The 144179-nt window shown below is 43.3% G+C and overlaps 2 protein-coding genes across 2 annotated transcripts in view; one reads left to right on the top strand and one right to left on the bottom strand.

The window, feature by feature from the left end:
- LOC108941942 (dystroglycan-like) overlaps positions 1 to 10319 on the top strand; it is a 21099-nt gene extending 10780 nt beyond the window's left edge. The window contains exons 2-3 of the mRNA XM_018764880.2: positions 3952 to 4456; positions 7763 to 10319. Of these exons, the coding sequence (XP_018620396.1) occupies positions 4133 to 4456; positions 7763 to 10075 (2637 nt within the window). The 5' untranslated portion in view covers positions 3952 to 4132 and the 3' untranslated portion in view covers positions 10076 to 10319. The remainder of the gene's footprint in view (positions 1 to 3951; positions 4457 to 7762) is intronic.
- An 18209-nt stretch (positions 10320 to 28528) lies between these two features.
- LOC108941929 (metabotropic glutamate receptor 7-like) lies at positions 28529 to 140103 on the bottom strand. The gene is made up of 10 exons (XM_018764855.2): positions 138361 to 140103; positions 98462 to 98678; positions 76313 to 76448; positions 74942 to 75096; positions 67097 to 67234; positions 63304 to 63504; positions 60354 to 60493; positions 55020 to 55955; positions 41934 to 42180; positions 28529 to 29471 (listed from the first exon to the last, which is right to left on the bottom strand). The coding sequence occupies exons 1-10, from the start codon at positions 138853 to 138855 to the stop codon at positions 29422 to 29424; spliced, it is 2715 nt and encodes a 904-aa protein (XP_018620371.2). The 5' UTR covers positions 138856 to 140103; the 3' UTR covers positions 28529 to 29421.
- Positions 140104 to 144179: the final 4076 nt, after the last annotated feature.

Raw genomic sequence — 144179 nt, 5'->3', positions numbered from 1 at the left:
GTTAAACCAAGTTGTCTGTCAATTACCACAGCCGTCGGTTGTCCACATTTTGGTCTCATTTTGGGTAATCGAGTGTTAGTTTGCGCCCCTCATTTCTTCTATACATCAGTCTTCGGTATGAGTTTCTTGACCTCCTTCAGTGCTTCTCCTAACGTGGTGGTGATGTTTGAATAGAGAAAATGTATTGGGAACTTTTTTTTTTCCTTTCTTTTCTCCTTCAGACTGCCTTGGCTGTTTTATCTGTAAACGCACCGGACAGAGTCCGGTAGCTTTATTATGGGGGATTCATCCTAACTCATTATTGCTAACAATAGTGGAGGAAATGGTGATTTTGATGAATGAATAGGTGCTTTCTCAATTTAACTTGGATAGAGGTAATTGGTAAGTTAACAGTACTTAAGTGGATGCACCTTTAAAACAGAAAAAGATCACGTATGAATACAGTCCAAAAAATTGTGTATTATCATTCTTCCGATTGAACTGGGATAGAGTCGTAGTTAGAGCTGCTGTCTTTAGACCCCAAGGTTGCAGGTTCAAATCCTATCTCCAGCTGCAGTACCCTTGAGCAAGGTACTTACCCTAAGTCGTTCTAGTAAAATTACCCAGCTCTATAAATGGGTAAATAATTGTGGGTAGATTGACACTGTAAGTCGCTTTGGTGAAGAGTCGGATAAATGTAAACGACCTATTAAAACGATATAAAAATAATAATGGTAATAATGAGGAGAATAATAATAATAAAAAAGCATCAAGTAATGTCATAATTTTTGAGTGTTTACTAAATTTGACCTGATTAGATACTGAGTTACTCTGAAAGGCTTGTGTGGTGTATATATTGAATAAAATCCCCCCCCCATAAGATGGCCAGTCCAGATGAAGGAAGAAAGGATGACCCACTGTATCGTTGAAGGGTGTATCCTGCCGTATCTTTTAAAAACTCCTGAAAGTAGATGTTCTGTGGTTAAAGGGGACGTTGCCTTGACTGAGGAGCCCGTCCACGAGCGTGTGAGGTTTGCAAGATCCTCGTGTGCGAATGCTTTGATGGGACTGAGCTCAGCGTGCTGGAGCGGGCCGCTCCTATGCCACGGCTCTGTGGGACGCGGTCCTGTCTGCCAGGAAGCCGAGAGACGTTTCTAGCTCCGACTTCTCCTGGCTCAGGGGCTTGTTTATTGTACAACTGCTTTAGACGCCCGTTCTGTTTCCCGTCGCCCACAGTTTGTCCTGTTCAGCCTGAATCCCCCTGTGGTCAGTGCTGCTCCGGCCTCTCGCTTCCACGCCGCCTTACTGCGGTAACGGTCGGAGGCCTCCGACCATAGCGAAGCAGCCGATTTTCTACAGGGTTAAATATCTCCAAAGTCATCCCGGAGCTTTTTTTGTAATGCTCGTTTCCAAAAGCTTCTTAGTTGTCCAACTGCGGGCACTGGTTTCCAGGAGATTTTTTTTTCTTTTTTTTTTACCAGGGGCCCCTTGTGCCCGGTTGATCAAGAGGAAGGAACGAGATGACAGAGCCCTGCCTCTGAAAATCTCCTTGGCTTCTTTTTAGTGCTGCGATGAAAGTGGGCCTTTATGTAGTTCTCGACTCAGGTTTGAACTCCCTTCAGTCCTGGAGCTCTATACCATCAGGGTCAGTGCTGAGGCTCATGGGGGCGAGGGAGCACAAGCCCTCTGAGGGCAGTCCCTTCGGCGAGCTCTGGTGCTGGGGTGGGGAGATCATATAAGGGCTCCTATTCATTTATAAACTAACCCTCCCCCCCCTCCCCCCAGCACAGCCGAGTGCCAAATTTCTAAATTCCTCATCTAAGATCCAGCGCTGCCTCTGAATGAAGCTTTGTTTCACCTGTGGCCTGGCCCCAAGACGTGCCGTTCACGCGCCGGACCCCTCGGATCCTCCGAAGAAGCGAACGTGACCCAACCCGCGTTACGCGTACGTGAAAGCGAGCGCGGTTCAGCAGGTGAACCGAATGCTCGCTCCGAGAGGACGGACGGCGTGAACGTGCCATCTGTGCGCGTTCTGGGGTTTGGCTTCAAACACCAAGGAAAATGGGATGAGAAGAGTGAAATGAAGCAAGCGTTTAAAATTAAGCGCTTTGCACGGGGTTTTTTTTGTTTCGTTTTCTTCTTTACGCGGCGACGCAGTGGGCTTGACCGAGTCCTGCTCTCCAGTGGGTCTGGGGTTCGAGTCCCCCTTGGGGTGCCTTGTGATGGACTGGTGTCCCGTCCTGGGTGTGTCCCCTCCCCCTCCGGCCTTGTGCCCTGTGTTGCCGGGTTAGGCTCTGGTTTGCCGCGACCCCGCTCGGGAAAAGTGTGTGTGTGTGTGTGTGTGTGTGTGTGTGTGTGTGTGTGTGTCTTTACCTGCAGTTGACTTTTTTTTTTTTTCCCCCTCTTCCTCCCTCTTCCCTTCTCCCCTGCTTGGACTGCTTACGATTTGTTGGGTGCAGTTTGACTGCTGTGGAATCGTGACTGGCCTCAGGCGAGAAGGCGTACCGTACCAATCGATAGCGTGACACCACAGCCCAAGAGAGAAATTACTCAACAGCATATATAGTACATGTGAATTCATTATTAATATAATTTAATCATATAACAGAATTCACTTTTGCGTTTGTGTTCATTTTCTTGATACCTTTGTCCAAAGCATCTTAGGTTTTTGGGTTAACCTTCTTACTTTTTTTTTTTTTTTTTTAACCCACATCTGGGTAATTTTTAGTGCCACGATTCGAGGTAAGTACCTTACTTAAGGGTGGTATCACAGGAGCAGGCATTTTAACCACTGTCCTTCAGTTACGAGGAGGTGCACCCACTACTGTACCGCTGCCGTGAATCCATCCGTCCATTGTCAACAACCTCTTGTCCCGATTGGGGTCGTGGCAAACCGGAGCCTAACCCGGCAACGCGGAGTGCAAGGCCGGAGGGGGAGGGGACATACCCAGGACGGGACGCCAGTCCGTCGCAAGGCACCCCAAGCAGAACTCGAACCTCAGACTCGCCACACAGCGTCCACCGGCTGAACCCGCTGCGCCACCGTGCCCCCACGGCTGTGAAACATTGTATAAATCACACTCCTGATATCAGTGTTTTAATTTGATATAAAGACATGGTGTTCAGGGGCAGAGGAGCTGACACTTTGTTTGCAAATGAACAAATTTAAGATTTTTTTTTTTCTTAATCTTCGGACAGTCGTATAGCACTTTGTTTTTAAAGACCTGCAGTTTGTGTGATAGATGTGACATTTAGATGTGTTTTAAAAAAGAAAAAATGCACGAATAATTAAGAGCTTAGATGGAGAGTCCGTTGCGCATACTGCATCCCCAGGAGTAGGATGGAGAACAGCTGACATTAAAAGAAAGTAATGCATGCTGCTTTGGCATTGAATGGGCTTGGAACTTCACTTGCCTCCACCCCATTGAAACAATTTACTGCAGTGTCACACCACCTTTACACTATCTGCAGCAACAGAAGAGGCCTTGTGTTTGAGAAAAAAATCCATAGCTAATTAAACAACAACAATGATTAATGTTTGCCAAACAGTATGTGCTTTGCCTCCATCCCAGCTCCTGCTGCCCCCCCTGTTCATCCTGACCGGTGTCGGCGCCGGCCGTTCACCTGATAGTCGCCGGAATAAAATACGATGTTAGATAGCCGAAGAGCGGCAGCTCTTTCGGAAGTGGGCGTTTCTGATGCGTGGGCTGAAGTGTGCTGCTGATTCCCAGCCGATGAAGGAGAATGCCTTGACACGACTGCTTTGACACTGATGCGTTGTTAATAGACATTGTGTTTGTACAAATAATCCACTCCACTGCTTATGCAGAATACGTTGGAAAGGGGTTTCCTTCTAAAGATGTGCCCCACAGATTCTCTCCCTATGCTACACTTTGCACTTATTTGCATATAAATAATTTTTTTTTTTAAGAACCAGTTTTATCTTTCTTTTTTTTTTTTCTTCCACGACAGGCTGTGTCATTTTCAAGCAATGGGATTCCAGATGAACTGAAGAGTGTTTCATCCAGAAGCACAAAGCCAGGAGGCAAAGAGAACAAAACAGAGTCATAGGAGGGCTCGGCATTGTGGGAAACCGGATCAGTCCAGCCACCAGCATTATCTGCCCTTTGACCGAGTGAGAGAACACCCAGTCATGTGCAATAAACTACTGGAGTGTAGGGATGTGGTGGCCCCTTGGCTCAACATCCCTAGGACTACCTTGTTTGTAATGGGGTTTATGGTGGCGGTTGCTGCCCATCTCAGCTGGGCTGAGAGGCAAGGTGGGGTGCTTGGTGTGGGGGTTGGGCAGTTGGAGGCCTCCATGCATTCCTCCATCCTCTCAGGCATGATGGATGCCGTGCCTGCTGTGGGGGTTCTGTCTACTGCTGCTGCCCTCCCAGATTCTTCAGCTGTCGTCGGCCAGGTTTTTCAGATGAAGGTTCCGGCGGAGTCAGCCGATGCCAACGCTGTGGTGAAGGTGAGTGGGAGGGTGAATTGAAGGAGACCCGGGGGTTCTTTGCATCATGCTTGTTTACCTAGAAATGTGTTCCTTGGAGGGACTTTTCATGGAACTGTGTAGAGGACCTTCAGGGAACATGAATTATTTTCCCCGTGCTTAGAAATCATAAGCTTGGAAGAAATCAATAAAGTATCTGAGCAGGTATATTTGCAAAGAAATGACTCTCACTTAGAAAATGGTTGTATCTGTGAAAAGTCAATTCTGTTTTCTTATGATGGGAATATTCATGCATAATTTTGATGGATGGTGGTCCAAGTCAGGCCTGTCAAGTGATGTCTAAGTACAGCCAGGAAGAAACGGCTGTGCTTTTTTTGGAAAAAGTAAGACGACTATCGTATCTCAGGTTCTTGGTCCTGCTCTAGATGTGAGACTATTACATACATTAAAAATAATTAATCTAAGCTGTACACCAGCCCACTTTTGCCAATACTATTGGAAAATTATCAGCGGGACCCGTGCTAATACGTACGTAGGTGAAGGTGCTTTAAACGAGGAACGGATGTCACCTCAAAATAAAGTATGCTGACCTCACATTTTCCATCAAGAGCAATGAAGGTCTAGTGCTTTGTAATCATTTTATAGCTTTTTAATGGGAGTGCATAAAGACTAGAATCTATAAGGCTGGTTAGTACTTCCATTTGGCTTGGTGTGTGTCCCGCCTGCCTCCTCGGTGGCATTCTAGAGTATTGCACGAACCAAGGTCACCACCATGTCCCAGGCCTTTGTTTACATTACAGACTGTGCTTTAGTGTTGTGACATTCACTTGGGTTTGGACGTGCTGCAAAAATTCTGAAAGAATCCCGCTGTCATCGTCACAGTCCTTAGAGCCGATTTATTTTTTGTACGCCGAACCTTTTGTTCGAAGCCTTGTCGTCTGCCACCTGTCATGCGGCGGTAGTGAAACGACAGAGGTTTGCGTCTGCTTCTGAAGGTCTTCCTTATGGTTGTTACATCAAGGTGCATTTCTTTCACTTTGGATAGTTCTCCAGCTGCGTGTTCTCGCCTCCATGAGGACCAATCTTCAACAAATGCAGCTTGTCTTCATTCATTCATTCATTCAGGTTCCCCCACGGTGTGTGAAAGACAGAGAGAGTGTTCCAGTGATGTATGGATGACTGACCCATTATAAGTAGTGTATCTAGCAGTGTAAGTCACCACGGTGAATAAGGTTTGTGGGTTGGTAACACTACATAGAGTTCATTGGAAAGTCACGTTGGAGAAAAGCATCTGCTAAATAGCAGATGTTCGCCGTGTAAATGTCATTCATTTCCTGCAAATCTTTGTAAATTTGCATGGAATAATTTTCAGTTATTCTGACTCCCATTCTGTTGTGTGTGTGTGGTTTTTTTTTTTTTTTTTTTGTGTGTGTTGCTGAAATCATGAATTTACACTTAACATGAAATTCTAACTGCCGAAATGGATAAAATATTACTACTTTGGAAAAAAAATACGTTTTCTTAATTCAAAATACTCTTAGTTTTTCATAGCTGAAAGTGTACTAAATATTCATATTTGTAAACTTTTATTTTGAAATAAAATGAAAAAGTGTATAGTCTAGCTGTAGTAAATTGGTGATAGCTCATACTCAGTTTGCACAAATTTGGCGGTTGTAGAAATGCTTGCTTCTGGCTGTATTGTCAGCTGGTTTTTGTTGAAATTGAGTTGAAGTAGCATTTAACTCATCACAGCAATATAATTTATTGAAAAAAAATTGCCTTTTTTTTTTTTTTTTTTATTTCTACCTTTTAATTGTCTGGAAAAAAAAGTTTCTTTGAAAGCATTCGATATGTTTGCACACTTTCTCTATAGGATCTATAATTGGTTTAAAGTCACGTCTGGAAAAGTAAGTCCAAGGAAATAATTGCCATGTCTATCAAACTTGCTCAGTACCATCCACTCTAAGTGTGAAGTGTAGTAGTAATAAGACCCCTTTGTCCTGATGCAAGCCATGAGGTTCAAGGAATTGCAAGTTCACTGAAATCAACTGAGACCGAATCCATGCCGCCGGCATGATATGGGGATTGCTTTCATGTCTGGCGATTTGTGAGTTGGGGCACATGGCGGATGATAATGCATTCTTATGCCAATGTTTACTGCAGCCTTGCAAAGAATATGCAGTCATCAGGCACCTTTGAGTTTGACTCTGCGCTTCCGTGCGTGCTGCCTTCGCTTTCTACAAATCGCTCCCAAATTTCTCCTGGTTTTTGTGGACTTGCATAAGAATGAATATTACCTGTATCTTTTTTTGTAATTGGTGAGAAGACCAAATTAACGTTCATATTTAAGAATGTAGCATAAATGAAAGCACTATACTGTCGCTAGCGGTTGCTCTCAGAAGCTAAATAAGGAAACGTGGTAGAACGTGGTACTGTAGAATGCTCACTGTGTGCATAATAAGAACCAAAGTCCTATATGCACAGGCAGCAAGATGAATTTTCAGCAGTGCATTACATTTTACGGTTTATTTTTGTTCTATATTGGGATATGCCCAAAGAAGAGATAGCATCCTTGTGCAGAAAGACACATTTTTTTTTTTTTGGCATTTTTATACCCATCTTTGTCGATGCTCATATGGATATAACAAAAATACAGTTGAAAGCTTGGTACTTACATACACTCATGTGTGGTTGTTATAATTAGGTCTTTATCTATACACACATCTCTTTATCTATATAATGACATTTTTGGGTGAGAGTTAGTCAATGTCTGGGAGTACTAAAAAACATACCTATCTAGTAATAACTGATGTATTACAGGTTGCCATAGTTTTAAATCAGTGGTACATTGTCAAGTTCTTATGGCAAGGCTGATAATGCACTCTTTTTAGCATGACAATGTATTATCGGCAACTATGTATTTCATGAAAAAATGCATTTTTTTTTTGCTGCCTCCTTTAAGCGTATCTGTTATACACTTACGAGCTGCGTTCTGTGGTTCGCTTCCTTAATTTGTGAAGCTATAAGTTTATCTGATTCATCTTGTTCTCATTTGACAAGAATATGCTAAGGATCAATTTTTATTGATACTATAAATTGACTGTACGTACACATGCCTTAACGGCAGTAGAGTTCTGTTTTTGTGCTGGCAGCATACATGTACGCTAAAGAACCGAGGAGAAAATATGAATATCTTAATGTTTTTGTGTCCTCTATAAAGTTTATATGACATATGTTAATTTGTTTCACTCCTCAGCATTCGGAGCATGATTTTGTTCCCAGTGTATCTTAAACTTTTCTTTTTTTTTTTTTTTTTTTTTTTCATAGATAACAGAGGCTGGCAAAGATTCTTTACCAGCTTGGTTACACTGGGATGTGGACAGTTCTACCCTTCAAGGCATCCCACTGGCACAGGACAAGGGAGTCTACTATGTTTCTGTATCTGTCTCCCAGACGATTGGCAATGAAAGTCACGTTGTACGCAGTGCCGACGTTTTCTCCATTGACGTGCGTCCTGAAGAATATGCTGACAGTGAACCTGTTCAGTTAGCTCTGCCATCTGCTGACAACTATGTCCAGCCTTTTATTTGTGGCAGTGATGAGCCTGTCACAGTTCTTACTGTCATCCTGGATGCAGATCTCACCAAGATGGACTCCCTACAACGAGTTACCCTGCTGAAGAATATGAAGAAGTTTTCTGGTGTAGGTCTGCAGCACATGAAGGTTTTGCCTGTTGTTAATAATCGCCTTTTCGACATGTCTGCCTTCATGGCTGGGCCTGGCAATGCTAAAAAGGTGGTTGAAAATGGGGCCTTACTGTCTTGGAAGTTGGGTTGTGCTCTTGACCAGACAAGTGTTCCTAACATTAGCAGTGTCCAGATCCCTGCTAAGGAGGGAACAATGTCTGCTCAACTGGGGTTCCCTGTTGTTGGGTGGCACATTGCCAACAAGAAACCCCATGTGCCTAAACGGGTTAGGCGGCAGCTGTACAATACTCCAACACCTGTTCCCTCTTTGATTCCCCCAACAACATACCCAGAACCACCTGTGCGCGTTGTACCAACACCAACATCCCCTTTTATTGCCTCCAGTACTGACCAGTCAGCCCCTCCTGTTCGAGGCCCTGTGCCTTTACCTGTGAGGCCAACCAACAAGTTCAGGGACCCTATTGCGCATACACCCACCTTGGGGCCTCAGCAGCCAACAAGGATCATGGACACCACTAGCACCATCCCTATCCAGCCCACTTTAACAAGACCTGTGTACGTTGAGGCTACGGCTTCAGTGACACCAGGAACTGCCACCACGAAGAGACCCAAACCCGCGACGACAAGGAAGCCCAAGAAACCGAAGACCACCCCAGTGCCCAGGGACCCAAAAAGCACTACTGCTAAAGCCCCTAAACGAACTACGCCTCTGTTAGTTGTGCCAGAGCCTGAGAATGAGAATCCACGGTTGCATAACCCAATAGATGAAGTAATTGCTTGGGTAGGGATCTACTTTGAGGTGAAAATTCCCTCTGACACATTCTTCGACAAGGAGGACGGCACCACAGACAAGCTTAGATTAACTCTACGGATGAATCACAATGAAGTAGTTGGAGAGGGTTCATGGATACAATTCAATACCACCAGCCAACTCCTGTATGGTCTACCAGACAAGCAGCATGTGGGAAAACATGTATTTTTCATGCAGGCAACAGACAAAGGCGGCCTGAGTACCACTGATGCCTTTGAAGTCCATGTAAACCAGTGGGCATCCAGTGACAAGTCTCCTGTCCTTTTTGTTGCCCGTTTCCAAGGTGAGCCCGTGGCTGTTACTAATGATATTCACAAGAAGATACTGCTGGTTAAGAAGCTGGCATACTCCCTAGGCGACCGCAACAGTAGCACAGTCTTGTTGAAAAACATCACAAAGGGATCCATAGTAGTGGAATGGACTAACAGTAGCTTACAACAGAACCCTTGTCCCAAAGAGCAGATTGAAGACCTGAGTCGTAGGATCTCGGACAGCCAAGGTCGGCCCTCCGTAATTTTCAACGGTGCAATGGAGCCAGAATTCACACCGATTAACATCACAGTACAAGGTGTGGGTAGCTGCCGGAGATACAGCTTCGTGCCCCCAGGAGAGATCTCAATACCTCCCCCCCCAGCTGTCACACCATCGGTCGGCATTGGACACCAGAGTGCTGATGATGTGTACTTGCACACGGTCATCCCAGCAGTGGTGGTGGCTGCCATTCTGCTTATTGCTGGAATCATTGCCATGATCTGTTACCGCAAGAAGCGCAAGGGTAAACTCACTATTGAGGACCAGGCCACCTTCATCAAAAAGGGTGTACCAATTATTTTTGCTGATGAGCTGGATGACTCCAAACCTCCTCCCTCTTCCAGCATGCCCCTTATCCTGCAGGAAGAAAAGCCCCCCTTGCCTCCACCAGACTACCCCAACATGGTCAGTCAAGAGACAACTCCTCTAAATCAGGACCTTCTAGGAGAATATACAGCTCTGCGTGACGAGGACCCTAATGCACCCCCATACCAACCACCTCCACCCTTTGCTACCCCAATGGAAGGGAAAGGTTCACGCCCAAGGAACATGACACCTTACAGATCTCCACCTCCTTATGTGCCACCCTAAGGTTCATGGAAACCTGTAAAGGAGGGCAAGAAGGGACTAAAGAGGTTCCATGCCAGTGCAATTTTTGGAAGTAGCTGGGGATGGGCATGTATAGAAATTGATATGGGAGTGGGATGAGGGTTGGATTTTGCAAGGAGGATTTCACTGGAAGAAAGGAGAAAAAGAATAATGTAGTAGATAGAGGCCTGTAAGAGTTGCCATTATAAATGCCAATCAAGTTGCTCTTTGCCTTTTACTATTTTTTTTTTTTCTCCTTCTCCTCCCTCCCCTTCTTTTAAATCAGACTACTGGCCTCATAGCACACTTAATTTTTAAAACAAACATTAACTGGGGAGAATGTGTAAGGTTGAAGCAAATATTTGAAAGGGAAATGGGATAAACTTAACAATGAGCGGAGAGGGAGAGCTTTTCATGCCTCGCTACAGGCCACACACAAGTTGGCCTTTGTTTTATTTTCATTGTTTAATCATCTAACAAAAAATGTGAGGGAGTGATCCTAAAGGGAAAAAGTATTTTAAAACTTATCGGTCATAATCCAGCAACATGGAAATAAAGTTTCTGGTGCTGGAACAATGAGGAGGGGCTCTTAGTAATAAGAAGACTGAAATAACCTGCAGGAAACCTGTGTTTTACTTTAGAAGAGATTTTATCATGGTTACAGTCATAGACCAAAAAATTAATTTCTGCTTTTGTCAAAAGGTGACTAATTCTGCATTTCAGAAGAATAATGTTAAAATGACATTATGCTGTTCCAGGATGACCTGTTTATGCTTATGATGATCGTATGACAAAAATGGTGTCGGTGAAATTTCAAGACTGGTCAGCTGCATTTTTGTTTTCGTTGGGGCTTCCCTTCTTAACTGTGGTGAAAATGCCACATTTTTAAGTCTTTGAAAAATATTGAGGATTACCTATTTTAACCAAGACTCTTTGGTCCAAAAGGAAAATGAAGGCCTGCGGTTTAGTTCAGTCCTATTTTTTTAATGTAGAAAAATGATTTTCTACCATTCTCAGAAATGATGTGGTGCAGGTGAAATGACACCAGGATATAATGTGTGATTTGTTGCTAAAGGCATTTTTTTCTGAAGTTTCCTTTAAAATATTAATACAAGTTAGTTATAGGACATATGCACACACTTTTTTTTTTTTTTTTCCTTTTCCTAGAGAGAATTCATTTTAAATGTACAAAGGGTTTGTGTCATCACAGCATATTTTTATTCCGACAGATGTCTTTCACATCCCCAGTGTTCAGGAGCTGAATGTTTGACGATGGCAAAGGAGACCGAGCTGCCTCGTATCATCCAAAAAAAAAAAAAACTTCTTGCAATAATATCTACGCAATGGCCATCATGGGGAACCGCGGGCGGGTTCGTGCCAGCTGGCCGTGCTGTCGGTAGCCCTGTAACGTAACACTAATCTGTTCAGCCGCTAGCCGTGCCAGGTACTCGTTAAGCACACAAGGTAAAATTGCAGCAAGTTTAGAAAATATATTATCAATTTACTCCACTTATTACATCGATTTATTCATTAGTAATCAAAATGTTTTGGCTTTTTTGGTGTTCAAGCTCCCAGTGTCCAGGACCCGGATCTGCTGTCTGTGAGGAATCAAATTTGACCTTTTTAGTTCTATAACTTGAATATAAAAAAAAATCATAGTATGAACTGGTTTATTGTCACGGTAAGAAGTAAATACCGTGAATATCACTGACCACCGTGTAAAACAGTGAAAAGAGCTCTCTTTAGCTGCGAATACGTAATGGGTGGCGAACCAGTAAATGACCACATTGTACGAAGATAACCATGGTTATTGTGGTTCCGTGGCCTTTGTGCACAACAGCTATACAGCCCACCTTCTGAGGCTCTTCACCAAACCATTAATCGGCGCAGCCAGCTTTTCACACCAACCGTCTAAAACGAGACGGAATGGTCCAACCGGGTGGCACCTGTGAGTGAGGGGAAAAACCAAAGAGGAACATTTTCAAATCGTTTTTCCAATTGTTTTCATCTTTGTTGTGTCTGAAGGACGTATTCCTTGGTTATTGCTACGGAAACTTGTTCCAAGTCTTCTGTCATTAAATACTTATCTACTGCAAGGGGATTACATTAACTATTATTTCAATGGGATGGTACAAAAATTCTATTGGTTTATGACCCCCCCCAACCCTCAAAAACAGTAAAGACTTAGAGATGAGAATAACTTTAGGATATAAGCAGTTCATATTACTGGAGGTAGTCTACCTTCAAGACAGAACTTGTCTATAATGTATGTTGCTTCAGTTTTTTGTTGGTCTACTTTTAAAACTAAGCTGCTTTTTTTTCCTTTTTTACATTTTTTATTTTATTTAAAAAAAAAAAAAAAAAAAAAAATCATATCAGCCTTACAACTATCTGTAGTCATTTTGGTTGGCAAAAGAACAGCTTGGCTAGGCTTTTTTTTTTTTTTTTTTTTTTTTTTTTTCCCCCCCCCCCTTCCTTAGAACTGGAATATCGTGGATATCATATGTGCGAAGAAAGAAAATAAAGTATTTTTATATGTAAATATTTTGTATGGCATTCCAAAACAGATTTGTTTAATTTTTTTGCCTAGTCTCTCTATTCCCCAGTCCCACCACCCAGCCAGAACTTTGCCCTGTGTTAATATGAGAGCAGTTAAAGAGGTGCTCTAGTCAGACTGGGCTGCAGGGAAGACTTAGCCCAGCTTGGCTGTGTGTGTCTGTATGACTGTGTGTTTGTGTATGTCAGTGTGTTTGAGCAGTGCTTGTTGAGCCCTCTCAAAAATAATCAACTATTTTAACAGGGAATGTATGAATCAGTTGCATCCCTACATGGACACCAGAAGAAGAGGAGCTCAGGCAAGGCTGAGGGAAGAGGCAAAGGATGGGGAAATGAGCAAAAATAGTCACTGGCCTGGCAGTTGTCTGTTTCCATGGCAACATAGTTTTAAATGTCATGGTAGCGCTTGAGACGAGTAAAGCAATTCTTAGGGGTGGGGGATGCAAATCAGCATTTTACTGTTTCTGAAAGCATTATTTATGCCACTAAACACTGTATGTTGAGATCTTGTATTAAAAACCTGTTTTCATCATGTTCTGCCATTTGCCTGCCTCTTTATTTCGTTATGATTCTCCACACCATTTGAGAGAATTACCTGCAACAGGTAGGTGTGTTACTTCGTTTCCGGAATGTATGTCGTCTGTTGTGGTGGGTATTGCTAGGCTTTGAGTGTAAGAGGTCTTCCCATTTTCAGTCCCTAGCAATCTAGTAAAAGGGACTGAAGTTTTTATATCTGCAACACTAGAAGGTGGTATATCTTTCACCTTTTGGGAACATGTTGACAAATATCCTTAGTTTTTGTCAACATTTATGGAGGGTGCATTGGTAAGCGTGTGCTCCTGCGTGGAGACATACCTACTTCTCTAAATCTGAAGTCATCTGTAGTGTAAGAGATTAGATGTTTAACATTTTTCATCTTCCCGTATGGTGCCGGTCTTCGCTTGGCTTTCTGCAATGCTTGTCCACTAGCTTTCAAGTTGACAGAATGAGCAGTTAAAAGTATTTCAACGGGAAAGCATCTAACGGGACAGCTGTTGGCGTAGGGGTTAGCATTACTGTCTTTGAACCCAAAGGTCTTAAGTTAAATTCCCACCTTCACTTCAGCTGTAGTAACCTCAAGCAAGGTACTTGCCCTCATTTCATCCAGTAACTTTTCCCAGCTCTAGAAATGGACGAATAAGTGTAACCTTAGCATTTAATGGTTGCTTTGGAGAAAAGCATCAGCTAAATGAATAAACGTGAATTTCGATAATCTGTGAGTCTGGTTGTTTTTCTTATACCAGATTTGGCTCTACCATTGTGTCAGGCATAGTAGCATTGCTGTGTTAACATAGTTACTATCCTATTATAATCGGATGTGTTGAGAAGTTGGCAGAGGTTTTTTTTTTTTTTTTCTGGTGGTATCTGCCACTAGACTTGCTGGAATCATTGCTATGTAGACTTGCGTATCCTGTCAGAAAAGTGAATGTATGTTTGTCTGATTGAAAATAAGGACGCAGCAGAAGAATGGTGCTAGTCGTCTACCTCATTGTGCACATTTGCCATCATGCGATGTTGCCTCGGGATACACGCACCGAATTAATGATGAGTGGCATGGGGTACATGAATGAAACACGACGGCTGTATAACAGGCTAGAAAGAGTGTTATCGTCTGCATGGCACTCGAAAGGAAAGGCCTTATTCAGCTTCGGTATAAAAATTTCATATATTTTGTCCCACTGCCTGGGCAAAGGTGAGTTAAGCACTCCATATCGCTCTTACTCTGAAAACTTGGAGGAGGACCATAACTGAGTGAAGGTTGAATGAAGTTTGACTTGAAAACTGCAGGCAGTAAGGTTCCACATTATTTGCTTGCCTTGACATGACACTACCTCTTTTATTGGGACATCCAAAGAACTCTTCAGCCCTCCAGTCCTTCCACAGAGCCATTGTTATCCCCTCAATGTTTTCTTTCTTGAATCAACCGCTATTTCCAGGAGCCATTCTGGGTCAGTGGCTTCTTTCTCCCCTCTGGTCATGAGGTTCTTTGAATGATGTTGCATGACTAAGTTGGGCTGTGAAGGAATTGCCTTGCAAAAGTCCCGGTCTCATTTCCTCTCCTGTAGTGAGGAGATCCTTCTATGGACTGTCATTGAAATTCAAAAGTTCAGTGCTTGAGTTTTCATGTTCTATGCAAGCTAACTTGCCTACTTTCACAAAGTAAAATTCCTTCCATGCCCAAGAACTAAATGAATAGCATGAAAAATAGATGTATATTTAGTACATACTGTCAAAATGGACCAGTGTAGTAATGTGTAAAAAATACAAATACCCATGTTTTTATTGTGGAATATTTAGAAGAAAAAAAAAAAACTGTAAGATAAAAGCGACCTGCTGTACGTTGGACTGGAACTAATGACAAGCGTGATAGGATGGCTGGCGGACTGAGAGCAGGTTCATGACCAGGATCCACTAATTTATCAAACCAGCGCTGAGTGCTGACTTTTCAATGTTCCGGCTGTCGATCAATGTCAACACTGTCTCTGCAACGCATTCCTATCACATGTGCCTCAGCTCTCAAATATCACCTCAAAAGCATTTTATTATATATTTTTTCTTTTTCAAACTGTCATAGTATGTACAAAAAAAAAGCGAGGCTGTCTTGGCCTCCTGTTCTACAGATGACTTCGCTGAAGGCAAAGCTTGGAATTGGCTGCCTGATCCCGGGGAGTGCAGTTTCCTGATGGCAAACCCAACGTCAGATGTCTTTCCAGGTACACGCTGCTGCCGCTCCGCGTTCCCCTTGAGGCAGCCCAAAGGTTGTTTGTGACACTGCCCTGTTTTGTTCTGCGGCTGCAGAAGACCGGGGAGTAAGTCGCCAAGGGTTCTGGGGTAGGGAGCGGTTCCGTTGATGTGGCTCTTCCTGATGAAGGCCGGTGAATGAAAACGGCGACAAAGCTCTGCAGTTTCTGGACAGCTTGGCAGCAGTGAGGCAGGACTGAAACAGTGCAAAGCAGAGCTCCTCTGAGGATCATCCTGCAGGTTTGTTAGGACCAGGCCAAGACCTTTGCACCCATGTGGAATGGTACTTAAGACTCTCTGTGCCCCCATGATGATGCCTTACTTATTTAGCTGCCTTTGTCACTATCTCTACCAATAACATTGACTAATTATTAATGATCAGATTGGGAAATGTTACCGTCGACTACCCTTTTTGCATGTGATACAAGATAACTCTGCCATGGAAGATTGTGGCCTTGCTTGTGTCCTTGGGTCACCCATGCTCTGGTGAACATGTTCTGTAGACTTTTCCAGTATTCACAGCCCTCATGTAAACCAGTAATGCTAATGCATAAGCACTTTGTTGTTAACTTTGGTTATGTCGTCTCAATTACGTTGTAGCGGGAGGTCCACGTCTACCCCCACTCATTTCAAAGCAACCTGCTAGGTAGTGGTCATGTCAGCTCCAATAGCAGGCACGGAGGAGGCAAACCCATGTCTTTCTGTGCTCTTCTTACCTTTGAAATACTGGTTCATATTTTTTAAAATCCAAAGTCTGTTAAATGGGACTTCACATGGGCTGCAATTAATCACTGCAAATCCTGTGATCAACACTTAAAACGTATTAATCGTGCGAACAAAAATGTGGTGTGATTTAAATGCCACCATGCATTTTAATAACTGTCCTTAGAATCCAGTGGTGCCTATGTAAGCGGAGTTTGGCACATGTCTGCACTTGCACCCATACTTCATCCCCACTGAAGAAGTAATTTATTAAAATTTACTTGTAGGCTTAAAGCTGGATGCAATGGGATCTATATTTTTCAGCAGTTTTTCTTACTTTTTGTCCATAATTATACCTTTAAGCTTCTTTTTGTCGTTATTCTCTCAGCCTCCTGGTATAATTCCCATAATTATAGTTTAATTTGAAACTAAATGTTGACATCCTCACCACTGTATTTGTTGTTGGGGCAGGAAGAAAACATCTAATTCCTAGCTAGGCACACAAATGTGACACCACTCTGCTCTGTGGGCTGGGTGGCCTGTCTATGGAATCAAAATTGGAATGAATATTTATTTTGACAAGCTCAGTTTTCTTTTTTTCCCTCCTTTTTTCTGCGGACACCAAATGTCATATTGTTGCTAAAAATAGCCTTGACCTTAATAAGCAGACCAGCAGTTAGCGAGGCTGGCGGCTGCTAATTAGCCCGGACTGTGTCCGTGGGCCGCGTACCCTCCGGAGCGCCGTGCGTCCCGCTCTTCAACGCGGCGCTGCCTCCGCCCACGAGTTACACGCTAGCATCCTTACTGCCGTTGTGATCCTGTGACCTCTTCGGTTGCGTTTCTCGAACTGTCTGACTTTTTTTAAAACCTTTATACTAGTCCCCTTTAATCCCGGAAGACGCTTCCTGACTCATTTGGTTTGTTGGGAAACTCATTCCATATGCCTGACTCATCAGTGCTAAAGAGAGATTAGATATGGTGAAAGGGTTCAGGTCTGATGAATGATAAGCAGAGAACGTAAAACGGAACTTCGTGCAGTGACTGCTTTTCCTCGTTCTGTGGGGCTGTGGTCCATATTTGACTTGATACGCTTTCATACGTGTGGTTTGGTGGGAGTGTGCCTGTGTGCATTGCAATGTCCATGTGCATGTGTCTTACATGGTTTCTTAATCCATCTGGGTTTTTGTACATCTTGAAAAGGCCCCCTGGCTAAAATCATCCACTGTCTTTATTTATTCTTTTTTACGGGACAATCCGCTTTGTGGCAGCAAAAGACAAGCATCTCACCACTGTACAGCTTAGCAACAGGGTCTGAAGCAGGGATAAAATAAGCAGCACCTTTACCGAAGAGACTTAAACAGCACACTAGGCTCGAAGGAGCGTGGCAAGAGCGTGTAACACCGAGCCTAACAATCAAACATAATTAAATATGTGAAAATGTCCTCTCCCGAGAGTCAGATCTGTCAGGTGACGGTAAGGGAAAATATTGATGCGGAAACCTTGAACACAGTAAATATTTAGCAAGTAGAATAGAACACCCCTAAGGTGCACAAGGTCGCCTGCATTTTCTGGCCCGTGGGATGCTGCGAAGGAAACGGCCTTTAAGATGCTGCTGCACACTGAGAACGCAGCTTCCAAGGGTAAATGATCCAGCGGGGCAGTCCAATGATTTAGATAGGGTGCCTAACTTGCGGCTAATTGAGAAAATACACTTTGACACAACACGCTTCTCTCAGCTCTTTATCTTATGCGCTATATATGTTCAGGAAAGAGTAAATTCGCTGCTCGTCTGATTGTGAATTAACCAAGAATAGCAAGGACTCGTTTGCGCCGTCTGCCAAATGCCAGAGGATGGTGGGGACGTCAGATTGTGAGACAAGCATCTTTCACTCATTTCAGTTTTGCTCTAGAAGCCATCCATATTTGAATGAGTCACTAGCTCTGGGGCAGCTTGTAGCATTTAATCTGAAAGCCATGTGTTCATCCACTTTACTGGGTTACTTCAGCTTTTAGATATTCAATATTAAAATAAATATATGTCTACTTAGATAAGCACTGGGTTGCTTGGGTAAATACTGGCTATCTAGCAGAATATTCTTTCTCCAATTCTCTCTGAATTTTTGATGACCATGACAGGGCATGGACCCAAACCCTGGTATCAAGTCAGATATTCTCTGTGAACTCATAAATAAGTCCAACTTTTGCCTCAGCCTCAGCAGCATGTTGTGGGAATGGAACATGGTGGCTGTTCATGCGGATGACTAGTTGTACATTTATACCTTTTGAGGCGAGTTTCCTCTACAGCATCTTACAATGATTTACTCATTTTTACATCAGTGTAAATCCCTGGGCGGGTCTCGGGTTTGAGTCCTCCTTGGAGTGCCTTGTGGTGGATTGGCGTCCCATCCAGGGTGTGTACCCTCCCCCTCCAGCCTTGTGCCCTTTGTTGCCGGGTTAGGCTCCGGTTCGTCATGACCCCGCTCGGGACAAGCGGTTGTAGACATTGGCGTGTGTGTGTGTAAATCACTGCAGGGGTGGCTGGTGGCGTTGTGGTTGGAGTGGCTTCCTTTAGCTGTGAAGGTTGTCTGTTTGATCCCTGCCTCCGGCTGTGGCGCCCTTAAATAAGGTGCTTGCCCTTCAAATGCTCCGGTACCTTTGCCCAGCTGTGTGCCTGGGTAACTAGTTGCGGCCCTGCGATGGACTGGCGTTCCGTCCGGGGTGTGCGCCCAACATCTCTGGGATAGGCTCCGGCTCACCATAGGACAGGTGGTAATTGAAGTTGGTTGGTTGGTAAATCACTGTGTTATTTCATAAGAGTACTACAGCAGTGGTGGATAGGGGGTTTTATCCAACAACCTTTAAGCACTGTGTTCTTCACAGCTATACTTTGTGGTGTATGAACGATCAGTAAATTTTGTCATGTACAGGTGGTGGAGAAAATAGTACAATAGCCAAAAATGTATTCATATGAGGGGGTGCGGTGGCGCAGTGGGTTGGACCACAGTCCTGCTCTCCGGTGGGTCTGGGGTTCGAGTCCCGCTTGGGGTGCCTTGCGACGGACTGGCGTCCCGTCCTGGGTGTGTCCCCTCCCTCTCCGGCCTTACGCCCTGTGTTGCCGGGTTAGGCTCCGGTTCCCCGCGACCCCGTTTGGGACAAGCGGTTCTGGAAATGTGTGTGTGTATTCATATCAAGAGCGTAATACTATAACAGGGACACCCTTTGCCTTCAGAATAGCTTCAGTCCTTCTCAAAATGCTGTAATACAAGTCCTGAAACGGTGTTTTTCAAGAAGAAAAACCAGCGCTAATGACTCCCACAAGACTGCCGCCCGTATCGTTATGGATCCTTCACCCCGTTGATTGAAGACATCCTTCGGCTCGCTCTCCATTACAAACCCCATGTAAGCAAGAGGGTAAAAGATGACTCAAGACTGTATTTCCCCCCCACCCCATTGCTCAGGGCTCCAGGTCTTGTCCTCGATCCACCAGATTACGTCTCTTTGTGCGTTCGCCTTGGATACAAGCGGATTTGAAACGGCAGCCGGCTATAAATTCCAGATTTACGAAGCTCACAATGTACAACTTTTGTCGACACTGGGCCACAGAGGCGCCGGTTCAATTCTTCGGCCATTTTCGAGGCTGTGCTTTAGCGGCGTTTCGCGACCATCCCTTGAAGCGTTTCTGCGCGTAGGCCCGACGCACGCTGGGATTGCGCCGAAATCGTCGATTTAATCTTTTTACGTACCGGTACCGGCTGTGCGTAACAAGGCGCCGGTCGAACACACTCTCCTGACGCGGCTACTCCAGCGAAGAGCTCGAGAAGCTGGTGCGAAACACTCAATCTGCCATTTTGTGTTTGACTGAGGGACGCGTTAGGCTACTTCTCATCCCTGGCGAAGAGTTATTACAGTTTTTGCACTACTGGTTTATTTCGTGTCCATACATATTCTATTTTTGGTTTTCTTTTTTTAAATTAATGCGTATAAATATGTAATATTTTTGACTCGCTCTCGTTTCTTTTGCCCTGTCAGTCTCGTCAGGGAGTATTGGGAGTACTGTACGTGGAGCTGTAGCGCCCTCTGGCGGCGATAAAGCTACAGCTCAAGGAGCTGCAATATGGCGGCGGCGTCACCGAACGAGACGTAAACCTTTCGTTTGTTCCCGTTACTGTGCGCAGCGTGTGAGTAAAGGCGCATCATAATGATGGGGCACAAGCGAGAAACGCTCCTCCCTACACTCTGCACTCCACACGTGTCTGCGGGGTGCGTTCAGCTTACAGTAAACGATGTGAAAATCACATCGTCACCATAGTGGGACAGAACGGAACAGGTTCGGACAGATTCCGATGCCTGCGGTGCTGTGTGTGTCCCACCGCTGTGTCAACATTTTAACAGTTTTTTTTTTCTCTTATTTCTTCATTTTTTTTAACAGAAATGTAACCGTCACCTTTAATAATAATAGTAATAATAATAATAATAATAATAATAATAATAAGAAGCTGTGACTGATTGGAATTGACTGCAATTGATTGGAATAAAAACCTGAATTAATAAGATCAGTAATAAGCTTCTAATACTATTAATGATTGATTGGAATGAACATTTGAATTAATAATATTAGTAATAAGATTTTATTAATGATTGATTGGAATAAAAAATCGAATCAATTACATTAGTAATAAGCTTCTACTACTGATTTCAATGAAAACTTGAATAATAATATTAGTAAGAAGCTTTTATTAATGATTGACTTGAATGAAAATTTGAATCAATAATATTAGTAATAAGCTTCTATTACAGATTTCAATGAAAACTTGAATAATAATACTAGTAATAAGCTTTTATTAATGATTGATTGGAATGAAAAATTGAATAAATAATATTAGTAATAAGCTTCTATTGCTGATCTGAATAAAAATGCGGATTAATAATATTAATTTTAAGCTCCTATTACTGACTGATTTGAATGAAAATGTGAATTTCTAGTATTCACAATAAGCCTCTATTACTGACTGATTTGAGTCAGAAAAGACTTCTGAACAACAAAGCGGGCAGCAGACAGCTGTTTCCTTGGAGTGTGTCGAGAGCTCATTGTGCAAGATGTGTGTGTTTGGATAAGATGTGATGATGGTGACACATGAAGCGAGATCCGCTGTACAAATACATGAAGAAATGCTGGTAGTTCACTTGACATCTATGAAAGAGTCTTGTTTGACAAGTAATGTGGTGGGGGTTTATTTCAGTGAAAAGGTTCAATATTTTTACATTTGTTTATTTAGCAGAGGGGGTGCGGTGGCGCAGTGGGTTGGACCGCAGTCCTACTCTCCGGTGGGTCTGGGGTTCGAGTCCCGCTTGGGGTGCCTTGTGATGGACTGGCGTCCCGTCCTGGGTGTGTCCCCTTCCCCCTCCGGCCTTACGCCCTGTGTTGCCGGGTAGGCTCCGGTTCCCCGTGACCCCGTACGGGACAAGCGGTTCTGAAAGTGTGTGTGTGTGTGTGTGTGTGTGTGTGTGTGTGTGTGTGTATTTAGCAGACACTTTTCTGCAAAGCGACTTCCAATGAACTCTATGTAGTGTTATCAGCCCACACACCTTAGTCATCAAGGTGACTTCCACTGCTAGCTACACTACTTACACCGGGTCACTGGTTTCCTCCCACAGTCCAAAGATATACTGTTCAGATTTACTCATAGTGTGAGTGTCAGAGAGAGTGTGTTCCACTGATGTATGGATGCGTGACCCAGTGTAAGTAGTGTACCTAGCGGTGTAAGTCACCACAGTGAATAAGGTGTGTGGGCTGATAACACTACATAGAGTTCATTGGAAGTCACTTTGGAGAAAAGCATCTGCTAAATAAGTAACTGTCAGCATGAAAAAATTTTTGCTTGTTTCGTTTCAAAGGTCAATGGTTTGAACCTCCATTGCCAGCAGAAGTTGATGCCAGGCCACTCTTGGTGTGTTTTGAGCTGTACCCAAGAAGGGGAGTGTAGGCAGCTGGGCAGAAAGAAGGTAAGTGAAAGGAAGCGCTCTGCAAACATGTACTTGATGGTGCGGTAAAGTGTATTTCCTGGTACAAATGCTTGTATTTTTGCTGAATAGAACTGGCAGAAAAGTCTCTCAGATGTAGCAGTTTATGAAGAGCTCCTGTACCCTTCATGCTGCTCTTTCCTCAGCGAGAACTACTTTGGTACGGAATAAGCTACACTGTCATCCTCGCACTCTTTCCACCGCTTTCTCTTCCCTTCTCTCCCTTTCTCCTCCTCCTCCTCCCCCTCCTGCATCGCTGATGATTTTGCCTTGTTCTTCAAAGACAAAGTTGATTCTATCGCTAAGAGGTTCTTGAACTCCACCTGCCCCCTCCATTCCAGGACTCCCAGCAGAGCCTCGTTCATTGCTCCTTGGCTAGTGCTGCCACGCTGCACAATCCTCATTTTCCTAAACCTCCCTGCTGCTCTGACACCATCAACTGGATCCTCCTTTCCTCTCTGGGGCGGTTTGGAATGAACAGGACAGCACTGAAATGGTTGAGCCGTGTCATACCCCATCAGGCAGATCTTACAAGGTGATGTGACACGGCTCCCTGTACTCCTCTCAGAGGGCTGAGCTCCTTACTCTTCTCCATCTACACCACTTTCCTTGGTTCTGTCATTGCCTGTTCCTGGCTTTCATCATTACTGTGGTTACGATACCCAGGTCTTCCTCTCTCTTCTTCGGGAGCTACAGACATATCCTCTTGCATCGCAGCTTGTCTCTCCAACATCTCTGCTTGGATGACTGATCATATTTAACACTAAACCTCTCCAAAGTCTGAGATCCTTCACCTCCCAGCGGGTTTGTCTAGCTACTGGAAACTCCACGCAGCTTCTGGTCTCGTCCATGGTTATCCCCTGTATCATCTTCTGGTCTCTGCCATCAGTCCTCCAGCTGGTCCACCATGCTGAGGCACAGGTTGTGGTTGATCTGCCAAAGCCCTCCCACGTACCTCCCTGCCTGGATCATCGGCTGCACCCGATTAGGCGATATGAGTTGGGTGCGACGCTAGTATTTAACGGACAAACGTGGAAAAGGTGTTTTTTGAACTGCACTCCTCCACCACTGACCGCTTTGTCGTCCCACTCGTAACAGGTCCAAAACTGAAAGTCTGTACGTTCTCAGATTTAGGTTTGATGTGGTGGAATGAGCTCCCTCTGCCCCTCCAGAACTTCAGAATCCCTCAGCATTCAAGATGGATCTCAAAACACGTCTCTTTCAGACCCGCTTCTCTCTTGAACTCCAAACAGCTCCAAATATTTACCTCACACCATCTTTAATGGTCGCCTTCGTACTTCCTCGCAGACTCAATTCTGCGGGCAGCTATTCCTGTGACGCACATGGGTAAAAATGGTGGTACCAGACAGACTAACTGCTCGCTCGTAATCGCGCATCTGTGTCTAAAGTTCTTCTCCTCGGGGGGTGAAACGCGCTCCTGTTCAGTCTGAGCCGTTGGTCTCCTTTGAGAAATGCTAGATGTATGAAGTAATATGTTTCATTATTGAAGGTCACGACATCAGGGTCATATATACCAGGGCGTTAGGCCAGGAAAACGGTAAAAAAATTAATAAGTGACACAAAGCTAAGATGAGCACTCAAATCATACCCAGACAGCTCATGTTAAGTCTCTGTGCAGTATTCACAAGGTGAACTTCATGCTCATTGTTAGATGAGTCACCGCTGGAGCTAATCACTGTGGTATTAGTCACGCCTCTGAGTTGGCGAAAGCAGTCGCGAACTAGCACGGCAGCACATCGCTTCGTCGAAGCCGGTCTCTTTTTCTCAATGGCATTACAACTGCAAGAGTTGCTTCTGCGACCGAGTGAAGAAATGACACAAAAATAAGATGAGGAGGTTCCCCGGCGTTAGTGTCCCTGCATGTGATTCATTCGTGCCACGTGGCACCGGCTGCATGCATAGGACAAGGGCTGCAGGGTTGGTCTAGTGTAACACACACACACGAAATAACACACATAGCCGTGATGGCTCCCTCACATCATTTACACACATTAACAGTTGATGAGATCCATTAAAGGAGGCTTTGAGGCCCCAGAGGTCACCCCGTTTTCCTCCTTTAAGTGTCTACGTACAGGGAGATGATTGATACCTAGGAATTTCCGTACATGGACCGTTCGCTAAGTAAAGTTAATGACACATTTCACGTGTATTAAATACACTTGGACTCCCCAAGGTTTTGTTGATAGTGGAAAATTGACCATGCGTGGAAAACAAGCCAACTTGGAATAATTGGCAAATTGTTAAATAACAATGGCTGGATGAGCAATGCGAAAGCATGGGCAGGAAAAAAAAGTGATTGTTGATAGATGTGAACGTAAAATGGCAAAAATGTGCAAGAATCCACTAAAATTAACAAGTGGCTTTGAAGGCAGTCTATGTGTATGTCAGTCTAGGTGTGTGTCAGTCAAGTCAGTCCTTCGCCTTGGGCTGCAATCACTGATCTAAAGAAAATAACAGAATTGAATTAATATTCCTCCCCCCCTTATTTTGCTAATGTTTTTGGTTAATCTGCTCATCCCCCCCGGTTTTCCCTTGACTGAGAAAAGTCCTACTTGTGCAAAGGAATAACTCTCCTTGGAAAAATCCCATTGCCATGAGATTTATTTATCGCGGGCGATGACGCTTCATGCTGGAAACGGCGTGTTTCTGCTGAACTTGAGCAAACAAAGTGTGATTGCCATTTTTTTTTCTTGAGGTGGGATGCATGGCTCAGGAGTTGCCATGGCAATAGGAGATGGAAAAAGAGGAGTGCGGCGAAAGCTCGGAGAAACATTTGGTCAGAGTAGAAGAGGCTGGTCAATTAGGGGACCTTCCACTGGGTGCGTGATGGAAAAGGAGCAGAATGAAGCTGGTGTGGCACCGTCCGCCCCTTATTCCCAGTCCCCGAAACAACCCTGCGGCTTATTTCTACAGTGCGTCACTTTGTACGGATGCATCACAAGGGCTACTGAGTTATGACACAGAAAGGTCATAATTATGCCGAGGGAACAGGGCGTCCGCGCAGGCTTGTGCAAGCGCACATTTGAACAGGGTCACCGAACCATTTCCTGGTTGGCTGGTAGGCAAAGCAGAAAGCGCACTGCCGAGCAGCTCACTGACGGGCATCCGGAACCCGAGGAGGTGTTTGAATAGCACACCCACCGGGAGGGACTCACCTGCTGGGGTTCGAGTTGTTTCGCACGCGGAAGTGTGACTCGCAGCCAGGAGGGGGCAGTAGCAAAGCACAGTGGCGGGAAAGGGACGCAGCTGTCCTGCAGGGAGGTTTCAGGAAAGGAAATATCTCGTGACCGAATTGGATCCATCGTTTATTTTTGTTTTCGTTTAATTTTCTCTCATTTCGTAAACCGCGGAGCGCGGTCCTGCAGCATGGCTCTCTCTCTGGAAGGAGCCGAACGTCTCATAGAGCAGAGCTGCGAGGAAGTTGTATGGAAGGAGCTGCTCTTCGGCATTCACTTTCTGGTCCCTCCTTCCTCCTCCTCCTCCTTGTGCCTCTTTGCTTGGACAGTCTAACATTCTCTGGGTTCTCCTTCATATTTCGAGAAGGATGCACTCCCTCTCATCCATTCATCATCCATCCATCAATCGTCAACAACTCCAGAGCTGGAGCGTAGCCCAGCAACATAGGGCGCAAGGCCGAAGGGGGAGAGACACACCCTGGACAGGACGCCAGTCCATCGCAAGGCACCCCAAGCAGGACTCGAACCCCAGACCCGCCACACAGCGGGCACCGGCCGAACCCGCCGCCCCCATTTATCACACAAACATTAACTGTGCAGAAGCAAACGAGAGCGAATGAACCCCGCCCCGGAGGAACGAAGCGCACGCCAGCGCTGAGACATGAGCACTTACTCTGCGCTGCTACCTGCTGCGCCAATTCTCTTGCTAATGGCTCTCTATTAGACACAGTTTGATCGGTTGATTGACTGATCACTTGACTGACGACTGCACAAACCCCCCGAAACAGCTCTTTCCATAAAGCACAACCAGCCTCCTGCATGGCTTTTGTATGTGGCTAAAATAATTCATGCTATTTTCCCCATCAGATCTTCGGTCTTCCGTTGGCCCGTTTCGAGTCTATTTTAGCCCGGCTGGTACTCGTCTGTTTAACCCAGACACTTGGCGCTGGCATGTTGCAAATCACCGGAGCAGCCTGTCGCCTGCACTGGGCCTCGTCACACTTGATAAGCAGAGGCGCGGTATGGATGGCCGCTGGCGATGGGAGAAATGGTCTTCCTGCTCCTCAGGCCTTTTCTCCCCATATGTCTCGTTACAAGTGGAACCGCGGTCACCGGACTTGACATCACATAGCATACAGCAAACATGCTGAACATGTTGCCGCTGTCAGAGCGACAAGACTAATGACTGGCTTCATGCTCCTCGTCCCTCGTAGTACCCGGAGATTCCAACACCAGGCATCTCACGTAATGGTAAAAGGTCAGCAGCCACTGTTTCCAACTGCGTTTTCCATTTGAAATTTCTTCCTATTTCTCCATTGGTTTTCTCAAGTCTGGGAAATTAATTTCAACGTGTGTCCACATTCACCAGCTCACTGGGCCGGCGTTACAGCTCTGTCATAAAAAAGCACATTTCATTCTCGGCGCATCGACAGTTGGAAACCCTGTCTCCGTCTTCTCTGGAGGTAGCCTATGGTAGAGTATCCTAGACTTTCCCGGCGGCTTAAAAAACATGAGTTAATGAATATGAAAGTATGAACATGATTTTATTTATGAATGTTGAGTTCAACAGGCAATAATAAATGATTCATGCAATTTATAGGAGACTCTTGTGTATATACATGATGCACAAACGACTTCAAAAATGTTTTCTGGCGTTAAAATAGCAGTAAGATCGTGTCCAAAGCAATCTGCCACTGATGTGCATTCTCAGTCCCTTCATAAAAGTCACTGTGGTCTAACTGGGTTTTTTTTGCTATTCTAAACAGTGTGGCAAGACAATATGACATTGTTTTATATTTAGGCAAATTCTTCTTCTTCTTCTTCTTATTATTATTATTATTAGTTGCTGTTGTTGTTGATGATGAATAAGAAGTGTTTTCCTTCCAGTCAGATCTTTTCTGATGGTGTTGAGTACCACAGCCCATCCTCTGAGACCTTGTTAGAAAATGAAATAATTGCTAAAACTGGAACGTTTGACTCTTGGTTTCTACACTTTTGTATAGATTAGTAAACTAATTTGAAATATCATTTGTTTATATTTATCTATTTACTCTTATTATTTTGTGTAACTTGAGTGCAAGTGCTCATTTGCTAGGTAATGAAATAAATTACACAGGAAAACATTTGAAGAATGTATCTGCATAGGGAATGATGGAGGTTTTTGGTCTGTTTTCCCGTTCCAGCTTTGTTAATTTCTCTCATTACCATCAAACCCTGTAATGCAAATGATGAAAAAATTATTCATTTAAGAGTTTTGGCACAGCTAAATGCGTTCAAGATGTTTCGTACAATTTTAGAAGTTAACTTGATGATGTCTTGTTTTTGACTCATCTTTCCTTGAAAAGTTTATCTACATCTGGTGCTGAGCTCAAAAAAGCTGTTCCCTCCTATCGTTGCAACAGTACATTTTTACAGCTACGTCTATGTTTAATGAGTTAAAAAAAGGAAGATCAAATAAATAATCCCAAGTTATTTCAATGGTGAACTGAAAGTATGGGAAAACAAAAAGCGCAAACTCATGCAAGATAATCTGTTTTTCCACTCATTAATTATTTCAGTTTAGTTTTACACCGTTTCATTTGTACCCTGTGATATGTATGTGTACCCTTAAATTACCCTTAAATTTAAGATCTGTTTATTTAAAATTTATTCATTTTTTTAAACTTTTTTAAAACTTGGCGATCAAAAACATGAAACATAGAAAACCCAAGAATGAGTCAAACAGTAAGTATGAACCAGTGCATGGGCTGTAAGTGAGCATACACTTAATTATCAGTGTGCTTAGATAATTTCTCGTCTCGTTTGGGAACACAGTGGCTTAGCTTTTATACATGCCAACCAACAAATTTGACAATTTACTTACTTTTCTTTTTGCTGGGAATAAAAAAGATAACAAAATGGCTTTATTTCATGTTCACACATGATTGGACAAAACCACAATACACTTGCATGGTTGGCCAGAAACCTCTTTCACAGACCAGGCACATAAACATGAATATACTAAGAACATCAGTAGAAAACATACATGCTTTCAGTTTTTCCAAATATAGAAATAAAACTCCTTTTTACATTTTCCCATCTTAACGAGGCAATAAGAAACTTCTAGGCCAGTTAAAGTAACATCTGAAACAAACATGAATAAAGTTAAAAAAAAAAAAAAAATAATAAAAAAAAATAAAGGTTAACCATAGCAGGCTGTGGATAAAGCCCTGTGAATACTTAGATTTACTTTCTACATCAAACTTAACAGGCATGCGTAGACACATGCTAGATGAACAATGTGAAAAGTGGTGTCAGTTGCCAGACTGTATTATATATAGTTAACTGAAGTGAGCTTGATGGAACTGACTTTTCTCGAGTTCCTGAAGACACTTTTTAATGGTCCGTATATCCTTATAAATTTTAAACCACTATGCTTAATACATAGTAATTAACTACCAAACCAAAATTATAATCCGAAATGACTTAAAAGCAGAGGAAAAAAAAGAAAAAAAAAAACTACCGCACTCTCAAAAATATGCATATGGCTTTAATAATATATGGATACAAAAAATGCTGAAATAATGAAAGAAAACATCCAGCATGTGTTGTGGGCAGGTTGGAAAACTCAGTGGTCTGGAAGTGCGCGTAAAGACAGCCGTCCCCGTGAAATGAAGTTCGGGCAGCACAGCCTCACGAGTGGAGACACCGTTCGGTGAAACCGTGAGAGCCGAGGCTGCGAAACACCGGGCCGAGCGGGGGCCGAGACGCGCCCGTCCGTAAACTCGCGACACGTCGGCTTCTGTTCTCCTCCTGCCACCCTCCCATCTTCTCGCCACCTTATTTATTACAAGAAAGGAGCAGCTCTTTAGAATTTTCTTATTAGGCTCACCACCAAGACACGTTTTATTCATTTTACTTACATATGTTTGCATTATACCGTTTCTCCTCCATGTGAAAGCACAACAACAAATGAAAAGAGAAAAGAATACTGGACAGAAACCCTGGGCAGAGTAGACTGTGCTCTGCTGGGGTCCTCAATGCCTTTTGTCCTTGTCAAGGAGCAGAAGACAAATCCTTTCCACTGGTCATGTCCTCCCTTGACAAAGTCCTTTAGCTCACTATGTTGTTGTAGCTCACATACTTTTTCTTTGCTGCTGGACCTGCAAATGAGACAGAGGACATTGTGTGAATGACGCCTTGAGCCGGGAGTAAATTCCCAAAGAAGTTCTCCCACAAAACCAGAAAGGGATTTTTAATCGTCTTCGATACAAAGACGCTCCAGACACAAACCTCGTGATTTCTGCATGCCAGGGGTCAGGTGTCCTGCACTATAGCGAAGTTAGTTATACAAGCATAGGACTCTATGGAGACTGACAGAAGTGATGTCAGAATGTGACCGTTACATAGGTAGGAGCAATGGCAGGGCTTGTAGTGGCCTTCTGGATGATATTGCCATGGAAACACTGCAGAGGAACTGAAGCCATCTAGAAAGGTACAGTAATTTTAGCCAGGCTGTATTATCCTTTTATCTAATGGAAAATGAGGTTGACGGACAACATGTTTCTTAAAGAACAGTATAGCAACTTGCATTTCGGCTTGGTTAATTTGTTGCTTTTTCCCGTCGGTTCCTATGGCAACCAAAACCTCTGAGGCCATGCCATTACTGTTAAAACCATTTTTTTTTTTACTTCTTTGCGACTGCCTTCAAGGAGGAGGTTAGAAAGTACCATCATGAGTGATTTCAGTCATTCCAAAGCCAATTCACAAATGTTTGAGTCTTGTCATACAGATAGCAAGCGCCAAATAAATTGGAGGGAACGGACAATTTCGGAGCAGAATGTTTGCGTGGCAAGCCGTGTTCCGTTACCACGGATCCTAACATAAATACAGAGTAATGCGGAGCCATGCCTTCGAAAGAGTTTCAAACTGCTGCGATGTACTGTGCAATTTATAGTTGGATCAGAGTCTAAAATTTGCTGCAAGTCTTGAGTTCACAGCAAACAAGCGTTATAGGGAGAATCTACTTACTTGTGGTTGCAACTCAATCAAAATGCCTTGTGGGTGGCTAAATGTCTTTTTGTTTATAGGCTCATAAAAGAAATTTAATAAAATGCTTGCAGAATCTCACTTAACTTTAACCTTGGGACTGCCTTTAGCGGAATCATTTTAGGAGACATTCTTCTGTTTAAATTGCCTCTCCGGTGCTTCGTGTTTCAGGTGATAACTTTTTAGAAAGTCTTTACCTAAAATGTGATCACCATGTAGCGCAGTCACTGAGGAGTGACTTCGGTGTTAATGATACTATTACAGCTACCTTTCTCTACTCTATGCTTCTTTACTTGGCCCAAGGCTGTACTAGTTGCAGTTTCTTCTGAAAATCAAAGCTACGCAAAGCAGCCAGCTTCACAGGGAAGGCCCAGTGCAGCATCACTATCGATCACTATCCGAAACGTTCAAAAGAAAAATGTTTACGTCTCGTTAAAACGGAGAACGCTAAGTAATACAGAAGAAGCTACCAGACGTTGCGGAATTTTACCAAGAAATTCGTTATCGAAGTTCGAATTTCGCAGCAAATGACACAGACGAGATTGTGTTTGCAAATATTTTTGCTAACAGAATATACTCTCAGAGCTGTTGAGAGTAAATATCTGAAAACAATGTTTCCCCCAGTGCAACAATGTTTGATGTCTTTGCCCATGCAAAAAAAAAAAAAAAGGATCATTATGTATTCAGTGGAAACTCAGCAGGGAATGCTCTAAATTTCATATATAGCCACAAAAAGGTGGAACCCTTCTCTGAATTTCAATGTAAGACTGAGATATTGCCCAGAGCAGCCAATGGGCCATAGAGAACTCAGTATGTTTCCTTGTTTACTTGTCTTCCATCATTAGCAAGTTTTACACGGAGAGCTCTGGCTCATAATATTTTGATAGCGTGCACTTGCTTCTGTTATTAAGTTTTGGTGAAGAAATAACTGTGTATGATTTCTTTTATTCAAATCAATTAAAACGGGATATTAAGTTAATTCAAGCTAAATTCTTGAGGGTGCAAAACAAGCCCTTCCAAAGCATTTTTTTAAACTGCTATAATACTTTCTGATCGGAAATGAATCTTTGGCAAAACGCAAAATCGCAATTTCATAAGAAATAGTAAAGCAATTATTTCCGGGTTTTGCATCTGACATATTTAAGATTCGGGAACTGCAGGAGCTCTTATTAGGTTAGGCCTGATTCTGTCACTGGTTTTCAAGCAACTGTATGTGCTGATGGATTTTTGAATATGAACTCATGATTTCTAATGCCAAAAGTTGGATGGGAGTGTCTGATGTAGAATTTTACAATGATATGCGATGAAGGTCTGTTCCAAAATGCTACACATTTGGGCTTTCAAAGCTGTTAGTGGTACCTCAACAGTGGACGGTGCCTAAACACCTGAATATGTAAAAAGCATTAACAATGAACACACCGACCTACATGAAACCCTTACACAGTAAAAGCATTTTGTCAGAGAAAATGTCCCCATCAGGACAACATTCATAGAGTATAAACTGATTACTCTGGTACACTTCACTCACGGAAACATCACAATGACACACGCACTGTCTGAAACCACTTGTCCTGGATGGGGTCGCGGAAAACTGGAGCCAAACCCAGCAACACAGGGCGCAAGGCTGGAGGGGAGGGGACACACCCAGGACGGGACGCCAGTCCGTCGCAAGGCATCCTAAGCGAGACTCGAACCCCAGACCCACCGGAGAGCGGGACCCAGCCAAACCCGCCGTGCCACTGTGCCTCCACCTGTCACAACCACTATTAAGGAAAAACAATTACAGGCAAAGCCCATGCATGTGATCCAGTAGTTTGTGTTTTTCATCACACACCATTGCCAAGAAGTTTGTGTAACAATCATTACTCTTGGGATGTCTGTTTTGCTGACTCCACCTCTTGATTTACAGAAACATTTGTGTACAGTAGCTAAGTAACAGAACGGAACTTCTAGAAATCCTTTGAAACACGCTGTGCTCATCAGCTGAGCGGGAATTCGAGCAAAATAACGACGCTTCACTTAGGTGAGATGGCGTTTCTTCCGGAATAGTACGGACGTGAAGAAAAGAAGTGCTGAGCATGCTGAGCATGCTGAGCTTTAGTGTTCGGATGCGACGGGTCAAAGGGCAAGGAGGGGGCGGGCTGGCACTCACCATAACGGTGCGCACCATATGTAGGCTCTAACTGGGCTTTAAAAGATAATGAACGGAAACACATTCTTCTAGATAATGGCACATCAATTATTAAGAGAAGCTTCAACCCAAGGAAAACTAAAGGCAAAGGAAAGAAACATGAATAAGTAAATAAGTGTTTTGTGTCCTTGAATGCTGCATTCCCCAGACGTTATCCCTTGAGGCGAAGACGGCGAGCGGCAGGCACCCAGAGCCCAGCCTGCTTGGGATTGATAGCTCTGATCCAGATGTCTCAGGGAGTCCTGAGTTCATCTCTCTTAAGGATTGCCTGGCAGTGGGGAGACCTGCTCCCTGATGGAAGTGGGCTGCCTCTCATCTCAGTCAAAGAAAACGCTCAAAGAATAAAGCTGCACAAACATCCTGCCCTTGTGCAGGCACCTGGGTGAGCACCTGGCCTCCAGCAGTAGCCCTTGTTAGGCTCCCCTACTGGTCTCCGGGATTCCAGTGTGCACAGAGCTCCTGCGTCTAAGGGCGAAGCTCGGTATGGATGTAACATAATCACCAACATCCTTCGTACCTGCAGGCCATAGAGGGAATCTGTCAGCGCAACCACTCGTTTTCGAAGGAGAGGACTGTGTAATTACACCTGTGACAAGACATCAACCGCCTCCTGCGGTCCCTCTGTTTTCGTGGGGAGAGGATGGCACTGATTTCCTAACTGTGCCGACTGAAGATGGATGTCACGTAAAAAAAGGCTTCAGCGGCCTGAGACATGACCAGCTCCACCATGGCCTGGGTGACTTCAGAAACTACTGGCTTTCCACAGTATTTTATCATATTGTGTGGATGCTGGTGATTCGTGAAATAAAAAAAAAAAAGAGTGCTGTACTTCTCCAGCAAGCATGGAGACAGCAAAGACAGAGTTCCAAGTCATTTCGGAGAACTTTTTTCCTCGTTCAGTTGCTAGGAAACATCTTAAATGCCCTGGAATTCAGTAACTGGGGCTCTTCTACATTCAGTTTGCAAATGAAAGCGATTACTGCTTATTACAGGATTTATTGTCAAGCAAGCTCTGCAAACCCTTGAGCACTTCAACAGAGAGAAAGACCTTTTGACCCGCAGCTAATGCATTCACTGGCACTTTCTGAGACTAATAGACTCATGCCTCAAATTATCACTTATTTTCCCATAATGACAAAGCGTCTCCCTTCCTGCAAAAACTACATCCAGTAAGGTCATCTGGTTAAAAAAAAAAAAAAAAAAAAAAAAAAAAAACAGAAAATTAGGAATTTATTAGTTCTGTTCCACAACTTACGGAAGAAGTTAACCACATCTGAATGATATGTTCATTTGCGTGTATAGCAAATCCAGTTTTGATGAGGATCATCTATTGAATGGGTAAATAAACACAAGCATGACAAATGACCAAAGAACCTTTATATGGTAAGTGGTCTTTTCCGATGAAGATGCTGTAATGACTGTGACAGATCTATGACCTATTCACTTTCAATTAACTCCCCTCCACCACGGGAAACAAAGACATGAGAGCATTAAAACACCACAGTCATGCTCGAATCTATCAAACATGAAGGTTTTGTTGGGAAAAAGGCAAGCTTGGGATTAAGCCAAACCCTGTTACCATCTCATCTGCAGGCGATGGATAACACCTCATAGGGACCATCAGCCTCTTGATCGACCCCAAGGCCCACATCCGTTCAGTAAGTTGCTCTATAAATGTCTTAATGGACTTCGAAATGTAATTCACTCAAAGGCTGAAGGACAACATGACATCCTGCATCCAGCTGCAGACAGACGGTGGAAAATTACTACAGAATGTGCATGGGGAGGGGATCGAGAATTTCCCTCTCCGACTTAATAGTTCACCCATTTTCTTCTGTATGTTAAGTCATCTTTGAACTACATCTGGATTCTTCCCTTTACCCAGTCTGCCTAATGCTATTCATATATGTACATGTGGGATTTCTATGCATGGAGATCTCATCCATGTGTCACCTCTGCATTGTACCACCCCATTTTTCACATCTGTCCTCCTACGGCAACCTGTCCTTTGCTGTACTGTGCCTCTTAATTTACTTGCGCTGCTGACTCTCTGTAAATTTGAATTTTTATCTGTATTTTTATTCATTTATTCCAACATTATTCTCTTCCTAAATCCAGAGGTGTATGGAAATGACCGTACATTTATCTGCATTTATACAACTTACTCCATTCAACCAAAGTGTAATGTTTTATTTACTTATTTGTCACCCCATATGTTTGTATATTTCTTTAAAACTTCACATTTATGGGCAGCCAGCACCACTTGCCTAATATTACCTGAAATGGGAAGCTCTCCTAGGCACATCTTGCGTCTGAGAGTATTAGCCGTTGTGCAAAAAGAGAAGTAATTTTAATTCAGCCGAGCGGGATGAGGACGAACGAACGCCTGACACAGAAGAGCATCTCTCCGAGGCAGGACACTTGATACTTAAAGCTAATTGGATTGACCAGATTTACTCGGCTTCTTTTAGCTACAGAAAGCGAAGAGCTGCCATCCTTGTTAGCAGAAGCACCTGGCTGTTAAATCAAATCACTCCCATTGACCCAGAGCTTTGTTACCTAATATTCACTGCCACAGCAGTGACAGTAGATATTAAAGCAGCAACAACAGGCACACATCTTACATAGTTCACATTTGTATTCTATTTATATATCTGAAGCCAAGCCAGGTTAAGTGCCTTCCTAAATGGTACATCGGTAAAGCCTCACCAAAGATCCAAATTGGTAAACTGTTCACCTTCACTCCTAATTTGAGCTCGGTGTCATCTACTTGCATGCACATGACCTCATATCATGTCCTGTTATTTATATTCATGTCATATCTCCATATCGAAACAGTAACACATTCCAAACTATCTGTAATTTGCTTTTTTTGAAGCATAGCAATCTGGACAACGCGGGGGGAAGCTCTGAAAGAACCGCAAGTGGTCAAATCCGAGCAAGTAAGCATGTCGATTCCTGCACTTTGCTGTCAGCTCTTTGGGACTGTCGCTAACAGATTTGTCCTCTTTGTGAGAGAACTGGCTCAATGGCAGAATCCACAACGATGTGCGGAAAGAGGCGGCGTACTCTGTGCTGTTTGATCCGTGAGATGGCAATGTGACTGCATTCCCACGACACTTTCCGGGGACCTCTGAAAAGAGGAGCAAGATGTGCTGCATTTCTAAAATTATAATCTCTGATGTCACTTTCGACCAATGATATGCTGAGAGGAAAACTGGACACCTCGGTTCGGAGCGATCAAAGACCTCAGCATGAACTGTTTACTGTTCTCTTAAGACCCATCACAGTTTTAGCACGGATTCATGGCAGGCAGCCGGACCACCCTGCCAGGGGCATTGTTGGTAGGAACAGGAAATTCAGTTCTTGTGATTTGCAATTAGGCCCTCAGCTAAGCATGAGCTTACTAGATACATATTGTAAAACACGCTAAATTATAGATTTGAACCACCCAGATTGTATTAAGTAGCGGCAATATGCCCGTTCAGCTCAGAATCAGGCGTACAATGTATATTAAGGTCAAACAATAGCCACACACCTGCTTGGTGGTGAGCACGTAGAATGTGAAATTGCAAACTCCCTCCCAATAAGCCCAGGACCATCTGGTCGCACTCAGACATGCAGAGTCAGAAAAACACGTTCCTTCCTCCCATGGAGGTTAAAGAGAGGTCAGAATGTTCTGGGGATTTTCCGAGAATTTAGCGTAGACCGTCAACGAATTTACCGAAAGGATTTCATGGTCTGAACCAAAGTTCTCTTCACCATTCGTTGTCAAAAGAAGCATTTAAAAAAATTAAAACCTAGTGATACTTCAGCATCCCCAAGATCCTTTCTTTCAGACAGGCAGAAAAGTACCTCCAGGCTAAAGTTCCACTCCTCGGCATGTGTAATCCAGTATAATCCTCCAATATAAACCTGGCAGTGCTTTAACAGGTACGGATAACTGCATTACTCAGACCACTTGTTCTAGGTCCAGTGTACCGGCAATAATTTATTGAATTTAAACTCCAAAGTGTCCACTGTGCAACTCCATCACACAACCAAAGTCTTGGATCCTTAGATTTGGCCAGTTTTGGCCCCTGTATACCCAACTGAAGTGATGTAACAGGTGATTACATTGTACCTCTTTGGCTCTTCTCTCCTGTACCTGGTTGGAAAATCCATCCCGCACAAATTGGGTGACATTATGGTCTCCAGGATCCTACCCACTGCCTTTCTCTGCCTAATTAGAATCTATCTATCGTAGGAACTTTGGTAAAAACCGAAGAAACTCATTCTCATCTCTTTACCAAAGGCATTAAAGGTCATCCTCATTAAGGACAAAAGGAAGAGGGAATATGTTGCTCACCCACGAGTTTCACCCAATGATTGATTATTTAGACCTTAAAAAAATGACGGTCTCTTCTCAGTGTCTCACCTGAACATTTGACACACCTCAAAGGCTATGCTTGATGGCTTGACACTCAGGAACAGTTTTTCACATGGCATTTCCTGAAGATGAGTTGTCATTGTCATCTCCCCCAGCCCCTGCAGCCCACATGCTTCCCCTCCCTCAACTCCCAGCGGGGGAACATCCTGAGTTCCCTTCAAGAAGTCCTCTTCAAAACATGGTGTTATTATACATCTTACCAAGTGCTACAAGTAGTATAACTCATATCCTGTGACCTTTTCATCTAATGTTAATGTGAAGGAGACCCCTCTAAATACAGTTAATCGTAGCTGCATTGACATATTTATTTCACTGATACACAGCTTGAACTATACATAAAAAACTTAAAAATTTTGCTCTCCCGCTATGTTACGAACTCTTATGCAAAACAGATCTATTTTAAAAGTTCTTTGTGAACTATTATTCCTATTTACAAGCTCACTTCATGATAAAGAATTTAAAAAAAAAAACCCATAATATCTAACAATGTCCTAAAATAGCTTTAAAAATTACCTGATACGAGAAAACATACAATAATGATACTAGTAGTGACGTTTACCAATGTAATAAATATTATTTAAGAAATCAGAAGTAAGAACACCTCAGTTTAGGTGTTGCTAAAAAAAGCTGCATGATTGCTGAGTAACAAATATCCGTGCCTCCACCCTTAGTCCTCACATCAATGTTTTGCTTGTGTTGGATGATGCAAAATAGAATGTCTACTTCTAAACTGAACATTAGGCCACGAGCATTGTGCATTGCCTAAACAATCTATAAATGACAAGTGTCTGCATATGCCCTAGGTGGTCACCTTGTGCACAAGTCTTTTTGCTCAGTCTCATGCCGAGTGTGTTTGCAGAGGGGAAAAAGCAGGTAAAGGTGAATTAAAGAAGTTCTTCAGTATAAGGGACATCGTGTAGTGAGGCCGAATGCAATGAGGTCAAGTCCCAGATAATCAGAAATAAATGATGATGATCTGAGCATATTAGTTCCTCCTGTGCTGTGGGGCATCATGTGCCTGAGCTGAGCTGTAACGGCGGTGTCCAGTGATCCTTGGGGACACAGAATCGTTCCTGTGGAAATGTCACCTCCTGTGGTGTGGAAGAGGAGCCCTGGTGGGACACAGCGGTGGGGACGGTGACAGTAAGACAGCGAGTCTGGATAGCTCGAGAGGGCGAGCTGGGGGTGCTCGATGAGCACGGCCGTGTGTCCCGCATTCATGTGGACAAGCTGTGGCACGTGCATGGCCGGCACCATGCACCCAGGACAGCAGCTCTCTGCTTCCTCACAGGTCATGAATATTTAACTGCTTTAATATTTAATGTTTAAAAAAAATCAGAAAGCGATGCTCCCAGAGATATTAATATTTCATTTTCTCAGAAACACGTGGGAAAAGAGAACAGTTCGTCAGGCAGAAACAGCATGAGGAGGACAAACAGGGTGAAGAGATAAGAGCGGACAGGCAGGGGTTAGTATGCGGTGCTATAAGACTTCCCAAGCAAAGGGATCATAATTCATCCATAATGCACTAGTTTTGGTTTGACAGTATCCTACCATCGATAATGTTGGCTTTATACATTTGGCATCCACTTAACATTCATTTTTTAACTATATATTGTCTGTCCGTGGAAGAAAGACAGCTGGAAGAACAGCCCAATTAAAGGCTCTATGGCAAAAACAATTTTCACGGCACGCATTTTTAACGTTGAATCTCGACCAACAATTTTGCAATTTATCAAAAAAAAAAAAAAAAAAAACGGATATTGAAACAATAAGTTTTATATGATGCTTCTCTAGCTGGGCCATAATCAGACTGTTGGTTCTCTACAATAGGCCTGGCACTTTCACTGGTGTATATGAGGTAATTAGGCCTATTCAGTGAAACAAAGCATGGATTCCAATACCGAGAAGCAAGACTGAAATTCAGAAACGAGAGGATATCAACAGTATAGCTACACGCATAAAAGGACCGGCAAATGTTTCTCAAGTACAGCGGGTCCCCTATTTACGAACTTTCTCGCAACAAGCTTCGCATCATGACAGAGTTTTTTGAGAAGTATTTATTTTTCAGAAGTAGAGCTAGCATACAATTCAGATTGCTCTCTGGGCTTCATCCGATCGTGACCGCGAAAATAGATGCTCCTTGACTTACGATGGTTTGGCTTAACGATTTTTCGACTTTACGATGGTGGACGACAGACATTCAGTAGAAACTGTGCTTTAAATTTTAAATTTTTGATTTTTTTCCCGGGCAAGTGATATGAGGTACGATACTCTCTCGTGACGCTGGGCAGCGATCCACATCTCCCAGTCTGTCACGCAGTTGTGTTTTGTGGATCCATTGTATCACAGAAACGCCCATCTGCGTCTCCTGCTACTGGTTGGAAGAAGAAGAAGAAGAGGGCAATTACTCTTGAGGAGAAACTCAAGATAACTGCCTATCATGAAGGCAGCAAACTCGTAATGGCCATCGCACGTATGCTAGGCTATGATGTTCGGTAGGTTAGGTGTATTAAATGGATTTTTGATTTAACGATATTTTCGACTTACGATGGGTTTCGCAGAACATAACCCCATCTTACATTTACATACATTTACATTTATTCATTTAGCAGACGCCTTTCTCCAAAGTGACGTACGTCTCATAGAAAATACAATTTGTGCATTACCGTCTTAAGTTGGGTACCACCTGTAGTAAGCGCTGCCTTAAGTCGTTCAACACCTTGCTCTAGCACTAACTTACTGCACTTTCTTATTTACAACTGGACATAAAAATTGATCCTAGGGGACTGAGAATGTGGAGGCATGTCCACGAGGCATCCCTCTCACCAGACCAGCATGGTCTGTGGGAGCTGCCCAGTGGGAGAGCGGGAGAGGATCCCCTGCTTTGTTCCCATCGAAATGACAGGCCTGTTATGGTGCCGGCATTTACAGATTCATTTATTCTTTTAGCAGGTGCTTTTCTCCAAAGTGACTTACCGCTCAGAGCAAACAAAGGGCATTTCATCAATGGAGACAGATACAGACAGGCGATTCTTGACTAAGCGCAGTCACTAAGTCCAAAATAACAATTTTTTTCCAGTGCACATTACATGACTAGCTGCATGTAGAATTAGAGCAGGATAGAGTTGCAGGACTAATGACGGACCCCTGGCTCACTTTGTGTCACGTTTGACCAATTAATATCTTGAGTAACGAACCAACACTCAGCCCCAATTACGTCTGTAAGTGGGGGGCCGAGTATATTTCATTGGACTATAAATCACAAGGGTATATTTAAATCTTGGCACAGCTGAAGAGATGGACTCCCGTGGCCCTTTAGAAGACAATGATATGAAACTGTAAAAAAATTAAAAAAAAAAAAAAACTGTGAAGTGCGGATATGGCGATCTAGGAAATGTTTTCACTTGAACTGAATATTTTTTTTCTCTAAATTTAAGGAGCTCAAACCATAGAAGTCAGAAAGACTTAGCAGTACGTGTCTGCAGCAATATGTTGGAAATATATGTCTGCAGGCCATAGCGGACTTTTTATGTATTCTAGTCATTTAGATATGTGACAGCATTAGCTAATTAGAGTGATATATATTCTAGATTACTCTAGTTCAAATGAGCAAAACAAGATAAAGGCTAAAAACAATTTGAGCAACCACAAAAAAATTAATTTTCATACATGAAGAACTTTAAATCAAATACTTTAAACCGATGTAAAAAGTAATCATAATACAGAAACACAAGTTAATTTCCAAGGCAGTCTCTTAGACCTAGAAATTAGGGGCAGAATATAAATGAAACTGAATTTGGGTTCGTATTCAGGGGCCCTGGCGCCACTGCACACATACACATGAGCAGACTTTATTTCCTTTGTTTTCCTTCGAGGGGGGTGCGGTGGTGCAGTGGGTTGGACCGGGTCCTGCTCTCCGGTGGGTCTGGGGTTCAAGTCCCATTGGGGTGCCTTGTGATGGACTGGCGTCCTGTCCTGGGTGTGTCCACTCCCCCTCCAGCCTTACACCCTGTGTTGCCAGGCTAGGCTCTGGCTCCGCGTGACCCCGAATGGGACAAGCGGTTCAGAAAATGTGTGTTTCTCCTTTATTTTACACCCTACCTGAGTGGGGTCATCACAGGTGAGACAGCGGATGGGACTGAGCGACTTGTGACGACATTAATCCCCGTATGTGTCATGTGCAGTGGGCCAAATCCTACTGCTTATGAAATCTCACCTTTGTTTCAAGTTTCAAAAGTTTTCCCGCAAAGGTAGGGGAAAATCACGTTCGGCAGCCCTTCTGAGCCAGGGCTGTAGAAAACTTATGGTAAAAAGAAGCTCAAGCTAGAGCTGCATCAGTCTTTCTAATGTCCTTGCACGTGCTAAAAATTCCCTTATCACCGGTTAAGTTGCTGGGAGAAAATTATTGAGCTCGTCGACAAAGGCCTCCATAATAAACACCAGCTGTTAGATGGTGGGGTGTCATATGGTAGCAAAATTCACCCGAGCTGTCAATTCGCTCTGGACTTCGTTCTGTAGAGGAGGTCAGCAAACATGCACGGCGCTGGCCGGGAAAGATTTCCAAGGACGTCAGTGAAAGCTATAGAAACGGCGTAATTGCACAGGGATAACATTTAAAGTAGGTCAGTAGAAATATTGGCTGACAAAAAAACTGCTGCTGTTCTAGGTACCGTGGGAATTGGAATTTTTCAGCAAGCCCCTCAGAAATTACTACATTCATGCAGAGCACATTTGATGCATGGTTGTTTACAAAGAAAACCTGAAGTCAAGGGCCTGGTGTAGAGCTCCTAGTAAAAATGATCCTAAAAAATAAATAGAATGCATTTCTATATTTTTAGCCCACTTCTACTGGATCTACACCGGCAGCACAATGCCGGGACCAGTGATTTCCGAAAACATACTTTTAGCACACGATCAGCTGCATGCTGCGAGAGAGACCTGGTTTTCGCTTACTGGTGGAATCCGTGTTTTCGCATAGCTCCGTCTTGGCTTCCCCATTGGGACGCTCGCTGGGCTTGTGGGAGAGCCGGGATGTCATGGTGGCGGCTGTCACTACCGCCTTGAAGCTGCGCTTCCTCTTCTGCACATTGAGTTCAGGGTGGAAGATAATGACGTAGACTTTGGGCATGTAGAGCAGTCCCAGGGCCACCGAGGCGCTGAGGTTCATGGAGATGGTGAGCGTGGTCGTTTGGATGTACAACTGTGTGGCAGAGAAGAGAAATACGACAATGTTCATTAAGAAACTTCTCTTTTTTTTTTAAATCTCAGTTCACGCTATTTGAGGGCGTGGCTAAATATAGCACTAGCACTGTGTGTAGCTCGAGTGGTGCAGTATCACACACACGCAGAGCCCGAAACTGCTTGTCCCAAGCAGGGTCACGGCGAACCGGAGCCGAACCTGGCGACACAGGGCGCAAGGCTGGAGGGAGAGGGGACACACCCAGGACTGGGATGCCAGTCCATTGCAGGGCACCCCAAGCGGGACTTGAACCCCAGACCCACCAAAAAGAGGGACCTGGCCATGTGTGTTACTATGGATCAGAACCAAACAAGACCACTTGGAAAGTACCCTCAGCTGCTTTCGAGACACGGTGAAAGTGGTCCCATAATGCAACACTGCACAGAAGCCGAGACACAGAGGGAGGGACCCTATACAGCAGTATCACTGCTCCAGGGTGTTGGAGATCAACACAATCTCTGTCATGTGTTTAATGTCATCTCTTCAACAAGTCACACCTTGAGTCGCACAAAGCGGACCTGGAAGAGCAGAACGGTCCTCCAAGTGACAAAACGGCAAGGTTAATTTGGCTTTGTGCAAATCACATGTCATCCCCATGAGATGGGAAAGAAAAGGTTCTCAGACAAGGTGAGACCGCACTTAGGGGGCAATAAAGGTAGATTAGGGGAATCAACGAAGAGCCTCAGCAACCTCAGTCATGATAAATATGATGGGGCTTTTTCATTGTCGTAAAATACAATCGTGCTCCCACTTCGGTCATTATGCTCCCGAGTGTGCAGCTGAGTTTACCGGTTAAATTTTGCAGAAGCGTCTCCCTGCAAGCAGAAAAACAGACCGCAACCCATCTCACCTTCCCAAAGAGCACACTGAAGGGAGAAAGGGACACGCATTCTTCACAATCAGCACCAGATCTTTCAGTTTTATTGCCTTTCAGATCCTCTGATGAACATTTCCACCGAATTTTTCAATACAGCTTTTTCTGAGGAAAAAAATCTGTAAACCTTTCCTAAGACGAACCGCTTGTTTGTCGTCAAAACTGTTGTTTATTCTATTTAGACAAGCCACTGTTCCAAGGTCCCCATTTTACCAAACTATTTTAATTCCAACACAAAACAACATCAAACTTGATATGCATAGATACAGTACAAAAGGGTTTCAGCTTGGCAACTGTAAAACTTGTAGTTTACTGGAAGCAGTGCAGAACATTGTCGGAGTGTCAAGGCCAAATTTATTTTACGAGAACGGCAATTCTATGGCTAAGCGGCGAAAACTTTGGATGCGGTTGGTGCAGGTGTGTTGGGTCTGCTGAAAACGGAGGGATATTTTTTCTCTTTTAAACATCGTGGCTGATGTTACCATGGCGATTTGCCAGAACTGATTAATCGGTCCCTGAAAGACCGTTTTAATATCGTTGATATTTTAAATAATTTTCATTTAATGTGCATCTCTTCAATACACTTAATCGACTATGAAGTCACAGGACAATGTAAATTGTTACACATAATTTATTGTTTCCAAAAATTTATTTACTCTTATTCACTCCTTATCAATACTTGGTTGTTCACCGCATGGTCGCAGAAGTTGCTAGAAGCACAGTGGATGAGGCAGTGTACACCCTATACAGGATACCAATCCATCACAAGACAATCACTCAGTTACAGACACACACACACACACACACACACAGAGGTCCATTTAGAGCCCCTCATCCACCTTAAACGCATCTTTGTGGAAAGAACTTGAGCACTTTGAGGAAACCCACACGCACACAGAAGAAAATACAGGCTCCACACAGACTAAGCTGGATTTGAATTCATGCCCAAACCTGCAGCCCAGAAGCTGTAAGGCACCAGAGCTACTCACTGTGCCACCATGCCACCCATAATACAACTAAGCATAGAGAAAACTGAAAAAAAAAAATTAAAGTGAACTGAAAAAGAATTTATAGGGTCATCAAGGAATGGAAGAACAATTTAACTATCTTGTTCCCTTCTTTTCATTATGTTGGACATAAAACCTGCTTAATTAACTGTCTAAACTATTTGAACAGACAAGTTACAGCATCGAAGGGGGCATAGTGGGTTTGGCCTGTGCCTCCTGTGTAGTGGGTCTGGGGTTCGAGCCCTGCTTGGGGTGCCTTGCGCTGGACTGGTGTCCCAACCAGGGTGTGTCCCCTCCCCCTTTGACCTTGTGCCTAGTGTTGCCAGGTAGGCTCCAGCTTGCCATGACCCCACTTAGTACAAGTGGTTGTAAACATTGCGTTGCAGTTATGGCAATTCTTTGCCTTGAAGGGAAAAATATTACCATGGGCAGCAGCACACTGTCATGATTTCTCATGAAATGTACATTCTTCTGGTGAAATATCCATGACAAATCTGGTTCAGGACTATTGCCGGTCAAACAAGAAGCAAAAATATTACCAATGTACAGTCCTCGGGCACTAATATGGTGGTGCTTGGAAGGAACCAGTGAAAACCTTGAGTTTACGTGGGCAGATTGTAAAGTCAGTTACTTTTACCCTTAAGTCATAAAAAATAAAATAGTAATAAAAATCTTAATAAAACAGATATTCTTGATTTATTTGCTGGTTAGGTTCTGCAAAAAAATCGACAAATTCATCATCTCTGTTGGACTTTATATATAGCATTATTTTGATTAACAGCAACATTAAAAGTATGAAAATAAGTGAAAATTTCAATAATCTATTGTTTCCACAGCCTCTTAACCGGTCCTGACAGCTGACCGATTCATCCAATCAGCATGTGCAATGTTTGCTGGCTTCTGGCCACTTTTAACACCTGGACACAGCTGGTACCATACATAACTTTAGCTTTCAGCAAGAGTTTTAAATGGGTGCTATTTCAACAGGACGTCATCAGAAAAATAAAATAACAAAGGTAAATGCCCAAAATATCTACCATGTGATGCCTATCAAGAGGAACAAGAAAACAATTGCCTATCCAGTGTGGGATTCCTGCATAGATGGAAATTAAGCTCTTCAAAGATACGATCATGATTTTGCCTGAAACCCATAAATAGAATTTCTATCCGCACCTTGTAGCTGCCTTTTCCCTTGACTTTTACAACTGCAAGGCAAAACATGCTTTAACCCTGGGTCGCGCACTGAATCCTTCCCTGAGTCCTGTGGACGTCTTCCTGAGCCTCTGAGAAAGTCATTATTCAAAAAGAGCCTTCCTGGTATCTACCACGACTCGCTGGAAGTATCCAGCAAGTCACCGCACCGCTTAATTTGGCTAGGGTCAGATTGAGTTGTTACTGACAGCTCTGCCTAAGGAGATTTAAACAGCCAAGCGCAACATCCCTCAATCCCTCATCCCTTGAGCGTGTAAACACCCCCTCGGGGCTGAGATTCCACAGGTCTGTCTCTAATGACACTAGCCTTTCGAGTGAGGCTGTGCCAGCTAGCGCAGCATGTCGAACCTCTTAATGCAGCGCACCTCACATCGTCTCGAAGGAAACGACTGAATACGGCCACATACGGACACAATAACTGCTATTATCAGCACTCGTCGCTGCATGACTTTTGCGCTTCATCTCATATCGATTTCGGAAGTAACATTGTTCGGAAAAGCACAATATAAAAATAAAACGAATCAAACCGAACAGAATGCATAAGTGAGTTCCACACATAAGAGGATTTTAGGTTGTCATTTAAAATCTTTTAAAAGATTACTCGGTGTAGTAATTACCTCGTTACTCGGTCAAGTAGGGGATTACTAAATCCAGTAGGGAAATTTATTGTAATATATATATAGCATTAAAATATTACATTTGCATATTATAATACGCATATATCATGCCAATATCTTTAAGTATATTACATGATGTGGAAGTGTCTTAAATATAAGACAAGACAGTGAACCTTGGCTGGTCGTACCCGAGGAAATGCGCTGTTGTCCGATAAGCCACTTGAGTGTGTACTTGTGTGTTTGTGCCAGTGAACAGTGATAACAGCACCATCGAATCGCAACAGAAGGGATATATAAAGCCTTTTATTTTAAGACCTCAAAGCAATGCGTTTATCCTTCGTTCGTCTGTCCCGTCTTCCTGTATTACGTCAAGATACCGCAATCGTCGAATGGGAATTACCAGGAACCAAGAACCCAGCCAGAAGACAAAATTAAGGCTTTCCTCAAACACTCCCAGGAGGAGAACTACAACTCAACCTTTTTGTATACAAAAGTCACAGTTATAATCAGTTATTTTGAAGCTTTACCATTTAAAGTCACAAAAAATGATGTTGACAGACATTACAATGTCTTCCATTATAATGAATTCAAACAGAAACTCGTTAAGTTACACCTTATGGGCATTTCAGACTAATAGTCAAATATTAACTAATTAACTGAAAGTCCATCCATCCATCCATTTTCAATAACCGCTTGTATAAAATACATTTCTGTTTGATTTTTGCTTGTAAAAAAGGATGAAAGTAGCAATACGTTTTGGCCCTAAGACTCCTCTCTGATAGAATCAGTTCTTGGCAGAAAGTGAGAAATCATGTCATATTTTACCCTTTCTCTCTGTTTTACCCAGACATTGAAATGTTCAGCACAATCTTTTGGGATTTGGTATTTACACGTCATTCCCTCCCACCTCTCTTTCTCTCCCTCTGTCTGTGAAATGCCCAAGAACTGTGGGAAAAGGTTGCAGTAAAATAATAAAAAGCTTGCTACACCTACTGACACCTGTCTTGTAAGAAGTACATAATGGTTTACTTGTCGTTTTGACAGCATTAATTGTTTAAAACTATCAAATTATATGATAATTATAAGCAAATTAATCTGCGAGGCACGCCTTTGCATACAGAATGACTAAATTATCTTGGTCCCTCAGTAATTTATTACCAGGTGTAATATGAATCCCAAAGACCTCTTGCTTTTGATACTGCATTAATTCTATTTACAGTTATATTAATTCTGTATGGGGGGGGTTCTATTTGAAATTAAACACATCAAAATGACCCTTCCTTTGAACTGCAAAAAGATTATTGGCTATTGATTGCATTGATTAACACTGACAATGTAAACACACAGTATATTAAAACAACTGGCATTATAATTTTTAAAACTGATATTCTTAAACCAAAATTATACATTTTCCTGAATTTTTCTTACGTTTGCAGATTTCATCCTGGAATTTAACGTCTTCTGGCAGGCGCTATAAATTCATGAGCATCAGGTACATTTCTCAGCTGAATCAAAAACTTACTACTGTTATTCACTTGCTGAGCCAAAACTTTTACCAGTTTCAAGGGACTTTTATAAGCATGAATTTGTAAAGCTGGATACTATAGCTTTCTAAGAAGTGGTATAGCAAGGCTCCACCTAAGTTACAAGTTACTGTGTTAGACACTTCACTATTCGCTGTATATTTGAGGATGTAAAGGTATGCCTGTATTATATTTAGCAGAATAATACATAAACCGTGAAAAAGCACACAGTCTATATAATATAAAGGGATAGAGTATGGTCATCCCGGACCACCACACGTCCGGCTTGTCCGATTCAGAAAAGCAAGGACGGGGGAAATTGGGAGCAACCTGTGAGTTTGCATGCTCCGGTTTGGAGTGGGTCACCCCAGAGGTGTGTGAAGCAGACACGGTGGAGGAGACCTGACCCACAGCTCAACTGCACCCTGGGGATACTTCTACATCCATTATCGCAGCGCCAGGGTAGGAGTGTTGATGCACTAATGAGAGTCAGCACAAAGGTATCTCATTCCTAAATCCTCCCTTTTAAAAACCTGCACCCCCCCACCGTCTCCTAACACAGTGAAGGAGAGAAGCGGCATTAACTAGAGACTGCAAAAAAGTAGGCCATCCAAAGCAGAGATGTCCAGGCAAGGGGGTGGGGGCGGGCAGCACAACCTTCAAAGACATTGCATTAAGCCTTGCCAGACCACATCAACCCCCTGTATCTTTGATAATAAACCAGACATCCAGAAAAACACTGAGGGGTTACTCCATCTCTGAAGCGTTACGGAAAGCTGCCCTCTACCCGCGGCACTCACCCCCCCAGGGAAGAGTCACCACACAGCGGATTCTATCACAGAGCTTTCTTGCCACCAGATCTGGGGGGCTCTTGTCGAGAGTAGCTCAACTTTTCCGTTCGGTGATTTTCTCCGCAGCCTGGTAGTGGATCATTCCCGAGGATATAAATAGTACGGACTGGTAGCGTGGGGATTTCTTTCTATTTTTTTTATTTATTTCACAGCAGTGGGAAACAAGGAATCACTTTTGTTGACAAGTTCGCACATTCTCACGAGCGCGAGAAAGTGCTAGGCCGCAGAATTTGGGTCAGACTCTGAAGATCTCTGACTTCCCCCATCAAATGGAGCTCAGGGACCGCTCATAATTCACAGTTGCAGCTACATACATCATACAGTGCCACTGAAAAACACGGGTAAACACAGAAGCCACGCTTCACGGGCTACTAATATATTACAAGTAGGCACGCAGTTCGAAAAAGGTATAACTGCTATTATATTCAACATAATATCGAAATCTTGGAAATGTATCAGTTCTGTATTATTTATGCATCACTATCATTATTGCAGGTGTATCATTTGTGCATTATTGGCGTATCATTATCATTAAATGCGACTATAATTGTGCTGAGTACATTTTGCAGCTTATTCGATTCGTGTCAAACTCAACACAGTTGCCATGGAAACCGGTTATGGTCGCAAACATGGAAAGTAGCGCAAGCTGTTAAAGATTTACAAGGATTAAAAAAGGAGAAACAACTCCCATTTGTACAGCCTGTCATTAGGGTTGATGAAACCTACATTCAACAAAGGAGGGGCAGCTCTTCAGTGCTTATTAAAAATGACAAAACATGGCATGCAGCAAACATTTGCTGTTGGTGCAGAACGGATCCCTTCAACTCATGTGTTGAGCTTAGGCTGCTAGCGAGGTGACTGGCAGGCAGAGTGTTGCAGGGTGGGCCACACAACATGTGTCCCCCAGCATACAGCGAGGACTGATTAAGTCGCAACACACGTCACACACATCCTGCGGTGACGTGACAATGACAGAAAATACCCACAAGCTCTTGTTTCTGTTTTCTTCTTCCTCCGCGATGCTATTCAACGAGAACCGGTGGGGGGGGGGGCGGGACGGGAGCGCCCGTCTCCTCCTTGCGGTTTAGACGTGGTCATGCCCTACGTTTGCCAACATCGCCACCCTGTCCCTTAGCGCGTAAACGGTTTTATTTTCCCGCCGTTGCCTAATTCCCACTAATACCATTTCTAAGAGAAAAGAGATACATTTCCCGAATCCCTGTTTCCAGCGCTTGTTTTGCTGTTGTTCGCATTTGCATTTTAATGAGCGAAGTCAGTCATTTACAGCATAAACATACAATTTTGACCTTACGACCGATTGAACAGCGTTCAAAATAGACGAACGAGCGCTTCGAATGTTCGCTGACATCCATTAAAAGTTGCCGAGATCAGTCCGGTACACGCCTCCGTAACATCTGCAGCTTTCGGAAGAGCGCGATCTATGCAGTGGGGTCTATGCGCTGAGAGCGATGTCCGATCATTTGCCTTGTAAAGGTTCTGATAGGAGCGCTAACAGCCCTGAGCCGGTGCTGGTCTATGATAAATGACCCAGCCAGATATAGCTGTTCATCTTTGTGGAAGGGTCCTACGGGGGGGGGGGGTGCCGTGCGAGAAAGGACAATTAAGGTTTCATATGTATAAATAGCTGTGCTCATTGAGGCCGGACACCAACTGAAGCCTGACCGCCCTGCTCACAGCTCAGGCGGCAATGTCATGCCGCACATCCCCGCGAGCCCGAATGTCCCGTAGGCATCTGCTACACGCTGCCATTTCTAACACGCCCCAGGAGGCAGGGGAGCCGGCTTACACGAAAGCACCAGGTAAATTGATTAAGAGGTCTTGCGTCTCTACCTCCCTTGTCGGGGGGAAAGGGATTTAATAATATACATAAATAACAACACGTGGCAGCTAGTGGATGTCACAAAATGATGTGCCAATTAAAAGGTGTGTCGGCCATGCTCGAGAATACCAACCTCCACCTGCCCCAGGGGTGAGCTGCCACGTGTACGCCTTCCATCACTTCCAGTCGTCTGTGCCATTATTCCAGGATGTGTTATGTGGAGGTGAAGCGCCCATCAGAGCTCTTGAGCCCAGGCCCCACAGGCAAGGCCTACAGCATCCCCGTCTCCGTACTGTCCCTAGAACTGTGCACTTTTTCCACTTTGGTGGGCTGCTTGTTTTCTCCCGAGTGGGTTGGGAGTAAAACGTCTCAATAACAGAAACGTAATAATTATTTGCATTGGCTGGAATTCTTTAGCAGCGCACGGGGGGGACGGGACGTGTGTGTGTTGTACAGAACAAGGATTATCGGCGAGCCTGCAGGACGTGGCCCACTTGAATGAAAGCGAGCTGCGGCAAATTCCGCTAATCATCTTTAAGAACCAAACTCATGACAATTCTTATCTCCTTAGCATGAAGAGATATTGGGCCACACGCGTCTTATTTAGTCCACATTATTATATGCTGTTCGGAAGACCAGATGCATGCTAAACGCTGTGATGGCATCTCATTTATTCCGCCTCAAGCACCCTGCCAGATCAGCTCAAAGAAAGACTGAACTTGTTTTAGCCACCCATTTTATTGGTTTTCGCAACATTAATATATAATACAACAGTACTGGAATCCTTCGGACTTTAATCCGGATTTAATTTCCTTAAATCTGCGACTGGTTTCAAATTACTGTTAAGGATGACTGTTACACTCTTGTCATATTTTTTCTAGATATTGAAAGATTTGCTTCCTCGGTTGTTTTAGACGGCTCAATGCCGCTCCACCGATTGTTTTAATCCACCCCCATTCTGCTTTGTAAGACCCTTTTGGTCCTGTGGTGGCAGGAATCATAGCAAAGTATATCTGCAAATCTGAAACTATACCATAAATCCTGCCTGATTGATTTGGTTCATCTCATCATCTTCAGTGCGCCTGCTGAAGTGCTTAAGCTTAAGATGCAAACATCACTTATACAGCAAACACCATTATATCAAAGCCCCTTTCACCTATTTGCATTTTGTAAAGTCATTAATCTGACGACACCAGCTGGCTGAAGCGGATATAACCATCAACCAATGGGGCAACCGGCAAATCAAATCAAAACCTCGAGCGACAGAATAAGAATTGCGAAGAAAGCAGACGGCTGAGAAATCTTTTATAAACAACTGGTCTTGACAAACACTGATGCGAAGTCTCCTAAATGAAGCATAAAAGTCAGTTTTTCTTTCCTTTTTGTGATGTTACTAAAGAAGAGAGCAACACAGAAGCAGGCAGCACCGCTAGATGGAAAACTGCCCTGGACCTTCTGAATGCAATATTAGCGTAAGAAATTTCAAATAGAACTGCTTTCACACTACCAGAATTAATTTAGTCACAGGCTTGCGTCGGGCACAGCAACAATAAAACTGGCTCTGCCTTTCAACACTGACCAGGTAAGAATAACACAGCCACTTAGAGGACACATAAAGAAACATGAGGCGTCACAGCTTTGTAAGCCTCAACCTCCATTATAGGTCAGAATGACAAATATGGTATATTTACAGATATTGTTTTTGGAATTTTAAGTTAGTTTTCTTACGGTAATAAAATCTTGTCCTCATGCCTTAAATTTATATGGCCACAGCACTGGCCATGTAAACTGAATCAGTCATTCAGTGATTCAATGGCATATTGTATGCAGGCAAATGTTTTTTAAATGTAATTCTAAAATCCACCTTTTTTTCTACAACTGAGGAAAAACAAACCCCCTAAAAACATCAGAAACTATCTGTTGTCCCCATATTTTAATAACTGTAACTACAATAACTATGAGGTAAATGTAGAGGAACATCTATTCCTTTTGTCATTAGCAAGAAATTTTCCACTAGTGACATTATCCTGAACAAATTTGATGAGAAGTCTTGATTATGATGACCCAGTTGCAGTGTGTCCTAAAGATACAATTAGATTCTTTTCTTGAAGGAAAATATCATGGACACGCATCTTTTAAGGATCGCATGCGTGGTCAACATTAACCGCAAAAGAGCAGAAAACGATCATAGTTCTGGTCTAAAAAAAAAAACACCTTTAGTGACGAAAATTACATTTACATTTACATTTATTTATTTAGCAGACGCTTTTCTCCAAAGCGACTTCCAATGAACTCTATGTAGTGTTTTCCGCCCACACACCTTATTCACCAAGGCGACTTACACTGTTAGATACATTACTTACACTGGGTCTTTCATCCATACATCAGTGGAACACACTCTCTCTGTCTCTCACACACTGAAATTCTTTGCATGCCTGTTTTTATCGTAGTTAAAAGTCATTTGTTTAAACTTCAGTGCACAATTTAGAGAACCAACTACTCAAAGTCCCTGAGAATTTCAAGAAATGCACATTTCTTCTGTGTATTGTTTGAAATTCTGGACCCTTTCTGGCTCCATAAACTTGTTTAATCGGATGATCACTCAGGTGTTTACACTGCTGATTTGGGTCTCTCTTGTTGCTCTTTTGTTGTTGGACCTCTTGCTGGTATGATGTAGGACGTTCTTGCTCCTGGCTGCCAGATCAGACAATCCACTCTTTGGAGATCTCTCCAAGTCTAAAGGTCAAAGTTGTTCCCGGTGCCCTTTGAAGGGCACAGCGGCATCATTCTGAAAGCTACCTTCAGGGTTTGTGCAGGAAGACATTTCCTAGGTATCTTTCTCACAGGTTAAAAAAAAGCCCCCTCAAAGCATGGAATTGAAATCTGAAGTTTAAAACTTTACACCTACTGCTGCGAAGAAATTAATTTGATATCTCTGCTGTATCTATTCAATTCCATCTAGCTAACAGCTATTTATTCATCTAAACTGCTGATAACTGCCATTTTTATTCTCTCATAACAAATTATGAGCTCGCAGACTTGCCTGAGAATTTTTTTTTTTCATTGTGTGTGTGTTTTTGGGTGGAGGGCAGGCTACGAGAAAGTCCCATTTCAAGTCGATCGTATTCTTGAAATGCCAATATTGTTAACGTTCAAGCAGAAATAGTGTAGTGTTTAGGGGTGTTGCTTTGCTTTGAAATCTGTAGGTGTCTAGGTTGAAACCCCACTCCTGCTGTAGAACCCCTGAGCAAAGCACTTGCTTTGAATTGCTTCAGTTAGAAGACTCAACTGAATAAATGCGTGAATCAAGTTGCCTTGGACAAATGTGTAAGCTAAATAATAATATAATAAAGGTGTAAGCTTAATAAAGATGTCCTGTAACATACTTTTCTAAGCGTTTTGAAATTTTCATGAGAATTTCGTTCAGATATATTATCAGACATAATCCCATCATCTTCGTAAGCAAACATGACTGGTGCCTTTTTAGAGTAGAGGACTCTACTTACTACAATAAAAACGGACTCTCCAGTGCTGGTAAAACTCTCTCCTGAGGGACTATGTCTATCACATTAGAGTTGTTATGTGGAAATGTGCTGCCCCCAGCTACCAATTCCTCTGAATGTTAGCATCTGTTAGCCAGCACTGAGTTGATCCTCTGTGGAACAGGGTCGAGCAGCCCCGTGGGGTGGGGGGCAGTCGATTTGGGCTACCTGACAATGAAATTCAGACATACTATTCTGAGTTCCCACTGTCTCCTCGAATTTCCATTAGCTATTGTGTCAAGCTTGGATTCTGTCTTCTGGAATACATGAATGTCGACGGGAGGTCTACCATGCAGCCCCTGGTACAGACTGAGGAGATGTTCTTTTGCAGGGCTAAGAATGCTCATCTGCATCTTCTCAGTCAGCTGCACTTGCATGGTGTAGGTGGAATATTAACATAATCAGATTCTAATGGAACTATTTAAACAAGTATGTAGCATTAAACTTCATCACAAAGCACACAACTGTGTTTTAAATAATTTCATCTAAATCCTTGGGAATATTTGCTATTTGGTAGATTGCACCGGACACAGACTGGCTCAAGAAGCTTTGCTTTCCCAATAATAAACAAGAATGAGCAGAAACTGTCTAAATTCACACCAAGCAACTCTACTGCAATTCGTGTATATGGCAACCTAACCCTAACAAGTGACCCTCAAAATTTTTTCACTTGGTGTATATGTGTAAGTATTCAAAAATGACAGGATCATTTTGATGCAATTCCGTAGCATAAGTGGAATGTTAACATAATCGGATTCTAACTGAAGTATTCAAGCAAGTATGTAGCTTTAGACTTAATCACAAAGCACATTTCATCACAATAACTATTTAAAATAATTTCTTCCAAATACAGGTGATCCCGGATTTATAATGGTTCGGCTTATGATTTTTTAGACTTAACGATGGTGAGCTGGCAATAGACATTCAGTAGAAACCGAATTTTGAATTTTGATTTTTTTCCCAAGCAAGCGATATGCGGTGCAATACTCTCTGGTGATGATGGGCAGCGGCAGCGATCCGCATCTCCCAGTCTGTCACGCAGAGGTGTGTATTAGGTGTATTAAATGCATTTTTGACTTACAATATTTTTGACTTACGATGGGTTACGCGGAACGTAACCCCATATTAAATCAGGGACCACCTGTACTTAAAAAATGTATGGGCACTGACTCCACAACAAAAAACAAAAACTGAGCACAAGAAACAGCACTTGGAGTTCTACACTTAAAGTGATGCACGAACGATATCGCAGCTAAAATGAATTCCTGTTGCATGTTTATGCAGTCTTGCATCATATTATCCAAAAGTTAAATGACAGATTTTAGTGCTCTCACCTTCTCTGCAGACTGAGCCGTGCCAAAAAATATGGGGATGAAGGCAAGCCAGACGATACAGGTGGTGTACATAGTAAAGCCAATAGGTTTGGCCTCATTGAAGTCCTCTGGAACTCCTCGTGTTTTGATCGCATAAACTGTACACGTCACCATAAGCAGAATGCTGTATCCCAGAGAGCAGATGATCTGTAGGTCTGTGATGTCACACTTTAACACCCCTCTTGCTTGGCTGGGATTGCTGGTCTTCTGTTCATCGTAGTCAATTATGGTGTTGGGAGGGTCGACCCCAAACCATATGAGGACCCCCATGAGCTGGACAGAGATGAGACTGGAGGTGATGGCCAGCTGGGAAGTGGGGCTGATGAGCCGGGGGGCTGCCACAGACTTCTTGCCCTGCTCAAAGATGCGGTAGATGCGGTTTGTCTTTGTGAGCAATGCGGCGTAGCTGATGCACATACCCAAGCCGAGGAAGATACGTCGGAAGGAGCAAATGGCCACATCTGGCATGGCAATCATCAGGAAGGTGATGATGTAGCAGAGGAAGATCCCCGTCAGCAGTACATAACTCAGCTCCCGACCTGAAGCCCGCACGATGGGCGTGTCATTGTAGCGGATGAAGGTGGCCATGACAAAGATGGTGGCAGTGATGCCCAATATGGCCAGGAAGACGGGGATGATGGCCCATGGAGAGTGCCACTCTAGCTTGACTACAGGAATGGGCTGACACCCAGTTCTGTTATCATTGGGTCGCATGTTGTAGGAGCACAGTCTGCAAGTGGTCTCATCGTACTGATACTGGTACCCGTCGCAGAGCTCACAGTGCCAACAGCAGGGTACACCTTTAACCGTCTTCTTCCTCTCGCCTATCCGGCAGGGCAGACTGCACACTGAGCGAGGGACCTCAACCTCTCCATTGGGCCATTGAAGGTCTTCCATCTGGCAAGATTGGAGGAAAGTAAGGGGTAAATAAAACAAACACAGAAGAGGCTTTCTGCAATTCAGAAATAGGGTTAGGTTTTCGGGTCAAGCCTCAGCTGATTGTTGTGGGGGGTAAACATAGCAACGGAGGAATTGAGTAGAATGGTCTTTCTGTAAATGTCTGCTCGAATAAGATTGTGTATGATTATAGATGATGGTGTTCTTCACACATCCACAAGGCTACAGTATATTGATTACTGATGACAGCCTGCTGGTAATTAAAAACTCAAAAGAAACACCCAGCACCTCACTGCCACTACCGATTGCACAAACAGATAACAATAATTAATGACTCCTAAACGGACTAACATCAGGTGGAGGTTAAGGGCAATGGGGCAGTAGGTGATGTAGTAGATTGAGCTGCTGTCTTGCATTCAGAGGATTAAGGTTTTAATCCCAACTCCTGCTCTAGAACCTCTGAACAGGGTACTTATCCTACCATTACTCCAGTAAAAATTACTCAGTTATATAAATGGCTGATTAAATGTAAGTATCTTAACACTGTAAGTTGTTGTGGAGAAAAGCGGCAGGCAAAGGAGAAACTGACAGCGAAACTATAACTACAAAGTGTCTCTCTGGTTCACCTGAGCTTCATCTGTCACGGGGAAAAAAAAAAAAAAACTAAGTGCAGTACTATTTACCATACTTTACTTTGCTTCATTGGTATCACAAATGGCACATTACATCACATTATATACGAAATTGCTGAATCTGGTCAGCTAGTTGGTACAACATACAGGAATACATCCAACTGCAAAAGCATGTCAACTCAGCCTGGCATACAGGATGTAAATTTTGTAAACCATTGTTGCCTGGTCAGCAGCAGGTCTTATGAGACCTCAGAGAAAGATGTGGAAATGGGACTTTGATGGTCACAAAGCATCAGAGCTGCCTCACATATCTACATGTATATCTTACGACATGACCTGGGCAAGTTGTAACGGTCAATCAACATCGGTGGTTCTTCCTTATTAATAAAATATATTTAGGCCCGTGTTACCGAAGAGACAGTACGAAGAAGCTAAGCTTTCAGCTCATATCCGGAAATAAAGACGAATATTCCGTCATTTTTGTGACAGATGTTTTAAAATTGAAGCCTTTGCCATATTCTGTTAGCACATTGTGACTGATGCTTTGACCACGCCTGAGCTAAGGGAGCCACAAGACAGCACACAAGGATCAGAAGTTTCATGGCCAGCCAGACAAGGGAGGATTGGAGAAGAGAGTCAGAGCTCACCGAAACTGTGTGAGGACATCTGAAACCCATCAGAGCAAGTCCAGTGTTAACGCTGAGTGCTCCGCAAGGTTTTATCTCCTTTTCCATATGCCATGCTTGTTGTTAAAGGCTTACAGGTAATCTGTGTACTGGCTGGGGATGCTTAGAGCAGCATCAGCTCATGTACAGAGGATAACTGTGGAGATAGTTGGCTGAAAACCGATTAGGATCACTCCTGAGGGTAAGCGTGGTCCAGCTCGGATGACATTTCAAAACAGATCCTTCTGATCCATGCCATTTTTTTATTCTTCTGCTTTCTTTTTAAAACACTTTCTGAGTTTTGCAGTACAGTATTATTGACAGTTTATAATGCTGTTACAGGGGAGCGCGGTGGGGTGGCGCAGGTCCTGCTGTCCAGTGGGTCTGGGGTTCGAGTCCCGCTTGGGGTGCCTTGCGACGGACTGGCGTCCCGTCCTGGGTGTGTCCCCTCCCCCTCTGGCCTTACGCCCTGTGTTACCGGGTAGGCTCCGGTTCCCCGCGACCCCGTATGGGACAAGCGGTTCAGAAAATGTGTGTGTGTGTTTGTATAATGCTGTAGAGGTACTGTTAAAGTTGGACTGAACATTTCAAACAGTGTCCCCCATCATGCTAAGCTTTCGGCTCCTATTCAGATATCAGAAAAAAGAAATATATATGTGTATATATATATTGCATCATTTTTGTGACAGAGATACTTTAAAATTGAAGCCTTTGCCATAATCTGTTAGCACATTATGACTGATGCAAGGCTACAGTATATTGATTACTGTAATCACTTTTCCTGCCCCCAGCCAAGTGATTGTCCTAGTGTTAAAGCGTGTCTAAATTAGTGAGTATATATAGCCAGACAATAAAAATGCTGCTTTCATATTTTTCAGTACGACTATACAGTATCCGATTTCTTAAGAGCCTATATAAAAATGGCACGGAATCTTTGGCAACCACAATGAATGGCAACCTTGGTTTAATGTACCATCTAGCTGACAGCACTTTAAACAGGAATTTAGACTGGTATTTCTTTTAAAAAGCTAAGAGAGAAGATTGCTTCTCTGGCTTTTGTATGTCATCTTCAGAACCAACCTGCATTTTCTAGGTAGTCTGTCCACGGGGAAAAAAAAGTTCTTGATAGGAAAGGTCATGGACCATATAATCAAAACTATTTCAGATCTCTTCTGTAAAAATTGCAGGGTTTAAATGAAGTCCATTCCTTCTTGGCAGACAGCCCTTGGAAAATGATTTATTCCTGGTATTAACAGATTTAAATTAGTGTTAACTTTTCTCTGTCAATATACTGGAAACACAGGGATTACTGAAGCAATATGGGCAAAGAGCTTTTTAGCGAAGTGCATACAACAGTTGCGAATTTGGACGGAACTAGGAGTGCTATGGTGCAGAACAGGTCATAGTTAATTAATAAGATTAATATGTTCTTAACTGTGATAACAGGTAATTAACAATGAATCCAGAGTTCATAATTGTTGGGAATGCTAATTTCTACTTGTTATATTAATTGAAAACGATTGCTAGTTATTCCAGGAAAGGATTTTTGCATTCGGATGACCCACACAACATTTAGGAGTAGTATAGCGGCCAGGGCCGTCGTCACCTTGCAGTCTGAAGGTCCCTGGTTCAAATCCTGCTCCTGCCGCAGTACCCTTGTATCCTAAATTATTACAACAAGAACACTCTTCTATATAGATGGGCAAATCCTTTATCATCCAACACTAAAGGTAACCCTGTATAAAGGTGTCAGTTAAATAAACAATAATAATCTGTATTTACATATCTACGCAGAAAACAGACGATTCTGTAGAAGTGGTACACATATTAATTACTTAAAATTGCTCATTATACGGGGGTGCGGTGGCGCAGTGGGTTGGACCACAGTCCTGCTCTCCGGTGGGTCTGGGGTTCGAGTCCCGCTTGGGGTGCCTTGCGACGGACTGGCGTCCCGTCCTGGGTGTGTCCCCTCCCCCTCCGGCCTTACGCCCTGTGTTACCGGGTTGGCTCCGGTTCCCCGTGACCCCGTATGGGACAAGCGGTTCTGAAAATGTGTGTGTGTGTGTGTGTGTGTGTGTGTGTGTGCGTGTGTGTGTGCTCATTATACAACAGATATATTTTTTAAAATATTTATTTTGTAAAAGGTAATTATCACACCTTTAATTTCTCACAGATTAATCACAAATAAACAGCTATAATCTGCCTCACTAGCCGCTAACAATCTCACACAATGCCACGTTAAAGACGAATAGCTTGTTTAGCCTTTTTCATTTCTACTGTTTTTTTAAGAAGGAATCAGTGGCAAATGCACAATGCAACCTTTGTTAAACAGTTTTAAAAGCGGCTCACAAGAGCTGTCAATGCAACGACGTGAAGCGCTGCTGCTGAACTCGTGCTGCTCATTAGCACCGTCTCTGATTCCGAACAAAGGCAGCTTAGCTGGCCATTAGAGCCCGACTGACCCAATCTGTGCCTTCTCCAGCCCCCCGGCTTGTAATTAAACAAAGTCTGGAAAGTGGAGGGAGATTAACTGTCCTCGTCCTGCTAACGTAAAGTAAGCCCTTCTTTCGGGCCTGGATCACTGGTTCCTCCTCTGGATTTCTTCATAAACTAAACATTACCGAATGGCAAACTGTGTCCAAGGATGACTCAAGGACATGGGAGAGAATATGCCTGTTGGTACATCACCTTTCTTCGGCACTCTGATTTACTTGCCTAGCTGAAACTTTTATGCGATGTGACTTTCATCACTTGATTTGTACGTGACTTCACTCGCGCTCGCTACTCGATATTTACAGGTGAATTTCAGATTAATCTTATTTCTCTAGGGAAAGCAATGCCCTTCCTGAGAAGTGTGCCTTCCTGCCCTGCGTCGTACCACATGCTGCCCTGTGCAATTTTTTAAGGCAACATGTGAAATAAAAGTCGTTAACATGAAAATAATTTGCAGCCTTAGCTATTACTACTCAATTTAACTGATATCGTCATGCCATCAGGAGGATATCCTTAGAATATTTCACGACTGCAACTTAAACTAAGGCCGAGACTATGACCCGCTGTGCTTCGCAGCCCAGACCCATTCTGCCCACAGGGACACTTACATTGAGCTGCAGTGAGTCCATCCATTGGCCAACCAGCTTGTAGCCCCAAGAGCTGTTGCCATTCAACTGGTACTGAAACAGGTCATAGCGTCCAGGAGCATCTCCGTTCTTGTTGAATGTCACAGAGGAGCCTGCACTTCCTGCAAGAGTGAGAGGAAAGGAGGTACGCACATGAAACACCTCTCTGCACTGTGTCATTTTGAATCAATCAGACAAAGAGGGGTACAAGTCAGGACAGAGCTGCTCCATTCTTTCGATGACCTGGACAGATTTCTTAAAAATTTCATAGCAGTCTGTGGCTGATTGCATTCCAGTGTCTCACGAAAATGATGAAGATGAGGAGCTGTCCAGTCCGTGGTATCTGCAATGAATCATGACAGCGAAATTAAGTTTTTTATCATTAAATGCCAATTTCATGCCCGTTCCAAGAGGACGAAGGGCCCGTGTCACAGTCTAGTCCAAAAGCCACTCAAGGGAATACAAAGTCTTTGTTTCTAAGGAGGTGATGCAGATGGGTGGACAGCTTTTGACAGCAGCCCTTTGTTTCTGACAGAAAAGGTTTGGAATGAGGATGAAGGCTCTGTTCAGGGTTGCTATCTGGAAGAGCAGAGGGCAGCGCATGAGGTGGAGCCATACTAGAAAATGGGTGGCACCTACTTTTGCCCTTTAGTCACTTCATTAGATAATGCACAGGGCATCTCGAGACAGCCCGGGAGCTTCCCTCATTCACCAACTCGGAGAGACCAAGGAGACGGGACCAATTAAAAGGCACAGGCCAGGAAGAGCAAAGACCCCTTATCAGTAGGCAGACGATGTCCCACTCTACCCACTGCTTCAAGAGCTTTGGTTGAGGACTGATAAACTTAAAGAGTTCAGGTGGCGCCCGAATGAATATTTACCGGCGGTGGCACTGTTATTTGTTTGGTCCACGCTTAAATGTCTATTGATATGCGTAGAAGCATTGTAACTGCCTAAACCATAATCTTGATCATAATCGTAATCTAAATGTGTTCCAAGCCTTCCTTCTCATTATTATTCATGAGCACAGCTAGAAACGGGAACTCTACTGCAAGGGCAATAGAGATAGAGACACAGAGTCCCTAATGTAGCGGAGCATAGCCCTTTGGTGCCGATATCCGCACATTTAATATTCTCTACTTGCAATGTGTTGAGGATCTGTTCTGCTTTGTATGTAAGCTTTTACCATTGATACTTGCCAAATTAACATTTGTGAAAACTACAGCAAAATACTGCAGCCTGAATGTCAAGCATGCGGTGTTCGCTGAAAGGGGTTTTCGCTCAACTTCATAGATTTTTATTTTATACATTCTGTTCTTCCCCCCTCGGGTTCCTCAAGGGCACTGATCACAATGAAATCCAAACAACGGTGGCAATGAACGCATGACTTGAGATGATCAGGAGACCGAGGCGGAGACCAGCAGCGCAATGCTACATCAATTCAGTAGCGCTTCCCTTGTTCGGTTCTCTCCGGAAACAATTACGCATCTTCTAAAACCAGATGCTTTCAACATTCATTGATAAGAGGCTTGATCTTCAGAGCAGGAATACAACTTGGACTAAACTAGTCAAACATCAGCGCAATAATCTTATATTGATTACTGAACGGAGCAATAATCTTATATTGCCTACTTGGAATCATTTCTCTGAACAAAAGCATTGCAAAACTGTAGAAATTAAATTAAAACCAGAAAAAAAAAAAAACAAGAAAACAAGAAAAAAGTGCTGATGAATGATAAAAAGTGTTCCAAGCATTTATCTGGTGCATATTTCCAAAGTGCCTTATAATTTTTGGTCCATTTAGACGGAAGTATTTTTACCGGAGTCATTCACAGTAAGTACCTTCCTTTAGGAGACTGCAGCAATAGAGGGAAAGAGATTTGAATCGGGAACCTTCAGGTTATAAGTCAGTATCCTTAACCCCTACATATCCTGCTGCCCTTAAAGCCTTGGTTACAGGCTGTGCATTATATTCAAAGTATTATTCTCTGAAAAGGCCTTTTTACTCAAGTTTAACATAGATGGGCTTTAAATCAGTTTTTTCAAGCAGCTTTAAATGTGACGGAAAAGTCAAAGCTGAAACAGCCATGCACCATGTCTCCAGCACCATATTTCTATCTATAACAACTCAGCCCTTTCATCCTTTACAGATACAAACTACTCCTGCCTGACATCGATCAGCTAAGTGCATTATTTCTTACCTTGCCACCTATAATAAGGAAATCTTTTCTGATAGCTCCAAACGATGTAACCCCCTTTTATCGAGGTACTCATTCGTCTGAATTTACCATTGGAACACGCTTTGGAGTGGTCCTTTGGCTAGATGTTTTACATTTTAACTGCTAGTCTTCTATAACGACCCATTGCAACTATCTGATCTGTTGGAAAGTAATCCGGTACAGAGGTCCAAAACTGCAGAATTTCCTTTGGAGGAAGTAGAAGTACATTATTATACTGAAAATATCAACTTATTTAGTGGTACAGGATTGTGACAGCAGCGCAGGACCCCAGTACAGCAAGCCTTCGGGAAGGTTTTTTTTTCTATGGAGAAGTTCTTGGCTTCAAGAGCACATACTGTAAAACAAGACTGATGATCTGTAACCAACATCGAAAAAAGCCTCCGAGCAACTGCATTTTGACCCTAGTGTGGGGACTAGAGGTGGAATTCTGTGCTCAGCCCTCACAATGTTGTAAACAATGTTATGTGCGCCGTAACATAGCAATCTGAGGATACACTGAGTCTGGGCTTTAATAAATTTTGCGTGGGGGAAGAAATACTTGTTATACAGTAAAGTCCCTTTAAGGTTAGTGGAAAAAGTTGGGGAAGGCAGCTGAGTGGGACTTCACATTAATACAGTAGGCACAGACCGTGAACCCACTTTTGGACATCTTGTTATTTCCAAACAGCGATCCCTTGTTTGCACTTCCTCACCGTTGAAGCGGACGCTTCGGATATACTTGAGTAGCTTCTTGCCCCCAGCCAGCTCCATCTCCGGGCACACCCCGGGTGTATCAGGACACAGGTCCTTCTGCATGTTGTGCAAGGCATGGGCCATGGCGTAAACTGCATCAATTACAAACTGCACCTTCCCTTCTTGCTCGTACTGGGAGTCGATGCCGATGCGCTCCTGACCTGCGAAGAAGACGGAAAGGCAGGGCATCAGACAGACGTCTGGTACACCTAGATTTGACGGACGGCAACCGTCCACTCATTTAAATCAAATGTTCGCGGTGGACCATTTGCAGAAAATTGCCTCAGCCACTTTGCGAACTTGCAGCCAATTTCTACATCAGCTGCAGATCTCAAATGTGCTCTTGTGTCATTGAGGGATGTTAGGTATTGGCGTTTGAGCAGGAACGTGTTAAAAGCTCCAGAAATCACAGCGGTATATGTCCGCACCAGCAGAGTGAATGTTGCAAGCTTTTAACTTGGTGAGGAAAACAAACGGAGTACTGGAGCAAAATTTCCACAGCTGAAATGTTTAGATTTTAAAAAATTTAAAGTTTCAAAAATTTCAGATTTTTTTTTTTCTTTGAAAACATGATTTTACAATGGCCTTTATCGAATGAGTTAGAAAATATTTTCTGTCGAGAGGATCCAATATCACTGAGAACAGCTTGGGTTTCCAGCACACACTCTTTTCCAGCAAGCCTGGGTGACACAGTTTGGGTGACCCGCGGCAGTGACGGCACACACACTTCATCACCCTGACTCGGCAGGCCAGTGCAGCTGTGTGTGTGCTGACATGCATATTACATGGTCCAGCCAGTGCCATGCGCAGCCGTCGGTAGTCGTCTTGAAAAGACAGAACAGTTCTCCCTTTGTACTCGAATGTCAAGATCCCGAAAACCTGATTTTTAAAAGATGCCCCATTATTCTGGGATTCTCCACAGGTGGTTTTTTTTTTTTTTGTCCTGAAGTGTTTGAACTGGTTTTAGACCCCAAGGTCAAGGGCTGGAATGAAGTTAACACTGCAGCTGATGTGAAGAACATTTAACAAGGCACCCAGGAGCAGGTCTAGATAAAATTACCCAGAATGCAATGGAACAAAGAAACCTTCTGGAAGCTCCCTTTGAACTTTCATCATTGATAAGACCCATGGAATCTTAATGAAAACTATGCAACAGGCACAGAATTATGTAAGCAATTTGGGACAGGCATGAAATACAAAAATTCTGTGCTGGACTCCACAGATCCGGTTTCAGCGATCTTTCTACTGAAGACCTGATGTACCCTCTAACTGTACGGTATGAGATCCAACTAGCAGATTAACTCATTCCCATATCAGCATATCAGCATGTTCTGCTTTTGATGGAATGATAGCTTAGTGTCTGATATAGTGTTTGTCACAGTCAAGGCTTTATCCATTGTGAAGTCCAAGGCAAATCTTTGAACAGCTGCAGTTCTCGAAATGCTTGACTGGCCTACTTTCTATATAAAGTACATTCAGCACATTAAAATAACAGCTGGAGGTGTAAATAATTTAATCACAGAACTGTGTTACACACCAAGGGCTACAACCTTTTTTTTAAAACATTCTTTAATGGGACCGTGATCCCTTTGGCCAAATGAAAAATGAAAACATCTCATTTTCTCCATAAAGGTGTTTTCCTATTGAACAATTTCCGTCCGGCCTCCCAGATACACGGCAGAAATCCGGGAGCTCATCCTCCACGTTTCTTGCGCATGAACCAAATTATCAGTCCGGTGTAGAAAAATTAGAGTGAAGCCAGAAAGAGGCCCCTTTGTGAGTGGTGAGGTGAGATGTCAAGTAACTTTTTTTTCCTTCATTTAAATTCTTGTGCAGCCCTGCCATGTTAGTCAAAGGAGCAGTGTGATCTACTGGCCAGTTTCCGTTGCTGTGCTTTTGCTGACATAATATCCAAGTGACCTCTGTATTCATTTATTTATTTATCTATCTATTTATTTATTTGGCTGATCCCTTTATCCTAGGGGGTCTTACGACAGAATGTGGGTAAAGAGGTAAGGGACAAACTTATGGCTACAACGAGGGTCGCAGAGACACATCCTTAGATGAAAATTCCCTCCCTAAATAAGGAGAGGGAGCAATTGGTGCTGCGTGCTGCACAGGAGAAAAGCCTGTCAGAGTCATTATGTTGCCTTGCTCTTATCCCATCACTTGTCAGGAGATCCAGAGGCCTGGAAAACAAAGATAAACACACCGTGTAATGATGATGAACAGATGAACGTGGGAAGATTGGCACATGCTGAATAGGGTCAGATGCAGAAGATTCTGGTGATTTTACCCTTTATTTTCCCAGAACATGAAATCCCAGCCCACACAATGTGTGTTTCTTTGACGAATCAGTGACGAAATGTTCCGAATGCTTTACACATAAGTGTGTGCAAATATCAACGCAGTTGATATATGAAGTATCGGTATGGTTCAGCGAGCAACCACCAGTATTTCGGGCGAACGAATTTCATACGTACCTGTTTACATGCACCCTACGTTAAAAATAGCAGCGTAGTTAAACGTATATTGAACAAACTGACCATCAGTGGTCGCGTCGATCAGTTCGGCAAAAACCAACTTGTGTATTTCTACCTAGAGCTTCCGAGAATCAGATTTTAGTGAAACTCTTAACATTTTAAAGACATTTTAAAGCCTACTGCGAAATGTAAGGTATACCATTTGAATCACATCCCATAAAGCTATGACCGAAAGGCACTTTAACCTCATTTGTAAAGTTCAGAGAAAAAAGGAATTTAAAGATGTTTCCGGAAGCCTTGCCCACAACTCTGACAGAGGCGTAGGACAGATGATAACTCACTCCATTATGTCTCGTCTGTGGGATTAGAGTAGCGTTGTGGAGGTTGAGTCGAGTGTGGAGAGATGGAATCCTATCGATACTGTCATTTCATCTTGTTAAGAGGAAAGCGCAGCAAATGAGCCAAGCAGATAATGGCCTAAATGGAAAAAGTGTATTAAGAAGGAAGGAGAAAAAACACATCCTGAAACACTGCCCTAAGTCCTTGCACTTCGGCGATTAATTTCCTCTATTCGTTTACTTAAAAACATGAGCATCAATCAGCGCGGCGTACTGTGGGCAGGGCAGTGCCCACGAGAATTGGATTATCATGAGTTGGTCTCCACTTCTTGCCATACTCAGCGTCCTTCGATGTGTGTGACTGGACTTCACAGCATGTCAAGGACTGCCGACCTGAAGCGGTGCGACACCATCAGAGAGCAACCAAGCAGGTGAGGAGCAGACCACTGTTATCCGTACTGAGGTGGTCCGCTGCAGAAACATCAGCTATTAGACAGTGCAATCTGTTAAAGACTAAAAAGAATGGGAGTATGGGAAAATCAGGGTTTTTTTTTTTTTTTTTTTTTAGAAAACAAATGTTTACACAATCAGGGCAATCAGGTCTTCCAGCAACGGTGATGGACATGGCGTCATTGAAACAACAGAAACCCACACCAAAGCGTGTCATAGTAACTGGTAGCATAGTAGTTACAGCTGCTCCCTTTGGATCCAAGGGCTGGAGGTTTGAATCCTGCCTCCAGCTGCAGAACTCTTGAGCAAGGTACTTACCCTCAATTGCTCCAGTAAAATTACCCAGCTGTACAAATGGATTTATAATTGTATGTTGCTTTGGAAAAATTTCGGCTAAATGAATAACTGTAATGGAATTAAATCCTACGATTTAAACAGAAGTGGGGCTCAGCGCAGACTTCTCCCTTTCCATGTTGCCGTACCTGTACACTTGCGGCTGGTGTCCTCTTTCTTAGAGAAGCTCATCAGCTTACAGTCAAAGTTCTCTTCCCAGAACTCGGCAAACCACACGTTCCTGCGGTTGTTTTCCAGCGTGCGGGAGGTGAAGTAGGTGTCAAAGCCTGTGAAGGAATAAACACAGCTATGGAGTGAGTTCTACAGATCTAAGGGTCTTAAAGCCTACAGTTGCCTGGTTGATAGACAGTTTACTATAATTTTATTGTCTCACTTAAGAGAGCCTATTTTTTGTGGATGTGTGTGTCTGTTGTCAAGGGGAAACTTCAGCTGAAACGCACCGTGCCTCAGTCCAGAGGAGGAAAAACATAATTCTTGAGAAACTCCAACAGTTAACAGTAATCTGGTTTCACTTCTGCTTCACCGCATTAATTTATTGATTGGGCGCTTGCAATTCACATGGTAATTGATCCTTGAATTGTATTGAAACATTTGCTACGGTTAAATGTTATGAGTTTAAAAAACAGTCCCATTTCTGCGAGGTGATGGCACTAATCATGCAGTTGAGAAGGTTGTTGACTCGGATGTTGTCTTAGATTATTACAGGTTATTGCTGTCCTGGAACTTCATCAGTCATCATAAATTAGTGATAGGTACTTAATATTCGTTAGGTTCTTTGCTTAGTAACCTTCACTCTGGCTGGAGTAGTTGACTCAACTGTAGAGGTAGATATTTCTAGCCTAAATGGGACATGAGTGTACGGTTCTGTGTATGAGCTTAAAATGATTCACTCCGCTCCCGCCGTCAAGATCATGTGTGGCCAAGTCATTGCTGCAAATGGAAGAATGCATCATGAGCAGAGTCTGGATGGAGAAAGGCGGCACCCTGAAAACCGGCAATCGAAAGTAGTTTCCTTGTGGAGCCATGCACGTGCAGTCGGCTGCTCGCTACGTTACAACCAACGATGATCCACAGGCTGGCGTTCAAACCCTCACCTCCAACCAGTTTCCACAGGACCATCTGAATGTTATACGCAGCATACTAATGCAAGAGATGCTTCTGTTAAATCTGAGCGTCCTACCTGGGGACCGCTCTCAATATAGGGTCTTAGTCTTAGTCTTAGATCCTCCCGTGCTGTTGGGCACATGGGGCGACGAAGTCTCTCCACCTCTGCCGGTCCTCAATATAGGGTACAAATTACAAATATGGGGCATTCGTCCTACACAGTCTCACTCAGAATTGCCACTACTCCAGAAAAAGAAAATAATCTGCAAATGAAGAGGTACGGCACCAAGGAGGCATTCTGGTCAGAAGCTCACGAACAGATACATTATGCTTTAAGTCTATGTTCCACCACGGTGGTGAACAGTTGCGCTCTCTAAACTCTTCATCTGGAGCAAATGACGTATGTAAGCGGCACCCTCAGGGATGTAGTTAGAGACGCTGTAATTCGTCAGCCTCTCTGAGGTAATTCACATTAAGAAAAACCAACAGCCACTGCTGAAACCCCATTGTTAGTAGTGTGCTATAATTATGATGCATCGGATATCCTGCGAAATTACTGGTCGCTGTTACTGTGTAACACACTTGCTTTCTACTTCGTCCACCGCTCGAAGAACAATGGCTGAACAGGGTGAAACATATGGTTGTTAAAAAAACTTCAAATCACCTATTCCATCCACAAATACAGCATGAGATATTTTTTTTCTTGCAATTGCTGCAACCACTTCTCCCAAGCAGGGGCGCGGTGAGCCGGAGCCTAACCCAGCAACACGGGGTGCAAGGCCGAAGGGGGTGGGGACACACCCTGGACAGGACAACACTCCACTGCAAGGCACCCGAAGCAGGGATTAAACCCCACATCCACTACACAGCAGGCACCAGCCAAACCCACTGCACCACCCCACCTCCACACTCTGAGGTATCCTTTTAAAAATAATGTAAAAAGGGACTGTCACACCCACGACCTCGTACCGGACAGACGCACCTGCAGCGAATCGGGGAGATGGGGCATAAAAGGGCTGCTCCGACACCCCTGATTGCGGCACCTCATTAGAGTGACTGCAGGCTGTAGGAGCAGATGCGACAACTATTGTTTCCACGCTCCTTCCCTGTACACCCTGCTCTGATCTCCTGTCTCCTGACCTTTGGCTTTCGTCCCTGGACTACGGCTCTGGCTTTTTCCCACAGTACGACGTTTGTGCATCGGAGACCTCCTGCCTGTTTTTTGACTACGCTTTTGCCTGGCCCTTGTTTGATCCCACGACACAATAAACGTGTACCTGCAATTGGGTCCAACGCTTCCCTCCCTTGTTGCCGCGATGACAGGAACATTTAGAGGGGATACTTACTTCTGAGTGAAACACTGGGAGGAACTGAAGGAAAATTTAAATGATACAATAATTATTGCCGTCAATTTAAACAACAACTGCGGCAGTAGTTTGAATTCCACTCGGCCAGTGTGGAGCTTGTATGTTCTCCGTATCTTCGCATGGGTTTCCTCCCACAGTCCGAAGATGTGCACGGAAGAAGACAACGCAGAACCATTTCCACCCCCCCGTAGAAAGTGTTAGCCAACGGATGACTTTGATTTGATAACATTCACCCTACCCCTATTGTACAAAAACAATAATAATCTGTTATTAACTGAACCAACACCTCAACTCGATTAAATTAAATAAAATTATTTTAAATCCGGAAATAAGTGCAGAAAACATGGATGAGTAAACAACTTGTTCTTTGTGGGACTTCAGTTTTATACTTTCATGGAATAAACTTTATTTTAAAACACATCATATGAGGCTCATTGTAATATTTCCCTGTCATATGAAACATTTACATACATAAGTTATACAGTAATTTATATGTTAAATAATAGCTGCCCTACATTAAAGTAAATAATAGTGTAACTTCTGAATCTCTGAATTACTTCTAGATTCTGAAATAGTAGTGTCACTAAATAAAAACTGTCTGTAATGACTCCCTTAAACCAGGTTAGATAGATATTTAAAAAAAAAAAAACCTCTTTTCCCTTTCAGAGGCATTAAGGGATTCGCACCGACACAGTCAACATGTGAGTATGCTCAATTATTAAAGATATAATTTAGAGAAATGTTGACAGTATCATGCCAATGGGAAAAAAAAAAAAATGTTCACACAGTTTCAAAATATTAATTTCCTGTCTAAACCAATGTTTCTGCCCTTTGGATAGCAGCCATGTAAAGTGTCTGTAAGAGAACTGTTGAGTGAGGAAGAAGATAAGACATATGATGGAAATTCTCCTTGAACACAGTCATTACAGAGAAAAAACATGTTAATTCAAAACCTGAATTTATACACACTGGAATTCTTCTCTTCCCGAAGTGCTGATAAGCGTGACATTTCTGCAAACAATGCCTGGTGGAGTGGAAGGCAAACATAAACACTTTGTACGTACAAGGGTTTCAGAAGATGGGAGTAGGACAATAATATTACAGCAAACAGGAACTTCAAGAACATCTGAGAAAAACTGTACCAGGGTTTGACTCCTATTACCTAATACTCCTATTATCATCTTTTTTATAACGATTGCTTCCTGGAGAAATGAATATAACTTAAACCACAGATGATTCACAGCCTCTGCATAAGCACAATTTTGCCCAATTTTAATGAACTCTACGAAACTCATAAATTTCTTGACAAACCCCATGAAAGTACAGACATGTAATGAGCAGATTTTACAGTATAACTTGTTTATATTTATTCATTTAGCTGATGCTTTTCTCCAAAGCAGCTTACAATGTTAAGGTGCAGTTATTACAAGTTTACGATTATTTACCCATTTATACAGCTGGGTAATTTTACTGGAGCAATTTAGGGTAAGTACCTTGCTCAAGGGTACTACTGGAGAGCAAACCTGTGACCTTTGGATCCAGAGGCAGTAGCTCTAACCACTTTCCCTAAATAGTCCCTTTTTGGACCATTTAAGTCACAGTCACTGAACTGAAAAAAATCCTGGAACTGGTTTGTGTGACCATGGGCACATGTGGTTATAACTCTAACCATCTACATTAAACCAAAGCAACAGGTCAGGAGACCGGAGCCAAACGTCCACATTTCAATTAGAAATTAGATGGCTTCTCCAGAGTGCCAAGTCAATGCTGGATATTCCACAGCCTTCAAATTAAAAAAAAAAAAAAGAAAAAATAAGGAAAAAAAAAAAAAAACATTGTTAAAGTTTACTTTCCTTGCGGGGTTATTTGAGAGCAGTGTTCCCCATGTGGAAGGCTGCCTCGCATTGCACTGTCTCTCTGAATAAGTATCTGAGGTTCTCTCACATAGTCTGCTCCTCTGGATATTCGCTACCGGCTGCTGTCTTCCGCTCTCTCCACTGTTGTCAAGCAATTTGGGTTACAAGTTTTCTTGAATCTGCAAAACTTTAGCACGGTACAATACTAACAGGACAGCTAGCAGCGGTTGCTGCAGTTCTTCGGGAAAAAGCCATGAAGGATTATGCACGATTTTGAAGGACAAGACATTTTTTCAGGTTCCTAAAACAAATTTTCTTTACATCCGAGGCATGGGCACAAGGTAATAAGAGACGCACTTTTGATTTGTCTTTTTGTCTAAGCCTATTTGATTTATTTTAATGTTATATTAGCTCCACTGCTGACTTATTTCTTCTTTTGAGCTTTTACACGTCTTCTGTTTGTTCGCACCACTAGGAGAACTACTGTCTCATCCCTGACACAGAAAATTCACCCTGGCCTGTGGCCATCGAGGGCTCGCCTCTTATTGTACCATGTTCAAAACGCATGCGTCCCCGGTGGATTTTTCGTGGAAATGGATGCTAAATATATTACAGCCCATCATGAACAATGATTCCCGCCCTCTGCATGCCACCTTGGTGAGACACAGGAGCACTCTCATCAAGAGGCTGGTCCAGTTGCGGTGCTCCAAGGAGCTGCTGGAGGTCATTTCTACCAGCTCTACAATGAGTCCTCACACTGCAGGGGGCGACCTCTTAGTAACCGAGTGGTACCTAGATGCTCCGAGCCATCTCGGTACAGCCAGCACCACCTCACCTCACTCTGCCCCCTCTTGCGTAAACACCCTTCCTTATTTATCTAACATTCACTTAGCGATGTACTTCCTCATCTCTTTTTCTTCAAAGTATGTAGGTTTGTTTGCTTGTGTGTATGTATATTTTACATTGTAAGCTGCTGCAACGAAACAGAAATTCCCTCGGGGATTGCTAAAGTTTCATTCATTCATTCATTCATTCATTCATTCATTCATATTGATGCTTCTGAAGTCCATTGCTCATATGAATCAGATCCACTTTCTCAATGGCATTTTATTGCGCACATTTAAAAAGATACTTATTCATGACTCAAGCTGTTCCTGACCTTCAATCTTACCTTTATATAATAGTACATTTAATGCAGTGTATTTTGAGTTACATGTAATAATCATTAATGGCACTAAGTTCTATGCTTTCGGTTGTATCCTGATTCATTAGTCAGGAATAGATTTTGGTTACGAAATCTTTTACATGTTCTATAATAATTGCTCAAATTTATCCCATCTATTCCCTGAATTACTACATTTAGTGCACTTTTATCATTTAATGCCTAAAGAATGCATAATATCTGGGTTTGGTTTGGGCTTGGAAGCGCTTCATCTGCAGAGCTCGACGCGCACAAGAGCATTGTAAGGAGGGTGTTTCAGCAAGGCCTATTATACGAGCTGTTAATCAATACATCACTCCTGTCCGAGGCTATTTCAATATACCGTAACTTCATCGTTCATGCCCTGCAGCCTCCTCCTGTAAAGATGTTGGGCAACAACCGTTTGCAAAACCACAGATTCGGTCGTCACCTGCATTCATTTCTCCCCAGGGGAATGGGTGAAATGCACATATACGTGTGTGTTGCTGGAAAGGAAGAAGGTGCTATGAGATATGATTGGTTGCCCACTCAACACAAATACCATCACAACAGCCACCAAGAGAGATCAGAACCACGGATAGCCACCGCCACACACCATCACTACACCATTCAATCTTCCCTCGCCACTCGGATGTTCCTTATGTTCTCATCCAACCAGGGGACCTTAAAATGAAGCTCCTCCATCACTGCTCTCAATCACGTGCTCTGATCAGTATTGACATTGTCTTTTCCTTTCGCTCCACAAGCAGGCCATCCTGAACCTGCCCTAGAAAAACAAAGCAATGCTGACCTTCACAGGGATTTATTATTTTATTCATTTATACAGTTATATATTTTGAAAATTTGATTAGATTTTGGGCTATCCTTTGTCTTGGTCATCTCATTTAGCTAAATAAAAGGCCAGCTCTTTTGTCTCTTTCGTCCTTCCTCCATCTTCTTGGATGCTTTTGGGAAAGTGTCTTGCCACCAATACTTCTGGTAAAATATGTTATATACCGTATATACAGTATTTGTAATTGAAATAAGAATACATTTTACATTGTGAGCACTCATGTACTTTATTATTTTTGGATTTGCTTCCATTATGTGCCAGCAATCTTTCAAACTCTTACCAATACATTTTGACCTAAACCACTCAAGCGCTCTGTCAAGAACTGAAAGAAAATCTTATTAAACCCCTTTATTATCAAATTACAGTCAATTTCCCAATACATCGCAGCAAGAGCCTCACTCACAGCAGAGGGAGACGCTGCCATTTTTTAGTTCTTAATCTACTCCAACTAAATGAAGCCTTCACAACCTGCTGAGTTTCTGAAATATCATTTTTAACTTTTCAGATATTTTTCTGAGAGAAATAGAGGTCTAATTTTTTTAAAGCCATTACCGCACAAATCCAGTACCACTGTCATTGTCTGTCTTTATCAGCAACATTAAGAAATTATGTGGACGTTGACCATTCAATGGTACTTTTAAAGTTTTGAAATAATATGACTCGAAATCATAAAAATTTTATCAATTCACAGATTGCGTGAACATGAAGGGAAGGTGATTTGTAACATAAGGGTGATCAGTCAATGTATTCGCCCCTATGATGTAATTGCTTTTCTTTAGATCAACCACCCCTTGCTGGTTGTAGGTCTGCAGAAATGCATTTCATATTCACATCCTGTACATTAAGCTATCATGATTTTTTTCAACTGCTCATATTCAAAATTCAAAAATTAATTTTCCATATTTCGCAGCTGTCTTGCCTTCCTCTATATTAGCTAGAAAAATGCTGAATCAAGGAGCTGAGATTGAAAATTTCTAATTGACCAGGCTCTCCACAGCTGGCATTCCACCAAGTGTTCACAGGTCTGCATCAGCAATATAGTGTATTTAAATACGTATAAATATGTTTTCATTAAATGTTAAATATATTCGAAAATTAGAAAAGAAATGTAATTATTTTGGACACTATTTAGTGTCTTGGAATAAACTTGGCAAATGAACATGGTGCTTAGTTTTTAATCTGAATCCAATAAGAGACATTTTGGACAAGAAGGTGGTGCCTGGATGGTGCCAATTAATGCCTTCTGATTATTGCTCATTAGGTGGACCCTTGATATACGGCACCAAAGGCTACCACTTTCCATCCGTTTTGCCATAGCATGATAACCATGGTGACAAATGACCATGCTTGGTGTTGTTCTTTTACCTTCCAATGCAGATGATTAGCGATCTTGCTGCTGAAAGGGTCTCAGGCTACTGAGTTTTAAATAGTTACAAAGGCCACTTGGCTTGAACCCATCGGAGTGAAACTGGTGACCTTGAGTGACTCTGGTGGACGTCACATCCTTAACTAATATAATTCTCTCTAACTTCAATCGTGATTCTTTCTCAACACAACTGTACAGACTGGCTATCAATTCCATGGCACATCACTGTGTACATGAACAACCGTACCTTCTATGGTGGCTCTTTTGGGTAGAATGGTGATCGCTCCCACAGCTGCGTCTTCCAGCTGTTGAAGGGGACTCAGCTTGGCTCCCCAGCTGTCTGAGCCGATCCAAAGGAAACGTCCCACTTGATTGGCTCTTTTGGTGGCATTGAGAATCCCTCTGAAGGACAATCACACCACATCACAAAAATAGATTAATATGATGATCATTAATATTAGCACATTGATTAAAAACAGTTAAACTCTTGAAAAGAGCTAATTGTGTAATGGTTAGATGGGGCATCTGCTGCTTTTTGATCCGAGGGTTACCAGTTCAACTCTCACCTACTGCTGCAGTACCCTTGAGCGAAGTACTTACCCTAAATTGCTCCAGTAAAATTACCCAGCTATATCAATGGGTAAATAATTGTAGGTGGTTTAACATTGCAAGCTGGTTCAGCGAAAAGTGTCAGATAAATGAATTAATGTAAAATGATTTAAAATAAGCTAAGCTGTTACGCTTAGGAGGGGCGCGGTGGCGCAGTGGGTTGGACCGCAGTCCTGCTCTCCGGTGGGTCTGGGGTTCAAGTCCCGCTTGGGGTGCCTTGCGACGGACTGGCGTCCCGTCCTGGGTGTGTCCCCTACCTCTCTCCAGCCTTACGCCCTGTGTTGCCGGGTAGGCTCCGGTTCCCCGTGACCCCGTATGGGACAAGCGGTTCTGAAAATGTGTGTGTGTGTGTGTGTGTGTTACGCTTAGATCTGGTCTCACGGTACAATGAGCAGCAGGTGGTGTCTCAAATTATTTTCTCATTAAGAGTTTGTTATTTAACTGTTAAAGGAAACAAACATTTGGTTACAACTGGATAATAAGCTGCAATAACACAAGTAAAAATAAATCCTGAATAAAATGAAAGAATTGTACTGGGACATCTGGTAGATAGAGCTACAGCCTTTGGACCAAAAGGTTGCAGGTTTGATTCCCATCTCCACCTGTAGTAGCCTTGAGCAAGGTACTTTCCCAAAATAAATTGAAACCAGTAAAGTTACCCAACTGTATGCATGGGTAAATAATTGTAAATACCTTAACATTGCATGTCAGCTACTGTAAATGAATTAACATAATGTACTTAAAATTCTCATATTTAAAATCAATATTCCACTTTTTTTTTTTTTTTTTTTTTAAATGACCTGTCGTTTTTAATTCTGGTAACTGAGCTGCCACATTCTTTTGACAGTGTGTGTCACAAGATCCATTTTATTACAGCTGTACATTTAGAGAACTCCTCAGATCTTTGTTATTGGCTTCAAACCGGAACTAACAACTTTGCGTAGTTGACACAGCACTTGGCATGGCATGGTCCTCGCGCCTTTACGGCAGAGGCGTGGGGAGCTCGTACCGAATGTCCTCGTCACTGGCGAAGGTGACAACAGCGCGTGCGTGACGTGTTTCCAGGAGCTGGCGTACAACCTTGTCAAAATCCGCCTGCTTGCGGTCGTGTGGGATCTTCAGCGACTGAGCGATGCAGATCCCACCTGAGAAACAGGACAAGACAAACTGGACTGAGATCACCGTGTGAGACAGTTTGACACATCATCTGTCCTTGGCTTATTCGGTCTCTGTTTACCCTGACGTCCTCAAAAGACAATTCACGAGTGAACATTTAACAGTGCGTCTTTGCTTTTCCTGGAGTTACCTAAAACATGCATCAAAAATGAATGAAACTAAAACTGGGACAACTTGGGTACCACTGCATTTTAACAGTTTCTGTCTAAAAAGTGCATTTGTAGAAGGAAAAATAGCATATGTGACAGTATGGCCAAGTAGCACAGCAGGTAGTGTAGTGTTCAAAGTGAGGTCAACCTGTGTGGGGTTTGCACATTCTCCCCATGTCTAGGTGGGTTTCCTCACAGCCCAAACACACAAGTCATGCACTTTTTTTTTTTTTTTTTTAAAAAAAAAGGTGTGTGGTCACTATTCAGTGCTTGGAATTTACTGCATATATGATCATTGCACTTAGTATTTAATCTGAATGCAGTGAGAGATATTTTAGGCAAACAGAAGGTGCCTGGGTGGTGTGTGAGTGAGCGTAAAGGTGTGTATGTGTGGCTACCCTTTGATGGACTGGCATCCCATCCAAGGTGTATCTCTCCTAGCCAGTGATTTTGGGATAGGCTCTGGACTGCCGCGACCCCGACACGGACAAGCCGTTACGGAAAGTAGGTGAGTAATAATAATTTTGTAATCTTGAACGCTCTCCTTAACATGACATTCAGGAAAATTAGCAACCCATTGTTTTCTGTTTATTTGTCACCGGTCTCGTTTTTTGAGTGTCAGGTCACTACATGTTTACTCTCCAAAGCTGTCTCTTAATTATACACATATTTCCTCCTAATTGTGTCGTTACCGTGCCCAGGAGGGATGGGCAGCCAGTTGGCCATGGACCCCCATAGGCATTTTTTGTGCTGTTCTAGATTTGGGAGTTTTTTCCTACTCCTCCATTCCCTCCTGGCCTTTTCCCACATTTGTTTTTAACTGTCTATTTGTATTCAACATATTTATTGCTTTTGCTAAGAGCTACTTGTATTACTCTATGCGGTAAGTGTAATTAGCCTTCCTGTTAGAAAGAGCTAATTGTAATAATTATGCAATTAAATGTAAAATTTAAATAATAATACATTAAAAAAATATATATATATAAAATTAAAAAAAAAATTAATTCAATGTAATTAAATAATTCTCAGCACACCGAGGCCACAACCCTGACCTGCAGATACATCCTGCATAACATCTGCAGGATCTGTCCTTACCTCACAACTGGCTCTGCCCAACTACTTGTCCAGGCCATGATGACACCCTGTCTGGATACTGCAGCTCTCTCGTGTGTGGCATTCCTGCTACTGCCATCAAACCTCTACTTCTGATACAGAACGCTGCTGCCCGAGTTGTGTTTGACTTGCCGAAGCGTTCGCATGGATCTCCTCTACTCGTTTCTCTGCACTGGCTTCCTATAGCTGCCCGGATAAAATTTAAGACCCTGGTTATTGCCTGCAGATGCATCAATAGAACTGTTCTCAGATATGTACAGGGCTTGATCATTCGCTACACCCCACGCAGGCCCCTTCGCTCGTCTTCTTCTGTTCGCTTGGTGGTCCCGCGCACGACAGGTAAAGCACAGAGGTTCTCGGTTCTGGCTCCGCTGTGGTGGAACGACCTCCCCCTCTCACTCAGAACTGCTGAATCTCTGTCCACAATTAAAAAGGGTCTTAAAACTCATCTCTTCTGGACTCACTTTGCTCATGATCTCTTAAGCTCACGTGTGGTATGAATGTTCATGATCATGCTCGGATCAATCCTTTACAGAGCCACGCCTGCAATATAATGTAAATATTTCTATGTATCTCTAAAAAAAAAAAAAAAAAACTACTAGGAAGGTGATTAGGAATCGTTGATATCCTGGTCAAGTTTTATGCAGCTTCTTGTGTGATGTACATTGGTTCATATGGTGAAGGAAACTAACTGTACTTAAGAATCACATGTCTGTATCTACGTCTCCCTTTATGCTAATGTAATGAACACATTGTATTTTCTATGAGAAGTACGTCACTTTGGAGAAAAGCGTCCACTAAATGAATACATGTAAATGCAAGGGTGCTACACAAAATAAACTCAATTCAACTGAAAATTAAACCAAGTAAGCTGCTGTAATTCAATGTTTTTTAAAGAGATACAAGTAACAATTACAGCTGGTAATGTAGTGGTTAGTGCTACTTCCTTCGGACCCAAAGGTTGAAAGTTTGAGTCTTGTGCCTGGCTATAGTACGTTTCAGCACAGCACTTATTCTGAATTAGTCTAATAAAGTAGTTAGTAACCCTAACACTATCAGTTGCTTTGGAGAAAAGTGTCAGACAAACGCAAAATCTGGAACCTGTCTTCATAGCATCCTTTCGGCAAGCGTGTGTCTTCTTCATGGTGCAAACCTTCAACGACAAAATTTACACGGCTCCCTTGTATATGGTATACTGGAACAGCTCGAAATATTAGCATTTTGAAGTTAACGGCACTGGAACGCATGATGCTGCAGTGCTGGACTGCCACAAGCCCAGAAACCAGAGCAAATGGCCCCCTTGCCATCGCCAGTCAGACTGGGTTCTATTCTGGAATCTATTTGCTGCACACTGATTTTGATAGACAGGTAGCACCCTGCGAGGAAACGGTGTCAACAACATGTTCTACACAAGCCTAAGGCATAAAGATCTCGACAAAAACCCACGTACTTGCAAACTCTCCAAACTGAGCTGATGTGACTGGGCGGCTCTGTTGACAAATGTCTTTTGACCAATTAATTTCCTCCCAAAGCACTTGGGAGATTAAACATATTGACAAAGACAGGTCCTGTGGAGCCGGAATCATTGAGTGAATAGGCAAAGAATACATGTTCAAGAATTACAGCAACCTGCCTGGCAACAAGTACGCAATCTCTCCACGTGCTGCATTACAGGCAGTCCCCGGGTTACGAACGTCCGACTTACGAACAACTCGTAGTTACGAACCACCCCCTGTAAAGCCTATTATATTAAAAATTCCAGTTACGTACAACGATTCGTAAAAAGAAACGGGCGCTACTTTGCAACGCGCATCAAGCATTGCGCGTCTATAGCAATTCGTCGGCTCATGGGCGGGGCTTGTGAGCCCGAGGTAGGGCGTAGGCTTCGTTATTTTCAGCCAGACCACGTTGCTGTTAACAGTGTCTCCTGTGTGTCACTGTATTTGGCTTTATTTTATTTTTGTTTTTACGCTCATAACGATGGGACCAAAGCACAAAAGGAAAAGGAAAATAATCACAACTGAAACTAAAGTGCAAATAAGGACGTGATCAGAAAAAAGTTGAAATGCCAGCCAACGTTGGAAAAGTGAACGTTAAAGTTTCTTAAATGGTCTTTATACCTACACACATACACACATTCTTTCTCTCTCCTCCTCCTCTCACGCTCTATTATAAACAGGGAGAAGATTTATTATTGTTGTTATCATTATCATTACATCATTACATTAAATTATTATTATTATCATTACTGTATTGTTATATTAAAGATGTTTTAGTGTGTCCAAAGTGTTTCTTTAATGTTTTTTATGCATGGAAATGTATACGATACAGTATATACTAAGACAAACATTTGAATAACTGACATTAGATCCCCACCGCATCTAACTGCTTCGACTTACTTACGAATCCGACTTAAAGACAGGCTTAGGAACGGAACTCGTTCGTAATCCGGGGACTGACCGTACATAATTCCAGCAAGTGATGGTTTCACAAGTGTGTCTGCGCCTCATTGCTGCGAGGCCACGCACGTTGGGTACGAAAACAAACCACGAACGTGGAGCTGTGCGGTTCGTAGTCTCCGGGCCACTTAGACACTTAGAGTGTGAATTAACGCCTTCATAAAACTAATCGTATTTCGGAGATGAGAAAGGTGTATCAAACTGTGACGTCCAATTAATTCAAGAGCGGAGGGATGTCAGAGCTGAGCACTCGGCGCCTAATTAACCTGTCTGGATAGTTGTTCAGGAGAGCATTTGCCTGGGTAACTATAATGTAGCTTTTCCAGGAACTGTCTACCATACATTATTCTGTCAGTCGCTCAGTTAGTGTCTGCTGTACTTTGCTCGTCTTATGAAATTCCCGTTCGGTGAACCATTCAGGCTCAAATATCATTTTTTTCCCCAAACCTCAGACAAGAAACGATACATGTTTCACCTGTGGGTCCCTGCCATTTTTTTGGGTGCCGTCCCTCCGGTCTCATCAGAAATGTTTCACGTTGGAAATCGTACCTGGATTTCACTTATTGAACAGGTAAGGCATTTATTTAGCAGCAGTTCTTTAATGACCATTTTGTTTGGCCCAGATGTCATTACCGAATGTCACTCACTTGAATCAGCTATCTCAGGTAATGCTTTTCTCCAAATCAACTTACGATGTTAAGTTTACAATTATTATTGCAGGTATAAACTCACAATGATTTACCTACTTACACAGCTGAGAATTTTTTAACTGGGGCAATTTAGGGTAAGTTCATTGCTCAAGGGTACAACAACTAGAGATGAGGATCAAGCCAGCAACCTTCAGATCCAGAGGTAGCAGCTCTACCCACTACGCTACCAGCTATTCTTCTCCCTTCCCTTTTGAGTTGCTGCTGGAGTCAAGGGACACAGTGCTGGACTCTTAGCGGAATAAGAACACCTTGAGAGTCAGTTAGATGGGCCACACCGACTCGTCACACGGGTCTATTCCACGCCTCTCGCAGGAAATGTCTAGCTGACAAATTAATTCACATTTCAGCACCAATAATAAGTTACGCTTCCATCGATCCTGGAATTTCGGGATATGAATGTTGGGGAAAAAAAAAAAAAAAGAAAAACGGTTTTGCGGTATTATAAAGAGGACAGTGAATAGCCTGCAGGTGCATCTGTTCTGTTTCATGCTCCACCTTTTAAAGCAGCACTGCCAGCAATAAAAGAAAGAGGTTCTTATTTTAAGTTAAAAACTGCGTTTGACCTTTTCCAACTTGTTAGTGTTGACCATGCTTGCCTACTGGCCCAGAGGCAACACACTTCACCCCAGAAGTGCAGCTATTTGAGATGTCAATTTGTCCATTTTTAATTTATAATTAAAATATATATTGTTTGATATAGGCACACTTTATGTGAAAAGACAGACACTGGGAGAAAAATCCTAGTGTGCAGAAAATTTCAATTTCACTTTTTTTATCACGAGAAATGAGTGACGGGGAACAATGCTGACACAATAGTGATAGCGACAGTGCCTGTTCTGTCCCGCCTAAATGGTGGTGTTTAGAGTATTAACATCCCCATGACTTTGAAACTGTAGGGCAAGCTGCATTACGGGAATACGCTGACTCACAGGAAACAGCGGATTTTAATTCAGAATAGCGTCCAGCTGTCAAATAACCGTGCTGCTCCACCTGCTCAGTGTCCTAAATACCATACTTTGGCCCTGCTGTTAAAACAGCACATTTCCTATCCTGTTTAACTCATTATACAGTTTATATCTTGCATGTAAAATCTTTCTGTTACACTTACAGCTATTGTTCCTTCAATGCACTTGTCCCTGGTAGGTGCCCTTGCTGAGACAAGCAACCGTTTTGCGTAAACGGCCGAAGAAAAATGACGATAGCAAACGACACTCCCGCAGAAGTCAGAGAATGGATAGCAGTGATGGCACACGCATACTACAGTTCCACAAATCACACAGCAGAGCCGAGATAATGAAACAGAGGTCACCGATCATATGTAACCTCACTTTGTCACCCCCCAGACTCAAAGTAAAGTCGGGATTTACATTTACATTTATTTATTTAGCAGACGCTTTTCTCCAAAGCAACTTCCATTGAACTCTATGTAGTGTTACCAGCTCACACACCTTATTCACCGTGGTGACTTATACTGCTAGATACACTACTTACAATGGGTTACTCATCCATACATCAGTGGAACACACTCTCTCTGTCACTCACACACTACGGGGGAACCTGAACAGCATGTCTTTGGAGTGTGGGAGGAAATCAGAGCACCCAGGGGAAACCCACACAGAAACGGGGAGAACATGCAAACTCCACACAGACTGAGCGGGGATCGAACCCACGTCCTCTCGCACCACCCAGGTGCTGTGAGACTGGGTTTGGGATTGCTCCCAAAAAAAAAAAACTCGGACTTTTAAGCCGGACAGGGTACTGCGAGGGCAGCGGATCTTAAGGACGCACATGCAGTTCACTCAACTGACCTCACAGAATAACAACACTTTGCACAGAAGTTGCACAATCAGTTGAAAATAAAAGTTGCATAGAGCATATCTTAAACTCATGAGCGATATCAAAAATAAAAGGAGTGCATGTTAAATACCTTGACTGATGTAAAAAAACCTTTCGGTTATATATGACTCATAAATATATGGCAGAAGTTTTCGGTAAGAGAGGTGGCACAGCACAGCTTACTGTGAGATGTTGCTGTCCCACCATAAGAACTTGTACCTAGTAGATGCAATCCATAGAAAGTGCTCTGGGGGAACAAAGGAAACACAGCACCCCCGGTACAAGCGTGAGTGTGCATCTGCAGTCCAACAACTGACACGTGGACCAGCTGATCTTCCCTTTGGCGGCTAAGAAGGAACGAGAGGCTCCGGTATGGCATTCCCAGCCTGAAGGGGGTGGGGGCACAATCATCCGACGGGGATGACTCATGGACAGACGTGTTCGGCAACGACCTGCCTGACGTGACGCATCCTGACGCGGTTGCTCCTGTGGTCCTCGGTGACTAAGCCCTCGGTCTCCCACTCAGCCGTCCCACAATGGGAGGACCAATGAGAACCCAGGGAGAGGTCACTTCCATCACTCAGCCATGAGTAGCAGTGTTTTCACAGTTGCTTGGTGGGAGTTATCGCAAAATTGTCAGCGTAGGAAAGTAAACTATTAGTGTTCATCATTCTTAAAGGAATACAGCAATGGCAGTTAAGATGGGGAGACTTTTGAAGGAAGAATGCTTCATACGTTCCAAAGAAGTGTGATGAAGCTGGCTGGTGCTTCAGGGACAAGGTGATTTTTTTTCATCAATATAGTTTTTACCAAAAAACGGTGTATACGTTGCAACCTGTTGCAAGCGGTGTTTGGAAACATGCAGCGAAAAAAAAATGCAGGCATTTAATTCTTTATACAACACATTTTCAACGATACATTTCTTATATCGTGCAAATTTTTCATGGAGTCTTTCCAAATACCGAGTGCTACTTCTGCAGAGTAGTTACCGTTGATACAAAGAGTTCTGTGGCACTTCAACAGTACAGCAGAAAGGTTTGAACGGAGACAAATCCATATGACAACCAGTAATCTGCAAAACAATGTTATGACAAACAGTCCTATTGTCTCAGACCCGGCATCAAAACTGGGCAGATTTCTTCCGTTAAACAGGGTCTGATAGTGATTATTAGCAGTCTGTGTCTAGAACGCGATACTCCCTCATAATAAAGCTGCTCCATAAAGCCTCCATAATGCCTTGAAAACATTAATTTAATCCATCACGCCGATACAAAATTGGTTTCGAATAATTTGATTTTATCTTTATTTCATCTTGCAGAGTACCCTGGGCACAGAGATGTTTTGGGTTTTTCAATATCGTACACTCTTGACCAGGTGACCCAGCCATTGATGATCAGACCCCAGCTTGTATCCAGGTATGGGTTTTTAAAAATATAATTTCATTAAAAATGTGCTGAAAATTACTGCGAAGAAACAACAAAAGCCTTAGCATTTATAACGTGAAAGGTCTGCGGGTCTGCCCTCATGTGCAATTTTCCTTATGACACAGTGGATACGATACAAGGACGTGGGATCTAAGTGACTATAAAGTAAAGGCATCCTGTAAGAGATGACAGATTGCCTCTTATGCAGGGTTACAAGTAAGCTTGCCAAGGATCAAATTAATACCCTCTGCTTCTTTAAAGTCAATCAGGTTTCTGTCCAGTATAATAATCACAGCAAGAGGAACGTACTGTGTCTCTGTGTGTGTATGCATATATTACATTTATTTTATTTGCTTTTTATAATGCAGTACTGTGCAAAAGTCTTAGACACTTAGATGTTCCACAAAAATATTTGTTTTAGACGCTTATTTAATGTCTTCTCCGTTAGTGTCAGTGGGGAAAGAGCATATTTTAGATTTCCAAGCATTCCTTTTGTAAAAAGTTACAGTATTACAGTAAGGGTTTTGTATGTCATTAAAGAAAGAAAGCACACACACGCACGCACACTGCCTCTGAGACCGCTTGTCCTGAGCAGGGTTGCGGCAAACCGGAGCCTAATCCAGCAACACTGGGCGTAAGCCTGGAGGGGGAAGGGATACACCCAGGACGGGACGTCAGTCCATTGCAAGGCACCCCAAGCAGGACTCGAACCTCAGACCCACCAGAGAGCGGGACCCAGCCAAGCCCACCGCGACCCCGCTTGAGAGAAGCGATTGTTGACGATGGTTACTAAGCTTTGTAGGAAGTTTAGTAATTAACAGCATTGTTTTTGGAAGCATTCTCACTTTACAGCTTTTTTCCCCAACCAAATGCCTAAAACACAGTACTGTATATATTGCTGATTGAAATTATATTCTTGTATAACATATTAAAATAAATCCAAGCCTTAACCACTTCGCATTTAGCTGACGCTTTTCTCCAAAGTGACTCACAATGTTAAGCTACTTATGATTGTTTCAATATTTACACACGCATTTTCTGAACCGCTCGTCCCATACGGGGTCGCAGGGAACCGGAGCCTAACACGGCAACTCGGGGCATAAGGCCGGAGGGGGTGGGGACACACCCGGGACGGGACGCCAGTCCATCACAAGGCACCCCAAGTGGGACTCGAACCCCAGACCCACTGGAGAGCAGGACTCGGTCCAACCCACTGCACCACCGTGCCCCTGTGCCCCCACATTTATACAGGTGGGTAATTTTATTGCAGCAATTTAAGGTAAGTACCTTGCTCGTGGGAGGTGAAACTCAAAGCTACAACCCCTGTGTCCAAAGGAAGCAGCGCCAACCACTATGCTACCCGCCGTCCCTTGTCCCACATAAAATGAATAAATGACCATGATTTACGCCCCTGATTCTACTTACCTACTCGGTTTAATCAATACAACTTGGGCTTCACTTATTTTTACCCCTGCGCTACTTGTGTGTTTCTACTACACACATGATTTCCTCTAAAGCAACATATGGTACTGTCTTCCCGCACCTATTGTGTCGCATGAGAAAAACGGACGTAACAGTGGCAAAACGTTGAAACTGGGCACACAAAGGCTTCACACATTTTCAAGCAGCGCTTTATATACTCTTCTCATCCCAGATCAGTATTGTTGCATTTGTCAAAGAGTGGGCTAACCCTGAGGCAGCTGTCTTAGGTTTGGGAGAATGATTTAGGATTAAAAGGGTGTTTGCGGTTCTCGCTTGTCTTCTACATCCCTCCACGGAGCGGGCACGGCGCCAAGCCTGTTACTCAGGTTCACGGTGGAGAACGTGCGGACATTAGCCCGGCCCATGAACGCAGCCGGATGGGTGACAGCGCACCGGTGTCAGCCGAGCGTCGGGCAGAGTTATTACGGTCTCGGCAGCTCGCCAGCGACGCTGCTCCGGGCAGCGGGCTGAAATTTATTTGTGTCGTCATGAGAAAATATTGATCTTGGTAATAATTTTTAGGTTAATCTGTGTCTATTTTCAGCGCATCACAAGAGGGTGAAATATGACTTCGCTCTAGAATTAGTCAGTCTAAAATTACACAGCGAACCATAGAAAGCACAAGGTCAGGCAAGAGTAATCCTCCAATGCCGCCATCCTTCAATACCCTTCAAGGGGATATGCTGATGGCGAACTTGGATCTTCAGGGTGGGCCTTGAGTATTCTGTAGGGAGGTGTCGGCAGCGCACATTTTCACAGCTTATTGGCCATAAAAGAATAAACTTCACATCCTCCAGAAAGCCTCTTAAACTCAAAAGTGAAGATTTTCACCGGCCACTTAATCGCATTTAGTCAGCCGTCTGCTCGTCGCCTCTATTATATTTCAAATACAGTCGCCGGAGCAGATCGTTCGCTGACATTTGAGCGTGTTTTTCACGCGAACACCGGTTTATATGTAATTAAAATCGACTGAAAATGTACAATTCATTGAAAAGCAGGGGTGTTTTAGACTGCACATCAGTGCTAATTACACGCTTTTATAATAATTAAGGAAAAGGGATAGGATGTGATGTAATTTGGCTAAAATCAGACTGTCAACACAAACTCCCCCCTCCCCGCAGCCCCCCGGAGAACAGGTGTTTATGCATTTCTAAGCAACAGTGACAACCATTCACGAATCATCAAGATGAAATGCAGCCGCGGCTAACAATGAGAAGCCGGTGGACAAATGTCACATCCAACTTCAAGCCGTGTCATTATGAAACCACAGGTGACTAACATGACGCTGTCACGGAATCCAAAGTTTCTTCTAAAATAGCTGCCGACAGCTAGGGACAAACAAAAGACGTTTACGTCACACGCCGATTTTCCCAAACTGCTGGGGGGTTTTGCGAGTTTTATGATCTCAGCATGAACGTGGAGCAGCTGTTATAAAATGCAAGTATACGTCGTGAACGGAGTGAACAGTCGTTTCAACAGGTTCACCATAAAGGGTAAAATCTATTATGGCAAACAGCACCACCTGATCAACAACCTGGGTAAGTAAGCAGGTGGTAATTAGTACCACCCTAACTGTTTTTTTTTTTTTTTTTTTTTTTTTTTAAATCTTTCACCGCTGCAGGAGTGTATCCTCAGTTTTTAAATCACCGATTAGGATCTGACAAGTAAAGTGACATTTTTGAAGGGCCGAGGAACATAAAATCACCGGCCAGGAAATAATGCTATAGCAAAGTGTCATCCCCAGTGACACCTGCCCCAGGGCTGTCAGTCTCCACCCCAAAGGCCACAAATTCTGCCAGTTTCTACAAAACCTGACATTAGTGTCATTAGAGCTCCATTGACCTGCAGTGCGGCTGACAGGTCAATCGATTTCACACACTCCTGTTTTCCACTGGCCTGTCCCGGGAAGGGTCTGGCTGCTCAACGCAGCTTGTCCAAATTGTAATGAAATAGAAGTACACAGACATCAATTCTGCAAATTCGTATCATTCCCAGGCATCTACTGATGACAACCAAAGAGAAAATGAAAGCGAACGCTAGAGGCAGCATAAGAAAACTGATATGACCAACAACTTTTTCGGTTATTTTCTCGTTCCCATTGTTGCATTTCATTGAAAATCGGGAACGTGACAGTTAAAAAATGTTTAAAGATAAAATCAGTTAAAAGGACAGCATGCGGAACCGCTGTGAGGACCATGCATTCGGAACCTATAGGTTGCTGATTTAAATCACAAGGCCCTGCTGTAATAATCTTAAGCTTGATTCATAAGTCAACCAGCTATATTTAAAATCTTGCAGCTTTATGGAAGTTCTTTTAAAGAATTACCTAATAATTCAAAACAGGAACAGCTTCCATGCAAGAGTGTCAGTTTTGATTTTCCGAAATTCTCAGCTTCAGTCGACTGATGCAAAGTTCACACACACACTTTATGAACCGCTTGTCCCATACGGGGTCACGGGGAACCGGAGCCTAACCCGGCAACACAGGGCGTAAGTCTAGCAGGGTAGGGGACACACCCAGGACGGGACGCCAGTCCGTCGCAAGGCACCCCAAGCGGGACTCGAACCCCAGACCCACCGGAGAGCAGGACCTGGTCCAACCCACTGCGCCACCACACCCCCTGTATGCAAAGTTCAATTCTTGAAAACGAAGGTGATCCATGGTGGAGAAGAGCAGCAGACCGTTGAATGATTCCTTCGCTGCGCTGTCCTCAGAGCACTCAGTGGTTTGTTTTGTTCCTCTGAAGCCCACCTTCCCTGTTATTTCAATTGCCTTTCACAAGTATGAAAAAAGAGCTCTTTCGTCCAGCAACTTCACAAAGTTCACTGTACAGGTGGTCCCCGATTTACGATGGTTCAATTTAGGATTTTTTTGACTTCAGGATGGTGAGCTGGCGATAGACATTCAATAGAAACCGTATTTCGAATTTTGTTTTTTTCCCCAGGGAAACGATATGTGGTACGATACTCTCTCGCGATGCTGGGCAGCGATCCGCATCTCCCAGTCCATCACGCAGAGGTGTGCATTAGGTATTAAATGCATTTTCGACTTACGACATTTTCAACTCATGATGGGTTTCGCGGAACGTAACCCCATCGTAAATCGGGGACCGCCTGTAATTACCATTTCTAACCTCCAAATTTTTCATACATAACATTCCATAAGAAAGAAGCTGATGGTCTGAGTAAGAATTTAAATTTATTCAAGTACCATTAGCAACAAAAGTTTTTATGGAAAATTGTGTGAATGGCTGATGTAAAATGACGAGTCTGTGTACAATTTGGTTCATCTGTCATAGCATGCTTGCCGTTGTAGTGTTCACTGAATTGTAGAGTTCCCCTCAAATTCCCATTAAATATTATCATTACTTATCAAATATATGTAGCGCCTACAATTATGCTAATCAGTACTATGATTGCATTTCACGATTTGTACTGTCTGTTTATGTGTGTCTGCTATTTGTAGCGCTAAACTCAGTTGCACTGTATGTAACTAGGAGATGTGATGTTTCATGTATCCGTACATCTTGTATAGAACCTATAAAAATGGAAAATGCAAGCGGATCTGGACTGGAAGCATCTCTCTCTGAGTTTTGTTACAAGAAGTGACACACTAGGTGTGTGAGTTCTCCTGATCCCACAAGTGTCCAATGCATGGGTCAGTAGGGGGCTGAGATGATGTTCCCAGCAAACCGCTGTCCATGACAGCAGCATCAGTGGTGCCGGGAGACCGGTGGGACTGATTGACTGAATAGGGCTGCAGGACTCTGGGACTGGATCTGCCAGAATTAAGACAGCTAGAATGCTATTCTGATATACAGTCAAGGGCTTCCATAACTCAGGTGCAGAATATAAATGCGGTTTGCATGTCAACATGCCGGATTTGATGAATTTGATGGAGGCTTCATGAAACTGTGCGTATCTGACACGATCTTGTGGGTGCAGTGTACTGTAAAACCAACTGATAAATAAATGGTATTTTTTACACGTTCCCTTGTCCAAATTTCCTATGCTATGTAGAATAATACACTTCATTTGACTAAAGACAGACAGATAGTACAAAGGCAGTAATAAAAAAGTTAAGAAAGAGTTTTGCATTAATTCCTCCGCTCTGGCTGGTGACATTAGAGTCCCCAGACAAATCAGAAAACGACAGCAGTTCACATACTGTACACACTGAAATGAAATTCGGTACAACGTTGTTTTTCAATATGAAACACAATTTAATAAAACCGTTTCCAAACGATAGAAAAATGTTTCGTCTTTGATGAGTAGCCATAGCAAAGCTAAAGTGAAGTCATTTCAAAGGAAACCTGAGGAGGAGACCTGGCATCAGTAGAAACTGATTTGTTTGCAGAGAAATGGAAAATGTAACAGGGCTTTGATTATTCAGTTTTTTGAGACACCTCACAACGTAATATTTTCACATTTCATGGTTTTCTCAATAGAGATTGTGGTTAAAAAAGAGCACACCCACCTTAAACATTATCACTGGAGTAGGTAGTTAAGAATGCATATGCTTATAGTCAATAGGGTTAGGACTGAGTTTGATGTTTCATAGTATTTGCTTGCTAGTGTATCAAATCTAAAAAAAAAAAAAAATTCTTACAGAACTGACAGTTTTAAAGGACAGTAAAAAGTTTTAGGTAATTAACTTGAATTTGTAGGTAATAATATGGATTATAGAAAATATATCAAATTTTATTACATACACCAAGTTCATATTTAAATATAGATAGATAGATAGATAGATACTTTATTGATCCCCGGGGGATTCATTCAAGAAGAAGTATACAACTGGTTATTTATGCTTTGAGAACAGTTTGGAATTTCTGTTTAAACTCAAGGTTCTTCAGCTAAAGTTCACCTGTGTTCCGCTACTCCAGGTCTCAGATGAATGTGGACACCGGAGCTCCAATCCACATCCTGACCGCGTGCCAAAGCTCCAGCTACAAAGCACTGGTACCATGACAATCATAGCGTTGTAGCGATAACAACTGCCTGGGGGGACCAGCTGTCATGTGCCTCATTACTGACGGAGAGCCCCAGCTCAGAGACTGTTTCATGTAGTCACAAAGGCATCAGTGGGCTGCAGCTGGAATATTAACTGCATTTCATTCTTTTCAACAACGCAAATGATCCCTTCACACAGCAGAGCATGGCAAACCACAATTTCCAGTTACTATTTAAGCATCTTTGGAGGACAAAAAAAAAAAACAAAAAAACAAAAAAACTCTCAAGCTGCGGAAGCTTTTTCCAAGCTGAAGGCACATCTCCTGAACCGGAACCCAACGCTGTGGTCTGCTAATGTAACGGACCGGACTTACCCTCTCTCCTCGTGCTGTATAACCGTTCGGAACAAACTGTTCCTTTATGTTCATTTCAATGCACTGACAAATGACACAGTTTTGTCCCATTTCTCTTAATTTAAACGTGCTTGTGGAGAGTCAGTTCATCTACTACAGTCGAAATAAGTGGGGCTCCATTATTCATACTTGTAGTCATATCGTGTAGAACTGTTCACATGTTTTATTTATACACAGAAGAACAAAAGCAAAACCATCCTGCAGCAAAACCTGTGCGACGTTAAGCTAATAACTTTCAAGTTATAAAATAGCATGCCAAGCAAAAGTTAAGTTAAGGTTCTGCAGGCCCAGGAACGGCCAAGAGAGATTGTTTTTCACAGCAGATACACATACATATACAGTACACACAGAAGCATACACAAACATATCTATCTATCTATCTATCTATCTATCTATCTATCTATCTATCTATCTATCTATAATGGTCTACAACCCAGTGGATAATTTCAGAGAACCTGTTAGATGGACTTGCCCCTTGCTAAGACTGATTGCCTCATATACATTGATGAAAGTAAATTTTTGAAACTGACTGGTTGACTAGTTAGGGTTAGGGTTTGTTTAGACATTAAGCCAGCTTTCAAGGTGTTCTACAACATTTAGCATACATCACATGTGTGATGAACGTCGGTGCATATGGTGAAGAAAACAAATAGTACTTGAGTCACACATCTGCAGCAATGTCTCTTTCTCCTAAGCTAATGAAGAAACTGCATTTTCTATGAGATGTGCGTCGCTTTGGATAAAAGCGTCTGCTAAATGAATAAATGTAAATGTAGTACCAGTTCATCCCTGATGGAGACCATGATCTTGGTGTTCTGCATCTCAGGTTCCCCAAATTTCTTTTTAAAATAAAATAAAGCTGTTGTGTCTCATTGTGTCAGTCTGATGAGAGCCAAAAGAAGGCAGAACAGATATTTCTGGGATGTAAAATAATAGCCAAATTGTGTGCTGCTTCAACTGCTTTTGGTATTTTGATCAGTCGTGTTTTTGCTGGATATATCTATCTATCTATTCGTCTTCCACGTAGTCGCATGGTCCTGTTTCAGTCTGAGCTGACAGCCCTGCCGGAGCTGGGTTAGCGGAGGGAGGTGGAAAGGAGCTGTAAGTGTGTGATGAGCCATGACAACTGACGGCGGGAGGGCCACTGTGACACAGGAGGCAAACTGAGGACCGGCCGACTGCTTGGAGGAGACAAGGCGCCCCTGCATGCTGCAGCCTTGTTATGCAAGTACAGTTGAATTATTAAAGGCCTGTAAGATGCTTCTGAAGTCAACAGGGAGATGAGGAGAGCCTGCTGCACAGCCTCGCATGCCCCCTCCTAAAGCCTACGCCGTTCTGGAGACACTGACACCCAAAACTTTAAAGTCCCCAGCGGCCAGCAGAATGGAGGAAATTTACTGCTTTTTCATCCAGAAGAAGTGCTCTCAGTGGATGAGGGCAGATAGGGGAGGGTTGTTAAACTCGTCTCTCCATTTTTTTTGTTTCCTCAAATTCAAGCTCTCCGGACCTCTTGATTTTGAGCAATTATCTTAGGATTTTCCGTCAAGAATCTATAGTGCTCCCAAGATACTGACCCAAACTGTTGACTCTGCAGTAATGCATGTAATTTTCCTCACCAAATAGGTGGATGGTAGGGTTCTCCCTTTTTCAGCGCTTCACTATGTAAAAGAAAATGTCGTCATTTCTCAGGTGTACCTTCACCGCAGGTCGGAGGACCCTATTAATCTTGTAGGGGTTTCACTGTGCACAGTATGACTTCCTTCCTTCCTTCCTTCCCTCCCTACCTCCCACTTCTAAGACATCCTTGGCCACCCTGGATCGGAATACAGTGTAGAGTCTCACAATGTGTCCTCATGAGCTGCAGCCTTAATCCAGAATCAATAAGTGGACCTAAATTTTGTTATTCATTTAGGAGAGACATTGGTGACATCCGTCTGAACCCCAGCAGTGGAGCAAAACAAGCAATGTTCTGCGATGTCTTACCAAAGCTTCTGTCTGAAACTTCTTTTTTCAGACGATAACAAGCTCAGGGAAAGTCAAAGAAGGAAACACATTAGCAGTCTTGTTCTTTAAGCAATCCCCAGGAGACCGCGACAAGGAGAGGCAACATCGGTACCTGTGACTCACCCATATGTAACTACACATTGCCACTATAAGAAAAACAAAGACCTGAAGTCATAGACCTTCCCCTCTAGTGAAATCGCCAAAGGCAAAAAAGAACAGACAGACTGTGAATATTGTCATATATTTTACATTATACGGTGGGGTTGGGCACCTTTCTCTGAACTATTCTTGCAGCCCCTTGCATTATTAACAGTTTTTTCCCCCACTTAAGAGGAAATAGTATAAAGTATTACATAATTTTTGCAAAGCACAATGTCACCTTTTAAAGAATGCAAACATTGGTCACTATATGAGTTCTACATATGCACTGAAAGATCAGTTGCAGTGAGAAACAGTGCAAAACTAATCAGCTGAAAAGCTATTTTTGACTGCCCATTTTGGACAGTTTATGAAATTAACAAAAGATGCTTTTTTATTTCAAATAAATGTGGAAAAATTAGTGTTTAAAAAGGTATTGGTCTGGATCCGAATAAAGGCCAGATTTACAAGCACTATTTCTCTCACATAGGGTTCTTCTGACAGCAAATATTCTGCGGTTGAATTATTATTATTGCCATTTAATGGCCTTAAACCAACATGCGCATCTGCAGTTGCCATGGCACCCAGATTGACAACTGAACCAAGCTTCACGTACTTTTAATGGAAGAAATACACTGAGTACAAACACACTGAGCTGCACTAGGGTTCATAGGTGGCTTTGAGTCACTGAGTTTACAAATGAGGGCCGTGCCAGTTGGCCTGTACTTTTGTCATCTTCTCAGCCCTGTGCAGTTCGGAGTGGAGAACAGCTGCTGCGTACAAGACTGACTGCTGAGCTGCTGAATGAAGAAGACCAACATGTTTCGAACACTAAGAATAAATCTCGGACTGAAAAATAGGCAATACAGTAACATGAAAAATTAATTTCAGGGTACAATTTAGTTAATCTTGCCATAGAATTCTGTTGAGAAGTTTTCTTTGGTTTCTTCACATACGTCATGGTTTGAATCAGTTTAAATGACATGGAAACACTGAACAATGGGACTCTAAGACAATGGGACAATTTTTTTCTGATGTTCTGTCAACCGATCTTCTTACAGGCTTAAATGAAAAGCAAAAAAAAAAGAAAAAAGTCCAGCGCTTTACACCACAGATGAAGACATATATAAACATTTTCCCTGATGTCTGGAGTCAAATGCAGCAGTTGTGCAGGAGAAAAATGTAAATCAGCATGTTGTTATACTCTGTATGTTGTATTGTGGGTAAACTGTGGGTCTCAGCGCTGAGCAACAGTTGCTAGGCAACCGTGCAGTGTTATCGGGTGCTGTGACTGCTTTCCACCCAGTCAGTGCTGGCGAAACACACAAGATTATTCCACTCAGTGTGTTGGTTCGGTATTAAGCCCAGTTGTTGTCTCCATTATTCTGTACAATCCGTTTCAGCTTCAAGTGCCAGCTGTTACATAAATCTTTTCAAGTGCATTTTCCCGTGATTTTCCTGAAAAGGAAAAAAGTGCATGATATGTGGCAGAAAAATCCCCAGACAAAAGCCCTACTTTTTAAGATTCGGCTCTCAAGCTGAGCATGTTGCGACGACAAAGTTACTGATAAGTCTCCAAAGCAGCAAAGTTTGCAAAAAAAAAAAAAAAAACACCTCTCTGTCTTTGTGAGTTGCCCAGTGGAAAATCAAAATCCACAAAATGTCAGCAAATATATCATGTAAAAAACAGAATGCGTAACAATACAGACAAAAATACTGACTGTAACAAAATAGTCATTATGACACAATCATCTCTCTTTCTCATGTTATCCTTGGTTGATGTACAAGTTAAGAGTAAATCTCACCCAGGAATACTTCTCCTATGCTCCAGATATACCCATGAGAGTCCAGTATTCTGTTTCCTCTCCTGCCATCACCTCCTTGTCTTGATCTGCAAATGACTACTACATCACCTCTATGGTAAAGGCTGTTGGACTAAACAATGTTACAACAGTTTGTGAAATGCAACTTCTCACCATCCATCTGATAAGCTCAAGAGTCTCTAACTGCCTTACTTATTCTTTTGAGGTCTCAAAATCCTGAAAGGAGTACTTAAGGACCGCAAATTGCAAATCCCGTTTCACCTGGGGAAATAGGCTGGGGAACTTTGAGGAAAATAAGTGCGTTCTGACACGTCTTGGTCGCCTCCAGGGTACACGGTCAACAGCACTGATCACCTGGAGAAAAGAAGCTTAGAGGTATGCCTCTTCACTGCACGCTGCACGTCTTCCTGGGAGGATTAGGAACCCAAGGGAAGAGGGAGGACACGCAAGCTGCTGCTTTGTTACGAAACCAATATTTACATTTCTAGTCATGAAAGAAAGAAGAACATTTTATATTTAATCGTTCATTAAGAAGAAATGCAAACTGTGAGCTTGTTGTTTTTCAGCAGTTCTGCAGCATGATAAGTCATAACGGAACTGGACATTTTCTGCGACGTTCTACCAAGTCGGCCTGAAATGACATGCAAAACTTGTAATGTGTAGAATAAAAAGTGCATGTGAAACAAAATGAATATGTATCACGGTCTTCGAGACTATGTGAGCGACACGGAACGCCACAAGACAACATCTGCATCGTGGATGTGCGGCTTGCATTGGATTAACGTCTAAACTTCGAGATTCGCGATTGCACCAGCTGAAACCTTCTTTATGCAAACACTTCTGCGGTGTGTCAAAATACTGTCACGACAAAGCTGGCAGCCCGCTTACTTGAAAAGCTTCTGTCACAAGTAACCGCTCCTGCCTCGGAATGTGAAAAATTCTAGCTAAGCATTGCTTCCTATAAGTAAGTAAGTAAATAAATAAATAAATAAATACGATGCTTCCCTCTCACCAACGCAACGATGACTGAATGACAAGAAAACTCACGGGAATATCAGGTAGGGAAAAAAAAAAAAAAGAAACGCACCCGGTGATTTATGTTCAGACTGTGCGTTGTCTGGGCTCCATAAACAGCGAGACCAGATTTGCGCTGTTGCCTGCTAATCATAAATTACCAGTCCAATTCCCCTAAACGCCAAGGCTGACAGCTTTGGGTCTTTGTTTTTCTCCGAGTTGCTACGTGTAAAAAAAAAAAAAAAAGAACAAATGACCAGAGGTGAGCTCCATCTGAACCAAGTAACCCCAAAGACACAGTACAAGGCCCCAAAGTCTCGTAGAAGACCACAGATCATTGCCGCGGATCCCTACATCCCTCATTGTTTCACTGCCCGAGGAGGAAAAAGAGCAGAAACTGAGAGTCCAATGCAAACCACACATTTAGAGCTTTTTGTATCGGCTGTCAAGCTTTCACCAGATATTCAAAAAATTAACCCTGTACTAACCCTCTCTAAAAACCTCTAAAATGCTTGAACCTTAACATCGAAAACAGCAAAACAGGTGTCTGACTTAATTCACACCACTGGAATGATGATTCATATGCACTGGCTCTGGAGTGCTGAAGGACTGTCCTGATGAAAAATATGAAATATGTTCAGATGGAGTTTGTATGCCCTGCTCTCTCTCTCTCTCTCTCTCTCTCACACACACAGCTGTTGTCTCCGACACAGTTCTCCTTCTGCACACTGTTGTACACTAATAATGGTGTGAGGGATCACTCATGATCGCAAACCATCTATTCCAAGCCTTCGCCATCTAGGAAGCCTTGAGGTCCCAGGAAAAGGATAGGGATTACGGGAAGGAAATAATGTCACTGCTGATGGATGGCATAATCTGGGATGTTTTAATAGTGCCGTCAGATCTGTGCTTTGATTGATGGACAATGTAATACATAACGAGCACAGCACTTGAGCTGCTGTTTCTGCTCAGCTTTAATTTCCAGGAAAAACACTGCGGACCACAGCTGTGACTGTCTTTGCGCCGACAGGCTGTTTGTGTGTTTTTATATTAGTCGGGTTTTTTTTTTTTTGTTTTTTTTTCGTGTAACTTGTTAAGGAAACCCCAGTGAGTAGCGCAGATTGCTTTGAAGAGACCAAAGATTTGATGAATTATGCTTGTCCTGTCAACGGCCGACACCGCTACGCTGGACCGCTGGCCAGTGCACGACAGCGAATTTTACACATCATGCCTTCGTGAAGAAACTTCATCATTTAAGCAAGACTGCATGTCATCTGTACTAATGAGTGCTGAGGCATAATATAACTAAACAAAGTCAGACGATATGCTGGCCATAGAAGGGTTGTGGGCAAATCAGGTGGAGTCTGATGACTTGGCCGATGGGTCCTTTGATATCCTGGTGCTTCAGGCAAACTTCCGTTATCTCCCCTCCAGTCCATAAACGTATAAAATCAGTTAATAGGCTGAGAATATTGCTTATCTAAAGGGTCTGCAGTTTTCACAGTTTCCTCACAGTTATGACCACCTCCAGGGCTCAGAAAGGGAGAATGTAAACGGACTTGTCTTACCACTACCCTCTTATTCAGAGGAAAATTGTACCGGTGGAAGTGTCGTGCTTCACACCACGGGACACTAGAGGTGACTCAGCAGACTGAAGTGATGAGAGAACGGCGCGGGAGCATTTGGAGAAGAACGTAACATCTGTCCAAAATGCTTCTCAGCAGAGGAATCCTTAGACAAGTGGCATATTCAGATACTAAAAAGAAATTTATCTGCTGTCAGAATTTTTTTCCAGAGATCAGAGAGTCCACAGACAATGTATATTGTTAAAATTCAGTACCTTCACCACTGCGACTGAAGTAACTTCAAGGTGCATTCTTTATGAGGACATGTAACTGAAGTATACTGTTACACTGCGCCTTCCACTGTTCCCTCAGCATTTCATCCCTGTAGCTTTAAGAGTTTTGCTGTTTCCTTGGTTTTGTCCGTGAACCAATCACATTCTTGGATGTTTTATCACATGACCGTAACACCCAATCATTTCCCTGGGGGGCTGTACACATAACAATGAGGTTCTGACTCCTACCTACCAGAAGAACTCATGCTTCCCTTCATGTTGTGCATTATTTCTGCGTCTTAAATAATAATGAAGCCTACTGATCTATGTTTAATGGCATTTTAAATGCGATCAAAAGTAAATATCATACATCTTCTTAGCATATCTTTGCATCATTTTGCCCTCAAACAATAGGTTATCAAGTCAATGGGGGGGTTTGTTGTGCCCTTTCATTATTTTTATAGACTATTTCCTTCCCATAATTTAACACCCACAGCATTATAACCCCAGTCACCGCATTACAATTTTAGTTTTCAAAGCAAAAGTGGACTTTTATTGGAGTGCTATCGGTTTGCTTCACAAATTTTGAGAGTAGTGTATCAGTAAACATGACATCCTTTCACTCACCTGCTTCCCTGGAGAGCTGCATAAAGGCTTCTACACCCTTCTCACCATAGCTGCCCTCTGAAGCCACTGTGGACACATAGTTCCAGGCCATGGCCTTCACGATATCCACCATCGCCTGAGCCTGGAAGGAGTCTGGGGGCACCACGCGGGAGAAAAAGTCATACCGCCGGTCATCGCTCAGCTCTGGGGCTGTGGAGGCGTAGCTGATCTGGGGAATCTGAGGACAACAAATACAAATCTGTATGAGGACCCGTGCTTCCAGTTCATCAATCAATACGTCCCACGTATCAGGCTCTACTGGTCTCTGTCCAGGGTGCTGAAATTACACAGAGGCTATCGTTCTTTTTTTTTTTTTTTTTTTTTTTAAAGTGGGCAGGCAAATAGGAGGTAAAGGGAACGAGAACAGCTCATGCAGGTAATATAAAGATCAGTGGATATGCCATAGCCTTTGAGAAAAGATCAAAAACTCTCAGCTGCATTGAGGCAACTCTTTTGGGTCGCATAATCTAAGGTCATGTTCTGGAGTAATACAAAGGAAAGACGTTCTTCGGTGACTATATTTTTAATCTGCATTTCGTATATTTCAGTATTGTACTCTCCCAACTGATGTGATGAGCTTTATGCTTCCTATTTACTTACAACAAGAGGCCTTCAAGATTTCAACTACAGGTGGTCCCCGATTTACGATGGGGTTACATTCCGCGAAACCCATCATAAGTCGAAAATATCGTAAGTCGAATATGCATTTAATACACCAAATACACACCTCTGCGTGACAGACTGGGAGATGCGGATTGCTGCCGCTGCCCAGCATCGTGAGAGAGTATCGCACCGCATGTCGCTTGCCCGGGAAAAAATCTAAATTCAAAATTCGAAGTACGGTTTCTACTGAACGTCTATCGCCAGCTCATCATCGGAAAGTCAAAAAATCGTAAGTCAAACCATCGTAAATCGGGGACCACCTGTACGTTCTAACAAAAATAACTTCTGAATTTCAGATTTGCCCACTTGATCTCTCCAGAGAAGACTGAAAGCATTAGGGTTATAACTGTAACACTAACAAGGTTATTAACGTCACTAATTTTCCAAACTGTACACTCACCTGCAAACGCAACACAAGAAAATATTGTACACAGATATTAGAATGCCACAGAACTGCATAGTAGTTCAGTAAGAACTGGTATGAATATAAAAGTCTTATTGTCTTCGTGTTTGATTAGAAGTACATATGTTGAGAGATTAACGACGGAAAAAAGACAGTGGCTTGTTTTTATTTTGTGCCCCACAGAGTAAACTGCAACACTTGATCCTAACATGGAGAAGATGCACAAATGCATACATCCAAAATTATCCCAGCAATTCCATTTTCAGGGTCACTGGTCCTGTAATATCTCAGAGTTAGTAAAGTTTCTGTATTTCACAGTTTCACACACTATCATCTCTCAGCTGTGCTCTCTTTTGTTTGCTTCTGACGTCTGAGTGCCACTCACAGTCACACACACACACACACACACACACACACACACACACACACACACACACACACACACACACACACACCACACAAAATATACCTTTACACAGCATCAGCTCCCCTGTACCCATTTAGCTCAGTATTTGTGTGTGTGATGACGGCCAGAAGGCAGTGACAGGCATCAGGATCTCCATTACTGTAGCCAATTTTCTAGGTTTCTCAGAGGCATCCAACAGGAGAAAGCAGACAGGGCCAGGCCTGAAACCACACATGTGAAATATGGAATCATTGCTGGCAGCTGCAGTCAGATCAGGCAACGGGTTGTCTACCCTTTCAATAAATTGTTATCAGGAGATAAGTTCTCAGTTTCAGAAATCTCCGGGGTTAGAAGTATTTTGAATACTGATGACCAACTCATTAAATCTCTATAACCTAATTAATCAGTCTGATTACAGCAAGACATGATGCAACCAAGATAATATACACTGATGCCAATCATTAAGGACAATTACCCAGGAGGAGAGTAAAAAATCAATACCCTTGCATTGTCTTTCCCAGTTGGAAGTCTCCTTAGAGAAGACTCCAGGAGATAGTCCTTTATGTACAATTAGTCAATTTATAGGAAAGATTTCAAATTCTTGTTATCTTGGCAAAATGGCACCGTACTGTTTGAATAAAAGCAGCTGGATTATACGGGCGACATAGCTCCCTCTCCCATTTTCCCCGTCTCTCTTTTTGCCCATTACTTGCGGCTCTGCTGGAACACCCTTCAAAGGTGCTAAGGGGTGTATTACAGCCAGCTGGGCCTAGGGACTGTGTCTAAGAGGCAAACCTCTCCCACCTTAAAGATCCCTTTAATGGATTCGGTGGAACAGGAGTCTATAAGATCCCTCACGAAGAGACGAGAAGCAGTGGATGTAATCTGAAGCACAGAGTTTATCGCAGGACTCTGAATCAGGGAAACAGGCATGTTTGCTTTGCTTTAGCAACAGCTCTGCTACCTAGATTTCATTAATGACAGACCCGAACTTTCATTACAAAAACTATGCAATTAAAGCACCGTTGCTTTGGGGCGTCACATATTAAAGAAACTTGCACCAGAAGCTCCCTCCCGTGGGCTCTCAACTGACGGATCATCACATCGTAGTTCTGAGTTCCCCATTTCCCTCTAAAACCATGTTGGAAATAAGTGTACAGCTGGAGCTGCAGCTGGAATATTTGGAATAATTACATAATAGTTTGAAATACTCTAGAAATATGTAGAAATACAAGCAACTGAAGGGATGCATACCAGTCAGCATAGCTGTCAACATAATCTAAGTGGAGTTGAGTGACATGGTGGCTGACCAGAGATGACCTTTAAAAGGCACCTCAGGCAATACAACAGTGAAAACACTTTGCCTTTGTGTGGCTTTCAGCTAAAATGTGGTTCATTCCAGTGGACTTCGACTTCCGAGGACTACAAATTTCATCACAAAATTCCAAACCTGCCTACATTGTTCGTAATTTCTGCAAGTACTAGAAGGGTCTGTTCTATTCTTGCATCACTTTAAAGAAAGGAGACTTTCTTCATTTCTATTCTAACGCTACAAGAAATGCATGTGTTGAAAAACCGCCCATAGTGCCAACAGATGATCAGATTTCACGACCACATTCCAATAGTACTGCCATTTTTGAGTGCTATTTCTTGTCCAAAGAGATGTTTTTGTTATTGAACAAACATAACAAAGTATTTCTTTAATGTGCTTCAGGGGGTGTTTTTGAACAGAAGCAGAAGACTGAACATTCACTGTAATAGAAGGCTTTCATTTCTTACTGTAATTTTGGCTCATTTTTATCATGAGTCACCATGAGTGTAATGATAAAGGTACTTAGTCAGTGCTGGATCCTGCCTTTGAATAAAATGGTTTTCTTTTTAGCCATTTTTTTGTTTCGTTTTAACCATAATACAATTTGAGCTAGAACATGTAAGGATACTCCTCAGTAGAGAGGCACAGGCAGGATCAATTGACAGGGGATCAGGACCCATGCGGCAGGGGGAGCATAGGGCTGAGAGCATATTTCCCTTCCTGGACTTTGTCCTGCATGGTTATCATGCCTTTTTTTTGTCTCCCTGATATCCCCATTATCCCCCCAGTCATTATGAAAACTTGGTGAGCTGTGTCTAGTGTTCAAAAACTTTTCTCAACTGTTTTTTGCATCCTTTCCAATCTGCCAAGTTGCTCCCTCATATTGCTCTTTGTCACAACCACACACGCACCTCAACCAGCAGCACTTGACTCCAATTAGGCACCTGCCCACAATCGGAGCAGTCATCTATAGAAACCATCCCAAGCTCCTTCCCAGTCCCGGAATCTCTTAGAGACAACCGTCCCTCCTACGTCCACAACTCTTCTTCAACGCCTCACCCGGCCTCCTCCGAGGACCTCGCTCCTTGTTCCCTCGCCCGTCTCCTTGTCCCTGTTCCTGTCTCCCATGGCATTGAACCTCCCTTTGTATCATAGACCACGTCTTCGGATTCTCCTGTCGGACCATGTTTGCATGTCGAATTGAACTAGGCTTGTCCCCAATTCAGAGTATTGCTTTGTCCCAAGTTTCTTTACAATAATCGATCTTGCAATTGGGTCCACAGCCGCCCCTCCGGTCTGCTTTATGTAACAGCCTTTCACTCCTTCCAGGTTTTTCTCTCTGTACGACTCTCTAACCCTACGTGCGCATAGAAGGTGCTATTAAGACCTGCTTCCAGCTTTACATTTGTAAAGCAAATGAATTTTAAAAAAAAAATGGCTGTTTAGACTGGTTCCTCCATACATTGAATCTCATTAGTAATTTCCCTTACCCAGGGTGCCAACATATTGATCAGAATTAATTAGGGTCTCAGCTCCTCCTGTTGTGACATTAGTTCAGACAGGCTCGCATTAGAGTTATTCCTGTTCCTTCGACTTCAGACAATGAACAGGCAGCCTGAGCGAGGCAGTCTGACCTTGTAGTGCTACCACAACAGTCAAGTCTGCTTTTAGGCGTTCTGCTCTGGTCGATAAAGTCTGGGATAGATAGATAACCCACATCAAGGCGCGCTGATTGCAAACAGGGATTGTGGACACTCAACATCAACAAGCTCTTAGACTGCTCTCATCACCATGTGTGGATCCTTTCAGGCTATATCCATATATCACTGGCCAGACACAAATACAGGCTACTGAATTGGCTCAGGTTTGTGGAAGGCCACTTTGGAAAAGCTCTTTGTATCTCTGCATTGTTTGGAATGGGCATGATTTGAAAAAATCAGAAAGGAACGCAACTAGGCTTTGGTCGTGTGTTTCAGCTATTCTCACTATCATGAGTTACCTCTAAAATTGTCTGAGAAATGACAAATGTAATAAAGTACACCATGTGGAAGAAGCAAAGAAGCAGAGGCTAAAAATATGTATAATGGTTTTGTCTTACATCTTTGTCTCAGATTATACCAGTATACATTATAATGACCAGCACTTAAGGAGATGGTTTAAACTTTCGATTGATTTTTCAGAGTTAAGAAGTTTTCTTTTCAGAAGTACCTCCCTGTCCATTGTAAGCAATATTACTGCTAACTATCCACTAATGACAGATTAGGTTTATAACAAGTAGATACAACCCAAGTTGAGGAACTCACCTAGTTCAGCATTTCTCTTAAATGAGTGGTGTTCAAAATAAATAGAGCAGAAGCACTTCTAAAATTACCTGAAACTAAGAGACACGGAACCAGAAATAAGAAATTGTGATTGCATGTATTGATACCAGACTGATCATATATAGGAGCCAGACCTGTACACCAAAACTCCCCACCACTCTTTTAGAACTGAAGAAGCCACTTGGATGAGTGGTGAAACGTTTTCAAGAAAACTCATACAAGTCCAGTTGCCTTTGTTTTAGCTTTGTTTTTTTTTTTTTTAGATACCCTGAACAATATGTCCATGGATAGCCAGGCAAGGGGATAAAATGTGTCTTCACTCAACAAAACATGAAAAAAAAAAAAAAAAAACTGGCTGCAAATACAAAAACAGATACTTGTATGATCGACTGCAGAAGTTTTAGGCACAGAAAAATATAGACATACACTCATACCTTCTCATGTAAGAAGTCAATATGGACAAATGATGTATGAACAATGCATCACATCAGACACTTTTCAGTTTAAAAAATTATAGTAAGTCCAAACTAAAACAATCATATCTTAATGAAGCTCTTTTCCCCAAACTAAGAACAATAAAACAGCTTGAACTGGGAAATTAAATTGTCCTTCAAAGTGATAAAAGTAAGCAAAACCTACTATTATGGGTATGAGTGTTACACCCTGTAGGATCTAATATGTCACTTTTCTCCATTAATAATTGCAGGAGTCTAAGTCTTGCTCATAATGTTTCTGGGGTAATTTAATTTTGGCATTTCAGTATTAAGATTTCTGATGAAATGCTGACCTCAGATAAGAAATCACGTCGAAGTCTTATTTTTCCATGTTGGAAATTTTATATAAATAGATGACCATGAAGGATTCCTTCAAGGATCGTACTGTCATACCTACGGACATCCATCCGTATATCTGTTAGCAAAAAATGACATGTCTCTTGGAGCTCTCTGTGTATATTGATCTGTAGCAACACAAAGCTTCCATCTGGCTGAATTCATGAGGAGGTCAGAGGTCTACTCATCAAGCACAATAAAGTAGACTGCCACAAAACCTATCCCACCAAACAGCCTGGTCTGCTGCGGTGCTACAGGAACGGTGCTCATAAAATGCTCTTTTATGCAAAATTTCATACATCAAAGACAATAAAGGGTTTAAAGTCCTCATTGTTACAGTTAAATGGCACCTAAATGAAAGCCACAAGCATTTATGCAAAACACAACATATCATTATGTCTCATTCCTTCTACAATGCTACACCCACAGCTAACATGGATCAGGGATTCGCAAATATTTAAATGGAAAGGGAGTCATCAGTAGTGCTTGTGATCAAAATCGAATGATTGGATGCATAAGCTTTTATTTATTGGCTGCTGTGATTATTTCATCATATTAGGGACTGTCCCAACCCTCTATTAGAGACTCAGCAGAATTAAAACAATATGCTTTGGGGCTCAGTAGAATTTTCTGTGCACCCCCCCAACGGATCATCACATCAAATCACCGTTTTAACATCCTCGTTCCCCTCTCGGTGCTACCAAAAAATTAAACAGCAGACTGCAGCTGGCATATTGTTTAGCAGGATAATCCCCGAAGCGCTTTTAGTCGAAGTGCTCTACATCGCACCAAGGAGAGAGGAGAGATACGTGATCCACGGAATCAGTCGAGCGCAGAGCGAATCACATTTCACTAGACATCCTCATTCAACATGCAAACAAGACAGAGAAGCACAATCATGCCAATTTTGTCATCCAGAACCCAGTGAGCTCTACAACAAAGACAGGTCTGATCACACACTTCATCATTGTCAATATTTGTTTCTATGCCAAAAATGACAAAGTAAACTGCGCTGTTCATTCAGATTGGAGACAAAATGTTTGTCTATTTGCATTTATGATTGCGTCTTTGTAGATACATACCACAGCAAAACCAGCCAGGCTTTAATAGAATGTGAGAGCAGAAGCTGATGTGATATTCATCCACTGGATCCTTAAAGCAGTGGGCTTTCAACATTATGACCTGCTTTCTAAGTTTTAACCAAATCAGTGGCTTCATTTCACTTCAGTCACTATGTTCACATTGTCTGGCCATTTCATGACAGCAAGAACACAACAGCATTGAATAATAAACAAAAAAATGTTAAAAGCAGGTATGAAGCAGGAAGAACAGGAAGCCATACAGAATAAGCACTTTGAAGAACAGGTATTATATCTAACAGAGTGATTCAGTCTCACCGCTTCGTGCAACCTTGAGGAACACATACTACTTCGTAAACTGAATTTCAAACAAGGTAACGGGGTAACACACAACAAACCAAATAATTCTGAATTTATGCCTAATAAATCAAATCTTAAGCTTTGTATGACAAAAATCAAATGTGTCTTAAATTACTAGCAAGTTCATCCTGACGGGGGTCTTATTTACATGCAGGTATATTTTATACACGGTCACGTATACACAGTGAATGGTACCTAAAATGTTTAATATAAAAATAAAGAAAATATTGTTATTTTCTAATAATTTGATGACAAAATAATCTACAAGGAGCCCAAGAAAATGTAGGAAATTGTCATCCCATTAAGCCACAAAGAGTATTACCTTGCCATTTATTTATCCAGAGCGGCAGGACTGAGGGTCTGGCTTCTTCCTCATTTAAATCCAACAATGCCACATCAGAACACTTCAGGTTAAGGTTTACTTTGTCAGTATAAAACCAACTAAACCGTACTCTTATGAATGAGCACTTTATTATTACAAGGTTTTTTTAAGGTGTGCAAGATTAATGAATTCAGCAGAGCCTGTTCTGAGGATGACAAAGCACAGGGCCAAACAAAATTGTCTAGACAACCACTATCTTGGATAAAATGTTCATATATTGCTCACTTCAACCAATAAAAATAGTTTGGCTTGTAGCCTGGGAGTTTCGAGAAAGAATAAAAGTTACAGAAGGACAGCTCAGCTCAGAGGGGTGCACTAATCAGTTGTGACTTAATGGACTGAATCATCTACAAGGAATTAGAACTAGAAGAGTTACACAAGACAATTCTGAGCATGTCATAACACATTTACCCCAACAGTCCCATACATGTGAAGCAATGTATTTATGGAAAGAATCGGATGAGAGGTACATAGTTCTGTGAATTCATGGTATGGTAATAGTGGGTCTTCACTAATTGAGGTAAAAACGTGTTGATGAAATTTCAGACTGAAAAAGATAATTAAAAATACTGGTGGTCCCCGATTTCGATGAGGTTACGCTCCGCAAAACCCATGGTAAGTCGAAAATGCATTTAATACACACCTCTGTGTGACAGACTGGGAGATGTGGATCACTGCTGCTGCCCAACATCGCAAGAGAGTATTATACTGCATATCACTTGCCCAGGGGAAAAAAAAAGAAATTCAAAATTCAAAGTAAGGTTTCTACTGAACGTCTTATCGCCAGCTCACCATCGTAAAGTCGAAAAAATCGTAAGTCAAACCAACTTAAATCGGGGACCACGTGTACACAAAAAATGAATGACAAAATAAAGATAATTAAAATGCAGATATGTGCCAATAAAGTATGTCACAAAGTTCCCCTCCAAGAGTGCACTGAAGTCTTCAAAAGCAAACAGAAACATCAACTGTCAAACTATGCTGTAAAATTCTGTCTCTCATGCAGCAATTGGATCAGTAATAAAGGTTCGGGCTGCCTAAGAATTCCATCTCTGTCGTCCTCTCCACTTATGTCTATGGGAATTGTTACTCTCTTTGATTTCAAACTTTTGGTAAAGATAAATGGACGTAATTTCACACATGGACACATATGTTTGCTCTACTCAGTTTCGTTGCCATCTATATCAATGTCATTTATATCCTCGATATGGATCCTTGTCTGGCATCTTTAGTACTGTTTTTTGTCTTCGGTTGAAAAACTACATGAAGAACAAAATGTTTCTCCTTGTGCAGATAAATCAACATGGCCTCATGCCCTGCGGATGTTAAAAAACATTAATCCAGAATTCCAGAAACTTCCGATGAAGACCTCATGGGTTTTAATCGCAACTTCCATTATCCACCGCCTCCAAAAAAAATGGTCATTTGCGTTCTGATACCACTTGCATTTTTGCATGTTTAACGTAATTTCACTAAGACAGGTGAAGTTCAGATATCAGCATAGATACTCATTACCAGGTATTGGACTCAAAACAAAAAGCAAACTAAGCTTATTCCACCTGGGCCACTAAATTCACACACCTTCAAGAAAAGGCCACTCACATAATATTAAATTCCACAGTGACAGAAAACTGATTTTTTAGGAAATGAGCAATAATGTGAAAAATTATTGTTTTGGGTTTAACAATTAATATTTGAAAATGGTGGGAATTTTCTTTCACCTTGTTGAACAAAAGCAAACACAAGTCCTCCTATTAAGTGGGAGGTAGATGATGTGGAGGTAAGTAGAGCACTTTCCACTACGTTAAGCGTTTCAAGGTTCGAATCTCACTTCCTATTGTAAGACCCTTGAATGCAGTGTTTTCCCTGAATTTACTCCTGTAAAAATTAGTTATCAAAAGCACATTTATATAAGGATAACTGGTAGTGTAGTGGTTAGAGCTGATCCTTTTGGATTCAAAGGTTCCAGGTTTGAATCTCAGCTGCAGTATCCTTTAGCAATGTATTTGCCCAAATTTACTCCAGCCAAGCAGTAGTGGCAGCGCGGTGTTGCAGCAGGTTTGGCTGTGTCCTTCTGTCTGGTAGGGCTAGGGTTTAAGTCCTGCTTGGGGTGCCTTCTGATGGACTAGTATCCTGTCCTGGGTGTGTTCCCTGTGTGGCTGGGTTAGGCTCTGGTTCGCTCCACCCCTGCTTCGGATAAGCAGTTTCTCTGTGTGTGTGTGTGCTCCAGTCAAATTATGCAGCTGTATAAATGGGTAAGTAAACACTGTAAGTGAAATTTTTGATAGCATAGAGAAAAGCGTATGCGGGAGGAGCTAAAGTACTAAGGCAGTTGGTTCAGTGAGTTGAAGCTGATTTCAAAGGTGGATGCAACTTACTACATGACTTGGGGGTGGCATGGTGGCACAGTGAGTAGCGCTACTCTATCACAGTGCATGGGTGGTGCGAGAGGACATTGGTTCAATCCCTGCTCAGTCTGTGTGGAGTTTGCATGTTCTCCCTGTGGGTGTGCTCTAGTTTCCTCCCACTGTCTGAAGACATGCTGGTCAGGTTCACCTGTAGTGTGAGAGTGTGTTCCACTGATGTGTCGGTGAATAACCCCTTATAAGTAATGTATCTAGCAGTGTAAGTCACCTTGGTCAATAAGGGGTGTGGGCTGATAACCCCACATAGAGTTCATTGGAATTTGCTTTGGAGAAAAGCATCTGCTAAATAAATTCCGAAAGGCATGTTGTCTGACTTTTGAAGAGACACAGAGCAGGGTTACAGGCCAAGCTAATATTAGAGCAAAAAAGAAAAATCATGAAATAGATATCTGATGTGGATGCAATCAAGACAAAACACTGCATAAGTTTGCACTCCTCATTTCATTAAAAAAGATGCCACCCCTTATTTAATTGCCTAAATCAGATTTCACCCCTTGCTTAATTTCTGTTCAGTGTCAACTAGATGGTTTACAGTTCAGCAACAGTGGGGATTTGGAAAATGCAATTTGTGTAAAATGTTTCGGCTTTGAAGAATTGAATTAATACATAATAGCTGACAAATTGCCTGCAAAAGTGTATAGAATCAGGGTTGTTTCATAACAACAGTTTTGTACCCAGGAGGACAGCTGGTGAATCCTTACACAGTAACTGGCAAGATTTGCTTGTCCTGAAGCCAAATAATTATAGCATTTCTGTTTATTTTTCTCTGGGGAGTAACCCGATTCCCCGTTTTCACAATGATTGAAGATATCTCATTGAATGTGTCAATTTTCCATGTTGCCCCCATTGTTTGAATGGTATGAATGACACAAGAGCCACGTGCAGCGTGAAATTTCAACTGGTTGCAAAACACTTATGACCTACTGGTTCAATACCAATAGAGCCATTATCATTTTCCATGAGAACCGTAGCACGAACATTAATTTTTTTATAAACAAGCAAAAAGGTGCGTTATCGTACCCTATATATTTGATTTGTTTGGAAAGTAAATATTTTTAAATGTGCAACAATTAAATAAATGGAAGTAACCCCTCCCATTTCGGCTCAGCGCATTAACACTCATGGTAAAATTAGTTCTGAACATTTTCTTTGTATTTAATAAAACATAACAACCTGAAAACACAATGCTCCTACTTGGATTCCTGGTGTCATGTGGATTTTTCCCAAAATGTGCATGACGGCAGAAAGAAAAAGTATATACAGTAGTTGGAAAATGTTGACGACTCAAGCCATGATCAACTAGAAGAGAACTTTGTTGCTTCAACAGGGCATAAGGGGTTAAACTCATAGGGTAACTACAGGCCAAGTCTTCCTACGCACATAAGCCAGCCACCTTTACTGTACTGTTCCCAACAAACTTGCAGTCGTGTTTGTTGTGGGCGTTGTTACATTGATTTGCTTGGTAACTGTAATTTACTTCCATTTAATTGTGTGATGTTAAGTATTTTCACATAAAGTTGTTTCGCTGTAGTCATTTTCATTAGTTGTGTTTTTTTTTTTTTTTTTTTTTTCCATGTTGGCACTAGATAAACCAAATCACATTCAGCCACTCTTCTCAGCATTTAAGCACATAAAACAATGAGGAGGCCGAACAAATCACCGACATCTGCGGCACTGTAATCACTTATTTTCTTTGCAGCCACCCGCATCCACAAGCCAACACCGAAACACGGTTTCTTGCTAATCTCTGATTTGTCATCATGCACAGCACTATTAAACAAGACAAAGAATAAAAGATAGCGTAAAATGATGCGCTTCTGCGTCCGTGTTTATTATTCAAAGTTAACAGCATCCGCACAGTATTGATTTGGGTTCAGCCCTAGAGACTCGAGCAGCGCTCGGCTTTGTATGAGAGACCTCAACACCTCCGCTCGCGTAGACTTTTGCAGCAAATCCACCAAATCACATGGTTTCTCAGAGTGCCTGCAATGCTGATCTCCAATACCACGGTACCACCAGGATGCAAAAAGCCACAAAAATGTAGAAGTCCTCAGGAGTATTTCGGGAGCAAAAACCGTATTTCAGGATATCACACTACGGTACGGAGCACTAATGTGTTATGCGATGTGGGTAATGAGAGAACTTGAGAAATAATTGCTGGGTAAGTAGGAAAGTTCACAGTTTCCTCCCCAGTGTCAGTCTTCTGGGAAAACTTCCATAGCTGTTTCAATTTGTCTCTTGACCGTTACCTTCAAGCTCACCCTCATTATACTGCTTGAAGAACCTGATTCTAATTCTTCGGCACATTCTGAGAATAAATTGTTCTACCATGATGGCCATGTAAGCTGCAGCATTTGTAGATCGCTGCGTTCCTTAGAGAAGTAAGAATAATATTAAAAATGCCAAATTAATTCCATTTTTCCCATGAGGCAGCTCCCCCTGTCCGACTGGTGGCACGATGCTGCTCTCTGTCAGGGATGCCATCGTCCAAGTAGAAGAACCTGCCATTACCTCTGCACGAAGTGTGACAAGTGAGCCCTAATGACCTGTGGCTGTCTCTCACAGCCCCCTTCTATGCTGGCACGCTCTGGGAACCTGTTACTAAACACTTTAATGGAGTTCTAATTGGAAGGCTGCAGTCATTTACTTTTTCGCTGCTCCAGATTTATACAGTAATTGGTTACGTTGTCCTGCTTTCTTTACTTTGGCATCGTGAATGAAATGTGGTCATTAAGGAATACTATGTAATTTCACGTTTACCTGTATATACACAGCGTTCACAATAGTTAATTAGGGTTAGGACTGCTAGCTGCTGTACCGTTTGGGTTTGCTGCCTATTACTGCCTGTGGCATGGTAGTGGCACAGCGAGTAGTGCTGCTGTCTCATGGTGCCTTGGTGGTGTGAGGGAACGTGGGTTCGACGTCCGCTCAGTTTGTGTGTTCTCTGTGGGTTTTCTCTGGGTGCTCTGGTTTCCTCCCACACTCCAAAATCACACTGTTCAGGTTTGCTATAGTGTGTTCCGCTGATGTATGGATGACTGACCCATTGTAAGGAGTGTATCTAGCAGTGTAAGTCACCATGGTGAATAAGGTGTGTGGGCTGATAACACTACATAGAGTTCATTGGAAGTTGCTTTGGAGAACAGTGTCTGCTAGATAAATATGTGTAAACTGATTAATCCCATTTGTTAATGTATAATGGAAATATGAAAAAAGAGAAAGGGGGCATGGTGGTGCAGTGGGTTGGACTGGGTCCTGCTCTCCGGTGGGTCTGGGGTTCAAATCCTGCTTGGGGTGCCTTGTGATGGACTGGCATCCTGTTCGGGGTGTGTCCCCTCCCCTCTCCAGCCTTTCGCCTTGTGCTGCTGTGTTAGGCTCCGGCTCCCCGCGACCCCATGGGACAAGCGGTTTCAGATGATGTGTGTGTGAAAGAAGATAGAAAGATCTGTTTTGTAGACTAATAGCCTTCAGGAAATGTCAAATTTATTTTGTGAAGCTTTAGTGTTAAATGATACTACGGAGTCTGGGTAAGATTTTACAGCTGTACGTGTCTCTGAAATTTTGTACATATATCCTGTCATGTTAAGCATTGAGCGTGACATAAGTGTCATGTGTGTATGTTCTCTCTCCACACTTCATACATACACCAAGTGAGCAGCACATGTACAGCTGCAGTTGGTCATTATATTGTGCAGCAGACAGACAGCACATAATACGCCCAGCGGTTGCCGATGTCTTTTTAGATATGTGACGGCGGGACGGTCGTATTTCACTGTGGGCTACACCCATCTCCTCTTAGCTCTGGAACATTTTCCAAAATACGTGCGCAGGTTCCAAACGCAAACAAAGGGCTGACGAAAGTGGCCGCGGTCCAGAGCACTATTGCATAAGTGAGAAAATCTGCAGCTTTGTCTTTTGCGCTCAGATATTTCGCCCCAAATTTAGCACTGATGTAAAAATGCACATAGGAATCCTTTGACAACAAAGACTTTGCCATCAGATTCCAAGTATGCAGAATTTCCTCTCTGTGCTCAGCTCTGCCAGCCAATGCATATGAGTTTTGTGCCTCCTGGTTTAGCAGGGATGCACCCCGCTGAACAGCAATGAAAATTTTAAATCCTTCTGGTTGCCTCCAAACACAAACACATTTCCAGTACTGACAGCTGTAGGAAGCAGGCAGTAATACTGAAACAATACTTTCTGACCTTCACTTACCAACACATTAAATAAAACACATCAATATGTGTCATTTTTATAAAGAGCACATTCAAAATGCCATTATCTCCCAAGGAAACGTCTAGTTAAGAAGAGCTTTGACGTTTCAGAGCACAGTTGCTTCACTGCAACTGCAAAGAATTTGGGGCCATCCCTCGTTATTGTCACAACTGAACCAAATTTATGTTGCTGTTCAAATGTTTGTTTAATAGAAGCTCTTAAGTTTTTAATTATTGAATTTACACAATTGTAAAGAATACACATTTTCAGAACTGCTTGTCCCATAGGGGGTCGCAGGGGAACCGGAGCCTACCCGGTAACACAGGGCGTAAGGCCGGAGGGGGAGGGGACACACCCAGGACGGGACGCCAGTCCGTCGCAAGGCACCCCCAGCAGGACTTGAACCCCAGACCCACCGGAGAGCAGGACTGTGGTCCAACCCACTGCGCCACCGCGCCCCCCTGTAAAGAATATATACAATTATTTGCTTTAAAAAAAAAAATGCACCACACAATTTGTCATTGGTTGTACTTACTGAGTCACATTCGTTTAGCTGACACTTCTCCCAAAGCAGCTTACAATGTTAAGCTACTTCACAGTTATTTACCCTTTTATACAGCTGGGTAATTTTACTGGAGCAATTGAGGGTACCTTGCTCAAGGGTACTGCAGCTGAAGGTACGATTCCAACATCCAACCTTTAGGTCCAAAGGCAGCAATGCTTACCACCACACTACCAGCTCTCATGTATTCCTCATAAGGCATTAGCATTCTCTGCTGCGGTTCGGCCAGTTTTGAGGAGCACAGCCCTCCCTATCCACTCCACTCTTTGGGAAGGACTGCTGTACTTTCCTTTTGTGGTTTTGTTCCTAAATGTACATGAATGTGTGAAGACCGCTCATGCTATGGATGGAAAGGCTTGCACCGGGGGGGTAGTTCTTGCTTGTAGTGTTATCAGGCCACACACCTTATTCACCGTGGTGACTTACTCTGCTAGATACACTACTTACAACGGGTCACTCATCTATGCATCAGAGGAACACACTCTCTCTGTCACTCACACACTATGGGGGGACCTGAATACTGTAGTACCTGCATGCAGTAGTAATCCACAACTTGCAAACAGAAAGTTCTAGCAAAATCACTTAGCTTACCTCCCTAGCTAATCTCCCTAAATGGCAACGCAGGGCAGCTGATGGCGCATGCCTTTCACCTAGGTCATATGCCACATTTTCATTTGTGCCAAGACCCGACCTGTCCTTGTCAGACAAACAGAAGAAGACAATACCATATGCGTCTAAAAATTTATCTTGAATCATTAGCTTTAAAAATGAATTATACAAATAGCTTTGACAAGTGGACCCTTCATTAGCGTAACATGAAATCTAGAGCAGAATTGTCCGACATCAACATCACTAAAATAGGGTAACCTCTTAATTTGTACACAATATACAGTACCGAGGACCATTATTAAATCATCCGCGATTAACTATTAAATCTTTTATTAAATATTAAATATTTATTAATTTAATATTAGAGAAATATTAAACATTAAATATTTCTGCAGTTCTGAAAGTTGGCAGCTTGACCTGTCAGATTCCTTTATCTAAAGCTATCGGGCATTTCAAAGACACACACACACACACACACACACACACACACATTTTCAGAACCACTTATCCCTTACAGGGTCACAGGGAACCGGAGCCTACCCGGCAACACAGGGCGTAAGGCCGGAGGGGGAAGGGGACACACCCAGGACGGGACGCCAGTCCGCCACAAGGCACCCCAAGCGGGACTTGAACCCCAGACCCACCGGAGAGCAGGACTGCAGCCCAACCCACTGCGCCACCGCACCCCCCTATTTCAAAGACATACAGTTGAAAAATTCCTTTGACTAGAAACTGACATTTGGTACCAACCAGCTAGCTTGAGCTCAACTCTGGGACTGTTGTGTGTATGAACTACCCAAAACACTGCTAGATCGGCATCATGCTGCAAAAAATGCCCATGACTGGAGATTATGGTTGGTAGATTAATGTCAAGCAAAGCATCCCATAGGAAATATCACCCAGAAACCAATGCACTGTACTATTTAACTGACATACAAGTGGTCCCCGATTTACGATGGGGTTTCATTCTGCAAAAGTCATCGTAAAACGAAAATATCGTAAGGCAAAAATGCATTTAATGCATTTAATACACCAAATACACACTTCTGCGTGACAGACTTGGAGATGCGGATCGCTTCCCCGCTTGCCGTGGGAAAAAAAAATCAAAATTCGAAGCACAGTTTCTACTAAATGTCTATCGCCAGCTCACCATCGTATAGTCGAAAAATCGTAAGTCGAACCATTGTAAGTTGAGGACACTTTACTACAGCAATGAAGGGTCTTGCTGAAGTACATAAAGCAGAATATCTCCTAGGTCTTAACCCAGCAACCATCAAGTTACAAGCATCTTTTAAACGTGCAACTGTTACCCAAGTAGGACACATTGCTTCAGTGCTATTCTAGGGGCTGCATCCACAACTTGTGAAGCTCATCATTTAACCATCTGGATGACTACAATTTGGATGTGATAACATTCTCTATATTCTCAGCTCGGAGTTTACGGGAGATGTGAGGAGGCTCATTTGCATTTTATTTATTGTGTGGGAATGTATCTATTTGTTTTTCAATTTATTTATAAGTTTTTCAATGTCAGGAGATAATGCAGTGTAATACGCAGGCCACCCGACCATTGGAAGTCAAGAGGATCAGGCAAAAAAGAACACTTGAAACACACCCCTGGGCTGGAAGACACTAAAATGCAAAAGCAAGGTAATGTTTTTGTTCCGAAATGTTGCAATGCTCAGGAAGCTCCACAAAAATTAAAACCTTGTTCAGTAATTGCTCTATAATTAAGATAGATACGAGTTCTTATTTTTTGTGTTACGAGTTGTTTAAAATACAGCACAAAGACTAAGTTATCATCCAGTATTTAATTAAGATGAAATTAATTAAAATATATCAAATATGCCAAAGGACCCTTATTAAGTTAATTAAGTGGAGACTTGCAAGTGAATTACTGAAAACACAGTACATATTACACCTAAGGATAAGGGACGGTGTCAACAGAGACTTTCAATCCAGGTGTTAAGAAAATTTTCCAGGGCAAATACCTCTTGCAGCTGAGTATTCAATGGTGTGATAGACGACACGTCTGTGAATGATTCATCACATGCGTGTCACAGGAATTGCCATTCAGTAATATTCCATCCTAATGGCTCTCGAGTGCTTCCATGTGCAATTCTGGAGAAAAAAGTTGACGACAATGGAGATGTAGCCACGTCTAACGTGTGGGTAGGTGGTGAGGTGCCATTACTGGTGCCAGCAATAGATTTTAGTAATGCATGGGGTTTTTTTAAGGACTCCAAAATGTAAATTCTATCTAGAATGGTAGGAAATGACCAAATGAACTTGTAGGTTGGCGCTGGGCTCTCCGACTGAAGACCTGCTGCTCTCCTGCAGGACCGGAGATGGCGGAAAGGCGTGATGCCTCACAGCACTCGAGACCCAGGCTTGCCAAGGCACTCCATCAGGGCCAGTGTGAAATAGGATTATGATCCAGTTTGTATTAGTCTGTCATTGTGAAGTGATCACAGTTCATTTCTGGAGTGCGATTCCACAGCACCGTCGGAAACATTTCAGAACAGAGAGGGGGTGTTTGGAAAGTATTGAAGTTACAACTTTCAACAAAAGGGCCTTGTGACATTCTGGTTACTTGGCAATTTGTAGTGAAACCCACACTGAAAATAATTGGATCGCCTGAAAATCCACGATAAATGTCGCTGGCAGTGTTGTGCCCCGGAGATTGTTCCCGACCGGAATAAAAAGCCGGGGACCACGGATTCCGTCGACTGCCCTCAGCAACAACTCCCATGCAAACGGCTGCGAGGATTTCTTGGAGGTGTTTGGGCAGCGGAACAAGACGGGTCGGACGGTTTTTGCCGCAGCTGTCTTATACGGTCCTAAATCCTGTCTTTATATATGTTTTGTTCTAACACCCCAGCAGAAAAAGAAATGCAAAAAAGCTCCAACACACCGGCCTTTCAGTATCCTTGAATCACAGCCCACACAGTTGTTTCGTAGTATGAAAAAGGAGGGTTATGGCATCACATCATTAACTTCTGAAGTCCCGGTAATGAGAAACTGTTGGGGAAATATGCAAATAGATATGAGCCTGGGGGTATGCAGGATCAATGTTTCCTGAATGTTCAGGGGCTCCCCACATCAAAGAGGAGCAGGACGACAATGCACGAAAGCTGCAGCCTACGGTAACATGATGCACATTCAGTCCCACTACGGTGGTGGGAAATTAAAGGCAATGAACAATTAAAGAAGGCATCACTCTGACTTCACGCTGAAAAAAAATGCACGTTCCTGCCGTTCACCGGAATCGCGGCAGGAACTGTAGCGGTTAAGGGAACAGACTTGCTGGTTCGGTCCCCCAAATGGGCTGTAACGTATCGTTCTGGATCCGAAATGCTTCAGTAAATACATAATACAGCCGAAATCCATTTATATTGTTTGTTTTGATAAAACAACTTGGTAATCAAAACGTCTCAAAAATGGTGATGAAATAGAGCTAAGAGCCAAAACTGTGTGGTTTAACTCCAAAGTAAGCGACAGCTTTGAGGTGTACAATCGCAAGCGTTCTGTAAGCGCGTTTAAATACAAACACCCCTTTTAACGCGCTATTGCGACCGGAAAAATGGGCGAGAAACTGACCTAGGGAGACCGAGGATTCGGAGATGGTGGGGTGATTGGTCGCTTTCTGCTCGTACCAGATCCCTCGGAGCGAGTATTTCCAGCATCGCAGCCGGTCTGTCCACGGGGATGAGCGAAGGCGTGACTCAAAAAGCAGACGCTCGGACTCTAATTGCGCATGTGGGTGTCAGCGGGCCTCGTGGGTGTCTCACTGGAGGGGGCCTCTGTGACCTTTCCTCATGCTTTCAACAGGACTGCAGAGTCACAGAGCTTCAGCTTATTCCACAATACAGCTGTGATCGTAAAGCCAGCTTATTTAAGGGACCGTATAAAGAAGTAATCAATGGATGTCAAGTGAAATCAAATCAACGAATTCCAACAGAAAGGCTGCAATAGCCTGATATTAACTCAAATAGTAAGGAGATTTGGGTGCGGTGAACGGCAATTAACATTTTCCCAAAGGTGACTCAGAAAAACAAAACACCATATTTCTTTGACTTGCCAGAGCGTTCCCACGTATCTCCTCTACCCGTTTCTCTGCAATGGCTTCCTATAGCTGCCCGGATCAAATTTAAAACCCTGGTTATGGCCTACAGATGCATCAACAGAACTGCTCGTAACTATTTTCAAGACCTGATCATCAACTACACTCCAACCAGACCGCTTCGCTCCTCAACATCTGCCCGCTTGGTGGTCCCGCACGAAAGGTAAAGCACGGAGGTCCTCGGTTCTGGCCCCATTGCGATAAAACGACCTCCCCCTCTCACTCAGAACTGCTGAATCCCTGTCCACTTTTAAAAAGGGTCTTAAAACTCACGTCTTCCAAACTCACTTTGCCCATGATCTCTCGTGCTCATGTATGGCGTATATGTTCATGCACTATAACTTCACGATCATGCTCAGATAACCCTTTACACAGCCGCTACTCCTGCGTTGTACGTAAATGCTTATGTACCTTAATATATGTATAGTAGGAAGGTGATCAGGAATAATTTATTCTGAGTTTTATGCACCTACCCATGCGATGAACATCGGTGCATAAAGTGGAAAGAAACTAAGTTTACTTAAGAATCACACGCCTGCAGCTACGTTTCTCTTTCTCCTAATGTTATGTACGAATTGTATTTCTCCGAGATGTTCGTCGCTTTGGAGAAAAGCGTCCGCTAAACGAATAAATGTATGTGACGTAAATGTATTTACACATACGTCTCCTCGAGCCCGCAGGTTGATCTCATTTTGGTTCGACGCTGTAGCATCAAGAATTGCCCACGAAAGCAGTTCAAACCTGACACTATCCAAATAACACTGTTGCGTGTTTACTTTAGATTGGAAGGCAGCTGCATAACAAAGCATTTATCAAAAGATGCTTCGGGAAATGGTGAATTTTCCAGTCGACCGAAAGCGGTACTGACACTTTCATACACGATGCAAATGTGCAAATAAGTTTCTTTGCTTTATTACTAGGAGCTTCCAGCTCAAATGACTGGTATTGATTTTCCCCTGTCATTTCAGCCAGTGGCACGATCTCCGCTGTCAGTTTTCGGCCAGATTGGAGATCGGTTGCTGAAATGCCGCGCGCTTGCCGATGACTGCTATGCAAAGCGCTGCAAAATCCTCGCCCAACTTCGAAAAGGGCCCAGCGGGGGATTCACGGCTCAGAAGTGCACCTCTGCGCATGAAAGAGGAGGAAATGGAAGAGCTTTCACCGTAGTGAGAAACTAAGCTCTCGATTGGCTATTTACAATGTCTTATTTAATGTCTTCGCTCTTGGGAAAAGAGGCAAGAACGATGGAGGAGACTGCAACGGAGAAGCGGCAGGTACATCAGCACGAAGCTGCGCGTTTTGCGTCAAGCGGCTTCACGTACGGTCTCGTTCCGGACTGCTTCTTCAACCGAAAAAATGCGTGCCCTTTCAGGCAAGCCGCATCTCTCTTACACGGCACACCGTGCGCTCTCGTTTAGGCCGACACTTGTTTTCGTTCCGGTGCGAAAAAAACACAAGGCGCAGGTGGACAGGCCGGCGAGAGTGTTGGCTGTGATGTGTGTCGCACCCTGCGCAGCACAGGTCTTTTATCTCCGCAGGTTACTCTCGGCTCCCTGACTCTCTCATCCTCGACCAACGCAGACGAATCTAATGCGCTGCCCGAACGCTGCCATGGTTTACTGTCTGCTTTTCACTGATACCTCTGTTAAAAGAAAGCACATTTATCTTTCAAAAGCTGATAATACAATCAAATATAAAATATATATTCTCAAGGAATATAGAAGTTCGTGCGGAATATAATGCAGCAGGTACACTACAGGGGGGGCTCTGAGCTCATATTACCAACATACACATTTTCGCGATGAAGTCTTGGCAGCTCGTCGCTTTCACAGTGATTGAACATTAAATAGGATAATCTTATATCATTATTTCTTTCCGGAGCATTTCACAAGAGCTATTCACCGATCTGGAAGATTTCCCAACCAAGCAGAAGAGAAAAACGTACACGAAAGCGGCAATGACAGCATGCATTTGGAAATCACCCTACACGCTGACCAGATATTACAACAGCAATTACTTAAATGTGTGTAAATTAAGAATAATAACTGTTATGAGCTTAATCACAACACAGTTTAAGCCACAATAAATTGCAGCCCGGGGGGGGGGGGGCGCGCGATGGGGCAGCGGGTTTGGCCTGTGCCTGCTGTCTGGTGGGTCTGGGGTTCAAGTCCTGCTTGGGGTGCCTTGTGATGGACTGGCGCCCTGTCCTGGGTGTGTCCCCTCCAGCCCTGCGTTGCTGGGTTGGTCTCCAGTTTGCCGCGACCCCACTCAGGACAAGCAGTTTCAGTGTATGTGTGTGTAAATTTCAGCCCAGCAGCAGTCCGTTGCATGGTGTTCTCACGAAAAAAGGTAGCATCCATTTACACAATAAAAAGCACTTGTACTGTTCTTTGGCATAAAGTCCAGAGCAAGGAGTTGTCCAGCCATATGGAGAGGTCACTAACCCCCTGTCTGGACAACATTAAGAGGAAATTAAGAGAGAGGGACCTATCGGGTGGATGCTGCTGTGCAGAGATGATAAATTAGCAACTGATACGTTGGTACATTCGAGCTCTAAAAAATCAAGGCGCACCAAGGTAATTGCACTGGGTTTATGCTGAACATTTCAAATACTTCCGTAACCGGCAGCGATCTCGGAAAGGAGTTCGTGTCTCGAAAATCCGATGGCCTCGGCGATATAAAACCGAAAGAAATGTGCATGCATGCAAGGCGCCGAGTTAATCCTGACCCATAGCGACCGCTCGCATGCTTTTCAAGGCAAGTCAAGGGAGGAACAGAGGAAAAGAAATGTGCTCACCGAAAATCAATGCAAATATTCATTTGTTAATGAAATCTCACACTTTTGAATGCTTGCTGACTGAACTGGCGTGTGGATGACCTCGCTCCCTCCACCCGTCGTAAGGAAGGTGCGCATGGGTGCCATTTCCACTCCTTTTGAGGCAGCAATACCCTGCACCTTAGAAAACTTCAAATGCCAGTGCATATGGGCAATCTGGAACCTCATTCGTATCATTTACCAAAAATTTCGACAAATTTTAAATACTGCATTTTTAGCGGTACAAATGTTCACATTTGGAAAAGCAGGCAGAAGTATTGATAGTAGAAAAGAGAAAAACTGCACTCTAACAGGGGTGTGAAACCAGACATAACTTATTTCACACAGTTTTTTTTTTTTCTCCCTTCAAAAAAAAACAACTGAAAATCCCAGAGCAGAAAAAGACAGAAAATTTCTGATTAATTACATTAATTAATTACTGTTCATTTACCTGATGGGGTTATGCAGCAGTTCATGCAAAGCGCATTCATTTCAATTTGCAACACGGACTTAGGACCTGGGTCCACACGGTATGCCAGTTACAAGGAGAGGCACATTCACACTGGACTTATTTGAATTCAGCTGTTGTTACTGTATCTGAACTTGACCTGTCCTGATGACCTTACTGGAAACTGCAAATGAAAATTATCAATAAACCACAGAGAATGCATTATGAACCGTGAACAAATGAAAGCAAGAGTAAGAGTGTAAAAAGTTGTACACCAACAGCTGAATTTACATTTATTTACTTAGCAAACACTTTTCTCCAAAGCAACTTGCAATGAACTCTATGTAGTGTTATGAGCCCACACACCTTATTCACCGCGGTGACTTACACTGCTAGATACACTACTTACACTCATCCATACATCAGTGGAACACACTTGCCGTGTCACTCACAAACTATAGGTGAACCAGAACAGCATGTCCTTGGAGTATAGGAGGAAACCAGAGCACCCCAAGTAAACACATACAGCCACGGGGAGAACATACAAGCTCCACACCAACCGAGCAGGGTTCAAACCCACATCCTCTCATACCACCCAGATGCTGTGAGACAACAGCGCTACTCACTGTGCCACAATCCTGAAGGGCACGACCCTCCTCCATCCAGCTGCATGTATTACCATTACTGCTGACACCTCGGCTCCCCATGTCTAGGACAACAAGCGCACTCCTCCCCTCAAGGACGCCGAATCTCCTTTCCTTTCGACCATACAGTTTTCGGGGTAAATTTTTATTTCTTTTTCATGCTCACTGTGTTTTCTTCTTTTTTGGTACTATACATACATAACCTCAGACTGCGCAACTGGTCTGGTGTTACCATCGGATTCATACATTCAACATCCAAGGTTAATCGCATGGATTTTATTAAATGCTCCTTTCACGATGCGATACACTGGTGTTTTCAACTTTTTATCTACCTTCAGGGAAAGTAAATGCAAAACAGCATCACAATAAAAATATATTCTATCTTTGCCTAAAACGATGATAATAAGCAACAGATCAATTTAAGAGGACAGTGCTGCTCTCATTGCATTGTGTTGTGGCATCATATCCCATATGCCTCCTCTGTCATCACTGCCATCCCTAACTGGATATTCAGCGGCACTTTTTGTGTATGTCTGGCACAATTGCCTTGTGTAAAGCTCATTCTACTGTATTAATGGAATAAAAGTCCCCAAGAAGCCCCACTATGACAAATCTTCACATTAAATAGGAGAGCTGATCCTATCATGTGGCTAAACCTGTCAGTGGCTGGCAGGGGTCTGCGTAACGGGGACTGTCTTTCATCTGCATCTCCGATTGCTTTACCATATAACTTCATTAGCAAGACAGCTGCTGCAAGGGAAGCGGAGACCGTATTAGAATGAAAAAATAAAAGCATTTGAAATTTTATCCAGATTTTACACTTTACAGCTGAATGCTTTTTTAACTCAGACAATTCTGGATTACAGTCATGCTCAGGATCATGAAAGGAAGACCCTTTTTGGGTCTTAAGCCGGCAACCTTCAGGTTATACCTCATAAATGACTTCATATCCTCCCTTGTTTACTTTTCATTTCAATGCAAGAAATTTTTCTGATCTGGCATGTTTAAAATTGATTATTTAACAGACACTTTTCTCCAAAGGGACTTCCAATGAACTCTATGTAGTGTTATCAGCCCACACACCTTATTCACCGTGGTGACTTACACTGCTAGATACACTACTTACAATGTGTCACTCATCCACACATCAGTGGAACACACTCTCTCTCACTCACACACTATGGGTGAACTTCAACAGCATGTCTTTGGACTGTGGGAGGAAACCAGAGCACCTAGCAGAAACAGGGAGAAAATGTAAACTTCACACAGACTGAGCAGGGATTGAATCCACGGTCTCTCATACCACCCAGGTGCTGCAAGACCACAGCACTACTTGCTGTGCCACCCTGCCACACAGGTCCCGCCTGTGGTTCATATAATAACAGTTAAAGCACTGACTTAGCCTTAAGTTTAGCTCTGTAGTTGAAGGTGAGTTTAAAAGCAACCAGAAGGCAAAACGAGCAACAGGCAGTACTCTGCACAACAACTGAACGCTATGGGTCACGGCACAGATTGAAATTTCAAACGCTCACAAATTTTTTACCCTTTAGAACTCCCGGCACTGTCGGGAGGAATGTGCGAGAAAACCAGTATGTGCAAGCCAAACCAGCATGCCAGCATAAATAACATATAGCCTGTCACTGAAATATTGTGCCATATGTAACAGATTAATGTGTTTTGAACTCAACGGGTGGTTCTAAACCATTTCGTTTGAGAAGCCAAATAGAGAGGTGTGTTCGCTGTTGATATTTTTTTGACAGCCCACTTTATTATTATTAATTCATGGCTTAGCCGATGCTTTTCTCCAAAGCACCATACAGTATTTGCATCATGTATTCAGCTGGGTATTTTACTGGCGCATTTCAGGGTAAGTACCTCGATCAAGGGTACGTATGTAGTTGTGTGGAATCCGAAGGTGCACGTGGCATGTTACAAGCCCATACCCTTAACCACTATGCTGCACGTAAGGTGACAGGCCGCCCAACACGTCACCAAAGGGGGCATTTCTTTGAGAACGACACGTGTGGCTGCAACCGCAGGAAGACACCCGGCAAACTTTGCCCTACCTCCTCCGTTTGTTTCCTTAACTCACGTTGTTTTGTGCACCGAGTGGGAATTCTCTCTGACAAGTAGTTCCAAGAGATTAGGCTCCGGAGAGTGACGCCTCGAGCGCATGAGCGGGTGCGAGCGAGGGAGGATGGGGAGTGCGCTCCATACTAGGACGGATCCACTTTACTCAAGCGGAACCCGGGCCGCGTATCCGAGTGGATGTCGAGAACACGATGTGCGGCGGAACAGACCACCAGCAAGTCGTAAAGTTTTCAACAGTTTCGCGGAAGTCATTAACCCACCATACATACACAGCAGCTAAAAAAAAAAAAAATCGTTCCACGGAATGAGCAACAAGCCTTGCGGGCAGAGTTATTGCGGCTCCCGTCCCCACAACTGCTTTGGTGCCTTCGGAGCAAGGTGCTTATTTCAGTAAATATCCAGTTGTAAAACAAGCAAAAACTCCCGTAACTTGGGGCATAAAAGAGAAGATTACAGCAAATCAAACAGTTAAATCTACTTCCAGCCGCACTGTGGAAAAAAAAGGAAAGAAAAAAAAAAAACGACACAACTGCTCATGTTGTTTTATGTGTAAGGAACGGAGAGCTGACTGCCAATATCCGTCAGCCCAAAGCTCATTAATATCACAGGCAGCAGCTCTGGAGCCACCACTGATGTGACTCCAGTGGGCTCGCAGTGATGTGCCGCTGTTATCCTGTGCATCGGATATCCCTAATGGAGGGCTTTAGGAGATTAGATGCATGTCATCCCCCTCGCAGGCTCATGACTGGGGCCTCCTCTGCGAGCAGCCGGAGCGTAGGGGTAGTGGGAGGCAGCATGTGTTGCTGCGTAACCCCCACACGCCGCCTTGCGCTAATCCACTTAAGCGGCTTGTGCATAATTGGGCTCCCTAATAATTCTCGCAGATCAGATGTGACGAGTGTCGCCTGGGCAGCTACAGGAGGCTGCGGGAGAGAAGAGAAGAGGTGAGGAGTGGGGATCCCGCCGCTGTGTTAGCAAATACCGAGGCGGGGGGGGGGCACTCACTGGAGCCAACAAAGATTACGCCCAAGTGGATGTGCAACCAGAACTACGGGGAAATCCTGCGCGAGGTCCCTTCGACCCTTGCGGTCGGGTTTACCTGTTTCATTTGCGCAATTAAACACGTAAGTCGGATGCGTCCGCGTGCACAACGGCGGGTTCGCTCCCCGCGCGGTGCAACGGCAAGGAAAGAAAATCACCGCAATTATGTAATTCCTTCGCTGTCATAAAGGCGGCATTTGATCCTATTTCATACAAAGAATCAATTCCTTAACGCTCAGTGAATACAGATTCTTATGCAGCGCCTTCAAATGCACAGGGAAATATGTGTGTGTGTGTGTGTGTGTGTGGAAGGTGGTTGCGGCAGCGATCTCTTTTATGTCCATTCAGCCTGGCAGGGAAATTGGGTTTCTGTTTCTGTGACTCTGCAGCACAATGGAGCAGAATTGCCATTGTCACAAAGGGGCCGCGGCGTCCGCACAGGTAATTTTCAATCACTGCAATTAATTCGCGCTAAAACGAGACGTCGCCAAATTGGAATAAGAGCCTGCATTTTCTCCTCATTTCGTACTGTAGAGTCATATTTTGGGGGAAAAGCTCCTAGTTTATATCCAGCGTGCTGCAGTCTTCTCACACGGTCATTGCCTTCCCTTCTGACTAGGCTGACGCTAAACCCATAAAAGGCCACATGGCAGCTAAACCCATTGTACTGTAGGCAGTGCACTACTGGGGACAGAAACTGATTTCAAGCTCCGGCATTGTCCTAAATGTCAAATGTTTTCACCTTCATACCATTTTAGTTATTTCGTTACTTTATCACATCCCAGGAACCGCAAAAGGGTTCCTTCCGGATCATGAAACCAACCAACCAATGTCTATAATCACTTGTCCCAAGGGGAGTCGAGGCTAGTTGGAGCCTAACCCGGCAACGCAAGGGGCAAGGGCGAGGGAACACACCCAGGACGGGACGCCAGTCCGTCGCAAGGCACCCCAAGCGGGACTCGAACCCTGGACCCACCACACCCCCCTGGATCATGATGCTACAGTACTAAACTTTTCTGCTCCGTGAACCAGCAGGATGCGAGTTGTTGTAGTTATCGCCTTGGCTGCGAGGTAATAAGAACTGGGAAAATCTGACTGTACGTGCGCTTCCAACATCGCCACGCTGTAAACATTTTTTAAACGGGCAAAAACAGTCAACATAACCATAGCGATGCCACTGTATACATCACAAAAAAAGTGTTGGCAGAAGTTTCCAAATGAGCGCTGCTTTGCGGGTGGAATTTGACTCGTAGCGATTTGACTCTTTGTATTTTCGGAATTATTATTAAAGTTCTCAGCTACGGCACAGGGGTGCGGCGGGTTTGACCGGCTGCTGTTCTTTGGCGAGTCTGGGGTTCACGTCCCTTTCGGGTTGCCTTGCGATGGACTGGCATCCCGTCCCGGGTGCGTCCCCTCCAGCCCTGCACCCTGTGTTGCCGGGTTAGGATCTGGTTCGCTGCAACCCCAACCGGGGCAAGTGGCTTCAGTCAGTGTGCGTGTCATCCACAGCATCCTTATGCAAGTTCTATAATTGTGCCCATTCAACAATCCTAGATCTTACGGTCGCACCGTGACAACTTCATCTCTTTCTGAAAATAATGGGACAGTAGTACGATTTCAAGAATAAACATGCCAGTCAAGTGCTGCGAATAAAGCTGGGGCTGACAACGGAATACCATTAAAAAAAAAAAAAAAAAAAAAAAAAATCTAAGCATGTACAGCACACAGCGCGAAACGGTTAAAAAATAATCATGGTAATAAATGAAGGCTCTCAGCCCGCCTTTGCTGTAAGATGAGGACCGCGATGACTCTAGGCTGAAACGGGGCAGGGAGTGTAGGCGACTCCTGAGTGACTCCTCCTCCGTGCTCCCACGGACGTCAGGGGTGCCAAATTACCGCTGTGGCGAGAACCGGCCTGCTAGCATTAATGGGAGTCGTGTGCGAGCTGACCCGGACCGCCACCGGAGGGGAGCAAACATTTGCTCGGTGTCAACTGACAGGATCGCACCCGGATGAGGCGGCCGAGCCCCCATTCGAACGTCACAGACAGAAGCGATAGCGGGCGGAGAAGGACTGGAGGAGGGATGCCATGAACAGATGGCAGAGAAGCGCGTGGGTTTGTGGGCTTTTTTTATGAGTGGAAAATACCTTTTTTTTCCCTGCCTGCTTACGGTTCCCGCATTAATGATCGTCTGAAAATTCCCCTCGCTAGCCACGGTTTGAAAAGTACAGTAAGTATCATACTGTTTCGAGGGGAAGCAGGCAGAGCAGCGATTGACGGGACAGAGCTGGAGGTTTTCGGATCAGGCCCTCAAGGGAGTCCTGCTGCAGTACCCCCGTGCAAGGTGTTTTCCGCGGACTGCTTTCGCGTAATATCCGGCTGTTTAAATAGGTAATTTGAACAAAGGCGCCAGGGATGCAATGGAACGGGAAAAGAAATGTACTTTAAGCGTATTGTAGAGCATCTTCCGGCGAGACCACTGGGACAGGTACTTTCATCAGGCCAAACTGGGATGAGGCTGAAAGCAGGAACCAATCACAACTTTTGCCTCCCGTCAGTAAGACGACGATCCTCCAAACGTTTAAACGCTGCCAGCTTTTTAGGGAAGGCTTTCTAATACCTCTGACTACATCCAAGAACCTTGTCCTAGTAGAGGAACAAAGGGGGGAAGGATTGAGCGGTGCGCTTCTGCACGGGGCCAAGCCCTCAGTTGCGCTGGCTGCCTTCCCACAGCAGGAGGTAGGAACGATAACACCACCGGGACGCTCCGCGCAGCCTGCCGTGCTGGACTCTTCTTGGCGTTACCTGCCTGCGTGGAAACATCATCGACACACAGCTGTCAGTGCTGCCAAGTTTGGCGCGTTAAACGCACCATCCTTCAATAGCTCATCGCCAAGTCCTCAGTTAATGCATGCTAACCAAAAACAGCTTCTGCAGCTGCGCATCCAGCGGGAGCAAAATGTCTCATTGGACTAACGCCACCGCACGTGCGGGCTGCAGATATGACAAAAGGCATTTCGGTTGGATGACCGCAACACCCGAAATAAAAGACGCTTTGCGCACAAACCTGCGTTTTGACAAGCGACCGTGCCGCCGGTTCGCTAGGCTGGAGTTACACCTCTACTAGAACAGGAGCCCCGCTTCCAGCGGATCCTCCCAGATTCCCTGCCTCTTAAGTGCACGTTCGTGTGCCGTTTAATCTCATTCGCTTATCGCGCTTCCCCTCAGCACTTCACGGTCTAGTGACGTGAGCGGAGAGAGTAGACTAGTCCACACCATGGCAACCGTGCTCACACGCGCTCAAGGCTCTCAGAAGATGCTCCACATCTGACATCAATATCTTTGGCAGCTATCGGTGCTTAGGACAGGGGGCCAAGCATGGGAATAAATAATCTGCTGCTTAGTATCAGATACCACCCCCCCCCCACCCCCCATCCAGTATTTCTTACACAGTGGGAGGCAATCAATGGCTGTGGTTATATTTGAAGACCTAGCCAGAAAACATTATTAGTACATCAGCTACACAGACAGAGTATCAATTCACAGTAAATCAGCAGCACAACTCAAGCGGACCGTTTTTATGAGAGAGATGGACTGCATTCTTCTAAAATGGTTCTTTGGGGGACCATTGGGTGGACTGGAATCTGCAGCGGGTCCCACTAAATGTAGAACACCATTGAAATGAGCTGGCTCTTATCTGGGAGTCGATATGAGGCCTCACTTATTTCCAGTCTGATGGATCATTCTGGGAAAGCACTGTTGTGTTTTTTTTCTTCTTTTTTTTTTTTTTTTAATTAGGAAAAAAAATGAAGCAGTTGCTCATCAATCGATTGCCAGATGAAGGTGAGTCAGTCGGACAGCAACAAGTTCGCCGCAGCTTGGGTTGTAATGTAATGCATCACTTACAGTTGGAGCATTTCAGATAAGCCTGGCGATGTTAAGCAATTACCAGCAGCATCTCACTTCTAGAAAACCCCACCATGAAACACGAAGGGCGGAACATCAACAGGCCATCACCGATGGCATCCAGTAAGAGCTGTTCTGAGTCTGACAGCATCACACACCCACTGGTGCCATCCTGCACGGAAACATGGAGAGGATGCGCTCTGCGACGAAATTCTCTAACGATCACGTGTTACAGAAATCTCAGTTGCTCTGAGCTAGGTTAAAAAAAAACACAAAAAACGGCAAGCACGGTTTTAAATAATGTAGAAAAACTGAGGAAGTTTTACTACCATGGGAAATATACAATTTCTGGTGCAAAAAAAAAAAAAAAAAAAAAAAACTTAAGCAAGACTTTTAACACAATTTTAAGTTTTTTTTCAGATGTTTAGAATACTACTTTATTCGAAGCGACAGAGTTCTTACGAACACCGAGCAGATACTAAAGAACAAATTCTTCTGAAAACAACCAGCATTATTTATACGTTCAGTACCGTTCCACTAAACTGCGTCCTGCCCTGCTAACCATTGAAAATGGAAGAAAAGGAGGCGGTGATTTATTAGCTCCTAAGCAACACTGTGCTTAGTAACACTTGCTTATTTTCCCGGTCCAGTCCAAAAAACAACAGCCTCTCGAATCACACGCCCTCAAGGTAAACCTTTGCTTAGAAAGCTAAAGCCATCTCTTGGCTTAAAACTATGCCGTATGTTTGTTGAGGAAGAGGGTCCCATTCAGATCTGGAGATATCTTACATGAGAACAAAAAATGGACAACAAAGGCTCCATAATACACACACACACACACACACACACACACACACACACATAGTACATTTACTTATTTAGCAGATGCATTTCTCCAAAGCAATTCCCAATGAACTCTATGTAGTGTTATCAGCCCACACGCCTTATTCACCAAGGTGATTTACACTGCTAGATACACTACTTACACTGGGTCACTCATCCATACATCACTGGAACACACTCTCCATCACTCACACACTATGGGTGAACCTGAACAGCATGTCTTTGGAGTGTGGGAGGAAACCCACACAGACCCAGGGTGAACATGCAAACTCCACACAGACTGAGCAGGGATCGAACCCACGTCCTCTCGCACTACCCAGGTGCTATGAGACAGCAGCGCTACTCGCTGTGTCACCTTGACACCCTGTACATATGTATTAATTTCATGCGTCTCCCCACAGCTGAACCCCAAAAGACATTAAACTATATTCATTTAGTAGACAGTCTTCTACAAAGTGACTTGCAGTGATTATTAAGTAGCTTTTAGCTGGCTGAGGAAAGCTTAAAAACATTTACCATTAAATTGGCAATTACATCTTCAAGTTTTGAGAAATTGCATGACAAAAGGTTCGTAAAGTAGGGGAAGACCACATATACACACCACACACACACACACACACACACACACACACATATATATATATATGTACTCTGCAACTTACAAAATATGTGACTTAAAGCAACCTGAACTTGTGTTATTTTCAAATTCCAATGTTTGGTTATAACGCCTAACAATAACCGCCCCATCTGTTGTACTATAGCAGTGGCTGGTCATAGTGCCACAAGGCACCCATATCTTTTATTGACTAAGTCAGTGTGTCTGCCAACAATTGTGTTTCATTTACAAAAATGTTGCTCTATTTACAGAATGTTTGCTGTGCGATTCAATTCAAGTTACTTTTATTACAACGACTAGCAAGTACAACTGAAAATAACAGAGCACGGAAATATGATGCTTGGTCAGAGTCGTGGTGATCGAGAGCCTATCCTGGAACCACTATGGCTGGGGAGTAGACTCTGGACAGGACACCAGTCCACCATAGAGCAGCGACACACACACACATTTCTAACACTAGGAGAAAATCAATTCGCCTGAACTGCATTTCTTTGGAGTGTGGGAGGAAACCAGTGCAGACAGGTAGACCATGGATGGAGTGCAACCCATGTCCAAACAGTCCAGCAGGGAGTGAGATGTCAGCGCTACCCACAGCACCACTGTACCACCCTATAGTAACACACACACATTTTCTGAACCGCTTGTCCCATAGGGGGCCGTGGGGAGCAAGAGCCTAACCCGGCAACACAGGGCGTAAGGCTGGAGGGGACACACCCAAGACAGGACGCCAATCCGTCGCAAGGCACCCCAAGAGGGACTCGAACCCCAGACCCACCGGAGAGCAGGACCCGGTCCAACCCACCACACCACCACACCCCCTCCACCCTATAATACCATACTCTATTTAAATTATTATTCTATATTGGTTTTATTTTGACTTGAATAATGTGTGTAAACAGTGAACAAAGCCCATTATACAATGCAGCTTTTACGCATGTTAATTGTTTACATATCCTTATGGTTCATATAATACAGTATAAGCAGATTTGAGACTTATGACAAGCTTGTTGGAATGGAAATTGAAGACTACCTGAATATACACTACACCCTCTCACAATATAATGAAGTAAGATTGAACTTGTAAGTCATGAACGAAGCATAAAAATTATAAATATTTTTTCTCAAAAGCGCAGAAACAGATCCACGCGTTCGAAGGCAGATGGCCAGCAGTTTCTCAACAGACAACGGAATAAATGATGATTTCATTTCTAGAAAATGCGGCAGCTAAGAACTTTGGAATCATTTTGACAAGGACCGTTCACTCGAATTTTCTCCCTGTGACAACGTTCCCGAATCTTCCAGAATCAAGATTTCTTTCGGTTCAAGATAGTGAAAAATTAAAGATAATAAAGATCAAATGGAAAATGAAAGCTCATGCATTTATATACAGCATTTTATCTACAGCAAACTGAAATGCATCACTTGAAGGAGTCCAAACATGTCCAAAAAAAAAATTGCCTGCTGTATAAATGGGTAAATAATTGTAAGCCTGTAACAAATGTAACCTTAACATTGTGAGCAGCTTTGGAGAAAAGCGTCGGCTAAATGAATAAATGTAAATGTAAAGATCTCAAGTGCATTAGCAACTGAGACACAAGAATGGTTCTGACTCTGGGTTCCTGACGTACGGATTGAGAACCTCTGCCCTATATCACCAACACCTACTTAACTCACTGTAAACAGGGCAGGCCACCTGTTTTGTCCCTGAGCAACTTCCCATCACCTGTACGAGAATCGCCGATGCATTTTCTCCTTGATCACCGCCTCGTTATTTTTCTTTTCCACCTCAGTCGAGAGGTCAGCTCTTTCCGTCGCCAGGCTCTCTGCCGTTTCTCCTGCTGGAAGGCACGGGAGGAAATGTACTTCTGCGTTCCTAGCTTTTGCATGCTTGCAGCTGCTTTCCACTGACCTTCACGCTTGTCCTTGCGGGAATTCACACGGACTTCAGAACGATGTCGCTAATTATTTATTTTTTCATATCTAGAGTAAAACGAATACTAATTGTATTACTTTAGGTTAACCAAGGGGCACGGTGGTGCAGCAGGTTTGGCTGGGACCTGCTCTCCGGCAGGTCTGGGGTTCAAGTCCCGTTTGGGGTGCCTTTTGATGGACTGGCGCCCCATCCTGGGTGTGTCCCCTCCCCCTCCAGCCTTCCGGCTCACGGCGACCCAGTTTGGGACAAGTGGTTTCAGCCACTGTGTGTGTGTGTGCTTTCGGTCACAGGACCGATGAGCTTTGGACAGTCCTCAGGAATGTCCTTCGGTTTAATACATTTTAATTTAGACTTAAGGCCTCCTACCATTTCCCTCAGCATTTGCTGAGCAAAGCTGCAAGTATGGCGATCCATCTTATATTTATCTGTTCTTCCTCTTTTGACTACCCCCCCCCAAAGAGCGAGCATTCCAAGGGTGAGATCTGCAAGCCCTTCCAACGCTCCTGTCTGACACACTGAAGATCAGTGGCCCAGACAATGTAGGACCGTTGCAGAGATGGTTCACCGAACACTAAGAGCCAGGTGGCCTTAAACGCCCTGAGTGTTTCCTTTTCTCCTATACCACCCACGGGTCTTCTATTTATTTTCCTGGATTGCCTTCTGACTTTCTCCCATACTCCTTTTGAACTGCCTATCATTGCTCCTAATTGTTGTATGTCTCTGTTTCATGCGTAGAATTCTGTTAAATGCTCTGAGCCAACCAGCGTTTGATAGGCGCTACTTGAAAATAAACGCCGCTGAACTGAACTGAATTCAGTGTACTAGGGTGTAATATGAAAATATTTCATAGCACTTGCCCATGTGTGCGTCCAAGCCGCCCTACCTCTAACACCACTGTCCAGTGATCAGTTCACTCATTTCTAACACAGCAAACACACTGATACAGTGAATAAGGTTCTGTAAAAAAGACCTCAGCTCCAGCCCAGCAATCGAAAATGACTTTCCACTTGTGCGCTCTCAGGAACAGCCTGAGAACAATTTCAGTATTTCACAAGTCCAGCCCCTTAAACTATGCCTAATGGTCCCTGCTATGGCTTCCAGCCAGTACATCTGCATGGTGTCAGGCATCCTTGAGGAGACTTGTATAATAACACTGCTCCTACAAGTGCTAGATGAGTCTTAAATCATTCAGGAAGGTAAATGCTGAAAGCACGTTCCAGTCCAGGACAACGGTAGTCCCACAAGAATTTATTTATTTATTTTTTTGTGTCTCTGTAGTGCATAGGAAAGTAGTGGACAGAAAAGTACAACAGATGTTGCCACTCCTTAAATTTTGACTTCTCTAAATGCCGCAAAGTGCCATCCATCACAAAAAAAACCAAGGCTGCCAACCTGCGCAAAACCCATGTTCCATGTTGATTCCATTACGTATTCATACTGCAGCTGATGGAAGCAAAGTCTTGTCTTTGCAACTGAGACCACGACTGCAAACACAAGTCCACCATGGTGCCATTACACATTTCTAAAGAATGAGAGTGATAAGAGCAGCAGAAGAATATTAGAAGAGCATGAAATGACTTGCAGAAATACAAATATATTCATTCATTACAGCCAACTGCTGATGATCGATCGTGATGGTCTGGGGCATATTCCGCGAGGAATGGGCGTGATACAACGTAGACACCCTGGACAGGTCACCAGCCCATGGCAAGGAAATCACACACATACTCACCCACACATACTCAACCACTTTATGCAATTTAGAGTAGCCGGTTCACCGCGAAACACGTGTCTTCGGACTGTTTGAGGAAACTGGAGCGGCTGGACAAAATCGACATCATCCGAGGGAGAAAATGAAAACTCCGCAAGGAGAGTCTGGATTGTAAGCCACAGCCCAGGAACTGCAAGGTACCAGTGCTACCCGCTGTGTCACCTTGCTGCTCATCTTGTAAATGTTATATATGCTGATACAGCTTAGTGTATAAATTAATACTGAAATGACTTATCTGACTTTTATAAGCGAATAACCAAGAAAATATTATACATCTGAATACATTATAACTAATCCAATTCCAGTAGAAATATGCAATATTAGGAATACAGCTCCAACCTCTTTCACTTCGGTACGCTGGGATACTTCAAGTTACCTCTCATGTTCAGAAAATCCTACAAAGACAAGACTGATAAGAGTGTACTCCCAGAAATATGTGCTTTTGGCTAGGGCTTAGAAAAAGAGAGGCAGATGAAAGCATTTCCTATTCGTCTTGTGATGGTAATTACTTGGAGAGCACTTGTTTTCCATAAAAATGGGGAATGTGCTTATCTAGCAAACATCCAGCCCGTGGGTCGGGTCTGTTCTTCCTCCCGGCTGCAGAGTTGGTGTCCAAACATTCAGAAGGCTTGGGAAAACTGATATTCTGGGTGGCAATGATTATTCTTCTGTCGAAATTAAGAGCTTGTCCTTGCGGTCCATCAACCATAATTTTTGCATCCCAGAAACATGGAACTACTGAGAAATCTACTGCTCTTTGACTGAAAAAAAGACTTTAAACCACTCAATCGAATGCTGCTGTATTAGTTAAGCATCAACATCGCCCTGCTCTCTTTAGTACATTACCAATATCTGCAGTTTTATAAGTACAATAACCATCAATATGTATTTCCAACCCACTTCCAAACTGACGTCGTATGATAATTCAGTTTGAAGGCTGCTCGGACCTTTTGTTGCTTTCAGCTAATATTCGTTGAGTTGTTATAATTTCTATTCTCTCTTTATCGGTAAATGGAAGACAAGGCTTTGAAAAAATTCAATGTTAAATAAGCTTTATGTTTGCTGAGGGGAAAAGTTTTGGTTTATTTCCATAACCTATTTTATGCATAGTTGCCATTAATTTAATTCCATAGCTAATGCTATTCAGTTTTTTTTTTTTTTTTTTTTTAATTTACAATACAATTTCTCTTCTGATCTTTTATTACCTATATATTCTTTTTTTTGTTTTGATGTGTAGCCTGTTAATAACCTTTTAAATTGTCAAATTATTTTCTAAAAGTGATGAAACATTTCTGCATTGAAATTGCTGTCATAGTTCCTCACAGTATTTCTTGGAATGGTGAGAGTATAGGTTGGGTAGTATAAGGGTAAGGTAAGTGCTATGGAGTCATATTTGACTCATAGAAACCACTTGTATGGTTTTTATGGTATGTGAGGGTAAGGCCAATAATTGCCTTCTTCCATGCTTGTCTTCAGATTGTTAACGCAGGTAGAACGTGTAAATTCCCCTCACCCTGAGCTGAATGCAAACCCACCCCCACACGCAGAGCTCAGGGACTAGGAAGCACCAGCATTATCATAGCACAACTGTACCATTTTGAATAATATTAAGACTGCAATAAAAATACATTCTTTCAAATCCTATATTGCAGCTAAAGGAAGGCAGTAAACATCACATTGCTGCAACATGCAATGGAGACAAAAAAAGCACCACACACTCAGAAACCACCCCCCCCCCCCCAAAAAAAAAAAAAGAAAAACCTATTCTTTTTATCATCCTATTTTCCACACATGTACTCTGCTCTCCTACCCAGACACTCCAAATCAAATGGGACAATTGCCTTAGAAATCATCCTGCAATAGTGGTGTTAAACTCAGAAAAAAGTGCTGCTAATCCTGTGAGACCAGGATTAATGGAATTGTTTAGTGGCATCAGAGCAAAGGGATGTGTATGCGATGGGGAAGCAGGGACAGTCGTTGATGCGGGTGAGCCTTCTTCATTGTTGCTAAAAGCACATCAGAGCACTTTCTGGTATTCAACGGCATCTGCTTATACAGCCAGTTAGTCTTGTACTCCAGGTGCAGCTTTAGCAAATGCCAAGGAAAGTGCATGAGTGACAAGCCTCGCCACAGGCCTGCAGAGGGGAAGGAGTCCAAAGCTGTTGTTATTGTTGTAATTTCTCTTTCCACTGCAGAGTGGCTTTCAGCGCAGGGAATCTGATCCAGAGGCCGTGTTGGACAGCAGGCTGCTTCCCGGTCAACCACGTGCAAACCATTGATAAGCCATGCCCCAATACAGAGGCCAGTCATAGAGACAAGCAGAGATCTGTTTTCCCTCTCCATTCCTGAACCTCACTGTGGGCCTCAGGGGTAGAGTTTAACAAGGCACCACAGCATCCACAATCACAAAAGACACTCCTACCCCAGGCAACCTACACATCTTACCATTCTACACGCAGAACCATTTTCACGGATAAATATTAATTCAGGCTATAACTGTAACACACTGTATGTCCATCCTTGACACTTCCGGAATATAAACCTGTCCAGCCTTTCCAATCTGAGATCCACTTGGTGAACTGCTTTTCCACAAGACTGCCCGCTGAAATTGAAGATATTGTGGAAAGATTTCAAATGATAAATCCATTACAAAGGGAAAAAAAAATAAATAAATCCTTTAATCTAACTGCTGTTTACTGCACACTGAAAAGTGGTTGGAGTAGTTACTTTGCTGTAGATATCAGGTTCACTAATGATCTTGAACCATGCAGTCCTGGTATGGACACATTTAGGAATACAATAAAGGTCATACGAGACCAATTAGCACCCTGGAACAATGATGAGACATTAATCCCCGTTGCTCTTATGTTCCTAAAGAAAATCAACCTTTTCCCAGAGAAGTGGTACTGCTGCCCTTTCTATCATCAGCTGCTGGCAGAGAAAAGGTTAAAGCCAATAAATAAGAAGTATGGCCATTAAATAAGGCATGAAACATTTAGTGAAGGGAGATGGGAAAGCAATATTAAATTGATGTCTCAATACCGAACAGCCATAAGGGAATAAAGCGTGTGAAAATATTGTGTAGCGGAGCTGTCCAGTAGTGAACAACATCCCAACCGGTCCACTATTGAGTCCTTCCAGGATTCCACGCTGCGGCAACTTGTAGGAAGAGGAAAAGAAGAGCAGACATAGTGTCACTGAGTGAGTGTGTTTCTTACCTTCTTCTCTTACCTGTGAAATAACTCCACTGCGGCAGGTGTACGGGAGCTAAGAGCGCGTGACAGCTGCCCCTGAACTCACTTGTAACTGCGCACCAAAGACTTCCTTCAAAGTTCATTTGTCGGGGCCTTTCAACGTTACCAATTCAGCCGGGGGAAATGGGACACAGATTAAGGCAAACGCGTGGAAAACGCGTGGAAAACGCCTATTTACCCCCGGGTTTATAGAAACTAACACAAAAACGAATGTATAGGGGGAAAAAAAACGGATTTCTAAGAAACGCGCGAAGCATCTGTTTACTGTAACTATGGCAACGACACAGGCTATTCCCCCCGAAGTGCGGAATTCACGTTGTTCCCTCGACCGCTCCGCTTCGTGCGCCTCGGTCGGTCGTGGTTTCAAGTGGTTCTGGGTGCAGGGGGCGAGCGCGCGCGACACGGGCAGCGCAGCTCAAGTATCGTTACATATTGACATTTACTTATTCATTTACCAGACGTTTTTCTCCAAAGCGACGTACATCTCAGATCACGCACTGCTCCTCAGACAGACTTTTTGAAAACGATATGATACAGTAACGCTGTGGGTGAGCCATTTACTTTACTTATTTCGTGGATGCTCTTTTTTTTCCAGATGTGACAACGTGTGTGGTGCTGGGGGGGCGACACAATGAGCAGCACAAGTGTGAGTGAAGTTTTTAGGAATACACAGGCAGGCTGGTGCCGGTTTGGCCACCGAGGGACACGCCCCCACCCTTCCACCCCCACACCCCGTGTTTTTCTCCCTCACGTCCACGCTCGCACACAGAGACTCTGCCCGGCCAGGTGCGAGTGCCGGCGCTCACCTGGAACAGCCGCAGGATGTTGGCCACCATGATGGAGACGGAGCTGGCCGACGCTCCTATGACTCCCACTACTTTCTCGGGCTTCACGAACACCGGCGGCTCCCCGTTCGTGCAGCGCACGTCCGACGTGTCCTTCTGTATGAGCGCCTGCACGAAGGTGAGCGACTGCTCGAGCGCGTACGTGTCCCGCGAGCACGTGTCGAGCACCCGCGCGCCCAGCGTGATGTTGGGCAGCAGCTCGTCGTCGCCGTTGATCTGGTCGAGCGCGTACAGCATCGCCTCGAGCCGGTGGATGCCGTTCTCCTTCTTCAGGTCCCCGCACGGCGCCCCGGGAGCGCCCCGCGCGTGCACGGGGAAGAGCCCCCCCAAGGTCAAATCCCCCTCGATTCTGATGGAGTGGGGGGCGTAGATTTCCTGCCCCACTGCCAATTCCACGAGCAGCTCCATCACCCAAAACGCTCTCCACATATTCCCGTCAACTCCGAACGCGCTCATGGCCACGGCCGCTGCCTCCCTCCCTCCAGCACCGCAATTCAACACCCCGGGGGGGGGGGTTAACGACTGCTGTTTAGAGGAGTTGCAAATCTTGCTACTTTCAGTAGAAATGACACCTAAAGGCAATTACTTAGTGAACACGAGCGGGACGATTTTGAGCCAAATTGCGCGCACCTCCTTCCAGCGTCTCCTTCCTTCCCCGGCGTCGCTTGTTGCTTTGGGGACCATTCCAAGAAGAGATCTCCGCTTCACCGAGACATGATGGCAATGATACTGCTCGACTTTTGTTTCGTCCCCCCGTCTTCAGCTCTCCGCCAACGCCGGGAAGCGGCACGGCGTCTCCCGTCACTGAAGTCCGCTCGGCGACGGTGTCATAGCGCGTCCGATCGTCTTCACAGCCAACAGCAAAGATGTGTGTTGCAAAGAAAGGAGAAAATGCGGCACTTGAACGCGCACTTGACACAGAAGGGAAACGTTACAACTTAGTATTTATTAACAGGCATTCTCCCGCAAAACAGCCATGTGTGCGGTTACGGTTTTTTTTTTTTTTTTTTTTCCTCCACTTAAAATACAGCGGAGCTGCGCGATGTCCGCCCCCTCACGTGAACTTCATATCGTTTTTCGTCGATATCCCTCCTTCCTCTCCTTGTTCTTCAACTCCTTGCTTTCCACGGGAACACGGCTGTGCGTCGGCAGCCTCTCCTCCCCTCTCCTCTCCTCTCCTCTCCTCTCAGTCCATCCCTAATTTTCTAGCCAAAGTGCGGCGGCCGATCGAGGCTCTCAAATTGACGGGAGCGACGCGTTCTTCCACTCTCCACCCCAGGTTCTCGCAAAAAGGGTTTTTGTCCACCTGACAATTCGCGGACGCGGGGAGGCGACGCCACGCCACGCCACGCCACGCGATCCCCCCCACCCCCCCCGGCAATGCTGTCACGAGCGCGTCGGAGTCCGTCTCCTCAAGCGAGACTTGACCATGTTGTGGAGGTGCTCTCCTTCCTCCGCGAAAGGGCGTGAAGCGTCATTAAGTTTGCAGCGCGCGCATCCCCGCCGTGGGCTCCCTGCGTGGATTCCGCCCCGTCGCCGAGGCCAATTTTACAAGGATTTCCAGGTAATCCTCTGTTTTTCATAAGCGTGCGCCCACGGGACCGCATTCTCATAAGCACATTGTTTGGGCTCTGATCTCCCTGCACCCCCCACCACCCTCACAAGCGGACTTTCTTCCCAGGTAGGCAGATCTCACACATTGCAGCATCACACAGCCAGCAGAGAGAGGGAGCGAGTGCGCACCCTGAGTCCAGCAATTTGCGCACCCTCCATCTCTCTCTCTCTCTCTCCCTCTCTCTCTCTCTCGCTCTTTCTCACACACACACACACACACACACACACACACACACAACCTTCTCACAAATATCTTTTCACATACCATAGCCAACACCAGCAGGTGCCAAGGTGCTTAAGGGCAAGGGCTTCTTACCCAAGCGCAACGGGACACTCTCATCTCCATATTGCAAAAAATTCCAAATCACTTATAGATCACAAGCGATACACTGCTAATATTATCTTATTTGTATCCTAATCATTCATTTAGCTGACATTTTAAAGTTACTTACATTGTTATGGCTGTACACTCAGTTGTTTACAATGATTTACTCTTTTACGCGACTGGGTAATTTTTTTACTATATCGAAACCAGAATGCAGTACCCTAGCAAAGTGAGTACCATAAATTGCTCCAGTAAAAACTGCCCAGTTGTACAGTATTGTGCAGAAGTCTTAGGCACTTGGATGTTTCACAAAAATATTTGTTTTAGATGGTTATTTAATGTCAATGGGAAAGAGCATATTTTAGATTTCCAAGCATTCCTTTTGCAAAAAGTTACAGTACTACAGTAAGGGTTTTGAATGTTGTTAAAGAAAGAAAGTAAAATAGTAATAAACCAATTTCCAAATAGAGAACTTGAGGTCTTTGTATGGCAAACCGATTAACTGAAGCAGGAACAGATGTATAGAGGAAATAAAACTGGATGAGGGACAATCATACTGAAAATGTGAGGTTTTGAAAGATGTGGCAGTTTAAGTCTGAGATCTTACACCATGGCAAGAGTGGGTACAGCAACAAGACACAAGGCGGTCGTCCTCGGGACGAGCGCTTGTTGACGATGGATGGTTACTGAGCTTTGTAGGAAGTTTATTAATTAAGAGCATTATTTTTTAAATCATTCTCACTTTATAGCTTGTTCCCCGAGTGCCTAAAACTTTTGCGCAGTACTGTATAAATGGGTGAAAAGCTTCACATTGTAAGCTACTTTGCAGAAAGCGTACTGTAAACGTAAGTTTTACAACAGGAGCGGGATTCAAACACAGCTCCTTAAACAGGAAGGTGATGCTCTAACCCCTATGCTACCTGCTTATTTGTGGAGTTTTAACTGCATCTCAACAAGGTTCATTTTTTAGGCTGCTGATATGCAGCACCTGTGCCATACATCATTTTTCACGTAATTTTACATGCATATGTATATAATGTATTAAATATTCTCCCCATGAGTTCTGCAGCCCAGATTGTTGTTTGAATCTGCGCTGTGTAGCTTTCCGGCTGTGACTAGGAACCCCTAGCGGCAGAATAAATTGGTTTTGTTCCGCTGTTGGAGAGAGGGCACGTCTGAGGGATGCCTCAGTTGTCTGCTGCATCAAACCTGTCAGGCACCTATGAGTTAGTGGTTGCCAGCGGTGAGGGTCGTGTCGCTCTGCCGATCGATGCTTAGCCATCCTACACGGTACCAGCTGACTTTCAGAGTGAAAGTCTGCATGGAGCAGACAGCATCTGCCTTCTGTCACCCAGCAGAAGTAACTCTGTTTTTAGTGACTGAGCACAGACTCGGAAAAAGTGAAATGTGTTTAAAAAAAAATAATCCATTAACACAGGCTCTTAGTGGCGCTCTAGCCGTTTCTTTTTAGATCCGCTTCTAATCTCGCTGTTGCCTTTCCTTTGACCTCAACCGTAATTCCCGTAAACCCACAGACTGTATCATAAACCTTCACCCTCATTCCCTCCCTCCCAATCTTTCTGGATTCGATGCTCACAGCACGATGCCCATCTCAGCCACCCACCAGCTAGAGAATGGCAGTCCTTCCCATCTGTTATTTCTCCTTTTTAATTGGCCATTTGGACACAGAATGAGTGTATTCCATTGAAGCAGCACTGCAAACAGACCTATGAATGCCTCCGTGCTGCAGCATTTTCCTCCGATATACAGCAGCAATTGGTCATGAGGTTACAGTCAGTACAGCAGGTGGTGATGGGCATCAACAAAAAGTACTTATCATTGCCTGCCGTGCAAGGTCCACCCAACATCTCCAAAAGTTGCATCTGTGGCTACGTGGCTCATCAGTGCTCCTTACTGTAAGCCTCTCCATCATCTTTCAAATTTGCATCTTATGCTATAGAGTGTTCCAGAAAAAGGACGGCAGTCTTAGGAAGAGTTATATTTTGTTCTTAGGGACGATAACCTACCGTATGGTTTGGTTCCACGGCTCTACTTCCCAGAACAGGGCAGCTCTGGCTCTTGAGCAGAGGTTTCAGACTGACCATCTGGCAGTGTCATTGTGTGGCATCAGGCCTGTGCAATCAAGAACTGCTGAGAGGGTCCTTGCTCTCAGCCCCACTCCCTCCTGCACATAAGTGCTTTAGCCGTTATCATGCACCGCCCAGAGGGGTACATGTCATACCGCTATTTCAGCTTTGTCATTTTACAAAATGAACATAAGGAAAATATTCACAATATAATATCTACTGAATAAGTATGTAGAAACAAGCGTCCAGCGATAACTCAGGATTGCCAAAACATCAGCTAGTGTAAATAAGGCTTTACAGAAAGATTAATCATTTGAATCATCAGCACAATCTTCTGGCTCTGTTGCAGATCTTGAATATGATTATTACTTCCATAATATTTTATCTCCACATGGACAATTTTTCTCGGAATTTCTTACAGTTATATTTGAAATATTTTTGGATGTTGTCTTCTCACGTAAAGATCTTCCTGCATTACTCAGTTTCCAGTTCCATTTATTATTCTGGTAATGCAACCATCTCGAGTCTATTTTTTAAAAAAAATATAATAATATGTGATCTTTCTTCTGGAGGTATTTTTAAGACTCAGAAAATTGTCGTCATGTACTGGAGATTCTATGCTTATTCATAGGAAAATATGCTTTCTGTGTATTGAGAGTTGAGCACCCAATTTCTAATGGAAGCATAATTTCTCTTTTTGAGCTATTGTCATGAATGGCTGGTTTGTTTCGCGGTTCAACATTTTCACATGAACTGGCAATGTGGTGGAAGTGTTCTGTAAAATCCATTTGGACAAACTGTCGCCGTTACATTTCCGGACAAGAGGCTGAGTGAACGAGCGAGTGGGTGGGTGAATGAACTTGACTGATGATTCCCACCCCCCCAAGCCCAGAAAAGACCAGAGTGAGCACAGCAAAGCCCCATGCACGAAGGCAGGAAGAAAACAAGACCACCAGCATCTGCCTGCAGAATCATCACTTTCATGTCACCTTTTGCGGTCAAAACGTGACTCACAATATAGAGCCTGTTGGAAGTCATTGGTAGCTAAAAAAATGTATAAATAACAAGATATTCAGAACTGCAGGTGACTTTAAACAAACTTGGCATTTTGCGAAATTCTGCAGGGGTTCAGTCCAGGCCATGTTTACTGAAGCCTTGTTACGGCAACAGAGACATCATTCATTTAAAAGGAAGGTAAAACGTATTGATATTTACTAATGTGTCACATAGCTATAAAAGTGGGAAAAGAGAGACCGCTATCTTTCACACGTTTGTCTTATCAACGCGTAACGTATTGGAGGACTTTCCATGTGTGGTGCAAAATACGGGGAGGAGGTAATGCTGATTGCTGCAAGTAAACAACATAATGCAAATTATTAAGACTGATGGCACATGTTTTAATGCTATAAAAAAGAGGAGGGCTTAACTTTAATTTCAGCCCAGACAGCAATAGAAATTCATCTTGTTTTTAATAAGGCATGATTTCACAAAAGATATGCTTCAAATTAGGGGTTCTTCAAATCTATAACCTACTTTATTTGGAGGGAAAAAAAAAACTTAAAACTTTAGATGAAATTAAAAAGGAATGAAACATAAGTACAAGGAGATTTGTATTTGTAGAAAGAGTTGGACTGAACTAGTTCTCGTTACATTACTCCGAAATAATGTCGTTTTCCTTGAAGAGTTGGGAGATCTGCTGGTTCTTCACAGACACCTGCAGATCAAGGCAACAGAACACCTTTCCATTGCCTCCC

Source organism: Scleropages formosus, chromosome 1, assembly GCF_900964775.1.
Source record: "Scleropages formosus chromosome 1, fSclFor1.1, whole genome shotgun sequence".
NCBI classification, from domain to species: domain Eukaryota; kingdom Metazoa; phylum Chordata; class Actinopteri; order Osteoglossiformes; family Osteoglossidae; genus Scleropages; species Scleropages formosus.
The sequence above is the reverse complement of the archived record's forward strand: the minus strand, read 5'-3'. Positions and strand labels throughout refer to the sequence as shown.

Bases quoted from the DNA above. Each gene is read 5' to 3' on its own strand.
- LOC108941929 (XM_018764855.2), bottom strand. From the start codon at position 138,855: ATGAGCGCGTTCGGAGTTGACGGGAATATGTGGAGAGCGTTTTGGGTG. The intron at 76,449-98,461 runs GTGAGTGAAAGG...CCTGTTTCTCAG, and splicing joins GCAGCTCTCCAGGGAAGCAG to GTGGGATCTGCATCGCTCAG. The intron at 55,956-60,353 runs GTAAGTGTCCCT...CAATCTTGCCAG, and splicing joins TGGACTCACTGCAGCTCAAT to ATGGAAGACCTTCAATGGCC.